The sequence below is a fragment of the Oreochromis niloticus genome, linkage group LG5 (genome assembly GCF_001858045.2).
Source record: "Oreochromis niloticus isolate F11D_XX linkage group LG5, O_niloticus_UMD_NMBU, whole genome shotgun sequence".
Classification (NCBI taxonomy): Eukaryota; Metazoa; Chordata; class Actinopteri; order Cichliformes; family Cichlidae; genus Oreochromis; species Oreochromis niloticus.
In genome coordinates, this window is record NC_031970.2 from 2,399,955 (window position 1) to 2,544,133 (window position 144,179).

At 44.6% G+C, this 144,179-nt stretch overlaps 1 protein-coding gene and 2 long non-coding RNA genes across 7 annotated transcripts; 2 read left to right on the forward strand and 1 right to left on the reverse strand.

Annotated features, from left to right (window-relative positions):
* Positions 1-22,807: 22,807 nt before the first annotated feature.
* Positions 22,808-28,900, forward strand: LOC112846820 (uncharacterized). 2 transcript variants are annotated; one of them, XR_003219993.1, is made up of 3 exons: positions 22,808-22,969; positions 23,167-23,254; positions 28,315-28,900. It is a non-coding gene; the product is annotated as an uncharacterized LOC112846820 (long non-coding RNA). The 2 variants fall into 2 exon arrangements; XR_003219992.1 differs by having other exon boundaries at positions 22,808-22,955.
* A 3,743-nt stretch (positions 28,901-32,643) lies between these two features.
* On the forward strand, positions 32,644-88,596 carry dag1 (dystroglycan 1). 4 transcript variants are annotated; one of them, XM_005469760.4, is made up of 4 exons: positions 32,644-33,355; positions 63,536-64,221; positions 83,966-84,427; positions 84,623-88,596. In XM_005469760.4, the coding sequence occupies exons 2-4, from the start codon at positions 63,814-63,816 to the stop codon at positions 86,462-86,464; spliced, it is 2,712 nt and encodes a 903-aa protein (XP_005469817.1). In that variant the 5' UTR covers positions 32,644-33,355; positions 63,536-63,813; the 3' UTR covers positions 86,465-88,596. The 4 variants fall into 4 exon arrangements, with proteins under 4 accessions (XP_005469817.1, XP_005469818.1, XP_005469819.1 ...); XM_005469761.4 differs by lacking the exon at positions 32,644-33,355 and adding an exon at positions 60,534-60,669; XM_005469762.4 differs by lacking the exon at positions 32,644-33,355 and adding an exon at positions 60,735-61,074.
* LOC112846859 (uncharacterized) lies at positions 75,285-83,744 on the reverse strand. The gene is made up of 3 exons (XR_003220040.1): positions 83,553-83,744; positions 77,647-79,334; positions 75,285-75,651 (listed from the first exon to the last, which is right to left on the reverse strand). It is a non-coding gene; the product is annotated as an uncharacterized LOC112846859 (long non-coding RNA).
* Positions 88,597-144,179: the final 55,583 nt, after the last annotated feature.

The following is a 144,179-nucleotide window of genomic DNA, read 5'->3' on the forward strand; positions in this document are numbered from 1 at the left end:
TAAAACCAACAGGAATGTCAGCAGATGTTTTTATTAGAGCGTTGTCAGGTCAAAGATGGACTTTCTAAAGTCCTAAAAGTTCAGGAGGAAGTAGATGTGTGAAAATGGCTCCAATCAAAAGCACTTAGACTATGATTCAATTTCACAAATCTTCTTCTTCTTCTTCTTTTGTCCCTCGCTGGCGGTTGGCGGGGGAGGTTTTCCACGAAGCCAATACGTCACTGTGGGTGTCGGGTTTCCATCTTGATCAACGATGCACTTCCAGGCCTTGTGGTCTCTTGCCTTCACCTTTGCTTGCTCGAGGGTTAGACGTCGTTGTTTAAGATCATCTTCAGTTTGCTTGATCCAAGTTTTCTTGGGCGCATCACGCTTGATTCTCCAGTGGCGAGGTGCTGCTGCATCAAAAGGCGATATGGCAGGCGATGTTTGCTCATGCGGCAGATGTGCAAAACCACTGCAGTCGTTGCTTCCTAATCAGCTCTTCCATTGAGGGCTGCTGGTGACATTGACTACGTATCATGCTGTTGCTGAGACAATCACGGGGGGACACTCGGAGAATCTGATGCAAACAGCGCTTTTGGAAGACCTTGAGCTTGTTGAGGTCGTGTTTGAGGATGACCCAGGTCTCCAACCCATAGAGAAGAATGGGCAATACCAAAGTACGGTACAGGTGGATTTCGGTGGTGAGGGTGAGGTTTGTCTTCTTCCAGATCCACCATCGGAGGGAGGCGAAAGTCGCCGCTGCTTGACCAATTCTTGAAGGTATTTCCGCTGTTGATGCCACTTTCTTTTCTTGCACCAGAGAGCCGAGGTATTTGAACTCCTGCACTTGTTCGATTTACACGCCTTCGAGATGCAGGCGTGCAAATTCCACGATTTGACAAATAATTAACTTAAGATAATCAAGCTTGTTTCTAACCTTGAACTCAGATATAAAAAGATCAGCAACAAAAGCCTTTAAAGGGGAAATACTCGTGTCTGTGGTCATTTAGAATTTATGCAAGATTTTCAAGGACACAGAAAAGTAACACAGAGGAGAGAAAAAAAGTCTCCAGATGTCTCACAGCGGTTGTAAAATATCACTCGAGCTCTATTCTGGCTCTGAGATCCAGTTTGAAAAGAACCAACAAAGCTGAACTTGTCAGAGAAACGTCTCCATCTATCTTCATCTCCTTCCTTTGTTGGCCTTTAGGGAGCGAACCAGATTGTCTTTCTTTATTTTTTCTCTTCTGAGAGTTTTTTTATCTTCACCTTTTGATCTAAATTCTTGTGGATGTGATGAATGTTACTTTAGTTTGTTCGTGACCTTCATTTACAGGAGAAATTCAAAAATTAGATGGAAAAAAAATCTGGGTTAGGTTTACTAAAGATCTGCTTTTCATTTGATTCAAGCAGATGGGATTCAGGGGACTTCCATCCCCTGAATCCCATTATCCATCCCATTATCAAAGGTTGTTTTGTGTGGCAGGAGATGTTTTAATGTAGCTTTTGTATTTGATAAGAACTGATGGTGGGATTTAAACCCATCATGGTCAATCGTAAGCTCTGTGGCTACAGTAAGCCTGGCTAGATTCATGTTTGTGTCATATGAGTTACCAGGATGTTAAAGGACTTGATTATAGTCCTGTAGATGAATTTGAATTTAAGGAAGCAACTTAGTTTCACACATAATCTGATTTTCATTCCACTTATTCAAACACATCTGGATTTCACATATATTTCACATTTATCCAAACATGAAACTTTATGGATTGAAAGTCAGAAAATATCGAACCAAAGGTGGAACGTAGGGAATTGAATTAAAGATGTGGAATTTATATTTATCTCATCATTTCAATGTAATGACACTGACAGGTGACATGACTGACACATGAATCGATGCACATCACACAGCTCACATTCACCGATGTCCTCGTAATGCTAATCAATCGTGTGGGCGAGTGGCTGATGACAACTGGCCTCACACACATGTTGAATTTAATGAGCGCTGATTGATGATCACACATTTAATTTGTCATGACGGGTGATGTTTTAATCAAAGGTACATATAACATAGATCAGTGGCCAGATTATTCCATTAGTTATCTATAAACACGCAGGAGCCTGTATTGATTAGCTGATGTTATTTACAGAGCGAATGAATCGATCCATCAGTCACGTGTGCACCATGAGAGGATGTCTCATATTACATGACACACAGTCAGGCATGTTTTAGCTTTTTGATCCCACAGTCGTGTTTGCAATCATTATTATTGTCTCTGCTCTTCAGACTAAAGAAACTTAAAAAAAGAATCCATAATGATTTTAACGCACTGCTAAATAAAGCTCATCGTTTATCATCTGTTCATCAGAGAGCTACGGTGGCCTCTAGAGACAAAACAGGTACAAACTCCAAAACACAACAGAAGTGCTCCAGGACACTAGGGGCAGTGTTGAGCTTCTCTCTGAGCAAAGCACACCGACTGTTAGCTAACGTCAGATTTGACTCCACCATAAACCAAGCGTTCATAGTAACTAAAAACAAATCAAACAACAGCTTGCACGTTACCTTTGTGGTTGTTCTATCCTTGCAGGTGTTTTCTGCTGGTATCCAACTCCATGTGTTCGCAACAAACTTGCCGTTTATTTTGCAAATCGAGCTCAACACTGCCCCTAGCATCCTGGAGCACTTCCGTTGTGCTTTGGAGTTTGCACATGTTTTGTCTCTACGGGCCACCGTAGAGAGCTGGGAGGACTGGAAACCAGCTTTTACTGGTGCTCGTACAGTCAAACTGGATTTTGATTTTGATATTGTTGAAATACCAATAAAGATAAAATATTGGTGGAAAAAAAAATCTTTAACCTTTACAGAAATTCTGCGTTTAGTAGCATACATACAGCTGCAACGCTCACTCTGACTGTTTGGGTCCAGCACTGTACAGCACTGCTGTACATTTTAATAAGACTTCAGTCAGAGCTGTCATTTCCTACTGGGAACCAGTCAGCTCACTTCCTGCTGACTTCTAACTCAGCTAAACCTCATAGATCTTCATGGAAGCCTGGATGTTAAACTTTATTATAATGCTGGGAGGACGCCCACGCTGATCATTTAGACTGTTTTCGATTCTCAGTGGTGCTTCAGTGTTTGGACCTGGATGTCGTTAACATCACAGATTAATATTCGCTCTTTAGCGTTATGTCTTGGACCTTTTTCTCTCCGGAATCACGACAGCGGTCTTTGCTTTACTTTACTCAGCACAGTCACTGGGAATCTGCTTCCTGCTCTGAATCTCACACGATCTGCTGGGGGCTGGCCAAAGGCTTTTTAGCATGGTGTCAGTGCTGCCTGCTCAAAGAGAACTGGAGAAAAACAAGCAGTGCTGACAGCAATAAGAGAGCTGCTGATTACTGAGCAAGTCCTCACTAACCTAAGCATGAGCAACACAGGTTCACAATATTAGCTCACATCATTATTAATCCAAGAGGAGCCACGTTTGGTCTGTGCGAGTCCAGCAGGTCAGCTCCGCCCCGCCGCTTCACCTGGGGAGATGAGATGTTATCAACCTTTCTCCTCCTCCCTTTTTATTCCAGATAAATGTTGCATGTTGTCGACTGCGCTTGTAAGAATCTTAGCAGTGACCTTGGAGCGAGCGAAGAAGTGATTTCGTGAGCGTATTTGCACAGAGTAATCCCATAGATCACATTTCTGACTGCAGTTTGAGGCAGATAAACAGTCGTCTGGGCCAGATTACATTCTGAGCGTAACCTTGCCAGCACTGCTGCCTGTGGGAGCTGTGACTCCTCTCTCCTATAAACAAGAGGACTTAAAAGGGATTGCAGTTATCCAGATTAACTGTAGTCTCTCTCTCACTCTGTGTGACTCAGATTTAGCAACTGGTGGCACGATGCAGACTTGCTTACCTCAGTTTAGCTGTATTTAATTTGCTTTGGAGCAGCTTTATTAAAGAGCCACTTTTAAACACCTCATGTCCTCACATTGGATGCAGTCACCTTTCACCCCGTGGGAAGAAGCGTTCTGGGCCACGGATCGGCAAAAACTCCTGACAGAGTCGGGGAAATGAGTCTGAGGCGTCAGTCCAAAGGTGTCCAAAGGCGTGAGGAGCTTAACACACTCAGCAGCCTCTTCGACCGACAGGCAACTGTAGTCACTCCTGTCCAACAGATGGTAGAGTTACTGTAACTCTGAGATTTGGTACTAAGACAAGTATTTGTGTTAGTAAAGTCCTGCATACACCAGCTGTGTTCTACAGATAAGCATAAAACGTTTGACTACTTTAATAAATCTCAAGTCAAGTGGCTTTATTGTCATTCCAACCACGTGCAGTGGAACAGTACAGCGTGTCTCTCAGACCACAGTGCTACATGTGACACACACAGGACTGCAAGTGTGCAAAAACTGCAACAACAAACAAAACAAAGACAACAGAAAAGTGCAACAATGACAAAAGACTGAGCACTGTGCAAAAAGTAACTGGATGAATGAAGATGTGTGTGTGTGTGAGATTGTGCAGCTCTCCAACCCAACACTGGCTTCACTCATCATTCCTTCTCCAAATGAGGATGAGGATGCTCTGTGTGCTCTCACAGCACCTCAGCTGGATCAGCTCTCAGGATGTTGGGTTTAATATCTTTATTAATTAAACCCAGCATCCGCCAGGTGACCTGCGTAGGGTTAGAGCTGTGCTTTGCTTGTGTTATATGTTTTCTGGCTCTCACAGCACATTTACAGTCCATTTTGGCCTCCTAGTTCTTTGGTCATAAGCTTTTCTGTGTGGCGTACGTTGACTGAACCCTGACACTATGTGTGACCAGATGAATGTGACAAAAACTAAATAAGGTTAATGTGGTTAGAAAACCTGCCCAGGCCTTCAAATCCCCACGTACCCGTTCTGAAACACGCTTTTTAGATAAAGTGCTTCTTATGTCGGGCTCTGCTGTCACCCTGATGTGATGCTCACCTTCAAACACACTCATTTTTTTAAAGGTTACAGATTAAACTCACTTAAAAGGAACCGACACAAACGGGTGTGAGCTTCCTGATTTCTTTCTCTTTTACCCCAAGATGTCAAAATGTTCACAGCTTTTATTTTTTAAGGACTGTCCTGATGCTACAATGAAAAGTTTCACTTTAAAATATGAAAGTTTAACAAAGGCAGATTTTGGTTTAGTTGCTGAATTTGAATCTTTTTGCTGACCAGAAACACTGCACGCTTGAGCAGCTTGAGGAGCGTAGTTAAGTTAAAGCTGAAGCAAACACCATCATTAGCCATCAAATTAAGGCAATGCTGCAGAGGAAACAGCGTCAGGGAACGCTCACGCTAAGTAGACCAGGCTTAAGCGGTCGAGTTGTTAAACAGGGATTGGGAGGGAAGTGTAAGAGGATTGGCTGTAAGTGACCTCCAGATCGCTGCCTTTGGTCTGTAGCTGCCACATGGTTCATAATGAGAGGCCGTGTGGGAGGGAGGACAATGTGCTGGTAAAATGAAAAGATGGTGCTGGATGACATGACGCACACACCCTTCTCTTCACAGTCGATGCAGTTCTGATGGATAAACACAGGAAGCTGAACTGAAGGTCTCAAAGTACGGTCGTCTTTATGTTTCAGTCTCAGCTATGAAAGGGTCAGCATATGTAACCAGGGTTAAAAGTGATCAGTGAAGGGTTCAAATGAATTCTAAATCACAGTGAGAGCCGGTGGACAGCAGCCAGGATCAGGCTGATCGGACACGCTCTGTTAAAAGCAGTAAGAAGCTGCTGCTGCTAAAAAGTTTGGTTAAAACCACTGAAAACAGACAATAGTTTGTATTTTATATTGAAAAGAATAAAATCTTGAACCATGCTGATGAATTCCTACAACTAAGAGAGGGACAGTAGCAAAAGATGGTGGAGCTGAAGATGTTTAGATGTTCACTGAGCAGCATGGATCAGAGATGAGTCCATCAGAGAGGCTGAGAGGGTTTGGACATGTGCAGAGGAGGGAGGGTGGATATGATGGACAAAGGAGGATGAAGATGGAGCTGCCAGGCAGGAGGAGAAGCTCAGAGGAGGTTCGTGGATGTAGTGAAGGTATCAGTCTGCTATTAAGAAACTGTGGACTTTTATTTTGAAAATCTGCCACACAGCAGCTTCTGTCTGTTCCTGATCTAACAAATTCAAATGCAACAAATCAACATACAAAACATACATAAAAATAAAAACAACTAAACGTAGTAAAAACAACATTTTAGGTAATGAGGAAGCCCAGATTATCGTCACCTGTAGTTTTTAGGAGTAGCAGTTATTTTATATCAGGTTTCAGATACGCTGGATATTGATGTGTGTGTGTGTGTGTGTGTGTGTGTGTGTGTGTGTGTGAGCGTGTATTAATATATTTGTGGGTACCAAAAATTGGAAGTTTACCAAACTTGTGGGGACCAAAATCCTGGTCCCCACAAGTTTGAAGGAATTTTTGAGACTCAAAATGTGGTTTTAGTGTCAGGGTTGGGTTACGGCTAGTTTTAGGGGCAAGGGGAAGATTTATGTCAATTAGATGTCCTCACAAGATATGAATACCCAGCGCGTGTGTGTGTGTGTGTGTGTGTGTGTGTGTGTGTGTGTGTGTGTGTGTGTGTGTGTGTGTGTGTGTATTCCTGATGGTAGTGGCCCATGGCACAGTGCCAATCATTCCTCACTCCCCAATTACAAAGAGCAGAGGGCTGCAGGTAATCACCATTGATCAGTGCCGTGTACACACACACACACACACACACACACACACACACACACACACACACACAGTGTGGGTTTGTAGCATTGATCCACCCAGCCCAGCCTGCAGGGAAGGTGGTGTGTGTGTCGAAGAGACAATAGAGATACACAAACAGAGACGGGCAGAAAGACAAATAAATGGACGTGACAGGCAGAGAAAAGGCAGCTTCATGCTAACTGCAGCTGAGCTGAGTGAATAACTGCAGTTACTGTTACGTTGAAGGTTTACCTTAAATGTAATATAATGAGCTTAAAAATGTCAGGCATTGTTAAAGATGAAACCAGCTGCTCAGAGGCTTTTCATCCCGTGACCTCGCACATAAAGCGGGGTGGAGCAGGATGCCATCCTCACGTTTCAGGGCTCTGTGAGCGACTCCACCACGCCGAGCCACGTCTGCTTTAAACTGGCTTCATTTCGGCTGATTACAGTTGTGGGTCACGCTGTACTTTATGGAAATAAGCTGTACTTTATTTCGCATTAGACAAAACTAGAAATAAATCACTCTTTATCAGAAAAAAGCAGCACAGTCCCTACCCTAATTACACACCTTACGGTCTAATTAGAAACCTGATAGATTGCCGTTAGATCCTAAATATACTTTAACAGAACTGTGCCAGATTATATTTAGCCTGGATAAAAGTGAGACGCAACGCTGAGCTCAGAGGACAATACTTTTACCTTTAGTCTTTATTTAACGTAGTTTTTCCTCACAGCAGGGTCATTCGTCGCTAACTAGAAGAAAACTGTGTCGTTAGCTTCGGCTGGACCGCACAGGGTCACACACTAAGAATGATGGGTAATCCACTGCAGCCTGTACATCTGCAAAGGATGTTTGGGTTTGTGAGCTGTGATTCTTCTGATCCACCGGGCAAAGGAGCAGCAAAATGCAGCGTTCATGTTCCACGTGTATAATCAGTTACCCATAAATCAGCGAGCGTGGTATATAATGGTGACAAAAACCAGTATGCACTTACCAGTTCATCATGAAACAAGTGTGGCAAAGCTAGCTGTTCAGCAGATGTGACCAACGACAGGACTGAGCCAGAATGAGCGAGGGAACATCTCGGATCAGAACACAAGTGGGAACTAATGGGAACTGACGAATGCCTAAAACCTGCACTGCATTTAAAGGCCACCAGGGGGCGATATCTGTGGCTCCAGAAAAGACTTACTGGGAAAATGGCTGTGAGGGGAACATTTTTGGGTCCAACTGCTCACAGTTCATTTTCTCGATTTTAGTCATTCTGGAAAGATTACGCAGTGCAGTTTCAAAGTCCAGCCAATCCTCACTCATCACTTCCTGTTTGAAAACATCAAGACGTTGTGTGATGTCATGAAACAGGGTCAGGGGAAAATGAGTCGCTGCCTGGTTGATGATGTATTTTGTAAGGACAACACCAACTTGTCTGCAAACACACTTTACTCTCCGGACTGTAAAACTTGACAAATTACAACACAAACCTGAAACAGAGCGTGCGCCTTCAAATTAAAAGTCACGCCTTCCCACTGAAACCATCACAACCGAGAACGTTTTGAACTCTTAGCAGTGCCTCTAGGATTTGTTCGATTTGGGAATCGAGGGAGTTTTAGGAAACAGCCAGGTGGAGCTGCAGAAAGCCCGCCGCGCAGCGTCTGTCGGGTATCTTTTCCTTTTTTCCAGGACAGAGAGATGGTGGGTGTCATGGCGATCGCTGACTCTCTCCTTTGACTGTAATGTGAGCTGTGCCTGCAGGTGTGGGGAGATGGATTCATCATTAGGTAGAGTTTTGCCACCTGAGGCTGAAACCCTGAGTGTATTAAATATGAACTAAGGTCATGTTCTCCCTCAAGATGCTGACCGGTGCTTATACTGTGCTCGGTTATAGTGTGTGTGTGTGTTGTTGTGGACCATCTGTGCAGTCGTTATGGTGCTCTTTATGATATTCCATCAGTTGGGTTTGAAATTTAAAAGATGGGTTAATAATCTCTGGAGGTTCTTTGTTTTAAATCAGGTTATTAGCTCAGCTAGTCATCTGTCTGTCCACAGTTCAAAGAGTTTTGGTCGGATGGTTTCACTTTTAGTGGAAAAAAAAGACTGAGAAGGTTTCAGAATCACAGAATATGTGATCTTGGAGAGAGTTCATACATAATTATATAAACTTTATATAAAGATGGACGTAGCCAGAGTGACCTCATGCCAGTGATGAGCAGAGCACATCACTGGCATGAGGCTTCCTGCCATTCAGGACATCTATCTTCATCAAGGACCACAGCCACCCAGCACATCAGCTGTTCTCCTTGTTAGCATCTGGCAGACGTTATAGGAGTCCATCTGACCACAAGACTTAAAAACAGTTTTTACCATCAAGCCATACGACACCTCAACCACAACACTTAAACACACACACACTCCACAGATGCACTCAGAAGCTGTCCTACAGTTTCACAGGTACATGGTACACTCTGTACTGGTCACTTCATTCTTATTAGTATTTAAACAAATAAAAAACCTTAGTCCGCGCAATACTGTACTAACTGCCACTCAAAATTTTGTACTGTTCAGTTTGTACTTCTGCTCACTCCTTCCACTTTATCTCATGTGCAAAATACCATTTGCCTCCCATTCCTATTTTATACATATGTATACATACATATATATATTTAAAAAATTCCCCACTCGCCCCTGCGGGCGGTTTATCCTTCAAGCTCGGGTCCTCTACCAGAGGCCTGGGAGCTTGAGGGTCCTGCGCAGTATCTTAGCTGTTCCTAGGACTGCGCTCTTCTGGACAGAGATCTCCGATGTTGTTCCCGGGATCTGTTGGAGCCACTCGCCTAGCTTGGGAGTCACCGCACCTAGTGCTCCGATTACCATGGGGACCACCGTTACCTTCACATCCTCTCGAGCTCTTCTCTGAGCCCTTCCCGTGTTCCTTCTTCCTGATGTTGCTGTCATTTGGAACCGCTACATTGATCACTACTATATAAATATATATATATAGTCTGTTAACTTTTTCTTTTTTTTTACTTTTTTTTTACTATATTTTATAAACATTTTGCTCTTACTATTTTTTACTTACTATACTGCTGAGTGACTGTCTGCTGCTGTCAAATACATTTCATTGCAGTGTTGACCCTGTGCTAACTTGCATATGACAAATAAAACTGAAACTGAAACTGACCTAAGTCGTTGGTTAGTAAAGTCCCAGCCTTGGTATGCTGAAACAGGACAGAGCAGATCTGACCAATAAACAGAGAGAGACACTCTTCAGCCAATGAGCACGTCCTGGATTTATTATGTTTATTAAATCATAATAAGACTGAGGCCATAAACCCATCAGGACGGCGTTCTCTGAGTTCAGAGGTCAGCTGCACAGAAAGCTGATTTTCTCATTGACTTGTACGCAATCCGACTTCTTCTCACAAGCAGAGGAGTCGCCCCCTGCTGGACATTAATGCAATACATTAATGCAAATGCAGGTTTAGGACCCTTTGTGTGTGTTTTCAGACCTGGAAGCTGTGTCCATCAGTTTTATACAGTCTTTAAACCTCACTCTCCCGATCCGATGCGCATGCACATGGTTTCTGTTGCAGCAAATCACCTGAGTGATTTCTTTACCATCTGAAACATGAGCAGCAGCATCGCAGACAGCCTGTGTCATCGGTACTTTACTCACTGCTTGATCAGAAACTGCTGAATGACATCAAGCAGCGAGTGCTATCCAAAGTAAGAAGACTGACCTCATGATACAGACATTAGTGGTGTTATTAAAATGACATGTGGATCCATAAAGTGTCAGTGTGGCTAATGCGATGGGGCCGCTTAATGATTCAGTGAAGCGGCAGCCGTGTATTCATCATGCGTGCATTGATTTTCAGCTCCACACAGAGTCATCACCCACCGTCTTCAATAAAAACACCAATAAAATTTTATACAGAGAAATATGCATGCACACGGTGACCCTGTTTGCTCCGTGCACGCATGTATGCTGAGTTTAACGCTAAAGATTACGTGCACGATCCAGTGAAAGGCTGCATAAAGAAACAAATAAATGGAGGCTCGGAAAGCAAAGAGGGCGGCGTGGAGAATGATGTGAGTGCAGAGGAGGGCTACTGACTGCTGTTCACATCCTCCAGTGAAAGGCTACACAAATCGATTCTCAAACAGGTCTAAACAACATGTTATCGACTCCTGTTTTCAGAGATGCATTTAAGCCTTCAGCTTCTGTCTCGCTGCAGCTCCTGTAAACAAAGGACACTCGGACGAGATGCAGCGCCGTATCTACACCTAACAAAAGTCAACACCTGCTCATTTCGAGACGTCCATCCTCCGTGTGTCATATCTCATCATGTTCCCGGGGTGGAAGCTGCAGATGTCACGTTTCTGTGGGATTCACAGATAAACCTCCAACAGTGAATTTCTCAGAGGATTTGAGACCCTTTATTAGTCATCTAGAGAGAACTGATTTGACCTCAGTGTTGGAGATACCTGATGATCTACCCATTAATGACCGTTGTGTGATTTCCAATGCGTGCCCTAAAATATCTAACAAGCCTTCAAAGGCCTCGTCTCCTTGAACGCCACAGAAATGACCCGACATCGAAGAAAGTTTTATCCTCTAATGAGACAAAAATGTAACCTTGATGGTTTCCAACATTACCAGCATGACAAGCAGATGCCACCTGAGATGTTTTCTACGCGCCACAGTGGAGGGGGCGCCATGTCTGGGGTGCTTTTTCCATCAGTGGAACAACGGAGCTTCAGGAGGTGCAGGAGCTTCAAACGGCCGCTGGCTATGTCCAGATGTTGCAGAGAGCAACATCTGGACACAGCATCATAACATCTGTGGTAACCACTGGGTTTTTCAGCAGGACAATGCTACAGTACACAATGCCTGCAGGACAAGGGACTTCTTCCAGGAGAATAATCACTCTTTTGGACCATCCTGCATGTTCCCCTGATCTAAATCCAATTGAGAAGAAGTTTACAAAAATGGACAAAACATCCAGACAGTAGATGCCCTTCATGCAGCCGTCTGTTCCCACTCACCTCATGGAAGCGCTTGCATCAAGCATCCCGCACTGAATTTTTGAAGTGATCAACAATAACGGTGGAGCTGCTGTTTTTGCCGGGTTCATGCTTTTTGTGGAGGTGTGCTCCTAAACTTTTGATCAGCTTTAAAACAGCCTGTTTCAGTTTAAGTGTTGTTTTCAATAAATCGCATGCTCAAAAACATGTTTAGTCTCACTCCCATTTCTTCTTGTTGCATGTTGAAGCTCTACTTGGAACCTTGTTAAGATCCAACCATGCAAAATAAGATTTTTTGTCATTTTTCAAATGGTCTTAAACTTCTGATCGGGACTATTCAGCTATGAATTTGATAGCAGTAGGAAGTTTTGAGGTATTTTCTCGGTTGGTCGGTTGATTCTTTGGTTTGCTGAAAGGAAACAGAGAGAAATGCTGATGAGTTACTGACAGCTGAGAAATCCTCACAGCTGTTTGTTTGCTCTGAAGAACAGACGAGAGAAAAAAAGCAAGTTAAAGGACTAAAAAGTGCCAGAGAAAACGCCGGCCTCTGTTTTTGTTCTGAGGAACGAACGTGCTGACACGATGAAGCTGCCGACCGCTCTGTGGGTGGTTCTGAGAGCCGCTGACCTGCCCTCTTTCATGTGACTCATTAAGCCGAGCCACCCCACCATCAGGTGAGCCTGGTCGAGGTGTGAGTGGGGCCTGAATGGTCTGGAAGGGATCTCAAGACTGCTCAGCAGCAGAACACCACCTGTGCTCCAATTGGATGTAGATCGCCATCTTGGCTTTTCTCCCAAACTACCCGTGTTCTCGGTGTAGCGAGCGTAAGGATCCCCCAAAGACAGTCGTCTTCGGGTGCAGGAGTACAGCTAAGTCCTGTTGCGGTGGCTTTGTTATGTTGTGGATCAGTCATTTGCTCTTTTCAGAAATCGCCAATGAAAACATGCATATCGCACCTTTATTGTAGGCTATAATGTAATTATAGCTCACAGATAAATGTAGTGGCATGATAAACAGGAAGCACTCATACGTGAGGAGGTGCACTGGGCTGTGGCTGGCAGCGGCGTTGCCTCACTCTCAGCAGGGCAGGTTGGATCATGAAGCCAGCTCAGCCTCTGTTTACTTCCCCCGGGTGAGAATGCTTCATTCAGCCCCCTCCGTAACTCTGGAAAGTCCCTTTGTAGGAGTCGACACACACTCGGCGCATGTGTGCAAATAATCCATTCATTCACTGCATTCTGCGGAGCATTAAATTGAATACTTTTAGCTATTAAAATACTTTCCTTGAGCTCTCGTACTGATGCACTGCGTGTAAATATTATTTGCATTAATGCAACGATCATCGTCGCCTTTGCCACAGCCTCCACGGTTCAGATTTCTCCTTCTTCGGCTTCTCTGCCACAGATGGAAGGAAGACGGAGTGTTTAATCTGCATGCACATGTGCAGAGTAAACACAACCCTGTGACCTACAGCGCACACACGCACACACATACACACGCACACGGTCCTGCGGCTCGTTTAAATGCCCCTCTGGAAAATGCTGTGTAATGAGAGGATCCATAAAGGGAGACATTCGCCTTTAAAAGTGAATTAGGTAATTTCACACGTTGCCGCTTGCAGTGAGAACAGGTGAGAGAAAGTGGAAGACTTCGGGTCACAGACGTGGATGTCGCAGTGTGACACATTAGCCTAAGAGTCTATTAAAACTCCCCAGAAAGAGCTGATTAGCACACAGCACGCCGACTGCATGAGGATTAATGACACAGTGAATGATGCACACGATAAAGTCACATGAAGAAACGGATGTTTCCCCTCCCCTGTTTTTGGACTTTTCCTTTGCCCACAGCGAAGAATCTCAGAGCAGACTTTGTTATTGTCTGTCTTCATTGTAACTGGGTCACCAGATATTACTTTCTACTTGAACCCCCTGCTTTAGGCTCTGTGAGGCCACTGAGACAGCGCAAGGTTTTCCAAGCCATCGCTCCCTCCGTCTCGTCTCATTTGCTGTGTTGTTACCATCAGAGGAGCAACACAAGAGCCACACTCACCTGCAAATCAGCAAAACCTGATCCGATGACTCATAATGAGAGAAAAACTGCATTAGCAGAGCACTGGCTGCTGCCCCGCTTTAAACTTCCTTGGATTTTGATGGTGACTGATGGCAACATGCAGCTCAGCAGTGCGACACTATTATTATTATTGTATCTTTATTTCAGACATATACAGAAAAAAAAACAATATATACACAAGTACACATACTTGCATTTACAAATACGAATATATGTGTAAATAAACACACGTATGTGCTCAGATAAAAAAAAGAAAAGAAATAAAATAAAACAGTCTAAATGACATGAAATGACAATTATTAAGTCTGAAATGGAGTAGGCAGAAGTATAACATACTTATTAATCCCTACCTCATGCTCAACATTCTATTGAATCCCACCATTCATCGTTACCCCTAATTCCCATCATCACTTACCCCACACAATAAACAAGGAGGACATGTATAAACACAGCTACAGTGATAGATATAATTTAGATACAATTTAGCATAGTTATATATACAATGGGTCATCAACTTTATCAGTTTCATATTCTTCCAAAAGTAGTTTTTGAAACATCTTTATGAACTGACTAATGCCTGAACATTGCTGTAGGTCCACAGGAAAACTGTTCCACAGCTTTACCCCACAGATAGTAACACAAAAGGTTTAAACCTTTGTCCGTGCTTTAAGAGTCTTCAGATTTAATTTTCCCCTCAATTCATAGTCCCCTTCTCTGTCAAAAAACATCCTCTGTACATTTCCTGGTAACATATTGTATCTGGCTTTGTACATAATTTTTGCAGTTTTATGTTTTATAAGATCCATAAACTTCAGAATTTTTAATTTCAAGAACATGATGTTAGTGTGGTCTCTAAATCCTGCTTTAGTAATCATCCTGATTGCTTTTTTCTGAATTTTACATAATGGTTGAAGTGAAGTTTTGTATGTATTTCCCCAGATTTCCACACAGTATTCCAAATATGGCGATATAAGTGAACAGTAAAGTACCCGGAGTGATTTGGAAGGCAAAAAATGTTTAGCTTTACTCAGTACAGAGATGCTTCTTGACAGTTTAGCTTGTATATGCTTTATGTGAGGTTTCCAGCAGATTTTGTTGTCGATTATCACACCATTTGCTCTACTTCAACATTATTTATTAACAATTTTGCTCCAGCATCATCTACAATTTCCAAATAACATAAATGTAGTTTTTTTCAAATTTAGTGATAACTTGTTTCTGTCAAACCATGTTTTCAGTTTAATCATTTCTTGTGTGACAATTTCCAGAAGCTGCTGTGAATTCTCTCCAGCACAAAAAATATTTGTATCATCTGCAAATAAAATAAACTGTAATATATCAGATGTTTTACATATATCATTGATGTACAGGATAAACAGCTTTGGTCCCAATACTGACCCCTGTGGAACTCCACAAACAATGTCCAGGCACTCTGATTGATATTCACCAATCTTCACAAATTGTTGCCTGTCTCTCAAATAACTCCTGACCCACTCTAGCACCACTCCTCTAATGCCATAGTACTCCAGTTTATCAAGTAATATTTCATGATTAATTGTGTCAAAGGCTTTTTTTAGTTCAGTGAAAACACCAACTGTGCATTGTCTTTGATCCATGGCCTCAGCGCGGCGTGTGCAGCAGCATGCGTGCATGTCTGTGTTAAACCGTGTGACAGACATTTCACAACAACAGATGCATGATAGTTTTCAGCTAATAAAGCGCTTTGAGTAGAAGTATAAGAATCCGTCCAGTCCATAAACTCCCTGATGTTGGCGACTACTGTAAAAATCAAACACACACCGGCCTTCAGTCCCTTTTTTCCCACATTTCTCACAGACTTTTTAACCATCTCCTGGTGACCTCGCAGAGAATCCTGTGACCTGTGTGAGCCTCAGACTTTGTTTGGAAGGATTGCATCAGTAAGTTGTGCACCTGTCTAATGTTAGTGCGATGCATTAGAAAACATATTGCTCAAATTTTTTTCAAACTGTGTCATCAGTACGACTTCACACATCAGCGTGTGTGAGATAGACCAAAGAGGCTGAAGAAAGGCAGGAGACAGATGCTGTCCAGTGTAGCAAGTGATTTATTTACCAAAAAATATTTACAAAAATCAAAAAAACTCAACTCCAAAGTAAACTCGGTGCAAATACACAAAGCTGAACTTAAACCAACAAAAATGAAGGTGACGTGTGCTCAGCCACACTCACCTGACCAGCTATCCAAACTATTTCTTCTCTGGAATATTCCATTCAGTAGGTAAGATCAACTGTGAAAAGATTTTGTTTATTATTCAAATATGCTTTGCTTGTGATTGTGTAAACTCTGAATGATGATTCACCCTGATAAAACATGAAACCTTGCCTATGCTTATCAAATGCCTGTGAAGACAAGTTCCTGTGCAAAAAGCAACGGAAAATGCCACTTAAGCAGACGTTTAGTATAGTACGGACAGAATGTTTAGTAAGATATGCATTTGTCAGTTAAGCAATATATTCTGAGAACAGGCGGAGACTGCCTCCGTCTGCTGTGTAACCTACATGCCTATATAACCTGCAATAAAGAAGAGTACTGGTGTGACTCTCTGACTCTTTAGAGAGTTCACCCATGTACATATGATTTTTTATATTGTCTCACTGTGTCTCTGTTTTACTTTGGCAGCTTTCTATTTGGGAAATTTTCCCCTGACATCAACATTACTCATAAACTTATGATGCTACTCTTTACGAGCAATAAAAACATTCTAAGGTGTAGTCGATACATATTACAACAAAACATCCATTTCTCAACAAACAATGCTAAAACTGACTTTATTAAATTACACCAATCTCCCCCTTCTTCCCCTGGTCCCTTCCTGTCACCTCAGACTAAACAGGAAGCTATAAATACAGGAAGTGAAGCTGCACTTCCTCCTTTTGCTCCTGCAACACAGGTAAGTAAGGTGAGTTCAACAAAGTAGACAACTAACAGTTGAAATAAAGAACATGTTAACTTAACAAACTTGTCGGAGTTGATTTAAACCATCATCTGTAAAAGTGCAAAACATAAACAAACACGGGATAATTAATGTTTGCAAACTACAGAATAAAAATAATGTGTGGCCAAATTTAAAACAAGAACGTTAACTAAGAAGAGCAAGCTTCAAATATGGACAAAGTGTGTTCTCACCCACTTTGTCTCAGGGCGGATCAGTGTGGCTCTCACAGTAATGAGTCACTGCACTGGAAGCCAAAGATTTAGCAGAACATTAATATTCTGATCTTCACACTCAGTCATAAACTGTCACAAACACCTAAACAGAGTGAAATGAGGTGGTGTCAGCGTCGTGTGGTCTGAGTTGCAGGTTTGGAAGCTGTTAGCAGATCTTCTTCACTGAACTCCAAACATTAAAAATGCAAACTCGTCCTCATGTTCAGTTTTGTAATTGTTAAATCATTTCTAACAGTTTGTCGGGAGCACTTTGTTCAGCAAAGACAGAACTGGATTTTTCTGTTACTCACAGACGTTTGAAGAGCAGCTCTCTTTGACACCGTGGAGGTGTGTGGTGAAAGCTACACCTCCTCCTGCCTGGCACCGGCACTCCCACCACACCCTCCCAACAATCTCACCTCATTAACTTTCACACCTAATGACAGAGCAGGTCAATGATGTCGCCTGCGTCACTGTTACTCTCCCGCCGACGTGTCGCTCTCCGTTGGGCTGATCAATGTGCGCCCTGAAGTTCCAAAGCAGACGTCTTCTGTTTTCACATTCCTGCAGCCAACGTTGCCTGAGGGGCTGATTTTAGATAGGACCCCTCCTCGGTGGGAAGACTGGATCAATGGCGTGACTTTGCACGTTCATCTGTAATTGGATGCCTTCACTGACCTGGCCTGTGTGGCCTGAGGACAAAGAGAGAGTGTCAGGAGCACACGGGTGCAGTCACGTGGTCAGGTTACATACTTTAACACAAACCTGTCCTGACAGCGACTACAAAACCTGAATATTCATGTCATGATGTCTATGAGTATTTTTATGATCAGTTCATGAGTCCTAAATATTAAAACATGCAAACTCAAGAAATCAAAAGAGTTTTCTTGAACATGTTGGTGGGAAGGATAAAGTTGGGTGTGTGGTCGTGCACGAACACACACCCTGCATTAGTCTCTGTGAGGGCAGTGATTAGGTTAGGAACTAGGAGCCAATTGTATCTACAAATAGTTATTGATCCTGCAACAGGTGCTGAAGGAAAGTGTGTGTGTGTGTGTGTGTGTGTGTGTGTGTGTGTGTGTGTGTGTGTGTGTGTGTGTGTGTGTGTGTGTGTGTGTGTGTGTGTGTGTGTGTTTGAGCCTGCTGGGAGCTGAGGGCCAAGACAGGGGCATTAACTGATGACATCTACAGCCGTGGTGTCATCCGTCAAAGCCCTGCTTGATCTCTGGCTCTTTAATTTGCTAATTAGGCCACGAGACCCCTGTTTGTTTCCAAAGACCACTGTTAGATACTCATCACTTCTACAAGATAATTCCCAGACAGCCTGGCACGCTGCTCATACCCCAGCTGGAAATCAGTCGTTCCTCGGCACATGCTGGCATTCCTTCAGCTCTCGGCAAAGGCAGAAGTCCTGGAGCAGAGAGAGAGTCACTGAATCCACATTTTTATGTTCTCAAAGCCATTTTAAAGCCACAGGCAGGTATTTGTGTTGTTGATGCTGATGTGAAGACAGGTAAGGACAAGCACAGCTGTCGTGGTGGGCGTGATCCCTCAGTTTAACTTTGGAATGTCAGAGGCAGTTCAGAGTGGGCTGTTATAATTCCTTATTATCAGGTTGTCCTAAAAGCTTCCGGAAAAGCTTTCAGTTCGTCCAACATGCCGCAACAGGAGTCCCAGCAGAGAATAGATGATTTAATCTGGGTTTTTCCAGCCTCTGTTGGGGGGGGGGGGGGGGGGGGCTGTGCATGTAAGCATGAGTGGTTACATGCACAAAGTGCCGGCGTTACTTAACAGAGGTCTGTGAACATGTTCCTGTTATTTCTTCTTGCTAGAAGATCCAAACCTCTTTAACAGGATATTTCCAGGCTTGTCCTTTTAATCCAAACTTGGATCTTTTGCTTACAAAAGTCAGTTTTGTGCTCTTAAACCGTGAAGTGGGATTATTGTTTTGATAAATGTCTGTATCTGTATTTCTCGTTTTATATTATATTTATAGATTTTCAGGAAGTTTATTGTTAATTTCCAGCACATCATTTAGCTGCAGTTAAATCCTCAGTTTTGATGCAGTCTTAAAGGATCATTTTCGGAGGAAGAACGTCTAAAATCTTCTATAAAAAACTCGCTCATCAGCAAAGAGCAGACAGAGGTCAAAGAGTGCCTCAGGAGGTGGTGCAGACCAAACATGGAGCTAAAACAGATTAACAAACATGACTTCAAATTATTTTTCAGCATTTAAACATGCTTTTGTTTCGCAGCATGAATATTTAATTGTTTTGGTATTGCGTAGCTGGAGGGGAACCATAAAACTACGAGGGCGGCTTTGGAGGGAGAAACTGATGTTGAGATGAATCAAGCCTTCTTTAAAACAATCTCCCGCTGCCTGTTTGATTCATGCAAAGCATTAATGGATGAATATACTAACCCTGGGTCACACCGGACAGCCGTGGTTGTTGCATCTGAAACGTTGCTTCTGAGCAGGGCTCCCACACGGTGACCAACACGAGCGCTTTAAAAGCGGTCGCCTGGAAGTCGATGGTGTTGCACGGTCAACAACTGGGCAAACAGTTGGTTACTGCAATTACTTGCAGTCTGTCACTGAATGCAAAAAATATGCAAAAAGCCAAACTTTGGAGACGTAGAACGAGATCGTTTTATTACAAAGTTACAAGCTCTTAAACGACAGCTAGCATGTGTGTACATGCATGTACATCCTGAACAGGAAACATCTAAATGAAGCAAATATGAAGACACAACAACAGACACACTTTTATTGAACCGAGTCTTAATAAGAGCCGTTTAAAGAGGCGGCCGTGTCCTTGGTGACGGCTGCAGATCCGCTCTCTCAGCTCGCCGTTTTCCGGATCTCTGATGTAACAGCCGTGGAAACGGGACAAATGTCTCACATGCAGTAAATCATAAATGTGTGTTTGGACCGAAGCTCATGAGAGCCATAATTTTTCTGCTTGATCACTGGTGCATACGCAAAACATGTACACACACGTGCACGCTCCTCATTTCCTGCTCACACTCTTTTTTTACCAACACAGAGCATTAACATAAAAAAATGACCATATAATAAGTATAATGGTCTGTGCAGTCCCCAGACACTTTATTAGGTACACATTGTGGGTTGGACCCTCTTTTGCCTGCAGAGGTGCCTTCAGTCTTCCTTACTTAGATTCAACAAGGTGCTTTAAACACTCCTCAGAGATTTTGTCTCAGTGGCAGGAGGAGGACCTTTCAGTAATGTACATAAAAAATCCTACCTTTTCTTTGTTTTTTCTTTCAGTTTTCTTTCCTTTTTGCAGCTATAACCTGCAAACTGAAAAATGAAGCTAAACTGCTTCAAAATGTGACACCAGGCGAACCTGACAGAGCAAACTGGGACAGAGACCAGCTCAAAATGGGACCAGTTTTATTAGAAAATAATTTTGTGCTTTCTTGGACAAGAAAATGTTTCCATAAAATTCCCAAAAACAAAATAAAATGTCCATCAATTTTATTAAAGGACAAAAAAAAATTTTTAAAAAAAGATGTAACTGAAGAGCTTCACCAAAATAAGAGTCTCAGCAGTAAAACAGGAAGTGTGTGAGTGCTTTGCTTTGTAAAGATTCAATAAGAAAATACCAACTGTCTGAGATTTTTTTTAAGTGTCGCTCCGTGCACCTTGGAATCGAATATACACTATACACAGGTGCAATGAGATACAGTAGGTGGAGGAAGTAGGTGGAGTTGTGCCAGAAAAATTGGAGATTTTTTCAAACCCAGACCGAACTGTTTGACTTTATTAGATATTCTTAAAAACGAGTGAATATTTTTAGAATTGGTAACATTGAATTGATTTGTTTTTGTTGTTGTTCAGCTGTTTTATTGCAGGAGTAATGATGATCAGCTGAGACACTGAGGAGGAAAGGGTGCGGTCCACTGCAGCTCTAAGGACATTTGCTGGAGCTCGAGCTTGTGACATTAGTTTCAGGATTATCATTTTATTGCATCTGTAAGAAGCTTCTCTTTGAAGCTGATTGTGTCGTGAGTTATTCGCTCATTAGTCGCTCATTAGTCGACACCATCAACCAAAAATGACGTGACATTATTTAACGTTTTAACGAATTGAGACAAATCTCAGTGAGCTTCATCTTTGTTGGCGCGACGTGCTGATGAAGGGTCACGACAGCCGCTGAGGCCACGCCGTGTGACTATCGATGACCTGTGTAACTTGACAAATCATCAATCAGCTGCCGGGAGTAACGACCTTTTATCTTACGGAGGAAAATCCCCTGATTTTGTTTCCACGGTAGCGCTTCAGAGCATCCGAGCTGCACTGTGACACCTCCGGGCCAGCTCCAGCGTCACTTATCTTCCAGCACAGGCTGAAAACTCATCTGTTGGAGAAGTGCATCACGTCCCCTTGTCCCCACTGAATCATATCCCCTCTCCCGTATCTCCCTCCCTCTGCTGGCTACAATATGCTCTTATCTCGAACTTAACAGAATCGTTTCTGCCTCTCAGCTCGGCTTTCATTTCTCTCCTTTCCCTTTAAAGCGCTCCTCTCTCTTACATGGTAATTCTCTGGTCACTGTAATATTGTCAGGACACTCTGGCCTCAGTTACCGCAGCAGCCTAATGCCTCAGATCTTGTGTTTACAGCCGAATTTCCATTTTCACTTCTTCAAATCAGTCATAATTTTATCGCAGTGATTTTCCAACCATCCAAACACCCAAATCGTGACTGTTTGCACTGATTACTGCAATTATCACCTCCAAACAGTGGGAATAAACACAGTTTCTTGCCTGGTTTAATGGATAGTTTGCTCTGTTTTTGCATCTCTTGCTGAACAGCTTCATCCTTGAATCTTTAACAGGCCGCAGCACAGTGTGCGGCTGAAGGAGAGTCCTGCAGCCGAGTCACTGAAAGAATAAATGAATAGATGAAGTGGTTTGGCTGAGATGTGCTGCCAAGCACTGCTGTGCAAAAGGCTTCCACCTACAGCCTTTATAATTCATACTCTGTATATTCATAAGACATCATGTAGTTTATAAGGTCAGCTGCAGGGAGAGTGACTTATGGTCCAGTTTCTCTCGACTTTATTGCTCATTCATGGTGTGAAGAACAGATCTGGAGTCAGATTAGAGTAAACGGCACTTCCTGCTGCTAGTCGTGTGAAACACAGTGAAATACCTTAAATGTGTTTGTCAGCAGCCAAAGAAACTCTCCTTTTTGTTGATTGATTTTAGGATTTGCATCTCCAACTCTTTGTAATTGCTGAATGTTTCTCCCCATAATGAAGAATATCGGTTGGCTTAATCCAAACAATTAGAGGATTGTTAGAAAGGCAGGAGGCCATGACTTCAGTTCCACAAGAACAAATATCAAGGTCAAAAGAAGAAAAGGACACTTGCTCCTCTTCAGTCGGCAAAAGGACTCACTTAGTTTTACCATTTATTCCTCTGCTAAAGATATCTGCTAAAAATCCCACCCACAGTTCAGCTTATTTTCACCTGACATGAGAGACGAGGCCACAGGTAAGGCATCGCTGCCGCAGCCATGTTGCTCAGGGTGGTTTTGACGTGTTTTAGATTTGTCGTGAAATCACAGTTTCGCTGTGAGGAACGTGTTTAATGTGATCCCGACTAATGTTCGCCGCCCTGTCCTGGCACTAAACTAACTCCAGCTTATGTCAGGTATGTGCTGTCAGGTGTTCAGCATATCTTTAATTATGTAAATGATGTGCCCGTGCTAAAGCAGCATCAAAAGAGCCAGTTTAGCTCCGCCTACCAAACAAAGGGAGAAAAAGAGTAGGCGTGAGTGAACAGATGTAAATGGGAGACATATGTATTAATGGGGTTACAGCTGACTGTAATGCTAAACCGTGGCCAGAGGAGGCTGGGTGTTTCTGGATGTGGAGTCCCAGATGACTTCCTCTTTGAAGCTCTACCCTGCAGGTGTGGGCGGTAAGGTGAGCTGTGGCCTGTTTTTAAAGCAGCACTGCTTGAACATGGCGGTTCATCAGCCTTGGCCCTGCGCACAGAGATTTCTCCAGATTCTCAGAATCCTTTGATGAGTTTATGTTTTGTAGATGAGATGTTTAAAGTCTTTGTAATTCTTACACTGACAAACACGTTTTCTTTGATGAACCTCTTCTCTCATCTTTAGCTCCTGTGAAATCAGGGTCCCAACGCCACATATGACGACTAGTTTCCAGCACATATGAAGGAAAACCTTTTATTATAATCAGAAGAAGGTTAGTTTGTGTCATATTCATCTGGGAAAGTTACAAGTCACTAAAAAGTCACAAGCGTAGCAGATTTCACTGATTATCAGAGACGCACACACAAAGAAAATGAAGCAGCAGGACTCAGAAATAGTTTTTGCTTGCAGACTTGCACAGGGGGAATATGGTGTGCAGTGACACAGTAGATGTGTGCCATAATTGGGTAAAAATTGCTAAAATTGTCATGGATAATGGCTCCAAAAAGGTACACCAATCTATGGATACAAACTGAAACACAAAAAGTGCTGAAATAAGAGTGAAATCAAAGAGAATACAGGAGCATATAGAGTCTATTGTTTGAGACCGTAAGACAAACTGAAGCTTCCTTTTATCCTTATTGTATTTACTGAAATATAATATATGTGCTCTGTTCATCCTAAATGTTCCAGTTCACACTGTGTCCCGATGTCTCCCACCCAAACACCCTGTTTGTCCCTCATTTAGTGTGTTGGGATCTGGTTATGTTACCTGTAAACGACAGAGGGTCAAACCTGCTGACAAAACCTGAAGAAGCCCAAAGCGCACGTTTCTGTGTGTACGTGTACCATCACACACACACACAAAGGCAGTAGCTTCAAAAACCAGGCACAACAATATGATCTGAAATCAATAAAACATAAACAAAACTGCGCACACACACACACACACACACACACACACACACACACACACACAGAGACACACATCCCCCTGTGTTATGGAGAGTCTCCGTCACATTAGGCCTTCTGTGTTTCTCTGCCCCATTTCATTCTGCCAGTGCTGAGATGAAATATTAACAAGGAGGACGGCACCCTAACCCACATACTGTATCCTGCACTGCAGATTTAACTCGCTGCTTTAGGAGGCACACAAGCGGAAAACACACACACACACACACGTATCCATATCTTGTGGGGACATGTAATTGACATAATGCTTCCCCTAACCCTAACCTTGAAAAATAAATACCTAACCCTCCCCCTAACCATAACCCAACTGTAACCCTGACACTAAAACCAAAAATGCCTTACCAGGATTTTGGTCCCAACAAGTATAGTAAACTTCCAACTTTTGGTCCCCACAAAGATATGAATAGACACTCACACACACAGAGGACATTGCCTTGCTTTTATTTAGTCACAGGACAGCCCACATTTATCCAAATACTCAATAAGAAAACACAAACCCAGCCAGCACCCAGTCTAAAAATAAGGTTTTCCATAAATGTGGCTGTGGCACGAACACACTGGAGTATTAATGAAACAAAAACAAAGTGTGCGGCGCGTCTGTAAGCCGCAGGATACCCCGACACCAAAGCTGCTTCGCCTTATCGACCTACAAACGCCCACCAAGGCTGGAGACTTTATCTTTCTTGTAGATTGATTGAGTGCACTGTGAAGTTTTCCTATCACATGCTCATCAGATAATCTGACACGCTCTGAATACCTGCCATTCAATAATCAATTTACTTGCTATCTCTCAAATTACAGCGTCACAGCGTTCCTCTGCCTCGCCGGCTTTTTCTCCCCAAACATCTGCTGTTCAGCAGCAACACACTGCCTACAGTTTCTCACATTATTACACGTTTAAAGCCAGTCGTCTCTCCCTCTCTCCCCTTTCCCTGCAGGACAATTACAATATTTAAAATATAATAAGTATATATTGGCAGCAAAAATGGGGAGCACTTTATTAGATGGTTGAGAGGAAATAGATGGGGAGCACTGCTGACGGTGTGGGAAGTGGCGGTGGTGCCGCTGGTGCTGGTGGCGGCAGTGGCGGCAGGGCAAGCAAATCGGATTTGAAGCCTAGCAAAACAGGAGGGCTTTCCGGGAGAAGGGAGTTGTCACTTTTCATTAGATACAGTGGCACGGATAAGGCCCCGGCTCGCCTGACGCCTTCCCTGCATTCATAGTCTGAGAGGAAGAGCTGAGCATCTGCAGAGATTTACCTTCTTCTCCCCTCCAGTGTGTTTGTGCACTTAAATAAGTGCGATTTTAGAGCCACGTGTCCCACCTCTTTCCCCCCAGTTTCAGTGTCTTTGTGGACAACCTGGTTTTTTGTCTTCAATCTGCAGAGCTGGAAACGAGGGGACGTCACGGTGGACAGCCCGCTCCCTAAAAACACAAGTCCTTTATTTTGTGTGTAGACGATGTTCACTGGTTGCCGTGCACAAAATCTCCTGGCTGAATCCTCCAGACGTGAACAGCTTCATTAGAAAGAGCAGCTCCTTTGGTACAAAATCAAAAGTATAAACATGTTCAGTCGCTCTTTAAGAAACGTCCAATCACCTTCAAATGTTGCCGATTTCTGAGGATGGCTTCAGAAGCTGAGCATTCCTGGAAATTTCCAGAAAATAGTGCGCTCTGTACTGTAGTGAGGTGAAAATGCATGCTGTGGTTATGATTATGCACAACTAGAAACAAATCGGTAGAGCAGCTTTGTGTGATTCTCAGTTCAAAATAATCCTTCTTTGTCTCCCTCTGTGTGAAACAAGCTGTTTTAGCTCCTCCCCCTTCAAGCCAACCTTCTTCTGTTTGGTTGCCCCTCCTAAACAGGAAGTTTGGGTAGCAGGTGGGTTTGGAATATAAGCTCTTTCTGACATCATCCTGATCCAGCAGTAGAAAATACCGCCCACATTATTGGAGGCGACGTTTAATCTGAACAGCCAGCATTAACAGGAGAAGGGAAATAAAGAACAGCAGCAGGTTCCTTTTGAAGATAAGGATAATTATTCTATGCAGTATAAATATAATGTAATTTACCGCTGTCTCCTCTCATTCTTTATACTTGTGGCGGGTCTCGCTATGATCTTCTTCTTTCTCGGTCCCTCGCACTCCGGCTCTTATACGCTCTCTGTCTTTGTCAGACTCGATATCCTTTATAGTGCTCTCCCCAGCCCTCCCCGGCTCTCTCGGCTCCACTTTATGCCTCCGCGGTGTTGGTTTACTCCTACTTCTCCTCTCATCCACACTTCTGTCATGTACCATCATGAATATTGAAACACCACCCCCCTCGGTAAAGCATGGCCTGTCTCCCGACGTTAGCAGCAATGAATACCTCTTCCAGGGGCGAATGTTTGCTCTGTGCACTCAGCACGAGCAAGCTGGCGGTCCATTTATTAGGTACAGACGGAGTTCAGACAGTCTGCTGACTCAAAAAATAAGAGCAAACCAGATTCGCACGAGCCAACCGGAGACACAAAGATGATGCAGGAACAAGAGGGAGGGGTAATAAGGTGAAGGTGAACTCAGTCAAAACGAATGCTTGTGTTTGGACGGGGCTCGTCTTCTAAACATGCTGCAGTGCCTCATCGTGAAGCCAGAAAAAGAGACTTTAAAGCTCCACAAGAGCAGCATGCTAACCTCCTCTGTACACAGTCTGTGATGCTAACACAAAGCTAGCAGCAGGCAGCGTACATGCTGACCACGACCAAGCAGCAAAGCCCGAATATTCCTTTGACTTCCAGCATTTTCCTCCCACTTTACAGTCACTCAAACCAAAAGCTTTTCTGCAAGTCCTCCTAGTGAGGTGAAAGGTTTGTGCACACATGTGGGCAGATCTAATGTTAGATTCTTAACCACCGAGCTTACAGCTGCAGTCTAATGCTCTGGCCTTATCCCCCATGCTCCTGCCTGAGCACCCTGTAAACCAGGGGTGGGGAACTGCAGGCATCAGGGTGAGGCCTGGTAATGAAGTAGTCATTTGATTCAGGCGTGTTGACCCAGGCTGAGCTCTAAAACCTGCAGGACACCGGCCTGTGAGGCCTGGAGTTGCCCACCCCTTTCCTTTGCTTTTCTGTCATCTTGCAGATACTCAGCATCACCTCAGCTCCATCTTCCTCAGGACTCCAAAGACAGTGAGATCAGCCTCCCTGGACCTGCTCCTGCAGTCCTTGACCACGTGAAGTCGGATGGCCTCTGCCTAAAGCTCTCAGTACAGCAATTTTACATCGTATTCACGAGCAGTAAAGTTGTGTTTTGCTGAATGAGGAGGCTTTTTATAGCCACTTAAAGTTCTTTCACTTTGCGCTTTTACTTTTTGTTGCATTGGTGAGTATTTTACTGACTCATCTGCCCCCGCGTCACTCCTGAAGTCCTACGGAGACCCTCAAGTGACACAGAAATTTCTGCTTTTGACGATGAATTGGTCAATTGTTCAATTTCGCCTCTCTTGTTTGTGGCATTTAACAATACATTTCCAGTTATCTGACGGAGCCTGAGAGGCACGGAACAATTTTTTGTCTCTGCACAATTGGGACAATGTCTGCTGTCAGTTATAATAACGCTCTCAAAGATGGCCTAGCTCTTGGACAAAATACCAACAATTTTCCAGATACGTTTCATCCCTCGGCCCCCTCGCTCATAACTGCCTCCGCTGGTTCTCGCAGCTCCACTTCAGTGGATGCTTTCATGTCCGGAGATGTTCCGAGCACCGTCGAAGCTAAGTACACACCTTACTCCACTTTTCTTTCACCTCCAGACTTTCGTATATGACCGTTGAGTCATCACAGGGCAGACAGTGTTACACTCCTACTCACCGATCTGAGAAAACTTAACTCCCAATTAAACACAAATGAAATGAAGCGCGTTTAATGAGCAGATTGAAGTTTCACATCTCACTCACTCTGAAATGAAACATGCATTACTTAAAAGTGACACCTACGCTCATCTCATACTGCGGATTTAATGACAGAACAAAGCCGAATTAAATGAAAGCAATTTTCTAAAGGACAGACAGCCACTTAACACCGACACAGAGACAACGTCTGTACAGGTGCGGAAGACGAGCACAACAACAGACTCTTGCGCTCAGATCAGTTCACCTACCACGCCATCAAAGAAGAGCTTTTTTAAACACTGCAGAGAGAAAACTTTCCTTCAACTTTACAGGAGAAAACACGTTTGCGTTCCACACTGATGTGAATGTGGAATTTCCCTCAAGATATGGAGAACTGGTGCAGTGACATCGAGATTAAATCAAGAATTAGCCATTTATTTGATCTCGATGTCAGCGCAGTTGGTTCATTCTTCCATCAATTTCTGTTTTTCCAGGTCCGAGTCACAGATGGACTCAGGATTCACTTCTACGGGTCTGTGGTGTTGAAGAGAGACAGGACGTATGTATCTACCATCATTTCTGTCCATGAGCTGTGGGAGCTGACAGAAAGATTGAGACTGAGGACCAAAGTGGCAGAAATGATCCGTTTCCACATCAAACACTCGCTGGAGGGTTTTTGGAAAATCACCGTCTGTTTGGTTCAGAGTCTTAGACCAGTCGATCACCTGCTCTGTTCTGTTTTGCATCACATGGACTTTGTACACGCGAGCTGACAGGTTAAAGTCTGACTTTGTGGCCTCAGATGTAATGCTTCATGCGTAACGTGTAGAAAGGTTCGGGGCTGCGGTGCATGCAGGACTCTGGCTGCCATCGCCTTCCTCACAGACTCCATATCCAGAAGCTGCAGATGTTTAAATGACGACCATCCTCTCTACCGCTGACGCATCAACCACTGATGCGTCAGCGGTAGATGCGTCAGTAATTTTATCACTTGATTACGAAGGCTCCTGACACATGTGAATCTGAATCAGATAAGGAGAAAATTGATAGATGGATAAAGAATATTCTCAGGAAATAAAGAATGACAGAAACTACTCCTCAGTTCTTATGTGTTAACATCTTAGTTTCCCTGAAACGAGTGGTGAACTGGTGAGGCCAAGCTGAAGTTTCTGTGAGCCTCGGCCTGCTCCCGCCGCTCGGCGCCTTCTGTGGTGTATGAAACACCGTTTGTGCCATCAGAATAATGCGAGATATTGAGAGTGCTCTGAAGTGCTCTTGAGATAAAGGCACAGTATACACGCAGTCCATTTATCACCACCCTGCTTCACGCTCACATCATTACATACCGTATGCTCCCTGAGCAGCGCTGTGTTCGCTTCTCTCCTCATCGCTGACTCAGATTTTGGAAAGTGACCTTCCAATCAGAGCTCTGCTTCGTTAACGGCACCTTCAGCGGGATAGCACTCAACGCCATGCGACAAACAATGTTAAAGACGTTAACGTGTTAGCATTTACACGTCTCCAAGCAAAAGTCTGTTTTTTAAGCCTCGGTCCCATCGTGCGAGGTTACAGTTCAGACCCTCTCCTAGAAACACGAGGCTTTTACTACGGATAAAAAATGATTTTATGATTTCATAAAACACTTAGCTGAGCTTTTATATCCAATCGAGCCTCATTTCACGCAGTGCTGAAATGCAGGCACACGCATAAAACCTCTGCAGGTGCCTTCACTCTGTCCATACAGCCAATACAAGCAATGCAGGCATGGAGACGAAGCCTCTGGCCCCACGGAGACGCAGTTTAAAGGGTTTTCTCTGAAAAGCAGCTCAGCTTCCTCTCTGAAAACATCTGCACAGATAATCTTTATGCTGCAGAGAAGCTCTGATATCACAGGGCTGCTTTATTCTCATCTCTTCGCCCCGACCGACCAGCAGAGCCTGGTTCTGCTGCAGGTTGCTTCCTGTTAAAAGAGAGTTCTTCCTCCTCACTCTCACCAAGTTCTTCTTATACACGATTTATTTGCGTTTCGTTTATTTCACGAATCTCTCGTTAAGTTCTAATATATCGACTCTGTTTCTGGTTCAAACATTGGATGAGCTTCTTTGACTGTTCAGCCATCATTCTCAGCCTCTCCATCTTTTTGTCAGCTCTGCTCATGTGCAGCAAATTGTTCGGTTCTTAAAGTCTCACGGTGCAGCCCAGGAGCTCCCGGTGTGCCCATCGCTTCAGTAAAGAGTCTTTCTCAGGCTGACAGAGATTGTCTCTGCCCTACAGAGACCCTCAACATGAACCTTTACTGAGAACAGTTGACTCCTCATCCTCCAGCTTCCCTCTGCTAATGTGCTTCAGTTTAAGCGTTGTTTTCAATAAACTGCACGCTCAAAAAAATGTTTTGTCTCACTCCCATTTCTTCTTGTTGCATGTTGAAGCTCTACTCGGAACCTTGTTAAGATCCAACTGTGCAAAATATGATTTTTTTTGCCATTTTTCAAGTGGTCCTAAACTTTTGATCTTTTCTATTAACCTGGCCATAGCTCTGCAGCTAGCCACCAGCTACCTCATCACTTTACGTGAGCTGAGGTCAGGGTTCTCCAACCGCCGCTGCTCGTCAGTTTTCTGTCTTTGTTTACGCCCAAAGTGTTGGCGGATCTGTGTGATTTATTTCTGATCAGATCATTTTCCTGGAGTGGGACTTGGAGCGTTTTTAGCTCTCTTTGGTGCCTCGGAGTTTGACTTATTTGGTAAATGGAGACGAGAAATGGTTAACAATGATCAGACAGGTGGGCATTGTCTGGATCTGTCATATAATAGAAAAATAAAAGAAACTAAATTCCAAATATGAGAGGATTGGTCAAAGTTAAATGTCAGATATTATCTTGTTCATTATGAGTTGTTAAGACTTAACTGCAGTGCACAGATATCGACGGGTCCTGCACGATGATTATTCACATCCTGGATCAATGTCATAAGCATCCCAGCTCACCGGAGGAGGCGTTGAGTCAACATATTGATTATTTGCTCATGATTAGAGGGTGAACGCTTCACAGATAAAGACAGAGAACAGTGTGGAAGCTCACCTGAGGCAGGAGAGAGCCAACCAGAGATCGAGCAGGAATCTCAGTTAGTTTAAAACTGTCACTCATTAATCATCATGTTTTAAAGCTTAAATCCAGTGCTGTAAATAAAACTACACTGCAGTTTATCATACATTTATTTATTTCCAGCTGCAACATTGAAATGATGAACAGCTTAATGAATTCATGAATAATTATAAGTCAACAATATGCATATGATTCTAAATAATAAATACTTTTACTTTAGGCGCTTTTAGTATATTTTGGTGCTGTAATAAATGCAAACAACGTCTCCACATCATTTACATTTAACTTCATCTATGCTAGTTTGTGTAGTTTACTTGCTAATATTGACTTATGGCCTTTTCATCCACATCACGGAGTATATTTTTACATACATGTTTTAATAATTTGTTCTTGGTTTTTCTGAGTAAGGATCGTTTCTGCAAGACCAACAGAAAGCCCTTCATGTTCTTTATGTAACATCGTGATCGTTTCAGTTATTGTTATGTTGGGATTGTGGTGGATGTGTGGCGTCGCTCTTATCAGACCAACACGACTGAGACTCCTGCAGAGACTCCAGCGTTCATGTTGAAGACAAACGAGATCTCTCAACACAAAACAACAAGAAGGAAGGCACAAAACACGCCTGTGTATGGGAACTGATGCATAACGCTGCATTACAATAATTATGAGATAGGCCAACAAAAGGACGACAGTTTGAAGGATGACTGAAAGAAAGAAGGGTGGATGGAAGAACAGTGATGATTGTAGGCAGAAAGTGAGAAGTTGGAAAGGTGCAGATGCACTTTTTAATATTAGCCTCTGACAAACAGCCTCTGTGTGATAATATTTAAAATGAATGAACTATCTATCCATCCATCTTCATCCGCTTTATCCGAGGCCGGGTCGCGGGGGCAGCAGCCTAAGCAGAGAAGCCCAGACCTCCCTCTCCCCAGCCACCTCCTCCAGCTTATCCGGGGGAACACCAAGGAAACCAAAGTAAAATCAGCCAAATCTGCTCTGGAGACCAGCTGGAGCGAATCTGAATTGCAGTCATGAATCTGAACAAACAAAACCTCAGGGTCTGATTCGCTCCTGCTCAGATTTCAGATACTGTTTATATGTTTGCTGATGACACACAACTGTACTTATCAGTGCCTAAATCTGCTGTAGCTAAACAACAAAAGACTGAAGTCTGTCCACCTGAAAAACAGAATCTCCAAATCAGGGCCGGAATCCTGGAACAGTTGAGGCGTCTGAGTTACGTTTAGACAGAGGAAAACTTGCTCACGTGTTGGTGTTCAGCAGGTTGGATCACAGTAACGCGCACATCCACAAAGCTGTGTCGCCTTGCTGTGTTTCAAAGGACAGACTTGAAAATCCTTTCACTGGTTTAAAAAGCACGAGCGGACCGAGTTACGTTTCAGATGTACTCGCACATTTCCCCAGGCTCAGTCTGCGCTCCCACACTGAGAACACAAACTTCCTGAACACCTGACGTCAGACTGTGGCTTTATTTGTTGTACATGTCTATTCTTTCTTGCTCTGTGATATATTAGATATGTGTTTACACATTTTAACTATTGGATGTTTGAATTAAGTTGTTCACTAGAATTTGGAGTCGCAGATCTTATTCATATTTGGATGTTGTACTTCAGCCTTTGACTGATTTGTAATTTTACTGATTAATAGCTGTTTGAAAAATGAAATGCAAACAAACTTTATTGGTATTTTATTTTGAAATCCAGTTCCTGTCTGGTGTATTTGTCTGGTAGATTTGCGTTGCACATACATTTGGCTTGAAAACTAAAGAACTAATTATAAAACACAGAATAATAATAATAAGTGCTGCCCCCGCGCGCAGGCCGCTGGTGGAGAGGTGGCGGCGCTGAGGCGAGGGTGGGGGCAGCTTGGAGGGTGGAGTAATTCAGAGAATGCGAGACACTGCCCTCCCTCCCTCTCTTCACTCCTCCTCCTCCGGGTGGAAATTCATCCTTCAGGCTGGGTAGCGGACATTTGTGAGGAGGACGTCGGGAGTGCGGGACGCGGAGACTCGGAGATCCACGGCGGCGGTGGCAGCAGAACTTCTACCGCCGGGTTTGGTGCTCTGCGGCTTCTGAGCTCTGCGCACAGCGATGTGATTTCCGTCTTGCGCTTTTCCGGTGGCTCTCAGCTCTTCTCGGTTCCTCGGATTTTTCCAGCTGCCGTGCCTCCCTCAGCTCCGGCGGTTCTACTCGGAGCTTTACGGACATCCGCCTCTGCTTCGTGTCCAACTTTGGAGACCTGACACCGACACACGGCCCGGTTCGTCCGCTGCACTCCGGAGTGAACGGGAAGGAGGTAACCGGAGCTCCCCGTCGCCTCCTCCGCCACCAGCTCCGGTGCGACCGCGGCGGCAGCAGCGGAGAGGGAAGCGGGATTAATGTCGGGAGGACCCGGACCCGCAGCAGCGCTCACGGTCAGTGTGTTCTCGGCTCTGTGCGTCACCGCGCGGCGGCTCGGCTCCCCGCCGGTGCTTCCGGTGTGTTTAAGTGTGAATATTGGTGCGTTCGGTGCGCGTCCGGTCGGTGAGCTGCGCTGTGAGCGGCTCCAGCACGCCCCGGAGCCCTGCGTGTCCTCCGTGTCCGCGGCTCGGGCTTCAGAACCGAACAGGTGCTTTTTAATTCGGGGGTTGGGGGGGGGGGTGCCTCTTTCTAAAACGCCTCTCGGTCACACTCGGGCTTATTGTAGGCGTCATGTGTGGAACGCTGCCCCTGACGCGGACACGGCGCGGCAGTCAGGGGCAGCGTTCCTCGGACGCTCGGGCGGAGGCTGAGCGGCTCACTGACCCGCCGGCTCCTCCGGGCTCCCCTGCACCCTCCCCGGGCTCTCTCTCTCTCTCTGCTGGGCTGGAAGTTGGCCGAAGTGCACCAGGCGCGTGAAAACGTGCCGGGCGGCGTGGACGCAAACCTCCACCTCATCAGCAGCTCATCGGGACTGCGGGGTGAGCAGCGGGGGGAGAGGTGAGGAAGGTGCGCACCGCAGGGTGTTTTCGCCCAACTCTTCATCATTCCTCTCACGTTCTCTTCGCCATGGAGACGTTTGACAGTCTGCCGCGGCGCGGGGACGTCTCCTCTGACCGGGGACGGCGGGGGGAGGGGGAGTGAGGGGGGCTCACACACTGCTCCGGTTCAGTGTTGGTGTTGCTGGACTCATCAATCAGTCTGTTAATATTCACGTCGTTATGAAATAATCCTGATATCGGTCATTTTTAAAGCAGAAATTTCCTCCTGAAAACTGAATATTTTCCCTTTATATCTAAAAAGTGGCGCTTCCATGACGTCATTTTCTCACCGGTGAACGGTCTTCTGGTCCAAGCTGATCAGTGGCTGCAGTTTTCGTGAATTGCGTGAGGCGTGCAGAGGTTTTAGCCACAGGACGTGATTGGCTGCTTCACGCCAGCGGAGCAGGAACGCGTCCTTGTGCTGCTGCTGGACCCCGAGCGGCCCGGGCTCTGCACTCGGTGCACAGCGGGTTTATTTCAGACACTCTGCTGATCCAGGCTGACCTCTGATCAGCTCTGATCCTGCTCCAGTTATCTGTTAAACTTCTTCACTCTCAGCTTGTTTTCTTCATGTGTTTTTTTTTTTTTTTTTGGTCCAAAGTAATGTGGCCCCTCTGCTTCACGGGCCCTAAATAAATTAAGGGGCTGTGCTGTTCAGTAATGGGTAATTTGGAGGGTTTGAGTGGTCCCGTGGGTGCTATTACTCTCTGTCTGAAGCAGGAGCAGGCCTGGAGGTCCACCTGTTTTCCTATTACCACCAATGGAAGTAGATCAATACCTCCTCAGTACATCACCATGGATTCTATTCTCTTCTATTCTGTCGAGGCTTCAGTGACGTAAATCAGCCAGAGCTGCAGCTGAGCACACTGTGTGTGTGTGTGTGTGTGTGTGTGTGTGTGTGTGTGTGTGTGTGTGTGTGTGTGTGTGAGAGCAGGCGTCATGTTGATGGGGCTGGTGTGTTTTGTACACATGCTGACTTTAATCCTTCACATTGAGAACATTGTTTGTTTCCGTCTGAGAGCCGGAGCTGATCAGCGTCATGGTGGCGATGAGTGTGTGTGTTTCTACACCGGACTGTTAATTTGTTCACTGTGTGTGTGTGTGTGTGTGTGTGTGTGTGTGTGTGTGTGTTGACTCTGAGGTCCAGCTGTGAAAGTGTGTATGTGCCCGTCGTTTGCTGCTTTCCTTCCACGTGAGGCTGTTTTGTGGACACTGTGGATGAAAGTTGTTTTACTAGCCAGTCCCTGTAAATGTGTCTGTTAGACGCTGACTGAGCTCACAGTCACATTTTTAAATGTCTTGTTTTGTTTAGCAGTTTAACACCTGCTCACGATCGTATTAGACAAAGAAAAGTTGGAATATTGAACGTTTTCTCTGTGAAAAGGCTTCAGTTGGATTTCTGTAGCACTGCAACACTACAGCGAGAGCACGGGGGGTTTGTGCTGCGGGTCAGGACTTCATCAGGTTTAATACTTGATTCGTTTCCTCTTTCAAACATGAAGATGAAGTAGTGTGTAGAAACGTGGACATATCTGTGAAGATGATTGCAGAAGCTGGCTGTGGTTCTCCACCTTCGAAGGGTAGCGTTCCTGTGTTTCTGGCCCGAGAACGCCTCCGTGTCTCCCCAGGAGAGCTGAGGGAGGGCGGGGCGTCTCTGATGCCCGTGAAACCCCGATGCAGTTTTTGTGGGAGTAACGTAGTTTCTTTGGTCCTGGGCTCTGGTTGTTTGGGATTCGCACCCCAGACTGTTTCTCCCTGGCTCAAAGGAGCGCCACAGGCGTGTTTATCTACATGAAGCTTATGACAGCAGTTTTCTCTGGGTGTGTGTGGCTGCTTGCCCGTGTTGCTCACGTAGGAGGGGGTTGGGTTATCAGTGATTCGGCTGCTGTCGGGTTTGGTTTGGTTTAACTTCAAAAGAGGTCGTAGATGCTGATTTTTTTTTTTCATTCTTTTTTTTTCATTTTTACCAGTGACCTGCTGCTTGTTAGGAGGTCCAGATGTGGACACGTGGTGCTGTGTTGTTTCAAATGCAGTCAGATGTGAACATGTGAAAAAAGGGCAAACGTGCTCACCCAACTGTCCCCGAGCGAGAAAAGCTCTAAAAACCAGATTAGTGCTGCCGGCAGCTGCAGTAAATAACCTCGTCTTGTCTTCTGATGAGACGCCGCGCACTCTGAGCCGTCATCGGTTTGTCGGAGAGCTGCAGCGGCACGACGAGGTGAGAAACGTTTTGACGTCTCTGTCTGCAGTGGGGGAAAGATGCCTTTTCCTGCTCTCCAGCTGCTCCTCATCACGTTTTCTCTGCTTGTCCCGTAGTCGACATCTCTGCGCTGACCCGTAAGGGCGAGTGTTTGCCCTCGCCTCTGAAATGCCCCCCAGGCTTTGTTAAAAGACGTGTTTCGGGCTTAAGAGGTTTGAATGACCTCTCGGAGCTGCTCGTTGCGATGATGAGCCTAATAGATGTGGTGCAGGCTTCGTGTTTGGCCTGCTGTGTGCTGGCCCACTGAAACAAAGCCTGCGGGCCTGTCTTTGAGGTTTGGAAAGGAAACCTGGAATTCCACTTTGGGTTCTGGGCTCTACCCCCCCCAATGTGAGGCTTGCATAAGCAGTAATGTGCTGAGTAACTTCAGACCAAGGGGCAACCTCTGAAGCAGAGAAATGAAGGCAGTGTGCAAACTGCAGTTCCTCTAATGTTCTCCTGCAGCGAGCCAGTCTCTGTGGACTCCCGTGTTAAAACGTCCAACTTTACAGGAGGAATAAACATGTTTACAGCCTGCTTCAGCCTCTCTGGATAGCTTCTCCTTCATAACAGCTCTGAGTGGGGCCATCTCTTATTTTTATTTATAAGTCGTCCACTGCAGGAGCTCCCGACTGCTTTACGACCCCCTCCTGCGTCGCAGCTGCCCGGCATGGCGGTGCACGGGACGTTTATGCAAAGATAAACCTCGCAGCCTCATTTTTTTGTCTTTGTTTCTGTAAATCTGACAGCAGCGATGGTTTAGCCAAACAGAGTCAGTCACACTCCCCAGACACTCCTCCTCTTCCTCCTCTTCCTGCCTCTCTCGCAGCATTTCTTCTGTCTGAGCGAGTCCCCATCTCTGAAATCAATATCATCCAAAATAGGATCGAGTTCTCGTGTTATGAAAAGCCTTGTGCATCTACAGGATGATGAGTCTAATCTTTGGCTCACTGCTTTTCAAACTTTTGGGTTACGAGGAGGAAAGGGAAGATTGGGTTATTTTTTTCTATTTTTGAAGCTTTGGGTTGAAGGTAAAGAAAACAGGTGCATGCTGTGGAATAAGCCCACTTTATCACGTCGGGAGATGAGCTTGAGATCCTTCAGGCGCTTTCCCTCCTCTCCTCCTCAGCTCTCGTGGGCTAAAATAGGGGGATGAGGCATCCCGAGCGTTCCTGTGCCCACAGCTGACTACCGCTCTGTCGCTGTGAGTCATGCTCTCGCCACGACTCGAACACCACTTGTCGATGCGTGTTTGTCAGAACTCGAAAATAAAACGGTCATGAGATGTTTAAAGAGCCTTGCGGGCTTTAGGAGGTGTGGGACGGCGAGGGCTATTCTTAGCCTGAGATAACAACGGGGCTTTGGTTGGCGAGCAGATTGAGGGGTGCGAAGCGGCCGAGCGCTGCTGAACCAGGTTTCAGACACCGGCCTGCAACCCAACAGGCCTGCTTTGTCTTTAGCTGCTTCCTTTGTCATTAACAATCGCAGCTTTCATTCGGCGTAAGCGCTTTGTCGGGGTTACAGCGTTCAATGCAGATCCCGTCAGTCTGTCAGGGCTCACGGGGAGTTTCCTCCGTCTTCAGCTGCTGTTCTTCCCACGGACGGAAGATCATTGTGGTTAATTTAAGTCGCAGAGTGAGAAATTGGTGCTGTGTCAGTGACTGTAAAAGTTCACAGCCATTAGAGTTGACTTAAGACTTTTGGATATTTCCGAACGCTCGCTTGGAGTCACATCAACACCCCAATCAACACCTGTCAGCTTTAAATAATCAGCACTGGAGTTGCTGGAGTTCAGAGGCTGGAAGTCATTTCAGGCCGCAGCGCATTTTATTTCCTGCTTGCAGGATTAATTGATCCTGATGCCACTAATATCATCAGAGAGGAGCTGCAGTGGGGCAATGGTGGCAGAAGAACTCGTTTGTCCTTCCACGGCGAGCTCAGCTGTGCGGATGCTCGCTGACAAATGTCACACATGCTTCAAGTGAGGACCGTGTTGACCCGGCAACAGGAAGAATCCTCCTTATTTAGGACGGTGCGGCTGCATTGGGCCTCCCCCAGCCTCCTCCCTCAGGTCTTCTGGGGGCACATCGAGGTGTTCCCATCTCTCCAGTGTGTCCTGGGTCCGACCCAGCTGGACATATTTGAGCCCCCTCGATGCGACGTAGCAGCTTTGTGGTCCTCCTGAACGTCCGAGCTCCTCATCCCGTCTCTTGAGCCCAGATGTCGTTGAGAGGAGCGATATGTCTACCGCTCGGCTCCGCCTTTCATTCTCTACAACGCTGCCCAAAGCTTGTGGTCATACATCCGCGTAGGACTGCCTTCACACGCTGCTCTCGCTTCGCCATGGCGCATCGCTACAGCAGCCCTGAGATGCTTAAAGTCCTCCACTTAGGGCGGCCACCCCTCCTCCCACGCTACAACCACCACCTCGGGTTTGGAGGTGTTACCTCACATCGTAGTCAGGTCACACTTGGCTGGAAACCATGTTTCAATTACAGCTGAAATTCACAGTGACGATCTTGTTTCTGTTACTGTAGTTGCTTCACTTAAGCCCTGCATCCCCCTCCACGATCCTGCCACAGCTCACATTCATTTCCTGCTTTTCTTATTTGCTTTCGGTCAATTTGCAGTTTAAGTTCAAAGAAATTTACTGTTTTGTATTCATGATAAATCCAGGATTCTTCCCAAATCTGTGCATGTTTGTATAAAACAGCTGAGATCTAAATACAGAGCGTGTGGCGTGGAATCGATGAGCCTTACCTTTCAGACCTTTAGTTGTAAATAAGTGGCAGCGGCGCCGTCCGCAGATGAGTAAAATGTCCCCTGAAGCCTGTTTGTGTCACATGCACATGCGGCTGCACGGTGGCAGCTTCCTGCAATTCTGACATCGGCTGCTGCTGCAGAGGGAGACGGAAAGCAGAGCCGGTCACTATGAGCGATGCTCAGCGCGGCGCTCGGGCCTGTAGTCGCTGATATGGATCCATTTTAGAGCTCAGCAGGGGGTGGATGTCGTTCCTGTAGTGCCGCCTCGGCGCTCGTACCTGTGGAGCGCTGCTGTGGCTCATATTTGTTTGGATCAGCTGCCGACGCGCCTCATGAACATCAAAAGGTCAGAATTCCAGCTCCTCGTTACTTCCTTCTGTTTGCCCGGTTGCCGTGGCAGCAGCAGATATCCCAGCCCCCCCCTCCCCGTGTGTGCTCACATGTCACACTTCTGATTTGGGAGGAGAGAAAACAGGGTGGCAGTTCAGTAATTAGTTCTGGAGCATTAACTGCTTATCAGTGGGCGCTTTTATTAGCCCCCCTGTTTTGGCTGGTTAGCCTTCTGGACATGGAGCCAAATGGCGCTCCGAGTTGTCCGGTCGACCATGGAGGAATTCCTCCGCCGTGCCAGAACCCTCGGTGCCGGGAGAGGACCTAATTGTGATTCGACATCGATGTCGACACAGCGGCCACACGCTGCTGCGTGATTTTCACCGTCGAGATGGAGTCTGATTAGCTGAAATGTTTCCAGCGGAGAGCAGATAGAACCGGAGCCTGGGTGGTGCTGTTTGAATTGCTAGGTCATGGAAGCATTTTGTAACCATCAGGTCACGGTCGTCCCGTCTGCGGTTGGAGGCTGCTTTTTGTTTCACAGAACAAAAGATGTTAGATTTGAAATAAAGTCTAAAACACGATAGATTTGCTGTTTTTCTGGGTCCAAACTGATGAAAAGTCTTAAAGGCTGGGAGGACAATCATACACAAGCCCTCGGTGGCTTGGATGTCAACTGGAAACACCGACGGTTACATGAAATACTGGACAGTTTCACAGCGTGTTCATGTTGAGCAGTTTTTAAATCGATAAAGAAAGAAGAGTGTGGGAGATGCGGACCTCTGGCCCACACAGGCCAAAGGTTAATGCTTCAATATTAACTGGCCAGATGCACATGGACTCAGAATTCATATCATATTGAATATTTGTGGGTCATCTTCTGTCTTCCCTCAGTGGTGACCCATCTGGAGTTTGGATTTGGTTGGTGTCCAATCCTTTTGTAGGATGGATGGAATAATTTTATTTCCACCATGTAAACATAACTGAAAAAACAAACATTAAATTTTCAAGCAGAAGTTTACACATTTTCTGTTCCCACCCCCTTATTTCAGATTCCAGTATTTAGAAGTCAATATTCAGAATATGACATTATACAGTGCACACATGTTTAACTATATACAGGATACACTCATAAACTCAGCACCCTGTGGTTAACACCCACTATGTGTAATGTTTGAGATGTAATCTGGAATCTCATACTGTCGGGAGTTTTTCCTTTCCCCATTTGGGTCGTCCAAACAGAAGTTTCCAGACGTTAAAAGCAGCTCCAACCTGCGCTGCAGGTGTTTGGTCTGGTTTTAGCCTCATGCTAAATCAGCACATGTTCAGAAACTAGAGGAGCTTCCATTTCAGGTGAAGCCATCAGAAACGCTTTCATGGGAAGTTTGTGTAGTTTGTGGTCTGTGTCCACTCGCCCTGAGTCATAGATGGGACGCCACCTGGTGGATGTTTCCCCAGCGCTGCCGTCCAATGATGAAAGTTCACTTTAATAAAACCTGTTTGTAAAAGCGTTTCTTCATTTCTGCTCCTTCGTCTCCGCCGGTGATCTGCAGGTGTTCTGTTTCTTGGCGCGACATCGGTCAGATTTCCATTCTCAGGCTGCTGTTTAATGACGTGCAGTAGATCTCAGTCAGGTGCTGGAAACAGACTCACCTGTGTGGGCATGTTGATTGAGGAGTTCAGCTTCAGCCATGGAGACCTGCCCGTTAGCTGCGGGGGGAGGGGCATAAAAGTGCCAAGCAGACACAAATGTTTGAATGAACTCAGTTTCACTTTGTTGACGATGTCTGTGATAGCAACGCGTGGAAATAAAAAAAGATAAGCGCTTGTTTGCTTATCTCGTGTGTGGTGTTAAAAAAGAGACTGTTATCTGGCATGTGCTGCTGCTGCTGCTTTGGAGACGATTTGCATGCTTTATTATTAAAAATTAATGAGTGCGGTGCAAGTGTGAGAAGTGAAAGAGACTCGGGAACCAAAAAAATGACACATGAAGAGGAAAAGCAGCATTTTTCACATTTGTCTCCGGCGGTGGAAACGCATTTCCTCTGATGGATTTATGCTTCTTCTGCTGCTCATTTTTTTTCTGCTGCACTCCCTCTCAGAGCTTTTTTTATTAATATGAAAGCTGCACAAAATTAATATTTTGGACACAAAAGGAGATGGCCTGCTTTTAAAATGTCAGCTCATGTTTTTTTTAAACAAAGTTATCAGCAGAGATGGGAAACAAACGTCCAGTCGTTGGACGGTCGCACACTTTTTCCTTTTTTGGGATTTTTTTTATTTTAAAAACAACATCAGAGCGTCACGCCGAGTAACTGTGACATGTTTCTCTACACCAGCCGGGGATTCATTGATCAAACAACCAGGAGAGTCATCCATAATGGAAACGATCATTAGCTCCATCCCCGAATAAAAGATTTAGAAATGAGCTCCACCTCTGCGAGTTACAGCAGTAAGATGCTGATTACACACTGATGCATGATTAATGATGAGCTAATGACACAACGCGACTCACAGCGCGACCATTTCCCTTCATTGAGGTCGCTGACTTCAATTAAATTTGTCTGATTACACCTCAAATTTTGGCTTTAGTTTAAAAGACCTGTGTGTGTGTGTGTGTGTGTGTGTGTGTGTGTGTGTGTGTGTGTGTGTGTGTGTGTGTGTGTACTTGCATGTGTGTGTTGTTGACTCAGGCAAACAGCTCGGCCCTTCCACCTGGCCCGGAGCTTTTAAAGCATCAGTGACCGACAAATACAGCCGGCCGAGGAAATGAGACGTGAGAGAAGCTGACATGTTAAATCTAACAGTCAAACACCACCCGGCCGGCTTTACACCTGCCCGTCTGTGTGTGTGTGTGTGTGTGTGTGTGTGTGCAGTTGGTTTCGGAATAGGTGACTTTACTCCTGGCGTGAATTCAAACCTGTACACACTTGCATACATGCATGCACACGCACAGGAGTAAAAGACTCCAGACTGCAGGGATGCATTCCTGCAGGAGGAGAAGAAAGAGGAAGACGCAGCGTTTAAACGTCTGTTTGCGTGTTCTTCAGTTCCAGTGACGTTTGGATGAACATGTCAGTTAATTGGCTACAAACTCCTGGAAATGTTCAGCTCTCAGCAGAGAAAACTGAAAAAACATTAAAACGGGGACTTTTTTCACTGTTCATGAGATCTGTTGCTGGTTGTGTTCTTAATAATCACTTCAGCATTATTGCTATTAGTGCGTTAGTGCTGCAGTTAATGGTTCTAATGCTTAAGACTCAATTATTTCTCTCAGATAATCAGATTAAGCTCCCGGTGCCTGAGATCCTGATGATGTCTGATGATGGCTTCTTCTCTCTGATCAACAATCACAGCAAAGTCAGATTTATTCTTGGCAACAATACCGGAGTTAAAAACACTCCGAGAGAACAAAAGCTCTCACAGCTCGCCTCACAAACAACAGCAGTGCAGGCTGCAGTCATTAGTGCGCATTAAACATCTTTAATATTCACAAATGAGGCTGATGTGAGGAAACCTGATGGCCTGCTCAGTTACCAACATCAGCCACCAGCTTTTCTACTGATGGGTATCAAACACTGATTAAAGATTATAACTAAAAGATAAAGCTGTAAACTCACGCGGGCTGACGGCTCAGCCCGTCACAGGCATGATGGGTAATTCCTAACGTTTCCACAGATTGTATTAAACATCTGGACTGTGGTGTCAGTCTGCACCACAACAGGTGTGTCCACGCTGGCTGTCGGCTCTCTGCGCCCCCCCTAAAAGCTTTAAAATATTCAACATCTGAACAATGAGAGGTACACGACGGTCCCACAGCCTGCCTGATATCCTACTACGTTAAAGCAGCATGCAGCACCATTTTTCTTAGCTGGTATAAGAACTGTTCCTGTGATGAGCTGTGGGTGGACGCCAAAAGCAGAAGATCGAAGTTAGAAGCAGGAGCTTCCTCTGCAGGGCGTCTGGGCTCAGCCTCTGAGGTGAGGAGGCTGCTCCTCCACATCAAACAGATCCAGCTGTGGTGGGGCGTTTCAGGGATGTCCAACTGGGAACCTAAGGGCAGACTCAGGACACGCTGGAGAAGGTTATGGATCTTACCTGTGGATGGATTAACCAGGAGGGTGAACCCTTGTTGCTCTTTAAAATTGAAATGTTGCACATCGGCGTCCATTGCGGTTCCACCATCTCCTGAGTGTGACGCGGCGGCAGCCTGTGATGAATGAGCAGTTGCTGGTCTCAAACCAGTGAATCAATGGCTTCAAAGTTTTATTTTTGGCTAAATTGTTTTTTAACTTTATCAGGTGTTTTGATTTCTTTACAATCTGCTTTTGCGCATCTCCGTCAGTGAACGCCGCCGCCGCTGTAATAAAGCCTGATATTTCCTGGATGATCCACTTGTGTGATAAACATAAACTTGGCGGCGACTGCAGAGACATTGAGTTTCAGATAAATCCAGAAGCTTCCAGCTCTCTGTTAAAGGAGCGCTTCGCATTTCTGCAGCAGGAAGTAAACATGAAATGTGTCACGGCGGATGAATGCTCATCTCTGAGCCTATTTGCAGATTTGTGTAACGGATCAGGATGTCATGACTCACCCATTCATCCAGTTATTCGCCCTCCTTTTCATCCACCCACCCTCCCATCTATCCACACACTCATCCACCCATCAAGCCGTTTATTCTCCCCACCCATTCATCCGTCAATCTGTCTTTTATGACAGGCAGTCATTCAGGGGACGAGCGCTGCCGTCTGCCAGCTCGCTCTGATGATTCACGTCCTGGAGACGCCACAGTGGCAGTGCACAAGCTCGGCGCGTTTGTTGGCGGGCGGCTGGGATGGAGGAGGAATTTGGGAGTGACAGTGGCTGTAGTAATGGGATGAGCTGATTGATTAGGACTGCAGAAAGGCACGGCGGAGGGTGAGATGGTGAAGAAATGGGGTTAATAGAAAGACGTGGAGTGAGAGCGGCAGAGAAAATGAGCACAGAGGTGAAGGATGGGTGGAGGTGGTGACAGCAGGAGGATGGGCTAAGAAGGACGGGTGAGTCGAGGAAAATTACACGAGGGGGCAGATTATTGCCTCTGAGCGTCCTCCCAGCGCTGCGGACCTCAGGAGGACAGTATTGTTGATGTCGTTGACGCTTTAGAGCGTTGCACTCTGATTGGCCGATAGCCTTCAAGGGCAAAGGGACTGCAGTTGGAGCTCACACCCAAACTACCCGCTGTTCGCGACGTGGCGGCGGAGTCTTATCGACGCCTCACATCTGTCGTCTTTCAGAGAAAGTTTAAAGCAGTTTATCAGATCTAAGAATCATCTGAAGGCTGAAACCTTTGCTGGAGTTCAAACTCAAATATTTCAGTTTTCCTGAGAGGATGAGGCCAGCCGAGGGGGACGTCTCGGTTTATCGGGTTCTCACATTTGTTGACACCTGAATAAAGTTCAGGATGATGATGACTTTTGTCTGCAGCTGCTTGATCAGGTCATAAATCAAAATGCTTAAAATACATGAAGAGTTATTACATTAAACATCAGCAGTGAGCATTTTATGTTTGAATGTCGTTATCTTTAAATATTAATGAAATAAAAATAGAGCAGTGGGGGTTTGTTGTCCAATTCGGAGTTTTAGTTCTCGATGGTCAAAACAAAGCCGCACCTGCTGGTCTGGAAGTCTGTGGTTCACACGGGGGTGAAGACTCCTGCTCGCAGCAGAGACGGCGCTGAGGCCAACGGCCAACCGGCCTCTAATTTGTTTGTGACGCGGAGCGGAGTCAGACGACCCGAAGACTCTTTTAGTCATCTTGAATCAAAGTGAACCAAACAACAGGTCAGAGCTTATAGAGTGACAAAACTAAAGGAAAAGAGGTGCGTTTGATTTGTACACAACTAGCACAAAGGTTGGCTTCAGTGGAGGCTTTAGGAGGACGACAGGAGACGAGGGCGGTCCAGCTGCTTGTAGATGGTGATGTCTCTTTGTCTGTAAGGTTCGAGGGGGGTTATGAAACCTGTTCTCCATGATATGACGTGATTGTGGTATTAAATGGCGCCTTTACTGTCAATCTGCATCTTCTCAACTTGTTTTTAATGGCCTGGGCTCACGACCTTTGTTCAGGACGAGATGTTTCTTGTCGTCCTTTTTGGTTTCCTCCAGTTCAGAGAATTGGACACGGAGGAAGTCATATTTGGGAAGGAGTGTCCCACTCTAGACGATAACATTGTGTAGTCTTTTAAATATATGAAGTTATTGTGGCACTTATTAATCATTCAGAGTTCAAATACTCTGTTTGCTCATAACACAGATGTCTCGACTGTCACACTAAATAAACATTTATTGGTCCATTTTAGGTCTGAGTGCTTTACTGCTTGTGTTAACAATGATCAGTCATCTAAGAGTATTGCTCTGACTTTTAAGAATTATCTGTACTTATGAATTTAAATTTCACTCGTTTCCTTCTAAACACCTAAAAGAAGAATGTTGACTTAAAGAGGTGGAGCTGAAACACCTGCACTGACACTCAGTATAAACCAAAGAAGGATTATTTTGAATGGTGAATCATGCAAAGCTGCTCTGGGAGAGTCCAAGAATAAAATCATTCTTCTGACATGTTTCTGTATCAGTTTCAGACTCAAAGTTTTTGTATCCTGGCGTCACCAGTGTTGAATACTCAGAACCCAAAAAAGTCCCTCTCATATCATCCCGGGAATATTATCCCGGGAGGGTATTCCTATACTGAGGTTAACGACAGCTGTTGCTGGGGGGAACGGAGCCGGTAACGATAAAACTGGAGAGGAGAAACATGAGCGTGACCTCGGGATAACGGTGATGTTTAGCGTCACGTAAAGCAGCGAGCGCCGATTCTCCTGCACACATGTACATCCAACAATCGGCTGTCTGTGTGGAGGGACTGCCGGCAGCAGACGTACTGCTGCATGCAGAGATAGCTGCTCGCTCCTGCCCTAATGACTCCCCCTCTCTCTCGCCTGCTGAAGTGGGTCTCTTGAAGTGCAGTCCTGTACATCCCGATAGCACAGAGCAAACAATGGCTCTATTGGCCGTGCTAGCGAGGGCATTAGCATCTCAGAATAACAACAAGTCGAGAGAGGACGCGCCGGATGAATTACTGCACTTCAGAGAAAATCCTCGCCGTCTCTTCCTGCTCTGTGAACAAACACACCGCAGCCAAGCAGTCTTTGTCTTTACTTTTAAATTAAAGAGGGCAAAACAGATGCTGATTAGTTTTCTTTCCTGAGGATTGCACTTGGTATTCTTTTCTGCACAGAGGTGGATGTGGAGCAAAATTAGATCTGCTCCAAGTGCCAGAACTTTATTCATGCATGCATACCTGCTAAGTATGGAAAGCAAAAAGCAAGGGTTCATACAAACAAGCAGAACGTTTAAAAGTCTGTCTGGTTTCTTTGAGGGGGGGTTTGCATGCTTCACCGTGCGGCTGTGAGGTTTGTGGAGTTCATCCTGAACGTTCAAACAGAATTCATATCATTCCAGCCGAGCTGTGCTGATTACAGGCCCGGCTCTGCAGAGGCTCAACACCTGGTTTGAGGTGAACTTAAAGAGGAGCTCTGCCGTAAATCCACCTGATGTCTCAGGACTTAAACGCAGAGCAGATGACTGCAGAGCGCCTTCAAGTTTAGTTTTTCCTGGGATCTTAAAGCACTTTGAAGGTTCCAGAAATGTCACAGGCTGGTGTGTTTTTTGGAGGTTTTACTGTTATTTTTGTGCCTTCGCTGGTAATCATATATATATTTAGCCATTATCTAAGTGTTCATTTTCTGAATTTTATATAAAAGAAAGTCAATTGGTTGGTGTAAAATCCTCAGTACGTGCCCTCTGTGTGCAGAGGACTTACAGAAAGCCGAGCTGCAAAGACTCCATATCTCAGATCCTCCCAACTGTCACACTATAAGTGACTGAACCCAAATTACACTCCAATAACTTTGCAGACGGCACAAATTGCCGACTTTGAATGAAGCCAGCGTGAACGTCGTTGTTTTATGAAGCACTCTGCAGTTTTATGACTTGTTTTCTTCGAGCTGCAGGCAGCCGTCACCTACAGTTAAGAAACTCTTTGTGAAATTAGGTTTTCCCTTTTATTAAAAAGAGACGCATACAGCTCAGTTGGATTGGATTTAAAAAAGCTTCATTTTGTTGTTCACGTGGCAATCTGCAAACACAAACACCTGAAGTAAATACACGAGGGGGAGGGTCAAAATAGAAGAAAGAGCAGAAACAAAATGAAGGCAAAGATTTCAAACCCACCGACTGCGCATTTACTCTCATTTTAAAACGACTCATTTCCACCTCCGTGTTTTCTTCTTGGACCCTTCTAGAGCAGCTTTGCATGATTCACAGTTCAACATAATCCTTCTTTATCCTGTCCTGGTCATTCAGCCAATCACTTCATCCTCTGTCTGACCTTGTAAACATGCAAATATCTATTCAATTCAATTCAATTCAATTCAATTTTATTTATATAGCGCCAAATCACAACAAAAGTCGCCTCAAGGCGCTTTATATTGTACAGTAGATAGCACAATAATAAATACAGAGAAAAGCCCAACAATCATATGACCCCCTATGAGCAAGCACTTTGGCGACAGTGGGAAGGAAAAACTCCCTTTTAACAGGAAGAAACCTCCGGCAGAACCAGGCTCAGGGAGGGGCGGGGCCATCTGCTGTGATTGGTTGGGGTGAGAGAAGGAAGACAGGATAAAGACATGCTGTGGAAGAGAGACAGAGATTAATAACAGGTATGATTCGTCCTTGATGACATCACGCAGAGCCAAGCGTAGAAAAAAAAACTGCTAATCTGTCTGAGGGTTTCAGTGACGTCATTATTAGAAACGTTGGCTGTGTTTAATATGAGCAGCAGGTATTTGACATGTGTGAAATGTGAGAGTAGACCTCTGCATTTAGTCTGCCACCAAACATGCCAAGCATCATTTACATCCTGAATTCTGCTCTGTAAAAACAAACTGCTGAGGTTTTAGAAAACTACTTTCTCTTATCATTCAAAGCTTAAAAAGAAAGAGCACCACCCAAAAAATTAAGTCAAATGACTGCAAATTGCAGCTGGCTCCAGCTCGTATGTCTTTGAACTGAGGAAGTCATCGTTCGAGAGCCCAGCTGCTCGGCCGTCGCCGCTATGTTTTTAGCTCGAACTCGAGCAAAGGTTCCAACCTGCGGTAAAGAATAGATGAGCTTGAGTCTGTCGTCATGCACCTGGAGCATTTAAAGTCCTGCTGCGTCCGCTGTGAGTGACTCTGCGAGTCATCCTTTAACTCGGTCATTACTTTTGGGAAGTGGGCAGAAATGGCAGATCTGGTGAATCGGGCGGCCGGTGAGCTACGATTGTTTTAATGTGGCCAAAAAAACTGACGAGGTGGATTCTGGCACACATCTCGGTTCACTCATTTCCTGCTGTTCTCCCTCAGGAAGCTCAGGACGTCACAGTAGATTAACCCGGTGTGTGACGGGAAGCTCGGGCACACCCAGTAATGAATGTGAAAGCAGGCTTGATTTAGACCTGCTCCCACGTTCTTCCTTTGGTACACAGGAGATGCAGTGATTTCATTTCAAGACTCTGCAGCTTTTTGGAGTTTCTTGTTTTGACTCTTTTACTGTTATTCCATCTTCTCCAAGTCAGTCTGGTGCTGCTACACGCAGGCCTTCAGCTGCTGCCATTACAAACTCTGCCTTCTTTCTTTTCCCTTTTTTCTGCAGAGCATCGAAATCTCCTGATGTTCAGGCTTGAGCCTTCAACCTTTCAGTCAGTGCCAGGCGCTGCCTTCTCCGCGTCCTTCCCTTTAATGTTATCACTTTCTCCTGTTTGTGGGCGCTTATTACTCTTTATTTTTTTGATAACACAAGTGCAGCGTCACCTTCACAGAACCTTCTGCGGCACAGTGCTCTTAAATCAAAGCACGCCGAAAGTCTGCAGAGAAGATCACATTTTAATTGACTGATTAGCATCAAAGAGGCTTTTTTTTTCACTTCACACAGAAACTGCACAAAGACCGAAGTTGTTGATGTGATCCACAGACCAAAGTAGAGACAGAAGAGCAGAATAACCAAATTACCAACCTTGAATTGTATGTTTTTAGTTTTTACCTGCACGTCAAAGTTTCGAGTCTTGAGCCTTTGTGTTGTAAGTCTCTGACCGTCTTTCTTTTCCTCTTTAATATTCGGGCGTTTTCAGAGACGAGCTGTGCTCTCACACCTCCTCTAACCTGGGCGATCGTGGCTCAAGAGTTGGGAGGTCGCCTTGTAATTGGAAGGTTACCGGTTCGAGCCCCGGCTCGGACAGTCTCGGTCGTTGTGTCCTTGGGCAAGACACTTCACCCGTTGCCTACTGGTGGTGGTCAGAGGGTCCGGTGGTGCCAGTGTCTGGCAGCCTCGCCTCTGTCAGTGCGCCCCAGGGTGGCTGTGGCTACAATGTAGCTTGCCATCACCAGTGTGTGAATGTGTGTGTGAATGGGTGGGTGACTGGATATGTAAAGCGCTTTGGGGTCCTTAGGGACTAGAAAAGCGCTATATAAATACAGGCCATTTACCATTTACCATTTAGCGGCGTGCAGTCACGGCAGTATCGGTGCCGATGGCGTGTTCTCCTCGGTAAAAATAAGCCACGCTGTCTGAACACTCACAGACTCCGTGTTCTGTTACATGTTGTCATTTGCAACAGTTTAGAGGGATTTCAGGTTTGATTCCTTGTGACATTTACCTAAATCCGTCCGCGGCAGAGCGTCCGTAACATCCACCACTGAGAGGAAAAACAAAAATGGAGTGATAAATATCAGCTGGCTGTCTCGCTCCATTGGGCTGAGATAAATTTAGTAGACGGGGGGCATCTTTAACCTGGCAAAAAATAAAAATCTGCACCGTGGTGACTTTAAAACCCTGCCAGCCAGTTGGAGGTCACATTGCTCGGGCTGTAAGGCTATCAGCCGTGGCCTGCTATTATCATAGAGATAAAGAATGGGGCCTCGAAGCTGAGACGTCTGCAGTGACCGTGGAGGGAGAGAGGGGAAGGGAGGTGAACGAAGATACCGTCTGGCTGCAGTGAATTATGTCCTTTGCAAAAACAAAAAAACTTACCGGCTGGCAGAAATGTGAGTTAGTGGGCGAGCGAGCAGTGTATCGCTCAGAGTACAACGAGCTGCACTCGTGAGTGACTCAGTAACACGCTGACAGGCTGATGGAGTGAATGAGTTACTTGAAAGCTTCCAGCAGATTGAACAAATTAATAAATGCTATTGATCACCGACCTGCTGACTGCTGCCGTTGATTGACAGAAAAGTCGATTTTTGATTGATTTCTTGTTGTTTTTGGACACAACTCACATTTCTCTGGTATACACTGAAACATTAAAGCCACCTGCTTCATGTTGTCTAGAAACCAAACGACCTCTGACCCGCTAGGCGTGGACTCGGGGCCTCTGCACCAGAGGCAGGAGGGCTGGGTGGTTGGACAAATGTGCCTGCTATCGTTGTTTCCCAATAAATAATTAAGTTCCTCATTTGGTGGATGAACTCCAGCTCCACCATCTTGGACTGCTGCTGGGAGCACTGGCGACTTCTCCTAGCAGAAACAAGTCTCCACCTGCTAGAGGTTCTGGTTCAATTTGGCAGAGGGTCTCCACAGCAGAACCGGGACTAATGTTGGCCCCTGCAGTCCAAGACGGTGGAGCTGGAGTTTGTCCTGCAGTTGGACGAGAGACTGGAAACAGCTGAATGGCACTGAGGAGAGCCCCGAACGGTGACCTGAACATGGAAGCATGATGGGAAGGATTGGTGCTAGCTGGCTCGCAGCTTTAAAAATAAGTCAAATCAAATCAAATGGTTCTTGTAATAATTCTAGCGAGCTTTGGTGGAGCCTCTGTTAGGTAAGCCATCTGCGCGTGGCTAGCTCTGATCATTAACAGCTTATGTTATGTTTGCACATCGAGGGGCTGCAAGGCCACCTTCATATTAAAGCTTCTTTTACCAGTTTGACTTTTAGCAGTTTTTCCAGTTTAGAGCATAAAGTATTCAGGTCTCCATGAATATTCAGTGAAATCTCCAAATATGGGATAAAGTTGTTGTCGTCTTCTGGTTATTATTGTTGTGTCAGCAGTTGCTGGTGTGATGCTGGGCGACTGAAACATTTGAGCATAATGCTGGACTCTAATTTCTAATGGATCCTTTGGGTTGTTTTTGGCATGGACTGGTTGATGATCCATCCTGTGGTTGCATGAACACATTGGTATTTGGAGATTTGGAACACCTCGATCTTTGACCAACAGGTGGACGGTGACACAGGCGGTCTGCTAGCTTCGCCTGAATGGACCTCTGGTCTGTGTTTGTGCTGTTGGAGCATTTTTGATGACATCATCTGACCAATAATATGGCTGCTGTGAGGTCACTGTACTAACAGGAGTCTGAGCTCCAGTTTTGGTGAATAAAATTCATATTTTTGTATGTTACTGAGAAAAAATTAGCAGGCATCTGTAACATGGTCCTGGTATTTATGTGTGCATTGCAACAAGAACACCGATGCTTAGTCCTTCACATCAGTGGCTGTTGGCAAAGAACTCTTTCCAAGGTTAAAGTGACCTCCTTAACTCTGGCATCAAGTGTGTCTGCAAACAGGAGCTGCTAGCAGAAACTGTTATTGTTGCCATTTAACATAATGTAACCATACACAGGCAAAGAAAATGGGAGGAGTTAAGCTGCAGGAACATCATTCTGCCTCTGTGCATGCCCAAAGGCATTATGGGAAGTGCAGAAGAGTAATAATAGGAGTGTCAAAGATCTGTTGATATAAAGTGACACGCTCTGCTTGCTGGTCAAACACGGATGTTTTCCCTGCGTTTGCAGGCCTGTGTGGTAATAAAAGCAGATTTTTAAATTGTCTCTCGGTGCAAAAACGTGCAGCTCGTTCTGTAAGTAACAATGCACGGCACGCTTGGCTAATAATACTCGTGTAAATAAAGAGAGAAGAGGGGAACAGCCCGGGGGTTTACATGAGTGTGTATGCAGCAGGCTGGCTGTCTGCGCTGCTGCCTGTGTATTTATAACTCGGCAGTAGAAGCCAGATAGGACAGGCACGGAGATGAGAATTGATGACCTGCATCAGCTGGGGATGGGAGGAGATTCCTATCACTGCAAACTCATCCCACACTGATGCAGGTAACCACACAAACATGCCGTGTGAGCGGACACCGATGGCGTACACACAGGAAATGCGGGAAACGCTGTGGCTGCTGCAGTAAGGAGGTCACTGCGGTGTGTGTGGAAACGAGAGCTGTATCGTCAGACGTGTACCTGCTCACAGCTGACCCAGATTAGGCCCGTTTTATGTTGGCGGAGGAGCAAGGAGACATGTTTGCAGCGTGGAGCTAAATGGAGCCTGTCAGAGGCGTGAAGCACCCGAGGGCTCGTCGGTTTGGGAGTCCACCGTGTACCTGACCCGTTTTAACTAACCCAGAAAGAAAGTAGAGCCTCGTACATCAAATTATGTTTACAGGTAAATATGTTAATACCTCCTTTAGCTGGTCACTGGGTTTAACTAGCTGACAGCCAGTGAACTTTCAAAATAAGAGCAAGAAAATCTTTTTCAAAGTAAACTTCGGTGCAAACATCTCGAACATCACAAGGTTTTTTTTAATCATTTTGTTTGTTTCCTCCCATCGTTTCTCTGCAGATCCTGACCTTCAGCTCGAGGTTTCTTCCTGTTAAAAGGGAGTTTTTCCTTCCCACTGTCGCCAAAGTGCTTGCTCATAGGGGGTCATATGATTGTTGGGTCTTTCTCTGTATGTATTATTGTAGGGTCTACCTTACAATATAAAACGGTGAGTGTTGTTGTGATTTAAATTGAAAAATAGGTGTTAGATGATGTCAGCTGTTTAATGTCTGATCCGTAGAAACCAAAGAAAACGAGGTCCTTGTCGCTGACCTGCAGAGCTGTTGTCCCTCTGCAGTAAAAGCCTCGCCTCCGGGAGGCGTAGTGCGTCCAGTGAGTGCTTTTGTTTAGTCTGCGTGCAGCAGGAAAGTTTGTTAGTTATTACTTTAATGATGCAATCTGTATGATTCCTCTGAAAAACAGATCATTTGGCAAATTAGAGCAAATTAAGACCTGCTGCGTCGTGTGCTGATTGCCTCTGTTTTCTTATAGAAGAGCAGCCTGAGACGTTTACAGTCAGCCCTGGATGAATGACTCCCTCTAAAGGTTGCACTAAATTCATAATCCATAGGTCTTCTTCAGTCAGTTTTCCTCAGACTTTTGGACGCATTAATCTGTCGACTGTACGACAAATAACAGTTACTGTTTCTGGGAGTGTGAGTCGCACCGTTTCATCTGTGAGCGTGCACTCCAGAACCTTCTCCTGTAACATGATTCATCTCAGAAAAATAAAGTGCCTGCGATTATTCATCCGACTAAAATAGCTGAGTGGATTGTTTTTCTGAATGACGAGTGAAGGTCAGACAGCTGGTCCACAGTAGTGCAGTGGTATTTAAAGTCGTTGTTCCTGGAGTTTGTTTAACAGTGAAGAAGAAGAAGAGCTTCCACACGGCTTCCTTTAACCTCTGACTCACTTTAAGGCTAAAAATAGTCGCCGTTGGCTTGTTTACTCGTGCCAGAGCTGTCGAAGGGAAAGAAAGCCCAGCGCGTTTAGAGGGAGCTGGATGGCACCTGGGAGGGAAAGTTCATGGATTGAAGCACACCCACGGATTAAAGAGTGCAGATTAGCCAGGCTCTGTGTGTGTGTGTGTGTGTGTGTGTGTGTGTGTGTGTGTGTGTGTGGCATATATAAAGTCTTGTGTTACCCAGCTGTCATTTTCAGTCAAGCTAGCAACAGTAGCCAGCTGTCTCTCTCTCACACACACAGCTGTCGGTGTATCTCAGCTCTTTGCTGGTGGTCTCAGCATGACCAGGAACACACACACACACACACACACACACACACACACACACACACACACACACACACACACACACACAAACACGAGCTCCTGAACATTGAGGTTTTATTTTTTTAGCTTTAATGATGTAAAAATGATCCTCGTCCTCTCTGTCCGACAGCTCTGGCTCGTTGGGGCTTGTCATTAAATCTCTCTGATCTTCTCCGAGGATTTCTGGTCCGTCTGACCTGCGCGTTGGATTTTGTTTCCCCCTCATGGATCAGTCGCGCTTCCTTCTCCATAGCCGTTATCACACGTTGCACTGCAGTCCTGAGTCTTTTCACAGTTACGTATGAATTCTGTGTTTCGCAGTCGATGCTGCTTCAGATCCAGGTTAGTTTGTACGTGTAAAAGCAGGGAGGCAAGCAGAAGCCCACAAACTGTGATGACCCTGCAGCTCTGATGCAGCAGCAGTGAATCTCCATCCATCAGGCAGGAGGGTGAGATCTGCAGGAGTGATCCCGACTCTTTGATTTATTTGCCTGTAAAAGTCGTACGAACATGTAAAACATTGAAATGCAGCTGCTGATTGTTTTCACTCTGTCACTTCAGCTGTGAACACGTCTGATGTTTGATGGACTTTAACTTCACGCTGGACTGTGTTGCTAATATGATCCAGCTGAGCTCTGTCCAGGTAGCTCCCTCACCTGAACCTAATGCAGCGTTTCCTGCAGCGTGACACGGACGGTTTCCCAAAAATATCCCAAAGACTCAAGTTTATGTGTGAATATGGCTCAAATCCAACTTTGGGCCGTTCATTCGTCGAGCTTATTATTAGAAACTTTGTTGGTGTCTAACATGAACATCCGCCGCCGGAGCAGGAGATGCATGACAGGAAATCAGGAGAGCAGGATGGATCTGCTTCAGAATCGCAGCAGAAGCAGACTGAATGTTAACAAGAGAGGAAGGTGTGCGAGAGGAAACACAACTCCAGAGGTGTAATGGGAGTGAAATGTAATTACTCTTCCTCCTACACATTCTTTAACAATGATTATATTTCCCCTCTCTGCCCGTCTTTCTCTCTGATTGTTAATTCTTTCATATTTCACTTTGCAGCCGCTGCACTGTTATAATTAGCTTACGGAGATGTGCAAAGCATTGCCGCATCTTCCCTTTATGAGCCGTTAGCCTCATCACACACACACGCTCTCTCTCTCCGTCCAAAGCCTATGAGCTTTGTAAGCGGGCGAGCGAAAGCGCTGATGCTCCGGCGTTGCAAAAACACGACTCTAATCAAAGTGGACGTGTGTTTGGCTGCGTTCGCAAAAGAATTCCCAGGATTCTTCCCGCTGGGTTCCTTCTCAGTTATTTATTTATTTCCAGCTTCGCCTCAAATTAAATCCTCATTTTGACAAAGTTGAAGCACGCCGAGGCCTCGGAGGGACGGGCGGGGGACGGCGTCGTACCCTCTGCATCATATGGACCCCGGGAAGTCGGTGTGGTCCCTTCATCTGGGCAAAGGTCACGCTGAGGTTTCATTTCTGTTCTGATGAGACCAGAAGGCGGATGTTTTGACGATAGGCGGTGGAAGATCTTGTTTTCCTCGACAGGATCATTTGATGTTGGAGGATCTTGTTGTTGGAGATAATAAATGGCACTCCGCACGCTGCAGGTCGCCCGCCCACGTATCTCCAGAGGTTCCTTGGGTGTGTTTGTGGAGAGCTGGGAGGTCCGGAAAAGCAGCCCCTCCCTCGGCTGTCTTGTTTGTGCACGACGTCCTTCATGGCATGCACGCTGGCACGAATCTGTTGAAGCAGTAAATTCTGCTTCAGCCACAGTTTCCACTAAACCCACAAACGACACATCGATTTCACGTTACCGGCTCCAGTTTCTTTTACATATGCATGCACATCTGTGCAGACATCTGCGCCCTGCACACTGGCTGCAGTGCGCTGGCTTCAGGATGGATCGCGTTCGCGTCTGGCCCCGCCCGTCGCCCGCTGTTTTCTTGTCCTTCTGTCCTGTTGTTCCCGCTCGCTCTCAGAACTCTTGTTTTATGAGGCAGGTTCACATCTGCTTCCACACGTGGACATTCAGCGACTCGCATATCAAAGCCGGTGTGGCCGAGGAGCGGCCGGAAATTTCCGTAGGGAGTTGTTATTCCTGTCGGTTGGATTTGTGCTTGTTGTTCTCATTTCTCAGAATTTAGTGTTTTTAAAAATCTGTTTGTTGTTGAAACGGCGCTCTGACTCCCACAGCTCCGCTCTGATCTCCTCTGTGTCATGACACAAACTTATTTATTTATTGTGGAATTAATACATTTAATTCATTCGCAGCTCTCAGTGGTGCAGTTGGGGGATCTTTGGTAAAGCTGCTTTATCATGTATAATCATTTCATAAGTACTTTTTAACCTCTAACATCTGTTTTCTTAAACTCTGCTCACACAACTCATTTAACAACAACAAAAAATGAAATCATCATAAAAAGATTTTTAAAGGAAACCAACTCTGTGAGATTAGAGCTGCCGAAACTGGAATGTTTTCTGATTTCTTTGTCGTCAGGCACATTAAACTGAATTTTGTGGGGTTTTACTGAACACTGATGTCTGTGCTGAGCGTTTTGGCTTTTTGTTTTACTCTAAGTGGGACTTCCATGTGTCAACAAAAGACCCAAAACTACGGTGGCCCTGAGAGGTCAAATGGACTGAAACTTAAGATAACACCAACAATAAGAAAAATGCCGCAAAAGCACAAAAAAAACCACAACAGAAACACTAAAAATGAAAATAGAAATGGGAAAAAACAGATTTCCAAAAGCACAAGGGAAGTGTTTCTGGGGAGACAATAACCCGACGGACCAGTTGCAGGAACCAAAATATGCTAATATTTAATAAATATGCAGGACCTGAATTGCACTTAAAAGATGTGGAGGGTCTAAGTGTGTTAGCCTGACTATTAGCCTAAAAATCCATCATCAGTATTATATGAATCATGAGATTAAAACACACTCAGCTAGCATATTTTGTTTCCTGCAACTGGTCCGTCGGGTTATTGTCTCCCCAGAAACACTTCCCTTGTGCTTTTGGAAATCTGTTTTTCCTGTTTCCGTTGTGTTTTGTGTCCATTTGTGCCATTTTTCTTATTGCTGGTGGGTTTTTTTGTTTTTGTTTGTTTGTTTGTTTTTTTGCCTGTCCCGTTTGGATCTTTAGCCATCAGAACTGTTGTCTGACGTGACAGACGTGACAGACATGTTTGGGGGATAGGACAGGGAGAAGGAAGGAAACAAAAAAAGAGCAACATAATAAATACAACACCATCACAATAAACTAGCTAACAGTAGACAACAGTAGATACTAAATATTAAATGTTATTGTGCAGCATGCAGGACCAACAGCGCACAATGTGCTTTGAGGTAGCAGCCAAGAAAGGTGTAGTTTGTGTCGGTGAACACCCGTGTGCACACCTGTGTGGATCAGCACACTATGTAACGATCTGCTAGGGAGTGTGGGGGGCCATAGCCCCGTCCCCCAGGGCATGAAGCAGGTATGGAGGAGATCCAGGCCCCAGACATCCAGAGGCCCCAGAGTACAAGGACCCAAGGAGGACCACCAAAGGGGCAACCATGCCACCCTCCTGGGAAGAGCTGAGGACAGCCCCAGGCGAGGGGTCACCTTGCTGGTGTTTTCTTAAGTTGCAGTTCATTTGGCCTCTCAGGGCCACCGTACAAAACTCTCAGCTGAGACAGTAAACCCATCAGGAAAGTGTTTTTAAACTTGGAAAGTTTGGCTCTTTTTCTCATAGACTTTTATACAATCACTGCTTTTTGCAACCAGCAGAGTCGCCCCCTGCTGGCCATTTGGAATAATTCTGGTCTATTCTAGCTTGCAGCATTGACCTTTGACATTCAGGTCATTCCATATAAATCTGATCAATTTCCCCATCAGCTGATTGTTTCGTACAGTAACTTTAATCTTTTTAATGTAGCCATGCAAAACTTCTCTGCTCCTCTGGGTGGAGCTTATTCAAAAAACGACCGACCCGTGATACTGACGCTCACCGCTGAGCACACAAACAAAACTATGCCAACAAACTCTGTCACAATTTCACTGTGTGAAATTACAGTTTAGATCAAAGTGTTTGAAGTCATGAGGCCGTAAAAATGCTGGATAAATTAATACGTGTGAAATTTAGACCTTGTGAAATTTGACATACCGTGAATTAAATAAAGATGCTAACGTTATTGATACTCGGCTGATTCTGAGGGTTTAGATGGCCTCTTGTTTTTCATGATTGAGACGTAGCTGCAAGTCTTTGGTTCTGCAGCTGTGTTTTGTACACCCGTCATCCACCCCGACCACCTGCTGATGGAGTTTTGAATGCAGTTTTTCAGACTTGCTGCGGAAGTTTGTTTTCTCACACTTTCTGTTGGTTTTGTGGGTTTGTTGGGAGAGTTTTCGGGCCGAGCTGGTCAGCGCTGACACTGCACACAGACGTGCTCCTCGCCGCCTTATGTTCTCGCAGATGGCCCATCGGCTCGCCTTTAGCAGCAGCTAACGGTGAAGCGGCCCGGAGGGTGGATTTGCATTTCTATTATTCTGTAGCTGGAGCTTCTTCCTCTTGTTCCAGTTGGAGGCAAGCTAATTACAAATGTAATTACGAGTGGGAACGTGGATTAATTTGAATGCTTTTTACAGCAGATTTTAGAGGAAGTGCAGATTGTTGAGTCACCGAGGTCCCCGTTTGGCTCTCGATGCTTCCGCTTTTGAAACTCATCCATAAGTCGCCAATAATGAGGCCTAAATTATCACAAAGAGACACGCGTCCCCCTCTCTCTCTCCCCCACGCTGTAACAGAACAATGTGGACTCCTTACATCCTCACACCGGAAGAATAAGCTGCCTCTGTTTACACGCTGCAGATCAGGCTGGATGAAAGAAGCGCTTAAATAGCTGAAATGTGCCTAATCTCCGTGCTAAATATCCAAATCTCATTGTAAAGGGAAACCACGCCGTAATCCAGAGTTTCACTGGGCGCAAACATAACCTGTAGTCTCGTCCCGAGGGAGCTTTACCCGCCGCTTGGTGTGTTGTATCAGTGGGATGCAGAGGCGGGGGGGGCGTTGAATGGTGGGAATATTTGCGTCCCGCAATGGCGTCAGTGTCACCTGTCAGTCTGGGAGCTTCCTCAGGAAGGTGACCATTTTTAGAGGCTCTCCCTCTCGTTCTGTTTATCACGCTGCTCTCGTCCTGTCTGTGCTAATAATAGAGGCATCAGCTGTGACTTTGGGGGATTGAAAGGTGACGGGAAGGAGGGAGGGAGGGAGGCAAATGGACATGGAATGAGGAAGAGACGAGAAGAATTTAAAGTGCCACTGAAGTGCTAATGTTTCACCGCAGCTAAGACGCCCGGCTCTCCGATTAGGTGCCACAGAGGGATGCCTTTCCTCTAATTGGCCCCTGTGTGGCGTTTCTGTGTGCTCATTGGTTGCTCCGGGAATTTCCAACGAAGGAATGTCCTCTCAGGTTCAGACAGGAAAGTTAAGACTTCATGTTTGGAGACGATTCAAAGTACGAGCCGCCACACGGGGACCAAAGTCGGTTTTATTAATGACGACAGTATGAAGACAACCGGTGCAGGTTCACATCTGTTTACAGCAGATTGATACAAATTAGTGGCTCTTATTTTCAGTTCTTCCTTTAATTTTTATTTGAATAGTGCCTAACCCTCCCACCCACCCTAACCTTAACATGCAATGACACTGCGATCGTCATGGCGCCGACACTGGTGGGAAAACAAACTCAAACACAATAGATGTCGTAAAATGTGCAAAACAGAAGCTTTGGGATCCCAATAAAGAAGACAGCCCTGTTGAGAAGCTGTTTGAGACCTCCGGCTGTTACCATGGGTACGCCAAAGCAGGGCCGTGACCCAGAGACACAAACAGCATCATGCAATCCACATAACGTCCTCACCAAGTTCCCTCCACACTTCAAAGAACAGCTTCAAGTAAATCTGAAAGACTCTACAATAGCACATCTGTGTGTAGCCGTGGTTACAGGAGCCACGGACTTTATTTTGAAAGCACTTTCCAAGATCCACGTTCCAAAGAATAAAACAATAAGCTGTGATAAAACTTACAGGAAGTAAAGCTCAGGTGAAATCAGGAGAGCTTTCTTGAAAAGTTTGTGATGTGATGTGAAAGCGCCAGACTCGACCGACCTGGTTTCCAAAGGCCTGAGAACCTGCAGGCTCTGCTTGGAGCTAATGGGTCAGCTGTAGCAGGGGCAAGGCTTAAAATCTGAGTCTAGTATTATAAGGGTACTGGGTACTGAAAGTACTACCCCACCTCCTCTTAGAGGTAAAAGCTCCTCCCTTCTCCCTGATCTGGACCCTAAACGTTCAGTAATCAGTGACGAGGAGTTTTAAGGCAGCTCGGTTCAGTGACGTCCTGTTTATCAGTCAGAGGCAGACAGAGCAGCACAGGAGCCATGTCTTCGTAAAGCGGTGAGGACGTCAGATATTTTGTGGTTAGACTCGAGCCATCTCTGCCCACGGGGGCAGCGTGAGGAAGAAGAGCGGGGCACGACACCCACTGCGTTATTAACGTCGAGCTCTCCAAGTTTAGACTTTACTGGCAGCTTTTCACATTTTGTTCTGAAACTGATGATGAATCATCTCCCAGACCTCTCAAACGTCCCACTCCCGCTCTACTTTTAGTTCTGCATCCCTCCCCTCACCAGTCCTCACCCTCTAACTCTGTTACCCCCCTCACAACTGTCACTACCACCCAGAAGAGCAGCAGCAAGTGTCCGGTTAGCCGTTTATTTATAATGGTGGGAGATGGAGCCAGGTCTGGATGTTTATTCTGGGCCCTGAGCAGCGGCGGGCCGGACGTCGGGCCGTGTTTCGGTAACGAGTGTTTGTTTTATTGCAGTTACTTTAAAAACGCCCGAAGAAGCAGAAAACTTGTAGTTTGATATTTTGCTCATCGTCTCCGGACCTCCAGGTCGGCACAGTGGGTAAATATTACACCAAAAACCTCATTGACTGCAGGAAAAACCCTGAAACGTTTCTGGATAAATGTCTGGGCTTTGGGCTTGTAGTGTCGGCTCCACGTTTGCTTTTTAAAAGTGGATTTACTTTGACATCCCTCTTAGAAATACCCCTGTGTTCCTCAGCAGCCGGTTGTCATTACCCTTGCATTAGTTTGGCTGGTTTTGCACAGTGTTGCCTCATTTCTTTACATCCTGCAGCCGCTGTGGTTTTACAAGGAAATAAATTCACCTCCAGGATTCTTTGTTCTGTTTTTAGGAAAATCATCAGCTTACATAAAGACACAGAAAGGCTTTCGTGTTGCACTCTGATTTATGAAAGCACGCAGCGAGCGCTGGAGCGACGCCATCTCCGGTTCAGTCGGTCCGACCCCGATGAACTCTGGTTCCAGTTACACGGTTATTTGGAGTAAATAAAACAATTCGCCCAACATATAGATGATGTGGAGGGGAGGCTGCTCTTTGATGGATTTGACCAATCAGGAAGCACCAGGTTCACAGTCTGAATCCAGATTTAAGCCCGAGATGCTGAAACCAAGAGCTGCCGTTTCCTTCCCTTCTTGGCCGTCTTTGCCCACCTTCCTGCCCACCTGTACCACGGTGCCAGGAGGTGGGCAGAGCATGTTTGGGGGAGGTGTTGTAGGTGTTGAGGTAATAGCAGCTTTCTGTCCTGCTCAGAGTCAAAGACTTCTCTCTGTGCCCTCCGTGTCTACCTTCCTCTCTTTCTGTGCGCTGACAGCTTCTCTTCATCCAGCTCGCCGGCACTTTCACAGCGACGCTCCCCCGCCATCGTTAGCCCCATTGTCATGCGATGAATAGAAAGGCTGTTTTTGATAGGTGAGTGAGTGCCAGGAGGGAAAAGAAGAAGAAAAAAGGCCTTGAAGGTTTTGGAGATGTGAGAAAAGGCGTGGCGTAGCTTAATGCTCTGGAGGGAGGACAGGAAGTGTTTGAGATGAAGAAAGGCGTGTGAGGACAAAATGTAAAACAAAAAACATCCTGAAACAGAGAAAAGCAACGAAGGCAATCAGACAAAGAGAAACCGATGACAGATTGAACAGCACAGAAAAGCAATAAGGAGTAAGAGGAAGCAGGAGGGATGTTGCCTCTGGCGCTGCAGTTGAAGGTACCCTACGTGAAAGCGAGGGAGGGGGTTTATCCACGGTGGCCATCTTGGACTACTTTCAAGAAGCCTCAGTAAAACTTTAACGCTCCAGAAGTAATTCCAAGGAGCTTCAGTGGAAATGAAAACATTTAAAAGTAGAAAAAAGCAACTCGACTTTGACAAAGGAAATGTCGAAATTCCAGTGATTTTTCCTCCTCTCCCTCCGGATGTTGACTCGTTGTAGAAAAGCTTGAGCAGCGGGGGGAACGACACCGTGGCGCTCCTGATTAAAAACAAAGTTTTGTCCAAAGGTGATGCACGGCGAGGGCGAGGCGGCGACAACAAAGGGTCCTTTGAGCTGGTTGAAAAGCTACCTGGGAGGCCGGGTGTTGTTGTTGCCGGGGAAGTCCTGCGGTGATTTCACTCTCTCCAGCGGGCATCTGCTACGGGGCAAAGTGGAGTCACGGCGGGGGGTCCCTCTTTCTCGTTCTCGCCCTCTTTCTGTCTAATGAAAGCACTCGGGGGAAATCATTTGTGTTGTGACGCACACACACACACACACACACACACACACACTTGCTCAGGAGGGGATCCTCTCCGCCATGAAAGAGCTGTATGAATAACAACCTCTGAGTTCACCCTCCACGCTCACAATGGACACACACACACACACACACACACACACACACACACACACACACACACACACTCAGTCTGACCCTGCACACAATAGAGTGGCATGCATTCATTAGCAATTCCAAGAAGGCTTTGACTGGTTTGGCATTGTTGGCTAATCCAAGGTCCCACCGTATATCACCTTCACCTCCCCCTCTTGGTTTATCCATCTTAGCCTCCTCTCCCTCCATCACACCTCCTTCCCTCCTTTCTCTCAGTGCTTTCATTCTCCTGACTCGAGTCATTGGATAACTCAGCAATGAGTGATTTAAGTGTGTGTGTGGCTGTAAGAACTAATCAGATTACTCCCCAGCATTGATAATATTATTCCTCCTTACACCCTCCGTGCAGTCCGCGATGGATTTCTATCAGCAATGAGATTTGCGTCGCACAAATCGGTTTAAGGCACCGAACTTGTCGTGAGATTGACTTTTGATGGAGTGTGAGCTTTGAGTTCGGCCTGTTTGGGTTGTGCTGAGTGTTTTTCGCCCCTTGTGTTAAAACTGCTCCTCTAACTGGCCTTTCTTGTGTTTCCTCACAGATCTCAAAGGTGCTCGGCACAATGGGACTCGTAACCCTCTGAGGGGCGAGCACAAAAGACGGAGGGGAGCAGGAATAAAGCCGAGTGAAGAGGAGGAGGAGGAACAGAAGAAAGAGAAGATTCTTCCTCGGCGCCGGAGAGGGAGGGAGATTTGTAAAGAGGGATTTGCTCTATCTGTCGGGGGTGCATGCTCCCCCTGAGCCCCCCACCCTCCCACTCGGACATCCTCCTTTTTATTTTATTTTCTGCATCAGTGACAGTTCGACAAAACGTAAAGAATGCGCGATAAACAAAGTTTGGGCTGGCTCGGGCCGAGCAGCGGCCTCGATGTGAGACTACCCAGGACTAGAGTCGTGCTGCTGGGCGTGCTGCTCGCCGTGGCCGTAGCTGCGGAGCTGGACATCGACATGCTTGGCGGCATGGTGTTGATAGAAGCGGGTGGAGAAAGCGAGAGGTTTGACGGAGGCAGAGGTGAGCTCGAGGCCTCCATGCATTCCTCGCTCTTGCAGGACTTCCAGGAAGTGACAGAGGGCGTCGCGGCGGCGGATGCTGGCGAAACGGCAGCGAATCAGCAAAACGCGGCTACGCCCACGGCCTTCCCCGACACCTCGGCGATGGTGGGTTGCATTTTCCAGATGAAGGTGCCAAACAAGATGGAGGATGTCTACCTGGGTGATATCATCAAGGTGAGTCGCACAATCACGCCACGTTTCATTAAACACGACAAGAATACTTTAAATAATTCTGATCTTTTTTCTCAGTTTATTAAAATCCTGTGTTCAGATTTAAAGTAGAAGCTCAGAATAGAACAGAATAGAATAGAAAAGCTCTTCATTGTCATTGTACATGTACCACGAAATCATGGATGCTTCGTGCCAACTGACAGCGGGAATAAATAAACAAGCAGGAGAAATATGTCCAAACTAGAGGAATACATGCAAAACACGCAAAACGGGACTCACAGGAGAACAAAGTGCTGCACGGAGGCGTCGCTCACACACCACAGAACAAGTATCAGAGTCCAACAAAGCTTTGAGGAGTTTAAAAATCCAAAGACTCAGAGGGACTCTGATTTAAATAACAATTAGAATATATTCATCCTGATGGTTGAAGGAAGTGCGGATGCATTTGCCTTCATCAGGGAGTCGGACAGATTTCTTCTGCAGTTACAGCAGCGACGAGTCTCACTGGATTACATCACGCAATAGTTGTCAAATACAGCAGAGCTCAATAAAATAAGCAAAAGCTGTGGTCTGAAAGGACGCCACCTTCTGAAGTGTTTGTTTTCACGTGCTTTGAGGCTCTTGTCCGAGTTTGAAGATTGCTGGAGGATTCCTATTGGTGGGAAGCTACTGGAAAATGGCTTCTGGCCCACCTCCAGTCCATTCCCTTCACCCTCCTGCACGGTGACAGGGGTAGCTGCTGAGGGGTTTCTGGTTATAGACTGCAAAATTGAATGATTTCTGTGAGTGAAGTATGAGATGAATAAGACCATGTCCAGATTTTAGTGGCATACGAGGCCGTTTTGGTCCAGCTCTTATTTCGTCGGCATGCTGTCGTTTTTAAGTGTCGTGGAAATAAACACATTTATGTTGTGATTTAAAAGAGTTTCCAAGTTTTAGAGATTTTTTTTGAAAGGTTCAGCCTTAACACGTCTGTCAATACTAAATATAGTTCTGCAGTAAATCAGACTCCACTGAAAACCTCACAAGTAATACTGTGCTGTGGACACAGTGGAGTAGATCAGCTTCAGTCATTTAAAGGAAATGAAATTCAATTTTATTTACACAGCACCAAATCACAACAGCAGTCGCCTCAGGGTGCTTTATATTGTAAGGTAGACTCTACAATCATATGACCCCCTATGAGCAAGCACTTTGGCGACAGTGGGAAGGAAAAACTCCCTTTTAACAGGAAGAAACCTCCAGCAGAACCAGGCTCAGGGAGGGGCGGGGCCATCTGCTGACCAGTTGGGGATGATGGGAAGAAGACAGGATAAAGACATGCTGTGGAAGAGAGACAGAGATTAATAACAGATATGATTCAGTGCAGAGAGGTCTATTAACACATAGTGAGTGAAGAAGAAACACCCAGTGCATCATGGGAATCCCCCGGCAGCCTACACCTATTGCAGCATAACTAAGGGAGGATTCAGGGTCACCTGGTCCAGCCCTAACTATATGCTTTAGCAAAAAGGAATAATTGTGCTTATGAGGTAGAAGAGTGTTTGAACGTGTGTTTACATTCAGCCCATCCTTGTGTGAACGTCCAGCGGGTGTGAGGGTGTTCAGCATCATCCCTTGTGGGTTTGGCGTCTCTCAGGCTGTTTTCACATGTGGACTCTGGATGGTGACGGGAGGATCTGATCGTCGCATCGTGTGATTGTGTTGCTGCTTCTCGCGTGTAGAAGACAACAGGAGGAGATTCTGTCTCTAACAGGTGGAGCCCAAATGGAGCGCGTAGGGGCGAGAACAGGTGAAAACCACTCTGCTGATGGCTGGACTGCTCTTTGGCAAGCTGGGCAGTTAAACACAGTTTCATATCCATTCTGTGAGTGGGAGTGGGGGAATGTCAGCGCTGCAGTGCACATGCAAGGACATGAACACCTGTTGCAGGACGTCTTGGCCTTCTTGTGGCTGATGTTTCCTCTTTATGTCTGGATGTTCGGGCTCATTTTGCAGGGGGAGTTGAGACCATCACACGCCCTCCTGACGATGCCGGTCGATGGCTAAGACTCCGAAAGTGCCCCAAACCTTCAATATATGCACCCTCTGGGTGGGTGCTGGGTACAAATGCTTCGTGCTGAGCGAATAGGCCGACTGCAGATGAACTCTAAAGAACAATCACTAAAAAGTATGTCAGGGAAATGAAGCACGCGTGTGCCGTTGCTCAGAACCTGCCCCGAGGCGCCACATTTCTGAGGCCATTCACAGCAAAATGCCCTTTTTTAATTGCACCGCATTTTCCACAATAGCCAATTTTCTATAATATGTGGCCTCATATCTGAGTGCAGCGTTGCCCTCCTCTCTCTTTTCTTTCTGTTTCCTCTTCTTGTCCCAGTTACTCATTCTGTTCCCTTAATTCCATTTATCTTCCTCCCCTCCTGCCTCCTTCTTCATCTCCTTCTCTCCTCTGCCGTTCCATAATTCTTCCAGACACACTTTCTCCACTCTCTCTCATGCTTGACGTCATCTCCCTCAGCTTCCCATCCCTCCTTCCCTCCTCGTCATTGACTCATGTCTCTGGGGTAAATCTTTATATTTCCTTCATGCCGTCCATCCTTCTCTTCTGTCACCGTCCTGCTGTTCCTCCGCCCCTCTCCTTCTTTCTTCTTCTCCCTAATTATCACTTTTAAACTTCCCTCCTCTCCCTATCACCTTCCAGCCTTTCATATCCTGTTGCTTACCCCCTCTCCTCCCCCTGCCTTCGTATCTCCATTGCTTTTAAGTCCCATCTCTGCCCTCCACATTCTTCCTCCTCCAGCCTCTCCTTTCTTCCACCCCTGTCAAATCACATCAGATCATATCAATCAAGCTCCCCCAGCGACGAGCAGCACGCTAATTTACTTTAAACCGCCCCAATAAAACTCGGCACATTTGCACACAATCCGACTTTGAAAAGATGTTCTTCCTGCACATGCGGCACAAAAATGTCAGAGGTGAATTTTGGGAGCGTTGGGAATGATTCGCAGAAGTTCTAAGCAGTTTATTTCATACTCGGTGGGAGCTTCTGTTTAGTGTTTCATTAGAGTTAATGTTCTTTTACAGCTTGCGGATGAGCGATCTAGGCCGTCTGCTGAACTCGATGTGGCTCTCTGGTGAAGAAAACGGGCGCTGCGTGCGTTCTGTCTGGAAGTTTAAGGAAATATGATGCAGATTTCATGTGACAGCTGAAATAAACCCGCTGGGTCAGTCCCCTGGTTTGTGAGGTTGGCTTTCTCCTTCTAATCTAACCTGAGTTTGTGAGTCGGTGCTCTCCGTTTCAGCCTCACCTTTTCTTCCTCTCCTTCTTCTGCCCTGACATGCCTTCTTTTTTTTAATCATTCTACTCATCTTCCTCTCACACTTCCCATCACAGTTTTCAGCTCTTCTGTCTCCTCGCTCCCACCCCTTCTCTCTCCATTTGTCCCGCAGGCGAAAGCTGTTCTTCCAAACCTGATTATATCTGTCACACTGGAAGCTTTGGGCCTCTATTAGAGCCAATAGGAGCTGACAGCGTGGGCAAATAAGCCAAAAAATGGAAGAAGTATAAGCAAGGAAGAACGGAGAGGCGGGAGGAGAGGAAGAAAAGACATCCTGACCTTAGAAGCTGCAGCTTCTGTAAAATCCTGCAAATAAAAGGTCACAGATTAGATGTGGAGCGCGTGATACGCCGGCCTGCCGAAGTGCCCTCGTGAAGGAGTTGGCGCCTTCGTCCTGCGTCGCTCTCGGACTTTTAGCCGAGCCAAGAAATCCCCACGACTCTAACAAAGTTTGTTTACCTCCCCCTCCGTTTCTAATTTCAGCCCTGCGCCTCCCTTCCCCCTTCACCACTCCTCCTCAGATGTTAGCCCCCCCCTCCTTTAGGTATTTCGAAGGTCGGCGCTGAAGGTTGTGGAGTGAAAGGCCAAATCAATTTTTGTGCTTGCCGTTGCACTCATACTAATGGCCTTTTCTTATGAAAATCTGCCAGAGTTTGAGAGGTCTCCAGCTCCGTGACAGCCTCGCCTGCCCATTCACCTTTAGCTGAGCAGTCGGGGCCCCGTCAGTGAATGCATCGCCATTTAGCCATTCATACCGCGTAGAGATGAGGGTTCTCAGCCGGGTGGGCAGGACATCAGCCTCAGAGGAGGTTTTAAAGAGGTCGCAGGGTGATTTAAGAAATCTGAAATACAGCATAAACCTTTACAAGTGCACGTTATTTATATTCAGTGATATCTCTGAGAGCCGTGGCTTTTTCCCGTGCTGCTGCAGCTGCCTAAACACATTTCTGAATCCTTTTTTGAGGTTAATATGACACCGTTTCTTCATCGAAGGGTCACGGTGAGTTATTAGGTGATAAACTGAATGGGTATTTCACCAGTACTGATCTGATATTGGCCGACGGATGGCTGCATTGGTTAATGGATTTATATTGCTCTTTCTTACACTGTGTCATTCTGAAACTGAGAAAATGCAGCTTTACAAGCATTCTCTGAAGATTCATTTAGAGCAGAGGTTCTTATATTTTTAATGGCTGATTTAGGAAACTGACAAATGATTGAAGGCGATGTACACAGTTGGCTAACAAAGAGGAGACGCAGATCCCTTTGGTGTTGCGTCTGGAGGACCATTTGGGCTAAAATCTACCAACTGACCCATTGTGTGAATAATGGAGCATCTAAAACAGCTTCACCCCGTCTCTGCAGGTATGAAGCTCAAACGTGCCTTAAAGAACGCACATCATTAAATTGGTGCCCTTCCTCCTCCTCCTCGGACCAGCTGTCGTGTTTTTCTAACTCGTGCAACAAATGCACATCGTCAGTCTTTTTATTTCAGTTGGATCTGTTGCTATGATGGTTTCCAGCTGGCTTATAGCATAAACAGCAGTTGTTGGGGAGCTGTCCAGCGGGTTGTACCATCAGGGAGGTCCTAGAACTCTTTAGTCTGAAAGCTGCTAGAACTTCCGATCTAACACTGGCAGCATTGAAACGTGTGTCCAGTCTTCACCGATTACCTGTTTGTGAACACGCAGCGGCAAGTTATTAGACAAATGTTTTTGTACCTGAGATGAGTTCAGGAAAGTAGACCGACTTCTACTCAGCTCTCCACTACGGGCAGATTTGTGGCAGGTTAACCTCGTCAGAGTGGAGCAATTTGAAAGCTTTTGGAATAGGTTTGGACGATGTGTGCAAACTGCAGAACGCCCAAACGGAGGTGGAAGAGGAGCTCTTACTTTTCTTAGTTTAGATGTTATCATTCAGAGCGGCTGGAGAGCCGGAACCTTTGCAATTGTGGCGTCTGCGTGCAGGTGCTGCTGCAACTCGATGACCCTGCTGTGGTTCTCTCTGCTGTTATTAATGGAAGTGGCTGGAAGTTTGGGGTTTCTGGCCAGCAGATGAGCACTCTCCATTGCCTCATTACTGCAATTACCAGCGTAATTAGCTGATTGGCTGATGGGCTCGCTGGCAGGCAAAGCACGCTTACCCGCTTTTCCTTTTTTTATTCCAGGAAATAACTGACGCTAGCTCAAAATTCTTTTGTGCTTCAGTTCTCGGAAAACGAAAGAAGCCTATGTGGGTATTTATCTGTTTGCCTATGAGCAGATGCTGCATACTGCTCTGTTATCTCAATGTTGTGATTGTGCATGAAGATTAAAGAGAGATACTCACAGCTAACCCTTTCATAATTACTTTGTGGAAGTAACTCGCTGCGTCTTTGTCCTCCACGTAAAAGCACCCCAAAGCAAAACTCTCTATAACAAACAGTTTATTTGGTAAAACGCTGGTCTTGCTCCGCTCAAAAGATCTGAGCTCACACCCAGAGGAGGAGGAGGTGGTGTGAGCTGGAGAAAGAAAGCGTGAATCACTCCGACACATGCTCAGTGTGGACAGTGTTGGAAATATCTGATTCAGTGTTACTAGAACTACTTTAATCACATGGATGGTTTAGCAGGTGAGCCTCGTCAGAAGTCTATCTATGTATTTTTCTACCATTTATCTGGGTCTGGAGTCGAAGCAGAGATGCATCAACTTTGCTTTCCCCGTCCACCTCCTGCACCTTTGACTGCTGTCCAATCAAAGCACCGAAGCCCCTTTGGTCCCTTCTGCTGATGGTCAGGGTTTCAATTGAAATTTTATTGTTATAGCAGCAGTTTTTACACCACACCGAGTTATGGTTTGCACCAAAGGCCAGTGCATTCATATCAGCCTCTGCACTGCCTGATAGTTCTGCTGTTGACTGTGCTGCCAGGGAAACGCAGACTGTACACCAAATGGTCGGGTTTGGATAGCTTCTGTTAAATGTCAACACTTCACCGAGTTCTTTTGATTCCTCAGAGGCATCCGATGGAAGACAAAACACTGCTCAGTAGACCATTTCACACGTTTATTCTCTTACACAATACTTCTAGAAGGGTGATGCATCCTGCATGACACGTTGCCCCGGATCTCAAAATGGTGACGCACGCTTAACAGTTTTATTACCAGCTACCCCATTCTAGTCTAAACAACAGCATTTCAGTAACTTTCCACTAAAAGATGGTCCCCTTTATCTACTTTTTCCCAGGCAAGCATGAGTGAGAGTCAACAGCATTTTTCCACTGAAGGACACGTAGTCTAATGCCTTTATTTTTCAGGGCCGTGTCCACTTAATACTACACTATATGATTATATGGCATTTTGGTTAATATGAGACTCAACATTAAGGCACTTCAAATAATTTCATCTCAACACTTTGTACCGTTATAGCATGAACCAACTTTTCCAACAGACGACACAGTTATGGGCTCAGCATGCTTCTCTGCTGGCAGACTGTAGGGAGCGGCTGTTACCACGTGGAGATGGTGTCCAAAAAGATCTCGTTAGTTGGCAACGGTGGGAAGACTCGGGAGAGTCTTTTGTTGCCACTGGCTGATTCAGGATAACCTGATCAGCCCTTTATCAAAAGTTTGAAGCCTAATCTTGAAAGTAGAGATAGTGTCTGTCTCCTGAATCCAAACTGGAAGCTGGTTCCACAGAAGAGGGGCCTGAAAACTGAAGGCTCTGCCTCCCATTCTACTTTTAGGAACAAGTAAGCCTGCAGTGCGAGAGCAAAGTGCTCTGTTCGGATAACGTAGACGTCTTAGCACCATTTTAAGGCAGTAAAATTAAAGCTGGGATTCTTTAGGCCTGTCTCGTCATCTTCTTGGCGCTTCCTTGGGCTCGTCGTGCTGCTGTAGGCTGAATTTGAGGCGGGTGCGCTTCTTCCCGATGACACAGAGTAATGGATCCAAATATAAACAGCCAAATCTTCAAGTTTCCTGCAACCATACAGCAGAATAAGTGGCCGCGCACTTGTAGATGTATGCATATTTGCGGCAGCGTGTTGCTGTGTGTTTGCACGCAGGGAGGAAGCGGCTGTGTGCGTGCGGTTGTCAGAACACATCGACTCGCTGTTTGGATCACTCCCCTCCTGATGAACGGAGACAGTGGCTTGTTGTTGTTAACGGTGGCTCCCTCGGGGGCATTTTGGTGGGAAAACTAACTTTCTCTTCTCCTCCCCGCTGTGTCCTTTTCCCTCCTCTCAATTAGATCTCGTCCTCCTGCCCCCTCCTCTGTCATTCGCCGTCTCTTTTTCTTGTTAAATTTCCACCACTTTCTGCCCACGACTGAAGGGAACTCCCTTTCTTTTCTGTGCTTCATCTTTTTTTCTTCCACATCAGCAATCTGTCTCCCATTTCAGCTACTGCAGATTAGCTTGCAACACAAGCACGAGCAAAAAATATTTTTCTTTCTTTCCCTTCTCTGTAATTTTCTCCCTTTTAGCCAGACTCGCTCTGCATTTTCTTTTCGATGGGTTTTAAAACCGCAGCCGTTATTCTGTTATTTCCCCCTCTTTCCATTTGCTTCCACGTCTCTTTACTCACAAAAACTTTTCATTCTGACTCTCGAGGCTCTCCTCTGATAATGGCACCATTGTCACTCTTTGTCGCGCGCCTCTCTGCTCGTCCTGCAGTCTTTTTTTACAGACAGGATTACATTGTGAGCCCCTGTAGCTCCGGAGCTGTTAGCTGGCAGGATAGCAGTGGAAAACTGGTATTAAGAGAGCAGGAGGGAGGAGGCGACCCAAAGATAAAAACACACCAGAACATATGAGTCACCCTAGCTGTAAGCTAGCACGGTGCGATGGGTTTACTGGCACCGGGACGGCGGTGGCCATGTTGCTATGTAATTAAACATACAGCAGGCGAGGCTTCTTGATTCATATGTTCCAAATTATATGCTCCCACAAATTCATTCACAATTTGATGGCTCTCAGTTTAAGACGAGCGCTTCACATTCTGGGACTCTCCTGCTCATAGTGTCAAGCTGCTTCTCTGCTACTCACATTGATGCCTTCATGTCAGTGTTGGGTTTCAGGGCGTGATTTCCATTTGACCTTTAGCACACATAATTACTGCCAAACAGCCACCGTTTGACTCCCTAACCTCCCAAAGAAAAGCACGGCAGAGAAAGATGGAGCTCATTTCAGTGGTTTCGTTTCTGAAAGTAAATACTGCTCGTGCTGCTGAAAAAATGCCTCCCAGCAACGTTGTTTTGGTGTGTCCCTCCGTAGCCAGGCAACCACGGCTTCTGGACTGGCCGGGATCCTCCTGCATGCTTGGTTGTCACCCAAAGGGGGAGCGGAGCTGGAGCGTGGTGGGCTGCTTTCATTGGTTTGCCAGGCTCGGTGAGCCGAGCCATATTTGGTGTGTGAAAGTTACAGTGGCAGTTTATTTTTAGACGTTGCGGTCTTAGATTGTGTGTTGACTGCCTTAATAAGTCAAAGCAGCAGTGATGCTTCACTGTTTGCACAATCAAAGTTTGAAAAGTTCGGCATCGGCCCGGATGTCGGACCGAGTCTCCCTGAGGTGCCTGTAACCCAATCAGGAGAGAGTACTCATGACACGCTATCAGCCCTTTTAATCAGCTGAAATCACTCCCATATTCACTGTCAGCAGGCAGCTTCCTCCACAACATGCAGGCTCTGTCGGCTTTTATCACCTTTTTTTGTGGTTTGGCTGCTTTGCTCAAAAAAAAAAGAAACAATAGTACAAATTAGATTAGAAGACCAGATCTGCTGGGCCTGAGGTTTAAACCCAAACTGTCCACAGTGAAGGAGAACCAATCAGTGTACAAGTTACCAAACTCTCTATTCCTTTTAATACAATAGAATAGAATAGAATAGATAAGCCACTTGACACCAGTCAGTGCACCTGACAAACAGAATCAGGGCATTTACTGGCCGTCAGACTGCCAATGTTAATAAAATCAGTACATCTAAATCTGAAAGGTATAAAGTCTATTAAAAATATCCAGCATAGTTACAAATACTCCAGAAAAACATGGCCTTAGATTTCGGTACCCAAGTACCCCGTGTGCTCTGTTCGGTCTCGCTCTTCCAACAAGACTTGTGGTTCAAACAGGCTGAAATCTCGACTTGGAAGGAGGCCGTCCGTGTCGTTCCTCTCATCTCAAACCGATTTAATTTCTGTCTCCTCTTCAGGCTGCAGCGTTCGGCGTCACCGCCGCTTCAAAAGAAGGACGCTCTATACCGTGTCTCTCATTATCTCCGAGCACTGCGTTTCAAATTTAATGGCTGGTGTCGGCACTAAAGCTCGTTAGCCGGATATAGAGGGCTAATGTTTTATTCAGCAAAGAAAAAGGGCGTAATTGCTGACCTGGGGACAGGCGAGGCCTCGGCCGAGTCTGTCGTCTTTAAGGACGCGCTCGCTCTGTCAGGTTCCCCGATGAAGACGGCTGGTGGGAAACTGAATCCATCAAACAGAAGAGCAAATCGAATTGTGGTTGAGCTCCTTCTATTCACATCTCAGAAGAAATGATGGGAGCGTAACTTTGGGTGACGTGTGTTTAATTGTCCATTTTTTTCCCTCCATTGTAGCCGTGTCACAAAGGATTTAACAGCGTTCTTATTTGGCCCACAGCGCTGTCTTTAGTTTACTCTTTACTGTGAATCACTGCTGAGTCTCTTGCTCGGCTCACTCAGGACTGTAATGCTGTGAGCACCATTTTCTCTTTTGCTACTTTTTGAGATTTTATGTCATTTTTTTAGACATGTTTTTCCAGCTGATGCCGTAAACCTAGCCGCTGACATAATTCAATGGTGAGATGAGCGTACACATTCAGCAAATGTGACCGAGGCCACGTGGTCTTCTGCGGCTGACGCAGGACACGCCATTTAAGCCGCTTCAGCGTGCTCCTACAACCCACTTTGCAACCCACCTCCACCCCAGGTGTTTGCTTTGTGTTTGGCTGCATGTAGAAGTCATGCGACTCCTTCGCAGTGACCTCAGTAAACACTTTTAAGAAGATGAAGTTGATCAGTGTCGGAAAGGGCAAATCAGGGTTTAAGCTAACAGTCGGTGAGCTTCGGTGTCCCTCGCGCATCTCTTTTTCTTTTCTTTTTTTTTCAGTTAAAAATGGAATAACTCTGTGTCATCAGTAAACAGAATGAGTCGGCTCGAGTTCAGTAATAATACAAGATGCAAGGTGAGGAAAGGTGAGGTTCCAGGAAAGATAACAGGGAGAAAATAAATTTAAGAGACAAAGATGGAAGGTACGGTATAGTACGGTGTCATTTTAGAGGACGGCTTTGGAGAGCAGATCTGTTTCATCGGATGGATCGGCTGACAGAAATTTAGGCCAGTCTCTATTCTGAGGTATTTGTGTTCGAGTGCTGCAGAGGAAGATGAAGATGTGGGTGTGTGTGTGTACTCCCGTGCTCTGCCTTCCTCGTGAGGCTGAGAGTAAAGAGATAGTGGAACATTTTCTACTGGTGAGGATATTGTGTGTGTGTGTGTGTGTGGTGAGTAATTCTGGTGGGGCTGCAGCATTAGTCAGAGCTGAAAGTGAGAGTCTGCGAAAAACGAGCCACACGCTGAGACAGATAACAAACACACACACGTTTATTGTTTTTAGCACACGGTACACGTGCATGCACATTATATGCAGCGTGCGTGCGTGTGTGTGTGTGTGGAGTCTTTCACTTTCTTTGCCCTTCCAGCTCAGCTTCTCTGCTCTCACACACATCTGTCTCGGCTGGCTTTGTTTACACCGTTTCATTTTCCTCGCTCGTGCGTCCGGCGTAGCACGGCAGGAAGCTCGGCTCCGTCGTGTTTGCTAAGTCGAGCCTGCTCCTCGGACGGTCTCTGCAAAGGCCGCAAGCTGTGCGCTCGGCTCCTCGCTTGCCTTCCACTCGTCCTTGTCATAACACGACACACACTCTCCTGCAACCTTTTTTCTCGGCTGCTTCTCACACTCGTCTTTTCTCCTCCTGCAGGAGCAGCTGATGCACGCACAACTTTCTCTTCCCTCCCTTTGAATCTCTCACCCACACAGCTGGAATCCCACAATGGCCGACTTCTGTTGGCCCTGCCGTCGCTGCTCGTTATTGTAACGGCTAAAAAACGGAGAGAGAGAGGGGGATAGAGAGACACAGAAGGAGAGCTTTGTGAGTGTGCTGCAGGCCTTGGCGGCCAGGTTTTCCACAGTGTGTGTGTGAGAGATATAAAGAGCGCATACTTCAGCACAGGTTTTGCAGCCCAGAGCCGCTTCATCGTCATACTTTAACGACTTTATAATAGGCGCGTGCGTGTGGTTATGAGTGTGTGACGTGCACACACGTGTGTGTGTAACTGCAAACTTCTGCGCAGCAGTCGCAAACATTTTAATGACTTCTTAAACTCCCGCAGCCCATAATGTCTTCCTGATGCTGCTGATTCCTGTGGATCCCACATTGATCCTGAAATAGAGCCTATTAATAGGAAGAGTATATTTTTCCTGGAACGTGTTTCATCTGTGGGAATCTACACTCCTGTTTGACTTTGACCATGAAGTAAACCCACCTTCCACAAGCATGCAGAGTTCTGGCTGTATATTTTTATATTTGAGGATCTATTAATTAGATTTTAGTTTATAATGCAGGTAATATATAATAATTGCAGATGGCAGCTGTTATTGGAGATTAAGGTGAAATGCCGACATTAACACTTTTCTTTTTAGTCATACTGAGCATGGAAAATCATGTTTGATGCCTTAAAGCTTTCAGCAGATTACAAACCAGCACTGTGTCGTCCTTACCTCTGTAGCTGTGTGTAAAAATCTGTGTTTTTTCCACGAGTGCGTTCTGTATGATTTTCAGTGTTCGTCCGAATTTGCCAGCAGGAACTCCAGTACTGATCACATGTTTGTGCAGGTAACAGTCACAGTGGTTTCAGTTCAGTTATTTAAGGACTAGAGCAGGGCAATATGGCCAAAAATATTTATCACAATATATATTTGAAATTGCGAGACAAAATACTTTACAACTCCACAACTTTGATGGGTTTTTTTGCACTAATAATGTATTTTCACTTAAACAAGCAGCTTTTTTAATGTGCATTAAAGTTATATAAAAATGTAACGTTCCTTGCTGACAGTTTAACCAAAAGGAATTTCCAGTGGAAATTAGCCAAAACATCCTGAGCATAACCATGTATAATATCCACAAAACTTACAAAGAGGTTATACACACACACAATAGGGTAATATTATGTCCAAGCACAGTACGGTGCGGCTCCGTAGCTTACCAAAATTGTACTAAAATGTTTTTTGGCAGATTTTTGAGCGCCATGTAGAATTCATACATAAGCCGCATCAGGTTATAAGGGGCACTGTCAATTTTTCAGAAAATCAAAGGATTTTAAGTGCGCCTTATATAGCACGGAAAACACGGTAATAACGACGGCCCGCTAGCATGCTCTACCAAAAAATGTGCTTTGTTGTGTATCTGACGGATGAAAGCCAAACCAGTTCCACCCCACTGAGGTTGCACCATTTTTACCAACCAATTCTGGTTCATCTGTTTCATTCAACGATCTGCTTTCGCCCTTCTCATTCTCCGTCCCCACCATGCTTTTTCCACCATGTGCGTATGAAAACAAAGGCACAGCGCATGCGCATTTTACTCATATTCTATCGTGATATTTCATTTTCTTATCATTGCCTAACATTACACCGGTATTACCGTGAATGGTATGATATGGCCCAGCCCTAGTAAGGACCCTACATTCATACAGGGGAACTCCGACAATCAAGCACTTGGCGAAAGTGGGAAGGAAAAACTCCCTTTTACCAGGAAGAAGCAGTTCCATTGATGAAAAACAGCGAAGACGATGGTGTTCTAAGCTTAACTGAGGCTCACACTTAGAATACAAGTGCTTGCTCAAAGCAGGTCATTTTTGACACTTAATAAACGGTGCCAGGAAAGCAAATTATTGCTAAAATACTGCCCGGCATAAGTCACAGAGGTAGAGCAGGTTGGACGAGGCATGTTGTATGAAGCTGTAGAAAGGCGCTGTGTTAGAGTCATTCCAGTTACTGTTGCGTTTCAAAGTAAATTGTCCCAAATACAAACCTGTTGCCTCCTGGGTAAAAGTCCAGGGTTCAGTCCTCGCTCCCAGCATGACCTCCTCTGAATGGTGACTGTTGCTGGTCGTCTTTACTGCCGTGCTGCTGTAGAGGCAGCAGCCCAACAGATCTGAACACACATCTTCTCTTTGTCTGACCGAAGCCTTTAAGGTGTCAGACAGAGGTGCATGCCGTGCAGATGTTGGGCTCAGCCTGGCTCAGAGTCCGCATGTGTTGGATTGCTTCGACGTGCAAACAGCTCGTCTTATACTCGGATTCAGTTGCAGCTCCTGAGCGGTGCCTCGTCAGACCCCCTCACCTAAAACAGAGTATTTCCAGGAGTGCAGACATGTCTGAATGTGTTTCCTGTGCAGCATGACAGAAGGACGACTGTGGAAAAAGTCCACGGTGACCTGTGTGAAAATGGCTTGAGTGGTCTCTGTAGTGAATTTGGAGGGCGGCGTTCGTATCGAACTGCCTTTAAAACCCATTTTCCGATCTCAGAACTTTTCCATTTTAAAAACCTGGTTGTTTTTTGCGATCAAGCTGACATTTGGGAGTTGGCGAGCTCGCGGCCCTCGCTGCTCATATATTTCCAATTCCTCGACTGCACCACGAGAGTGTGAGTGCGCCTGCTGTGGACGGGGCCTCGAATTTTTAACAGCAGAAAATAGGCTCTAAGATGGATTTCCCCTCATAAACATCCGCCTGCCTGTTGGCCAGCCGAAGCCCCCCCCGTTCTATAGCTCGTCTGTCAGTCTTCATATTTTCCGTTGGAAACCTTCGACTGTGCCAGTCGGCCATTCCCATCTCGCCCTCTCTCCCTCTGCAGGTTGTTTCCTGCCCCCCCCCAACCATCTGAATGCAACCCTTTCTCACTCGCCCCACACTGAGCGTCTCACCTCGCTCCACTTCTCCCCTCTTTGCATTTCCTTACACTCCTCTGCTCCCTCCATCATTTCCCTTCCTTCATTCCTCCTTCACTTCCTCCCTTCATGCTCCCTCTGTCCTCCTTCATCTCGCTCTGAGTTTCATTTCACCCCAAGTCATCATATCGCATCACTGTGCCGCTGCACCTCCTCATCCTCGTCCTCCTCCCAAATATGAGGCTTATCTGTGGAGCTGTCACTGGGTCCGCCGTAACAATGGACTCCTTTTCTCGGCGTTCGCTGTGACAATGAGCTGCTTTCTTTCTGCTGCGAGACTGGACGCCTCCTCGTAATATGTCCGTGTTTAGGAGATCTCTCCCTCATTTTCTCTCTCATTATTCTTGCTTGACCTCTCGTTTTCTTTCTTTCTCTCATTCCTGCTTCCTGTCTTTGTCACTATCTGAGTCTATCTGCCTCGTGCTCTCTCCAAGTCCCACTCTTGGACTTCTTTGAAAGAGCTCTGTGATTGCATTTTTCTCGAGGTAACAAAAGTGTGCGTGCGTGCAGTGTTTCATAAAGGCGGTGTATCTGTGCCCCATATTATCAGGTCATTAGAGCGCCGGGTGTGAAGAAAGTGAGGACAGAAGTAAAGTTAATCATGCGTCACACACGTCACATCACCTGTGATCCTTAACACGTGTTACCTGTGTCCAAATCCAGGGCGTGGCTAATGCAGGCCACACCTTCACAAGCCAGAACCGGGTGGGACGGTCTATGAAAGCGCCGCTCCTGTAGCCTAGCAACTGTGATGCTAGCAGCGAGGGTCCTTTTGGTCAGAGAGGACATGAAAACCTTTGTTTACTCTCAGGCTGAGACGCTGCAGCCCGTCAACAACAGCTAATGTAGGTCGTAGAACATAAATAATATAACACAGCCAACATTAAAAATATAATTATATAAAATATATTCAATTTCATTTCATTTAAAAATGACTTTAATGCAATGAAAACTCAAACACTGGGCTCGAAACGCTCAACTAGAAGTGCATCATTAAAGAGCCTGCTAGTGTCCACGCCTATGTGTCAGAGGTCAGAGGGGGTATTTCAAAAAAGACTTCGTGCCCTCTGTACGTCAGACGCATTGCGGCTGCTCTGCGATCCGTCTCTGACTTGTTGTCCGGCTGCGGCGGCGTCTCCGACTCTGAATGAGGAAGCTGAGCCTGCAGAGCGAGCGAGCCCAGAGACGCGCAGGAAAACGAGGATGATGCTGCTGATATGCGATAACGTCTCCTAGTGTTTCATGGCTGTCACTCACACAGACTTCAAATACATTTTCTGCCTAGTTTGTTGCAGCTTACAGCGCTGATAGTCATGGTGGCTTTGTGGCTGACGCATGTGTCAGCGACGCAGAGGAAAGAAAGACGATGAAACAAGTCCCAACTTTGATGAGATTATCACGTATTTGGTTTTAATTAAGTCTTTTAAGTGGGGGGTGGGGGGCATCCACACCTCTGTCTGCATGTCAGTGATTCGGTCTTTGAATCGGCCGTAAAGCACCAACAATCATCATTAAGCATTCAGTCTTTTTGGATGCAGATGATCTCTCTGCTGTAAAGTCCTCGAGCATTTAACCGAAGCTCTGAAAGGTTCTTATCTCGCTCGCTGCTTCGGTACGCCGTGTTTCCGTCCTCCGTTGCCCTCACCTTCACCTTTAATAACGTCCCACAAAGTGGTTTAGCGGCCTCCATTCTCCTCCTCCAGACCAATCCTCCCAAAGTTTCCCAGCTGGTTCAGAGCGGCTTGGGCTGTAACCCCGCCAGAGGTGCGTGCTGAACGGGAGGAAGAAGGGAAGCCAGAGGAGCCTGTGAGAGCGCACGATAACCTTTAGGGCCAAACATCAAACTCCTCTGCGCCGCAGCCTTGTGCCAGGAAAAGATAGGAAATATTTTTCTTGACATTTTGAGAGGATTTGATGTATTTTTCATGTTCTTTTAGGGAGGCAGGAAACTACATGCTCTCTGCTGGGTTCATGTAGGAGTTAAAAAGGTGCTGTTGTGTTTCTGTTTTAACGTACACCGAGCCAGGAACGCTGCCTCGGAGAGCAGAGCTTTTTGGTTTATAGCTTTGGGGAGTGTGCTGTGGAGGGGATGTGCTCACCCAATCACAGCTGGAGTCGGGCCGTGCTGCCGGCGTTTTAGTGTCGTTCGGGTCAGGAAGTAAAAAAAAGGTTTTTGTTTTTTTTAGTAAAAGAACAAAAACATCAGGTCTGAGTAGCTTCGTCTGCCGTTTGCATTCACACAGCTAACGGGAACAGCTGGCCAGCAGCTTATCATTCAGCACCACCTCTTATTGTCATCTTTTATTTTCTGCTCCACCCTTGTCACATTCTCCTCACATGTCTTCACCCTGTGGTGGATGCCTGGTAGCAAGTTGAGTTGCACTGCAGGAGATTTTTATATTTCACCAGGATTTTTCTGGCATATAAAAATGTATATTGGGAGGGAAGTCCTCAGGATTGAGATCCACAGTAAACTAAATTGGAGATGAATTTACTCGAGCACCTTTTATTTGTGAAATGTCCAAAAATAACAGAAAACTCACTGCCAGAAAAAGCTGCACACAAGTCCAATTCACATCTCAGCCGATTCATTTCTCAGTGAATCGCTCCAGTTTTTATTTTCTAATATCTTAACCGCTTTTTCGGATCATGTGAAGAATGTAAAAATGTTCTGCAGCCGACCCGAACCTTTAATCACAGCTCTGATCATCACATGAGAGGGAAATGAGCCGTTCCCTTTGTGTTTCCTTTCATTCATGTTTTTGAATTTGATTCATCAGCAGTTTTACTTTCCAAATTAAAATCTCTTCAGCGAATTCAGGATCAAACGCACCTCCAAAATGAAGAATGAATCATTTTTAAACCTCACATTCGTGTTTCAGTCGTTCAACTTCTTTTCAAAATTGAAAACTGAAGTCCAAAGGAAGATTTTAATAGACGCACGAGTCCCAAAAGATGCTATCCTACCTACTGAATAATATAAGAATAAACCAAAGATTATCATTTGATTTTATGCTTAATCCTCAGGGAATAAGTCATATAAAATTTTAACTGTTGTCATTTCCTTACTATTTATTTTTTACCTTTATAGGAATTAAGGATTTTAAATACGTTTTTTTTACTTGCAGTACCTTCACAGCCCACCAGGGGGTTACATCCCTAACCCTGCAGGATAAGAAATGACCAAGTAATTACTTGAATAAATTAAAATTAGGTTTATTGATTATTATTTGTTTTAATGTCTGTATAAAGGGTGACATGTTTATTTGGGGTGCGACACCTGCTCAGTCCCTTTGTGTTTGTCTGGACCTGGGGCTCAGTTTGGCGTTATTGGGGCTCCCGTACGGTACTAACACACCACAGCTGTGAGTTTTTCCTGATATAGGCCTCGATAAGTGAAATGATCACTTATCGAGAACATGAAAAATACATCAAATCCTCACACTTATATTTAATTATAAATATATATTTAATTAGCAGCTTTTAAGTAAGCGATCATCCTTCTGCTTTTCGGACACAAATTAATCAATTTACTGAGCAATTAGAGAAGAGTTAGGAGGAGATCGCTGCCCGACAGCTCGCGTGTTTTTCGTCATCTCTTTGTGATTTTAATTTGCAGCGCCGTGTCAGGAGGTGCTCGGTTTGAAGTTCTGTCTTTCGAGAACACTTTGTGATAAATTCAATCAGCCGAGGAAGCTGAAGATTTTTGTTTCTTGATTTCCAGCCGTTGACCCGTTCTCTGATATTTTGGCCGTCTCTGCTGCTCGCCGCGCAGCATCGCAGAAGGCTGCTGGTTTCAAACAGCCGATGTTGTGAAGCTCAAGTGTCGGTTATAATCGGCCCTGCCTGCTTTTCTGTAGTCTATAATTATCTAAGTGGACAGAACTGTATCTATAATTTGTTTTCCTGCAGTAATAATTTTCGAGCTGAATCGTGACATCCAGAAATGAGCTTTTATCTGGCGGCGGGGAAAAGGAGCATCAGATTTTAATCGTGACACTTTGAAATGACGGCAGAAAAAGGAAGGCGGGAATAAAGAGGAGAGCATGGCGATGCAGAAAGAAAGGGAAGTAGAGTGAAGTAGACGGGAAACTGAGGATAAGAAAAGCAGGCGAGGCAACAAAGAAAAGGCAGGAGGATATAAATAAAATCATTGGAACAACTTATTTCCACTATGTCCCTTTGCTGTTTCCTCTGCTTCTGGAAAAAAGGACAAGATCCAAGAGTTTCTCAGAGAAGGCTTGAGGGCGCTTGTCCAGCAGAGGGCATGAAGGGGGGTATTTAGGAGAGTTGTTGTCCATGAGGGGGTAACTGGTAGAAGTCCAGCTGCTGGCATGCATTCGATTTTTGTTGAGGTGGCCACATGCGCTGCACCTCTCATGGAAAATAGGCTTCTGTGTGTGTGTTCGACTGTTTGCATGACTGTGTGTTTGTGTGTGTTTTCCCCCGGCGACGCCTGTGTGCTGGTTAGAGCATTAATGATGTGTCTAGGGAGCGTTGCCTCTACATAATTTATCAACCAGGATTTATTAGCCGCAGAATTAACTTGTAGGGGCTGGTGGAGGGTCGGGGCGGGGAGGCGGTGCAGGATGCATTCGCTCTTGTTTTTGAATTTATGTGCACGGATGCATTGTCACTCCCCTGCGATCCATTTCTCTCCATCAGCCTCCTGCCATGTGGGCGTCCCCAGCCGTGTAATTGGCCGAGTTATTTTAATTTTAGTCGGGTTTAAATTACAATTCTGTTGAGTGTGTCCGTATGTGCTGAAGGAGGAAGGCTTAAACTGGATTTATGGTCGATGTAGGGGTTATGTTAATACCACTGCAGACGCCGATGACAAACTGTGATTTATATTTGAGCATCGACATTTGTGGTTGACTGCTAGCGTCACGAGCACCAAGGGGCCATTTCAGATTTACACAAAGAAGCTACGTTTACATCGGGTTCATTGCAAAATTGAAGTAGAGAGGTCCCAAAACTTTCTTACCTGTCTTCTGTTACTGTTGGACTGCTGTCAAAACTGACCAGAAATCATGTTTGATTAGAGCCTAAACCTGGGGTGGGGAACTCCAGGCCTCGAGGGCCGGTGTCCTGCAGGTTTTAGATCTCATTCTGGGTCAACAACACCTGAATCAAATGATTAGTTCATTACCAGGCCTCTGGAGAACTTCAAGACATGTTGAGGAGGTCATTTAGCCATTTAAATCAGCTGTGTTGGATCAAGGACACATCTAAAATGTTGCCCACCCCGGTCTAAACCAAACCACATCACATTACATCTCCAACTCCTCTTCCAACCCAATTTTTTGGATATTTTGTAGCTACATGTTAAAACCGTTAAGCTAGCTAATATATATATATAATTATCCGGCTCTTGTTTTTTCCTCTTCTGTCTTCCAGATTACAGAGATGGGTAAGGACTCGCTCCCAGAATGGCTGCACTGGGATGCAAGCAGCAGAATCTTGCAAGGTCTACCTTTGGAAGAGGATAAAGGTGTCCACTACATCACCGTGTCCATCTCCAACCACACTAAATCCTCATCTTCTTCAGAGGTGTTTTCCATCGCAGTGCACCCTGAAGATTATCTGGATTCAGATTCAGCCCAACTGATGTCTAACCAGGCTTCCACTGAAAATGACATCCAACAGTTCATGTGTGGGAACGAGGAACCGGTCACGGTGCTGACGGTGATCCTAGATGCTGATTTGACCAAGATGAGCTCAGAGCAGAGGGTAGAGCTCCTGGATAACATGAGGAGCTTCTCTGGTGTTGGGCTTCAGTACATGAAGATGCTCCCTGTGGTCAACAACAGGCTGTTTGACATGTCTGCATTTATGGCTGGACCTGGGAATGCCAAAAAAGTGAGTGAATAGTCATTTCACTCTACTAGCAGTAACCCTCAAAGCTCTTTTCTGAACTGAGCAGTTTGTGTCAATTTTAAGGGCTTCTTATAGAACAAAATTAGTTACCTTGTGCGGCTACTTATAAATAATTCTAATAGTCACCAAAGTGTTGAACTGTTAAACAGCTAATCAACATTTCTGATGTCTCTCCAGGTGGTGGAGAACGGCGCTCTGTTGTCCTGGAAGCTCGGCTGCTCGCTGGACCAGAGCACAGTCCCTGATATCAACAGCGTCCAGGGTCCTGCAAAGGAAGGCACAATGTCAGCTAAGCTGGGTTACCCCGTGGTGGGCTGGCACATCGCTAACAAGAAACCTCATGTCCCCAAACGAGTGAGACGACAACTAAACAACACTCCGACGCCTATTCTGGTTGTGCCTCCTCCAACAACTGCAGTGGAGCCACCAGTGAGAATTATCCCGACCCTCTCCTCTCCCTCTATTGCTGCACCGACCGAAAGCTCTGCCCCTCCCGTGAGAGGTCCCGTCCCGCTTCCGGGAAAGCCTACTTTTAGAGTCCGTGACCCTATTGCTCACACTCCGACTATGGGACCTTCCCAGCCAACGAGGGTCATGGAGTCCACCAGCAGCATTTCTATCCAGCCGAGCATGACCAGGCCTATTTATGTACAACCCACCGCCACACCAGCCACAGCCTCTACACCCACATCCACCAGAAAAACTACCAGGAAACCAGGAAAGAAGGTGAAGACGACCACACCAGCATTCAGAACGCCAAAGGCCCCCACAACAAAATCTCCTATGACCACCACATCACGTGCTGTTCCAGATCCATTCAACGAAAAGCCCGTGTTAAGGAACCCCATCGACCAGGTCAATGCATTGGTGGGCACTTATTTCGAAGTCAAGATCCCATCTGATACATTCTTTGACAAAGAGGATGGAACGACAGATAAGCTGCGATTAACCCTTCGACAAAACCACAATGAAATAGTTCCAGAGGACTCCTGGATCCAGTTCAACACCACCAGCCAACTGCTCTATGGACTGCCTGATGTCCAGCATGTGGGAAAACATGAATACTTCATGCAGGCAGCTGACAAAGGTGACCTCAAGGCAATTGATGCTTTTGAGGTTCGCGTAAACCGCTGGCCAACCAATGACAAAACTCCTGTAATATTTACGGCCCGATTTGAGGGTGAGCCACGGTCTGTAACGAACGACATCCACAAGAAGATCCTGCTGGTTAAAAAGCTGGCATGTGCCCTCGGGGACCGCAATAGCAGCATGGTGAGTCTAAGGAACATCACCAAAGGGTCCATTGTGGTAGAGTGGACGAACACCAGCCTGCCTCAGCACCCATGTCCAAAGGAGCAGATCGTAGTCATGAGCAGGACGCTCGCCAATTCTGACGGAAGACCCTCACAGATTTTCAGGCACAATATGGAACCCGAATTCAAACCACTGGACGTCAAGGTGAAGGGGAGGGCAAGCTGCCGAATGTATTCCTTCATCCCACCAGGAGACATCGATATCCCAGAACCTCCAGCTGTCACTCCAGGTGTGGGATCAAGCCAGGATAGCGCAGATGACGTCTATCTCCACACGGTCATTCCTGCTGTGGTGGTGGCAGCAATATTGCTAATAGCAGGAATTATTGCAATGATCTGCTATAGAAAGAAACGAAAGGGCAAGCTTACCATTGAGGACCAGGCCACCTTCATTAAGAAAGGTGTGCCGATTATCTTTGCAGACGAACTTGATGATTCCAAGCCACCTCCGTCCTCCAGTATGCCCTTGATTCTCCAGGAAGAGAAGCCCCCACTTCCACCCCCTGAATACCCCAACATGGCCACGCCAGAAACCACTCCGCTAAATCAGGAGCTGCTGGGGGAGTACACGGCTCTGCAAGATGACGACCCCAACGCGCCTCCCTACCAACCGCCTCCTCCCTTCACCACTCCTATGGAGGGCAAGGGCTCCCGTCCGAAGAACATAACTCCCTACAGATCTCCACCTCCTTACGTGCCACCCTAAGACTTGGTTAACCCTCCCCTGATAGGGTGGAGGGAGAGGATGCCTGAGGAACTCTGACAGTTTCCTTTCTGGTGTTCGTCTGTCTGGACATTTGCAGGGAGTGATGACAAGAGGTGCTAAAGTACAAAAAGGCTTCAAGCGACTTTGGTTTGGGATGGGTTGGGGTGCAATGATTTGGGTGGGCTTTACAGTGCACAGGGAGGGACTACTGTTTTCGTGGTAGCCCACCTACTACAGTGGCCTAAGACGAGCAAATTCTCATCACACTGGCTTTGGGTTCGACCAGCTGGTCTGAAGCAACAACTGGGAGACGTGCTCTCCCGTCCCAGCATTTTCTTTTCTCCCAGGTTTGGATACTGGATTATTTTTCACCTTTAGCCCAAGATTCTGATTCTTTTTTCTTTTTCCTCTGGACTGAAGTGTTTGCCTAACTCTTCTTCTGCCTGGCTTTTAAATAATGCGAGAAGACGGCATCCTGTCATCAGACCGCTGCAGGCGACAGCTCGCGTTTTTAATAAAGGGAGACAGATCCTCCGAATATGAGAAAAGCTATCGCGAGGATCTCAATTCAGCCCTGCAGACGACACAAGACAATAGGAGGCCGAAGTGTGTGCGCGAGTGTGTGTTTGAAAGAGTGGGCGTGTTTATTCAAATTCAATACGGTTTGCCTTTTAACACTAGTTGTCTGTTTTTATCCTTATTCACAATGTCTAGTAAAGATGAGAATAACAAGGTAGCCTAAAAAGATTTAGAGAAGAATAATAATTTTTGTTTCATTGGTTTTGAGTTTCACTGTATATCTGGAAGACATTATGATAGATTGTTATATTTTTTTGGAGGTCGAAGAAATGTGGAAGAAAGGGACTGCCTCACTAAAATAACCTGCAGGAGCTTTCTATTCCTGTTTTTATATATATATATATGTATGAAACGCCAATATCACAATTCAAACATGAACCTTCCTCCCTTCAGTACAGCTAACAGACTCAGTCAGATGGAAGCAACAAGGAAATTTAGTTATGAGAGGTTGACGAGATTTGGAGATGAATAATTAAATGTAGCAACACTAGTCTTGCCCTTTTGTACACACCTCCACGTTGTATACTAACAGGAAGAACATCCCTGCAATTTATTTTGGACCAGGGAGAATTATTTTTTTATGTAACGAGGCAGTTCTTCTCTCCACTCGGACGAGGAATGCTGCGTGCCAACCCCACGCGGGACTGTACAGATAATCCCATTTTAGAGGTCACGGAGGAGATGACGGAGGCCGAGACGCGGACGCGATTAGTCACCAAAACAATAAAGTCACATTTTAATTTTCTTTTTACAAGAGTTTTTGATACAGCCTCAAATCGATTGATTAAAACGAGAAAATGATTCAAGATTAGTCTTCTGTGATTTGTAAAATCTTAGCTTAGAGTTCAATTATTGGTTCAGTTATGTACTTTGATTTTTTGTCGTGGGTCACATGTTTTAACGTTTTATTTTACTCTGTGTGTGTTTGCATTTAAAGTGTATTTCCCACTATTCAAAAATGGAATGACCCATATTTTATGTATTCACAACTTTTATTTCTTTATGTCCTTCTGTTTGATGATGAGTTCAACTGAAAGTGACCCTTTGCAATAATAATGTACGCTGCGGTCGACCCAGCGACGGGTCGGTGCAGGCTCGAGTGACTGATACGGTCGTGATGATGTTGGGTTCGCAGATGCCAAGGCTTTTTTTTTTTTTTGCTTTTGGAGTGTGCATTGTAATAATAAAACCAAGTGGTACCTTAAACAAAAGCAAAATCACCCCTTTCTTCATTCTGATTTAACTCGTTTCTGCCGGGATAATGTTTTCTCCTGATCCCACCCTGACTGATGTTTATGGATGAGATTTTTGGTCACTGTCACTTTTCTACTGCTCCACTTAGCCTTGAATTGATAAATCAATCCGTCTGAAGTCCACAAGAGGTTTTACCTCCCTAGACAGCTCGCTGCCTGGCAACCATCTACGGTCTTTGGACTCACTGGAACGGTTGTACCGCTGTCCTTTTTGTACTAAATTATTCTGCCACTGAATGACTAGTTGGACAATTCCGTTTGAAAACTCTGCCCATTAAAAAGGCTACGCTGTGAAAACAGTCTCTCAGCTCAGTCTGTCTTTCCACACGCTGCATACAGATAATTTGCATTGATTACTTGGAATATTGATTAGATGTAAACAATTTGCCGGCTCTGTTGCCCCTCTGCGATAATTCATGACAGAGTTTAATTTGGAGGTAGGGGAAGCGATGATCAATGTATTCCTGAGACGTCAGTAGATGCTGAAATGGATAAATGGGTCGTACTGATGACAAAGATTAATGGGGGATTGATCTGGGTTTGATTGAGGCAACCCGTGAGGTGGCTCGGTGTGCGCAGATATGACAAGGCTCTTGACCTTTGAATTAAAATAAGCAGTACGGTCATAAAAAAGGTCGAATCGACGTCTCTTTAGCTGCAGTCTCTCTGATGACCAATGAGACTGTGAAGAGGTTTTGCGACGGCCCCCAAAGATCGGGGTCAAGGTGAAGACTCGGACCTCACTGGGCGAGTGAAAGTGTGAAAGGCTACTGGCTTCAGTTCAAGTAGACCAGCACAGTCTCAGAAACACTCGGGGTTAAACTGCATCTTAGCAACATGCTAAACAAGCTCAGCAAGCTGGCCTTTCCATTTGGATATTTCACACAGGTAAAAATTACACAAAGGGGAAAATCTGGACCTAAATAACCCTTAGACATTCATCTGAGCGCAACTACAAGGTTAGTGGGCTAAAGTGCCACAAAGGTGTCCCTGGTTTTACCTGTTCACTGATCCTAACCTGCTGCGAAGCATCTTTAAAACTGTGCTCACACCTGTTCTCCTTCTAGGCTTTGTAGTTACACCCCTCTGAAGACGTCGGCATAGGTCATAGACTGCTCATTAATACTGATTCTGATTGGAGGAAGTTTACAGTACGTTATATAAAAAAAAAGGTCATTTAAAGAAATACTTCATGTTCAGGAGCACGATACTGATATGTAGTTGTGGCATGACTCCTGCAGGCCCGAAGCCCTGAAAAAAGTCACACTGAATTTACACCAGTGTTGTAGCTGTAACGCCAATCATAAAGAGAAAAGCAACACCCAAAGACCTATTTACTTGAAAACCGTCAGGTGACGGTCATCCCGCCAGGACAACACCAAGCACCTGTCTCATTTCCTCATGTCTTAGCACCTCCTACCAGAGCTGTGAGGTGGCAAGGCACAAGGTAAAAAGAGAGAGAGAGACATCCTCACCTTCATTTTAAAGCGACGTCATTTGTGTCATAAATAGTTTTGTTACAGCTCAGCTGCAGCTGGATTTATGATTGGAAATGCAACGGTGCTCAGGACAAGTTTTATAATTAGAGACGCTTTTAATTAAATTCACAGCATGGCCCGATGTGACAGATGTCACACAGAAACGGTGAAGGGCAGAAAAGCTGATCATTTTTAATAACTGAAACAACGTCTGAGGAGAAGAGAGCAAGCTCTTACACCTAGCGCAGCCTCCTCTATCCTCGCAGTCCTTTTTAGTTTTACATGTCGAGGAGCTCAGACTGACTTCAGGAGGAAACGCTCCCAGACTCAGGCTCCCTCTGCTCGCAAACACAAGTGCAAATATGAAGCTAAAACCATAAACGTGTAAGAAGGGACCATGGACCCATTCAGAAAGTATTTAAGGGCGCTTCCCTCAACGTTGAGATCAGCATGTGCATTACTGTCAGTTTCCTTAAACAAATCTTATGATTTTCCCTGGTTTCTTCTTTTTTATATTAACAAGAGAAGGGGCTGATTGCATATTTTAGGTTTCTTTTAACACTCTGTTCTGATCTGAAGGATGTATCTTTTATATCATTTTTAGATTTCATCTATATCACAAAAAGCACACCCTGGTTTGACAAGAAACCTCTAACAGCACGGGGAAAATTTCCCCAGCAGGTAAAAATGGATCGGACAGAATGGAGCAGGGGAAACGCGTTTTTGCTTGAGTCAGCCATCTGATACATGATTAGTTTTCTCTGGAGTTGTGACAGACTTTATGAGATGTAATTTCAGCTGACTGAATCTCTTTTTGTCAGTAATTGAACGGTCTCATAAAAGGTACAAGATTGTAGCTTTTGACAGTTTTTCAGGGCTTTCTTTGAGGAAACGGTATAGCCGCAGCCACAAAGGCTTCACTATCACACTTCTTTTTGCAGGGAAGGTTGATTAAAACTCTCGGTGGCCACACAGGCTACAGCTGAATACAGTCGAGTGCACTGGGTCTCTATTAAAGGGGTGGGCATGGAGTCTGATAGGTGGGTGGAAACTGTGCAGCTGAGGATCAGGACTTTAAATTGGAAATAAATTGACAATCAATCCCAGGAAAAGTCATTCAGAAAACAATTCAGTTGGTCTCCTGCAGCCTGGCTATTACCCGTGCGGTCATGAGGACCGTCCACGATGACATGCTCTTTCATTACAGCCTGACCCACTCAGCAGCGTAAGCATGAAGCATTTGAGTCCCCGAGGTTGGTCGCTGATGTGCAGACCACAAACGGATACTTCACGCAGGCTGAATATACGACTGCAGAGCTGCATTAGTGTGTTAGTGGCTAAATGGGCACACTGGTACCAGTATAGTGTCATACTGTGCAAACATGAGCAGGCTCAGTCGATGAAGCAATACTCGGCTTCCTCTCCGGTGAGTCCCTCGTCCTCTGGTTTCACACCAGCTCCACCATCTGAGAGAGCGAACAGCAAAGGTGGTCCCTGCTCGTCAACTAGTTCTCCACCTGCTGCAGGTTCTGGTTGGAGTGGACCTCCATCCTCCAGAATAGAAGGAGGATGATGTCACCGGAGCAGGAGCTGAATGATGTCGAGCACCGCCACTTCAGTGACGGTCAACCCTCTGTCAAGGAAATAAACCAGGAAGATGGGTCAGCAGGGATTTTCAAAATAAGAGATTTGCTTTGGCAGCAACTTAAACAACTGAGTTAAATTAACACTATTAAAGTTATTAAAACATGAGGCGATTGTGTTAAATACACCCAAGATGTTACATACATTATCTCACATGAGTGAGTACACCCCTCACATTTTTGTAAATATTTTGTTATATCTTTTCATGGGACAACATTAAAGATATGACACTTTGATACAATGTAAAGGAGCAGCTTGTACAACAGTGTAAATATGCTGTCACCTCAAAATAACTCAACACACAGCCATTAATGTCTAAACCGCTGGCAACAAAAGTGAGTACACCCCTGAGTGAAAATGTCCAAACTGTGCCCAAGTGTCAATATTTTGTGTGGCCGCCATTATTTTCCAACTCTGTTGGGCATGAAGTTCACCAGAGCTTCACAGGGTGCCACTGGAATCCTCTTCCACTCCTCCACGATGACATCATGGAGCTGGTGGATGTTAGAGACCTTGCGCTCCTCCACCTTGCATTTGAGGATGCCCCACAGATGCTCAGTAGGGTTTAGTTCTGGAGACATGCTTGGCCAGTCAAGTATCTTTACCCTCAGTAGATTTAGCAAGGCACTGGTCTTTTTGGAGGTGTGTTTGGGGTCGTTATCATGCTGGAATACCGTCCTGTGGCCCAGTCTCTGAAGGGAGGGGATCATGCTCTGCTTCAGTATGTCACAGTACATGTTGGCATTCATGGTTCCCTCAATTAACTGTAGCTCCCCTGTGCCAGCAGTACTCATGCAGCCCCAAACAATGACATCCCACATGGCAAGACACACTTGTCTTTGTACTCCTCACCTGGTTGCCACCACACACCCCTGACTACATTTGAACCAAATAAATTTATGTTGGTCTCATCAGACCACAGGTAATCCATGTCCTTAGTCTGCTTGTCTTCAGCAAACTGCTTTCTTGTGCATTGTCTTTAGAAGAAGCTTCTAAACATAGGACATCATGTCTGACACTGTGGTCAGCAGCACAGGAGCACCACAGGGAACTGTGCTGTCCCCTCTTCACCCTGTACACCTCTGACTTCTGCTACAACTCTGAATTATGCCACATTCAGAAGTTTGCAGATGACACAGCCATCATGGGGTGTATCTGGGATGATCAGGAAGAGGAGTACAGAAGTCTGGTGAGGAACTTCTTCACATGGAGTCACACAAACCACCTGCAACTCAACACCTCAAAGTCTAAGGAACTGGTTGTGGACTTCGGGAGGTCCAGAGCAGGTCCACTGCCAGTTCACATAGAGGGGGAGGAGGTGGAGGTGGTCAACAAGTACAAGTACCTCGGGCTGTGGGTGGACAACAAACTGCACTGGTCATGCAACACAGAGCACCTGTATAAAAAAGCCCAAAGCCGACTGTACTTCCTCAGGAGGCTGAGGTCCTTTAACATCTGCAGGAAGCTCCTGAGGATGTTTTACCAGTCAGTGGTTGCTGGAGTACTTTTCTATGCTGTAGTGTGCTGGGGGAGCAGCACAGCAAAGAAGGATCATCCAGGCTGGAAAAACTGATCAGGAAGGCTGGCTCTGTGGTCGGCATGAAGCTGGACACTCTGGTGACAGTGGCAGAGAAAAGGACACTAAAGAAACTGCTGGACATTATGGACAATGCTGGGCATCCTCTGCACACGGCCATAAACAACCAGAGGAGTCTGTTCAGTGACAGGATGCTTCTCCCAAAGAAAAGAACCCACAGACTTAAAATTTACGGACATTTTTACTCAGGGCTGTATTCACTTTTGTTGCCAGCGGTTTACACATTAATGGCTGTGTGCTGAGTTTACACTGTTATACAAGCTGTACACTGACTACTTTACATTGTATCAAAGTGTTATATCTTCAATGTTGTCCCATGAAAAGATATAACAAAATTTTTACAAAAATGTGAGGGGTGTACTCACTTTTTTGAGATAATGTAAATCCAAGAGATGGCCAGGATGGATGGATGGACAGACACAACTAATACTCACTTTTCTTTGAAGAGACATTTGAAATCCAAGCTATCTGCTTGTGAACATCCATTTTTTATTTCAGTCTCACAAGAGTGAAAACAAGACAGCAATCTCTTTGCAACTAAGAAAAAAAAAATAAAGGTGGTTGCCAGGAGATTGCATTTGATATTTTTCACACTTGGCGAACCCTTTTGATCACAAGGCGATTGCATAGGTCATGTCGTGGGAGCCAACCTGTCTCCAAACTGCCGACAGACTCAGATAGATTTGCAAATAACAGCTGTCTAATTTATAAAGACAAACAAGAGTTCCTGCATGTTGCAATCATCCAGCATCAGTTTGCATGGATGAGCACAACTCTGTGATGGGTCTCTTAATAACGGAGGATTTGGCTCAGCTGTTTGTATTCTATAACCAGGGTAGGGATCTCCGTCCCTACCCTCACCTATGGTCATGAGCTATGGGTAGTGACCGAAAGAACGAGATTGTGGGTACTAGAGGCAGAAATGGGGCTCATCTGGAAGAACTGAATATCACTTATTGAAGCAGAGTGTTTGAGTAGTGACCTGCTGATCAGATTCAGATGAAACTACATACCAGAGAGGAGCACCAGCATTAACAGGAAGTAAAGCAGAGTCTAGACACCACTGCTGGTGGTGGAGATGAAGTAGGTGGAGAGTTGGGTGAAGATCTCTGAGTAGTCATGATGAGACAGGACAAGAATGCAGACAGACACGTGTCTCGCCTGAATCTTCCTTACTGAACGTATTCATAAACTTCGTCAGAAGATTCTGGTTCAACGAGGCCACTTTCACTGCGTTTTAATGACACGGCTCTCTCACTCTCGTGTTTGTTTGGAAGCTGTGCAGCTGTGTGGTGATCATACAACAGACACTGCAGGGAATGATTACATTTAGAGACAGTTTTCCTCATTACTGAGCAGTACCTGTGGCTGTTTGTCTGCCCGGTGATCCAGATCTGTCCATCTCCGTGTGATGTGTGGACAGACGCTCTCGGAGGCCCCACGCTCGTCTGATTCCCAGCTATTCTAATGGAACACATTCTGCTTTAAACTCCTCTCCAATCACTCGTCTTGTCACGCTGAGTGTTCTTGACCTTGCATCATCCAACAGAAGGGTGTGAATAGAACCCCCATGCCCTCCTTTCTATGCTGCGGCCCCCCACCACCCCTCCATTTCTTTGGTAAATCACATAATGAGCTCTTGTCTGCCGTTTTCTTCCTTCCACCAGTTTTCTTTGCTCTGAAATGCTGCACTACTGACAAGTTCCTCCCCATCCTCTTCAAACCCATCATTCTGAGTGTGTGTGTGTGTGTGTGTGTGTGTGTGTGTGTGTATGACCCATTTTGAGAATTACACATAACTATAGAAGACGTGATATGTTTTGGTTGACAAGGAAAATGTGTCTTTTCTTTGCACCACTTTTCCACAACACGTCAGGAGCATACTCTCAGTTGCCAGTTTGTTTGGTGCACCTCGCTAAAATGAATGCCGGCATTTAGAGAGCCGCTGGCTCCGTGTGGACCCCTCTCTGGAGGCTACAGTTTGTGCTGCTGCTAAAATATTTTACATTATAAGTGACTGTGTCCTTCTAACTTACAGCCTGAATCATGTTTGCACTTTGCTCTTTGGACACATTCAAATTAAAATGAAGTTATTATAATAGCATAGCTGTTTAGTTTAGCAGCTTTATGTTAATATTGGCGGGACTTTTTTTTTTTCCCCCTTTAAACACATTTATAACGTTTTGTTTGTTGAAGTACTTAACTCTGACCTCTGAAGGTTGAACCAGTCCTGAGTCTACAGATTACAGACAACAAATCTGATCTTTAGAGACTTTATTACCAGTGGCCAGCTGCTCCTCCTCCACATCAAAAGGAGGCACGTCAGCCTCTGACACCTCCTAAGTGATGTGTTTCTCACTTAGGAGGTGAAAAAGGTAGAATCAGGTACAACTACTGTTGTACCTGATTGGAGATCAGGTACAACAGTAGTTGCCTCAAGGTGCTTTATAGGGCTTTGGAGTTGACGTCACGCCACAGTGCATTGTGGGATCGCGGCGCCATGTCAGAAGGCAACAAATCAAAACAAACAGACTGTGTTGGAAGCGTTACTGCCAAAACCATGCTTAAAATCAGCGCAAAAGACAAAGGGCTGTATCGCGACCGATTGCGCCCAGACGCCAAGAGACGGTACTTGGAAAAAATAGCGTGCATCGGTAATGTGGACCCGTATGAAAAAAGGCAGTGGAGTGGAAACCCAGACAGCCTACCGCCGTCGTCCTATCCCGATATCTTCGCGTACCTTGTCTGTGGAGTCAGCACATACACGGCGAATCGTTTTCATAATTATAAATTCCTGGAGGCGCACATCTGATTCATAAACGGTTGGGTACAAGATTTGGCCGTTTTTAAGTCTCCACGTTGTGAGTACGTTGACCATATGACCAAGATACAGCCAGAGGTTGCACATAGCATTAACTTCTCCTCAGCAGCTGCCCCAAAATTTGCTCTAGATGAACGATTCATGATTGATGCCAGCTGTGCGTTACCATGTAAATAGTTTGCATTTCATGTGTATGTACTTGCTAAGTACATGTGAACAGATCTTGAATAAAAAACAAAAAAGAAACATACTTTTCTTTTCTGTTTTATTGAAACCACTATACAGAAAGTACAATTATTTACAATGAACTGTACATGCAACACAGCAGTTTTATGAATATGATTGGCATTGTAGTGTGTAGCATTTTGAACTTGTTACGCAAACTACCTGTTACTTGCTCAACATGAATTCTCAGGTGGGCAATTGCTCTTGTTTGGGGATGGCAGAGAACTCGATATCCGCTCGTCTGACCGCTGCAATCCAAGCCTGACGTCTTCGTTTAGTAATATCGGATACATGAGATCCCTCCCGTTGCCTCCAGGAGGGGAGACGATGAAAAGAGAGCCCATTTTCCAGCTTCTTGCCTTCCCTGTCGTGTGATCTACCGTTGCAACCGACAACACAGCATGTACGAACCATAGCTGACGCTTCCGTGTGCTTTGCTTGGCCTACTGCCATGGCGGGAGGGGGTGTGGCTCCAAAGCCCTATAGTGTAAGGTTAAAACCCAGAGGAAATATTTCCTTTGATGGGGCTGTCTGAATCTGTCATTGCCTGGCTCACCCAGGCCAGTTTGCCCTGGGAGGGGGCAAAAACCCGGCATCGTCCCTGGCATCAGTGGGACACACAAACCTCTCCACCACGATAAGGTGGTGATTTACAGAAGACACATATAATGATTATATTTAATTATATTTTGATTATTATATTTTAGGTGCAGGCAGTGATTGTCCTGGAGATGTCAGCTGTATCTTTAGTTTGTTCAGCCGGACCTTCATCCTCCTCCTCCTCACCCTGACCTCTTCGGTTGCGTTGGCTGTGTTTCCCACCATATCGCTGCTGAATAATAAAATGAAAAGTTTAGATGAATTTGGCTGAATGTGAGCTGCTCATCCCACTGCTTTCCCTCACAGCGTAGCCATTTCTATCCGCAGCCCAGCTGTTTAAGAGTGTGGCTCGTCCTCATTTAGTGTTAAAACAAAATTGATCTCACATTTCTTGTTTTTACCGCTGCTGGGTGGTGGTCGAGGTGCCAACCTCCATTTAAAAACAAAAACAGAAGAGCAACACGTGGCTGCCTTCTGTGAAATATAAAGCTAACACTTCACATTTTCAAACGTGTTTTGTTCGTCATGTTTTTTCTGGTCAAAAGTAACCATATTTGGAAGAGAAGGTCAAAGTGCTAAATTATTAGCTTAGGCTAGCAAGGCACATAGCTAGGCCACGGTCACACAGATGGAGATGCCTGTTAATTAGTATGAAGACACATAAAATAATAGTAACTCATTCATAATGCAGACGTGCCAAAAACTCAAGTCATGGTCGACTGTAGGAAATCTACATCTTTCTCTTCACCACGATGGGAGACCCGTCTGTCAGTCTCCCGGTGTTGGTGGTGTCAGTTTCACATTGGACCCGGAGTCAGCACAACAGAGCCAACAGTGCACAGGCAGGAATTCTTACTTGGAAATCCCAACACCACTTCACTTTTAAAGAAGAAAGGCATGGGCCAAATCTGACCGTTCAATGCAAACTCTGTTTGGCTGCTGCCAAGCTGCTCTCAGCGTCAAAAGACTCCAACCTAAAGAAACATCTGGAGGTAAGTTCCTTTTTAAAAATTAATGTTAACCTACTGCAACTAGCTTGTTTCAGTAATAGTAACAAATCACACAGCAATAGCACATTCATGTGGTTTTAAAAGGCATGACAATATATCAAGTAATCCAAGGTATTCAGAATACATTACATTGAGTAACGTAACAGAATACGTTGCAAACTAGACTTTGGGCCATGTAATCTATAATCTGTAATCTGTAGTGGTATGTCTGGGATGCTTGGAAGGATTCTTCACAATACAGGCCGTTTAGTTTCATACTTTCACAAATATATCAATTTTAAAAAGAAAACAGAGAACACACTGCTTTGATACTCGATAGATATTCGAAAGACTCAAAAGATATTCCAGACTGAGTCAGATTCAGATATCCTTTCGGACCCAAGGACTCATTTCAGGGAACGGGTGAAGGGAGTTCTTTAAACTTGTAGCCTCAGGCTGTTCCTGTTTTAGCCGTGTACCTAATAAACTGGGAAACGTATGTGATACAGTCTGTGTAGAAACAGAGATAAGCCTTTTCTCCATGCTTGACAAGGTAAAATGTTTGTTTAGTGCTGAAAAATAACCCGCTCCAGCTACATCCAACCATCCATCCACGATGCTCCCTCGGCCTCGCCCCGCCCTCTCTGTGACTCTGTGCCTTCATGAAAATGATCGTGGTGGCCATGCATCATATATATTATACAGTAGGTAAAGAAAGTAGATTTAAGATGAAGGAACTCCTCTGCGCCTCTCTCTCTGTCCTCGGTTGTATAAGCTGCTCTTCTTTGAAATCAAATGACTCCACAGCACTATGCAGCCATAATCCTTAGCATATTGATGGGAAAATAAAGAGCGCATACATACAGATAGATATCTCAAGTGTACAATAGAAATGAATAAATCTCATATTGATACCTGTGAAATAGCTCAGGCATATTTCAACATCAATATCTCATCTGATTCATGAGCTGTGTGGAGATTTAAGCCGATGCTGTGGCTCACAACAAAAAACCCTCTGAGATCAGAGCGTCTCATGCTACAATCATCGCTACAGACATCAATACATTTTCATATCCTCTGATATTCACTAAGTAAATATTATTATTATTAAATCTTCTGTTTGGCCTTGTTCTTGTGACCAGCTGGACTTCAGTAGAAATGTTCTTGGTCCTTATTTTCATCCTCTCATGGTACCAAGGTCGTGGTAGCCTTAAGTAGGGCTGATGTTTCACCTCTCATGGAACCAGAAAAAGACCGTGCTTGAGGATTCATAACAGGACGGCCAACGTCATGACAGTAATGTCCATCTTTTACACTCTGTGATACACCGACCAATCAAAACCCGGCTCCCTAAGAGTTATAAAGTAACTGATGGGGACGCTGTGACTTATTTCACAAGCAAAGAGTCACGATTAACATGATGTTAGTTCACTGAACTGAACACCATCAGCAGCAGTACATGAGATCAGATGCTTTAGTATGCTCATTGCTCTCTCCAAGTATCCTGATTGCACTCTGAGAAAGTTAAAGTCAGTGAAAGGCCAATCAACCTCTAACTTCATTGTACAACCACCAGAGTGGAGACCTTAAATACAGAGGTCAACGTTTTCGACTTCAAATCAATACCTGGAGTCCATTAAGCTGAGAGCTCTGATGTAGGTGTCCGTTCGGATCAACGAGTTTATGAAAAAGTCTAAACTTTCAGTGTCAGAACAATCAGAATCAATCAGCCATCAACATTTCATATCTTCTACTCCCTGTGTTGGTCTCAGGATGGATCTGCAGGTTGAGAAAATCAATTAGGCTACCTTGATTAATGTTAATGTTCATTCATTTAGCATCTACCACTGAAAAATCCAGTATTTCAGACTCGTCGCCCAAGAACAGCAGATAACTGACCTAAACTCATCTTACAGAATTAAACATATTGATCCATTTAATCAAGTGCAATAATTAAAATTAAAACATGAAGGCAGGATTTCACTTGCATAAAGAAGTTTTTGGTGAACCCCTCAAAGAGGAGGAAAATTCCACGTCCAGCAGAACAGAATCCTCAGAGACTCCGAGTACTGGCTTCTCTTCTTTGGCTCTTTGTTAAATCCAGAATTAAATTCAAAATCTTCCTCACATACAAGGTCTTGAATAATCAGGCCCCGTCAACCCAAAGACCGGATTGGTTGGCCTGCTGGCCTGCCCATGCAGCAGTATATTAATGACTAACCTGGTATTGTGGATGGATTATCTCAGTTGTTCTCCTGACTGAAGTTTGGTCCGTTTACAGCATCCTGCCATGCGACTGCATTTGTCCCTAACCATCGGGAACCCTCATGTTAGCTTTTATCCAGTGCAAAAAAGTTAGCGTTCATCCTCCAGCTTCACTGTGTTTATGTTATTTTAACATAGCTGTGTAGCTAGCGATCACATAGCACATCATTATATAGCAGCTAGCCCAACTTCAGTAACCCTACAAACGTCACTGCTGTTTAGTTTTCTGTCTTCATTTATGTTGGAAGTGATAGCAGAGCTGTACGTTTGATTGTTTCAGAAATCTCTCAGTCAGAACATGCTATATCATGTTTAGGTGGAAGCTAGCGAGCTAACTCCCTGCTAACTGCTAACTCTGTTAAATGTAATAAATCCTGTTTTCATGGATGCCTGGATGTTAAATTTCATTGTTACACCTGGTAAAGCAGCAACGCTGATCATTTTATTAAAGATGAAAGAATTTAGACAGTTTGTCATGCCGCAGTGTTCATTTGGGACCTGAAGCGGTGTTTGGAGCCAGAAACGGCTAACGATGTCAGACTTAAAGGCACGTTGCTCTCAGAATGTCTGCGTGAGGCTCCCTTACAGTCTTTACAAACAGCTTGCTAATAAATCTAGCTGGAATCAGTGTTGCCAACTCCTCAGTAAGGAAAATCGCTATTGGTTGTCCTAAAAGTCGCTAGAAGTCGCTAAATGACGTCATCACCTAATTTGCATAATTAGTCATGCTAATATAATTGTAACCTATGTTGTTGGAGAGAGAAATAACATCGTGGAAGAGACATAAAGTGAGTAAAAAACGTCCTAAATGCATTTAGAGTTTATTTAGAACTACAAATTAACTTCTTTTAGCAATTATTGTTTTTTTTAATGTCACAATTCCAACCCTGCTCCTTTACCCGGGCTTGGACCGGCAAAAGTGACCCGAAATAGGCACTCTGGTGGAGTTACTTTGTGTGTGTGTGTTTATAAGTAGTTTTAAACCTTGTGATCCACAAAAACACAAAAGAAGAACTGACTGCGTTGCAGCACCCGCTGCTTGTTGAGAGTAAAGCGATACGCGCTTTCACATCTTTTTTTAGCGACTTTTTTTCTTAAAAAAGTCGCTAGGGGGTCTGAAAACTCGCTAAATATAGCGACAAAGTCGCTAAGTTGGCAACACTGGCTGGAATTAGCTGATAAATTAACACTCCTCTGTCTTGTCTAAATACGGTCACTTCTCGCTCCAAAAACAATAAAACAATGCTGCAGGTGCAGAGTTTAGACATTAAAGGTTAACCATGCTTTTTATGTTAATGGTTAATGTAGATTAGAGCCCCACCAACACACTGATGAGACCAGTATATCAGTAAATATGAGCTGTTTATCTGCATTTTTAACTCTGATAAATGACAAAGTAACAAAACGACAGGGAAACCCCCTTTAACCCAGTTATGAATGTCGACATTGCATAGTTTGTCGATCAGAGGGCACTCTGGACTCTGGGCTTTTTTACTATTAATTTCTAGTTCTTGGTTTGTGTTTGATTATGTTAGTTCCCCTATCATTCACAGTTTCTTCATCAGCGTCTCCTGTGGAAGTCAGTCTTTTTCCATCATAACTAAAGCTGAGACTGAGTTTACTTCTGCCTGCAGAGCCCTGTATTCTGGGCCCACTCGCTCCCTGCCGCACACCGTTTTCTGACAACTTTTAGGGAAATCTCTTGATGTTTCATGCATCTGAAAGAAAAAAAAATATATAATTCAAATCTTAGATTCTATGATCACCAAGTACTGTTACTGGTCTAAAAAATCCTGTACTGTAATGTGATTTGCAAAGAGAAAATGTGGAAGGTTCATAAAATCAGAAGATAGAGCTATTGTAATGGATTGCATCAGATTTCATAGGCGTACTTAATAAAGTCTCCAGGACAGATGCTCAGCAATGATTTATGTAAAATCACTATTTATCTGTAAAAAACAACATAAATCTCTTAGAAATAACCTGGAATATATTTAACATAAATTTTGGGTGCTTCAGATGATTACCTCTGCACACTCTGCAGTAGGACAGCCCTGGCTGTGCTAATGCTGGATAGTTATGCTACGCTACTGCATTTTCAGATTAGGTTAATAACATGTTTTGTCCTGCAGCCATTTGAGCTTAATCTCAAGTCTCTGGTCTGCAGATAAAATAAATACAAGTGAGCATCAGTGTCTCCATATTTGATTATTCTCCTTTCAAATTCAGCAACACTGCAGGCGACAAACATCCACCACACACACACACACACACACACACACACACACACACACACACACACACACACACACACACATGCTGCAGAGGGAATCACAAAGGCAAACACACACAGCAAGGTGCATGGACACACACACACACACACACACACACTCCACACAGGGGAACCACAATTCAATGTCACAGCCATTTTACTATCATCTCAGCCATGGTTAGTATTCTGTCACCGTGCCCGGTTTACTATGAAGCAGTGCTCATTTGTATGTTGATAAAATGTAATCTCCCAGGTGCCTGGCTGCATTTGTGAACACTGTCCTTCTGACATTTGCAGAATGCCAAGCAACACATTTCTCTGCCAGTCGGGTGAAAGTGTGCGTTTCCTCAGCCAAATGTGTGTGTGAGACGTTAACTGTTTGTGCTGCATGTGCCAGTCAAAACCCCTAAAGTTGTGTGTGTGTGTGTGTGTGTGTGTACCCCTCTTCCTGCCAGTCCCATGAGGTCTGGGAGAAACCAAGACAACAGTAATGATCATGTCTGATAGGAATTAAATCCTCCGATAATAAGATGAGTCTGGCCTTTCAAACTGAGTGCTTGCTGTACCACACGTGTCACAGAGGGAGAGACGCTGGTGGAGACGTTTAAATTTTGCAGGCCACAAGCCAACAGAACCCAACATACCCACGCTGAGAGAGCTTTGGCTCCTTATCACATCGTACAAAGCATTGAGAGATGGGTGTTGGTGCGGTATATTCTTCTGATCTGTTGATTCTTACAGACTGAATGGAAATAATCAAGGAATGAAGTCTTTGACAGAAATGTCACATTATGTTAGCTGGTTTAATGACAAGGTGATCAAGTTATATTTTCTACTAGCTTCTATTCATTTTGACTGCATATGATGTAAATGCAAAACCACCAGACTGAGAAACAGCTTCATTCCAGAAGCTGTGAGACTTCTCAATGCGTAAGTGGACAAGAACTGCTATTTTAGCACCTTAATCACTACTGACACTTACTGACACCGTCACTGTATCAATGCTGGTCATCATGCCCTTTGCTGCTAAGTATTTATACCTATATTTATACCTACACTCTATATCCATACTCCATACTGGTACTCAGGTTGTTGCACTCTACTTATCGTAATATTTTATTACTTGTTATTCTGTTTGTTATTTTTACTACTTTTTATTTCATTACTTAAAAAATTCTGTTTCTTCATTATTTTGCTTCTTTTCGCGCCGGGACCGTGTGTACATGATTTCGTTCCACCTCATGTTAACATGTGATGCGAATGACAATGAAGCTCCTTGAATCCTTGAATGTAACATTAGAGGCACTAAGAGAGAGAAAAAAGAGAAATATCAAAGTTAGACAGCAACAGAACCGAACAGGGAATATAATAACTAAATATAATCACTAAAAAGGAAACATCTGGTAGAACATACCCCCAGCTAATGTAAAACAATCACAGATGATGAAGAACATAAGCATCCTCAAACAATATGAGAGGCACAATTTTTGGGGGGGGTGCAGGTTTAGCTCAGTTGGATGAGCATGTAGTCATGTATCGCTGGCTTAGAGCGGCCGGCTCGGGTTCGAGTGTGACTCGCAGTCACATTTTTGGGGAGGAGTTGGCTGAATAGGTAGAGCCTTTGCCCCATGATCGGAAGGTTGGGGGTTCAAATTCGCCGAACGGCTACCCTGAGGTACCCCTGAGCAAGGTACGGTCCTTAAACTCGGATCCCTGGGTGCTGGATTGGTAGCTGCCCACTGCTTCACTGAGTGAAGTAATTTCAAGAGGAGTAATTTCCATACAGGGAATTAATAAAGTATACAAATAAATAAATAAATAAAAAATCCAGCCTGCAGGCCAGAGGTGTAGACCCATTAATAACATATACTGGCTTTTGGAGCAACGTACGACAGGTTACTACCAAAGGCACCTGACCAGGAAGCTTGTCGCTAGATAACACAGAAGGAAGCCAGGATTGAGGCAAGCTAATATTCAATGATTGAAACAAATAACTATATATAAGAGTGGGGGTGGGGGGGGTTGTCTGCCAGTAAATCATTCATGGGTGACATTCTGTCCGAAAAAAGGAAAAGAACAAGTCGTCAGCCAATTTGACATCACTTTGACACACATCACAGAGCATGAGGCCTCGGCCACACAGGCCTGGAGGCTGGGGGCAACATCCGGTAACTAGGGAAAATGTGTACTGGCTGACTGGATGAATTCTCAAAAATCTCAAAGAGGGTATTACCAATAGTTTGCATGGAAGATGCCGACTTTTTCAGAAAAAAAAAATCCATCAATCAACAAATACATACAGCAGATATTTTTCCCCGATGAGCAGTGATTTCCAGGGGGTCACTCAACAGTTTCTAGGCCGGTACAACTAGAGAAATCCAGAAATGAATGCAGAGATGAAAAGGGTCCCGAAGTGCAAAGAAAAAATGGTCATGAACGTGGAATGGGTCAAAATGAAGTCAGACCTCGCCATCCTTTTCAGGGAAGGTCTCACATGATGAAGCGAAAGTACATTCAGCACCTATTCTGACAGCTCGGCTGTTTGGTAGAAGAGTCGAGATGTCAAACTGACCTCACAGCAATCCAGACCTGTCACCCATTAAAAAGATTTGTGCCATTATGAAGAAAAAAAATATGCCAAAGGAGCGCCTGAAGCTTTTAAAACTACAGCAATCATCCTCTTCAGTTCTTACAGCGCGCTGTTAAAAGAAGAGGTGATGCACTCGGTGGGAAACATGCCCAGCTTTCTTGAAACATGCCGCTGGCATCAAATTAAAAATGAGCTGATAGTTTTCAACAAATTAAGCATTTAAAAGATCTGAAGAACGTTGCATTCTGTTTCCTTCTTAACAGTCATCTTTGACTGTTTTTGAATCAGTTGTTTAAGTGAGCACAGTGTCAGTAAGTGACTCACTGCTACATATAAAGGCCATAAATATCCTCTGTGACCGATCCAGTAATAGAATAGATCGGATAGAATCTATATATAGAATGTAAAGGAGGAAACCTTGAATACCTGCGAGCTTAAAACTTTTCCTTGTCCAGTTTAACCTCGACTCCCAGACGTACGGGTCCTGTGCATCGCTGCAAACAAACTCTTTGTGCTTCCTTTCCACACAGCAACACTACAGCTATGTTTCAAGGACAGGACAGGAGTGCTACTCCAACACTGACCTGAGGTCAGTTTGCTGGCTGGCATCATGAAAGTAATTGTGTTATCTGGCAATGCTGACCTTTAGAAACGTGTCCTGTTTGTAATTCATCTGAAGCATCTAATTTCTCGTCCAGCAGAGTAAAATGCATCGCACTGGCTTCTCAGAGTTTCTTCACATGTTCACGCTAAAAGCACTGACTGATGGTCTGTCATGCAACAGCACTCTTGAGTTAAAGTGCTGCGATATTTCAGACATCCATCAAACACTCAGTATTATTGTGTCTCTGCTTAAAGCTGGATTCATTTTGGCATCCATGGCAGTGTATGGATGCTCGAAAGGATAAGAGGCTGTTGAGGGTGGATTTTAGTGGCAGAAAAGCAATGAGCTAAGAGACGATCCAGTGTTCCTGTAGCTCTGGCATTTATTTTTACCCTTCGTGATGTCACATCTGTGTGGGATTGGCAAACATAACATAAGCGGAAAGCAGAAAAGAAGCAGTTTGCAGTTGGCCTTTAGAGGTAAAAGTAGACTTTTTAAACTGTGAAGAACCTTGCAGTTAGTTTTGATGAGGACATGGTCAAGACAGGTCATCTGATCAACATCTCTAAAATTAGAAACCTGCTGTTTCAGAGTGATGCTGAAAAACTAGTTCATGCATTTATTACTTCCAGGCTGGACTACTGTAATTCATTATTATCAGGATGTCCTAAAAACTCGCTGAAAAGCCTTCAGTTAATCCAAAATGCTGCAGCAAGAGTCCTGACAGGGACTAGAAAGAGAGAGCAGATTTCTCCTGTTTTGGCTTCCCTTCATTGGCTTCCTGTTAAATCCAGAATTCAAAATCCTGCTCCTCACATACAAGGTCTTAAATAATCAGGCCCCATCTTATCTTAATGACCTTGTAGTACCATATCACCCCATTAGAGCACTTCGCTCTCACACTGCAGGCCTACTTGTTGTTCCTAGAGTATTTAAAAGTAGAATGGGAGGCAGAGCCTTCAGTTTTCAGGCCCCTCTTCTGTGGAACCAGCTTCCAGTTTGGATTCAGGAGACAGACACTATCTCTACTTTTAAGATTAGGCTTCAAACTTTCCTTTTTGCTAAAGCATATAGTTAGGGCTGGACCAGGTGACCCTGAATCCTCCCTTAGTTATGCTGCAATAGACGTAGGCTGCCGGGGATTCCCATGATGCACTGTTCCTCCTTCCCGTCTGTCCTTTCACTCCGGCTGTGTGTGTTTCTCTACAGCATGTCAAACTTTTGTTTTCCTTCTCCTAGTTTGTGTTTCGTCCTGTTTGATGTTGGTCATCTCTCTTTCAGTTATTCTATAGGAGTGTTTACAGTGCATCGTTCCAGCCAAGCCTGTTATCCTGCAGGACATGGCCTTGGGAGCTGGGCACCATTAATGTGACCCCAAATGTGAAATATTCAACATGTAGTGAAAACACAGGAGTTTCCTGGCTACGCAAACACAGTATGTCAGCTGCTGACATGTTCAGCAGATCTGATTCCCTGCAAGGAGGAGGGGAGAGGACGGGACTCAAACAATAGAAGTCGCGATGACAACTGTGCAGAGGTGCACGAGAAGATGAGGCCGAGTGTGAGATGAGCCACATTTAAGACTTTTACAGGAGCTTTCTGATCAGAGCTTTAATGCTCCACCTGCATGGCTCTAAGCAACTAAACTCCTGAAGTGCAAAGTGGTGACCCACCAACAGCTTTAAAGACTCTAAGAAAGCACCTGTGTTGAAAATGATCCAGAGGTGCACGAGAAGATGACCTTCTTTAAGTACGATTTGATTTCTATGGATCTGCTCTGACAATAATCTGATCACACCGTGTCTGCCTGAAAACAAAACAAAAAAAAATAGAAATGTGTTCCTGTAAATGTTTCCACTGCTGACATCACATTATTCCAGGAAACTCTTATGACTTCACATCTTAAATCTGACGTGCCAGATCACCTTTACAAGTCCTGCTGAGGCCAAAGCGTAAGCTACAAATGCACCAGTTCAGTAAAGATTCTTAGAGCTGTACGTGACTTTTGCATGCATATGCTGGTTTAATATTAAGGCCCCGATGCGAGGTAAATTGTAAAGGCAAGAATAACAGTCCATCTTCTCTCTCAAATGGCGAGCTTTTCTGTGTTCATGTCCTCTGAGCACATACCGCCACTTAAAGCAGCGTGACCTATGTGTCATGTTGCTGCATTTCTTGCCTGGGGCAGTGAGATATACAGACCAAGTCATCTGTTTCAAAGACAGTGGCGTTTAAAGTATCAGTGGAATCCAACTGTCCCCCCTCTTCTTCTTCATCTGCTCGCTCTTCCTCCGTCTGGGTACATTCGTTCCCCCGAGGAGTCGTGTCAAACAGAGAGGAGCCGTTATCAAAGGTTGCGTTAGCCCCCTGCGGGTTCGGGATCAGAGGGGTCGAACCAGAAAGAGGCGAAATGAGACAGGAAGGGGAGCAGAGGAGGAAGGATAGGAGGTGAGGAAAATTATTTTAGAGGGAAAAGATTTGCCATATTGCAGCAGGGCAGAAGGGGCAGATGAGAGGGAGAGGAGGAGGAAGAGGGGGGGAGGAAGAGCAGAGCCAAATGTACTGGAAAGCAGAGTTAGAGGAGCAACAATTGCAGCGGATCCCAGCTGCGGAACAAAAGAAAGTTGAGCTGCTTTTTACTCTTTCCAAGTCTTTCATTCGTCCTTCCCTCCCATGGGTTAAGAGATGGCAGAGGAGGGGTGGAGGAAAGGAGGGGTGGAGAGGAAGAAATGGAAAAGGCTGCACCCGAGGGAGGGGGTGTAAAATAGCACAGTCAAGAAACAATATCTGTCAAAAGAGAAAACCAGCATCAGAAAAATTTATTACAATGTCAACATGTTACCTCATTCAGCACGAAACTCCATCATCGGCGCACTCTTCTCTTTATACAGCCCCGTGCTCTCAGCTCTGTCTGGCTCCGCTGTTTCATCACGTTTGTTCAAATTCGATCTGTGCAACCAGTGTTTGTGCAGCAGTTCTGGGCCTACACTCAAAAACAAAAACATGACTCATAAGAAAAAGTCAGAAAAAAAGGTCCTGCATCCGTCATGAACATCCAGCTACATCAGACTGGAAGTTTGCATCATTTAATGAAAGGAAGCTGTGATTTTAAAAAGACTTCAGATTCCTGACACATCTGTGAAAAAATGATTGTGTTTCTTAACCACTTTATGTTCCCAGTCACCAGCCTGAAGTCCTGTTTAGTCTATGAAATGTTCACCGTTTAAATTATTGTTTCATTTTTGAGTAAAATGGACAATAAAACGTGGCACACTGTAAAGTTTCTATCAGACCTGAGTGAAAAGAAACTGGGTTCGATGACAAAACAACCAAACAAACATGAAGAAGAAAAAACTGCAGGCCTCGCACGACTTCACAGCTGCTGGTTTATTAAAATCCTGTCCATGAGTGAAAGAAGGATTCATATACATCGTCTCATGTTTAGTTTATCACTCTGAAGAACAACGTTGACCTTTTGACATTTTTGGTAAAGATATTGTGAAGAGGCTAAAGTATAAATCTATCTTTTATCAACTGAAGTTAAATCTGTTTTTAGAAATCTCATACAAAACCTCTCTGTATACATAACTTCTCTGTTAAATATGTGAGATAAAAACATATTTATGATTTAACACTGCAGTGCCCTCACTTAGCAATTCAAGCAACTGAAAATATCGTTTCAGAGAACTTGTTCAGATATTTGAAAGGCAGAATTTAGCTGGCAGGATGATGGTTCTTCTTTGGCAGGACTTTCCTTAGCCCAGCTGGAGTGTTAAAGGTCAAGAGAAATGTGGAGATGTTTACAGCGCAAATTACGTACGAGCACAGAAGCCTGGGGAGCGCTTGCGGGCTCCGGTGGGCCTGACTTCACTCATTAGTTAGAACCGCTGTGGCTCCATCGCTGTGTGGGCTTCAGCAGATCCGACAACAGCTCTTCACAAATAAAGCAGCCCCATTCATTTTCATCAAGAGCGCTGTAAAGGACGCGTCGCTGAAGAGGTGCTCAGATAGCTCCTCAGCTGAAATAACCTGAAGGCAGAGAGGGAACAGACCAGCGTCCTGCAGCTGCCACGTGAAGCTTCCCTTTCATCAGCTCAATGTTTGGTCTGTCCACAAACAGCCATCACATTTAAGATGCTTCTGTACCTGGAAGTAAAAAGCAGAAACCTCAATCCAATCGCATTCTTCCTTAAAGTAATTTTTCTAAAAGATATTTGAAGTGTTAGATTAAATATGTTTACCATATCAGGGCTCTAGAGTGCGACCAATTTGGTCGCAAATGCGACCAAATTTTTCAATGGTGCGACTAAAAAAAATATTTGGTTGCACCAGTGCGACCAACTGTTCGGGTAACAAAAAAAAAAAAAATCTCTGCAACTGTCCGTGTGGTCAACAACAGACACACATTATGCCCCTATCGTGGACTAAACCAATCAGAGATAGTCAGGGGCGGGACCTCTCTGATGGCCGTGGTCCAGTTGAAAGTGCAGGTGGATAGAGGGAGGTGAGTAGCTTGAATAAAGTGATATCGATTCATTAAATCCTGAATCGACTTTTAAATATAAATGTATTTTGCCAGAAACGCCAGATTCTCAGATTAAAGCTCACAAAACTATTTCAACAACCACCAAACAGCAAATGAGAGCAGGCACACGGATTCTGCACAAAGACGTAAACACAGAGCGGACCCGACGCATCAGGATCAGCTTTGTCTTTCTCGGCTTTCTCACCCGATGGCCCGAACACGGACACGCTGTCGGAGCTCAGCGATTCTGATGCGTCGGGTCCGCGCTGTGTTTACGTCTTTTTTGCGCTGATTCTGAGCTGCAGGTTTTGTCTCTCCAACCAAAATTCGCCGAGCCAGCAGCAAAAGAAGCAGCAAACTACGCTTCACATTTGATCAATGTCGTCATGAATTCCCTCTGACTTTTGCTGTTTTGCTTCCACCACGATAAAAATCACACTTCATGCACAGCTCTCTCTCTCTCTCTCTCTCTCTCTCTCTGTACTTCAAGAACAGTTTCCCGTCTCAAATCTCTGTTTTCTGCATTATTCATTGGCTTATTACCCACCAGTCTACCGTTGTTTACAGCGCTGTCGGCCGCTGTCTTTTTCTTTTCTTTTTCTTTTTTTCACTTAAATGACCTCGGACAAGAAAGCCTAATTTCTGCTGTTCAGTACTGAAGAAATTTAAACTTCTTAAAATTATGCAAAATTGCAGAATATTTTTAAGGTTATCTGCTATAAAACGCCAGACCAGGAAAATCTGCTTCATGTTTTTCTGTGTTTTATTCTCAGTTACTTTGACACAAAGGCATCTGCTGTGATGTTCACAACTCTGATGAAGTCTCACATGTATCAGTGCTGATAAATGATCAGAATTATAATATTTCTGACTGTCTGAGTCAAAATTGAATCGAATCAGGACTTTAAGAACCTGAATCGAATGGATTATAGAAATCAGTGATGATACCCAGCCCTAGTGAGCAGCCTAGGCCTGACAGAAGTGGATGTAGCTGTGGGTAATAAGAAAAGATAAAAAGAACTATTGATAACTTTTGTGTTAAGTTAAGGACTGATCCGTCTGAAATTCATAGCCAGCTCTGACATGGTGCCATCAATCTTTGAATGCTGAAAAAGCAGCAGTGTATCCAGAAAACACATTATATGCTGCAATAAATGCACTGCCCAAGTGTCCCCTCTCCCCACTGCCTTTCAGCAGCAGGCAGCAGCAAACAGGTCATCAGAGGAGCCGAGATGATGATTAAGTTTAACATTTTCTACAATATTGACAAAGCAATTTAAGCACAAGTTTGTTAGTTAATAATTTAGAAATGAATATTGTCTGTATGGACTTCCCCCCCAAAGAAAGTGCACATGTAAAACTGCGGTGTTAAGCGATGCGGTTGAAAAATTTGAGTGCGCCTAACTTTTGTGCCGGTGCGCCCATGGCAAAAAGTTAGTCTAGAGCCCTGCATATGCAATGACCCACGTAGTCATCGGCAGCCTGTCCAGGGCTAATAAAGCAAACTGTTCTTCAAAAGTAGCCTGGGTGCTTTAAAAAGATTGATCTAACGATTCATCCATCCATCATTAGCCGCTCATCCCGGTCCAGGCCACAGGCGAAGGACTCTATACAGAGCGCCCAGACCCCCACTCCCCCAGCTATGTGTGAGGGAGTCACATGGTGCACCTCTCCTGTGGGAGGTCTGTTTTCAGCTTTGTTGAACCATCTCACTGACACACCTGTGCAACCAGGTGAAGTCTCTCAGCTTCAAAAATGAAAATTTTTTCAGCAGCCAGGAAACAAAAAGTGACTGCAGAGTGTAAGTCTCTGCAGTCTCGTGATGATTTTATCTTGACCACATGTCATGTCTGAATCATGTGACCTGTGGCTATGATGAAGTCGCCCACAGGGCAGTAAAATTAAAGCTCAGATCAAAGATTTTGTGTGTTTTAACACTTTTACGTCGATTATATGCAGATTATATACTGTTGGAGGTATTTTATTTCTGTTCGTGTCAGTTTCCTGTGGTGATATTGCTTTTTAAGGGCAGCTGAACTGTGCAGCTTAATGGAATAACAGAATGATTGCAGCGGGCTTGTTGCTGAGCTACACTTTGATTTTTACTCGTAGTGAGAAACTGCAGCTGTTGGAGAAGTTTTATAAATATTTCAGTGTTTGTGCTGTTTTTAATGACCAAGCCACAAGTTTAACAAAACGTGCTGTCGTCTGTTTAGTTCTATTTTAAAGCAATATTAGTCAGTATTTGTTTTTTAAGTGTAATTAAAATATTTCAGATTTTAATCCTGATGGAAAAACATGTTGTGCTAACTCTGGAAAACCAGGTTTCCAAAGTCTGCCTCAGGTTGCGTTAATAACCAAAATAATAATGAAAATGTTCATATTCCAGGATCCAAACACAACTATGATGAAAAAGACGGGACGACAACACCTCAACAGAAAAATGTGACACATTCTGAGAAAAATGTTTGTGCTGCGCTATTTTTGATTCCTTATTTTATGCGTCTATGTGCTGTCTGCCATTGGCCAACAGGACATGGATGGTCTCGCTGCTTACTTTTACCGAGGGCCTTCATGGCCACGCTAGTCTTTTGCTTGGTTTCTGTTCATAGAGCGGAGAGGAGCAACAGAGCGGCAGATGGAGTGATGATGAGGTTGAGTGGAGAAATCATTATCATTATGTTACTGTAAGTGCGATAAAGCGTGTGCTAAACTTTTTAAAACCTCTTTCTTTGGATACTACACAAACTTAGATCAAGTATTTAATGACATTACTGCAAAATAGACCCCGGCCTGTCTTCAATGAGACTTGAAATCAGCAGCTGAGACCATAAACGCTTCAAGAAAGTGTTCACTGAGGTCATAGGTCACAGGGAGCAGACTTAGGTGTGTGAATTTGATTGATTCTGTTGTATCGTTTAGTTACTTCCTGGTTTTCTTTGGCATTCTGTTTCCTGTTCTCCATGAGTTCTGGTTCCCTTGTCTTGTCGTCACTGATTTGTGTTCCCCGCCCGTTTCCTTTAGCTGCATTACATTTGATATTTATTGCCTCAGTCTCCTGTTGTCCTTGGTTGAGTCGTCCCAAGTTACTATGAGCTTTCCAGTGTATTTTAGACCTTCCTCCACTTCCAGAGTTCTCTGTACGATTATTCCTCGAGGACGCTGGTTTTGCCTTTTGTTTTTTGGACCATGTGTTAAACACCATTGTACGATAACTTCTACAGTCTGTATCCACAAACCACAAACGTCGGACGTTGGGCCTTTTGCCTTTTTACAAACCAAAGAGAGGCTGACAGAAATTCACCCGAATCACAAACCGACCTCCTAGTTTTTGTTGTCGTGGCGACAATGGTCCATCAGGACTAGAGAAATCGAGATGCGAGTTCCTCGTTACTCGGGCTGTGCTGATGGACAGTGATGTCAGGGACAGTGGTCAAAGTTACTGAGGACACTTCTCTAATCAACGCAGATTTTGACATCATTATTTTGAGGTTCATAATAAACTGAATCTTCTTTGCTCTACTTTTATATCGCACCTCCACATAAAACCAACACACAGAATTATGAAATTGAGTAGAATTATAGGTCAAAGTTTTACCAAAATAAAGAGCCAATGAATGTTTTGACTGAAGACCATTATTTGTTTTGCGTTGGAACCACATTCTGCATTAAAGAAGGTGGACAGCGCTGCCATAATGGGGGCGCGTTAGCCTTCTCTGCCGCCCAGCAGTGATGCCATCAGTCATCGGCGATGCCACAGGGGAACGATCAGATGATTGGACGATGGAGCAAGTCGCCTAACCCTCCTCACAGCTGGTTCTAACAGGTGACTCTGCAGAAAAGGTAAAGAGAAGCCCAGTCCTGAAAAAACCTTTGGGATCTGGATGATTCACACTTATGGTGAGGGGGGAAAATAACATTAGGCCAAAAGCAAATTTTTTACATGTTTCTAAATAAAACCAGCCACACTGGAAGACAGACTGAAACGGGCATAATGACACATATCCAGAAAATCTCTCCACAGTTTTTATGGGGTACCCTATGAACAGGACCATCAGTAGCATGGAATTACAGAGAGACTAAATGTCACACTTTATACTTATATGTGAAGTATAAAGCAGGTACGAGAGAGACTCCACGGGGAGGACCAAGAAGGGGATCTGCTAAAGAGTTTATTAGTGATTTAGAATCCCGATCTCCCTCCATTCTCCTTGAACTGTATTGGACCGCAGAGACTGTATCTCAGAGCTCAATTGGTCACTGTCAGAGGCGACTGTCCAACTGAAATCAGGGTGGTGCTCAATATAATGGATTCCTATTGGTTTCTGACGTCCAGACAAACGACACTGGAGCTGAGAAAAATGGCTTATTGATGAATGTCTGAAACTGTGGTGAGTCTCAAGGTGTGACGGCAGCGTGCTCATTATTATCGGCCTCTGTCTCACACACACACACACACACACACACACATGCTCTCTCTCTCTCTTAAGGAACTTGTGAGGATATTTGATTTAAAAAAAAGTCTTAATCATAAAATAAAAAGCCGTTAGTCTCCAGGTGAGAAGTGAGTACCAACTGTGTATGTGCATGTCTGTGTTAATAAAGACTCGTGCTTTATAAAAGATGATGTCACCCACTGCTACTAAAATCTTATTTTCTAGCCTAATTAGCGTTTTTGCTGCATCAAATCAAAATCCTTAAATTTCACTATGCAAAAACCTCTGACTCAGACTTCTCTGACAGTCAGTACAATGAAGCTCACAGCAAACGCATTATGGGTCAAATAATGGCTCAAAAAGGCTCTAACAGCACAAACAGTTCAGGGGCTCACTGCAGCTACAGCCACCTCCTCCCACCTGTCAGTTAGAGGCCACACCCTTAATAATGCAAAGGCAAACTTTAAGGCTCACTACTAATTTAAAAAGGTGAGTTGCTGTCTGACATTTTAACATGGGAGTCTGTGGGGACTGACTCACTGCTGGAGCCTCTGCTGGACGTCAGAGGAACTGCAGTTTTCTGTGTCAGCTGCACCTTTCAGTCCTGCAGGTTGCAGCTTAGTTTCACTGCAAGACATGCGAGTCCTTGTCAGACCTTAACTGTGGCAAGAGATCTCTGGGTAGGCCCTGGTGTGGTTTTTCATGCCGCAGTACCGAATGCTATCATTCATAAGGTGTCTCTTGGAGTCGGGGGTCTTTACTCAGCTTGTCTCAGCTGGCACTTCTTTATGAGAAGAGCCTGGTTTGTGAGCTGTCCTGTGCTGGACCCCTTTGATTTAATAATGCCCAACCTTTTAGCAGAAAAAGAGCACACTGCTGTAGACGTCATCTTCTATTATAAATCCTGTTTAACCCTCAAAATAAAGATAAAATCTGCCAAAACACAAAAATGTTCCTAAAACTAAACAATAACAACACAGCCACATCCTTCCTTTTTTCCCATCTTCTGTTAAATCTTCCATTTATAAACGTCTGATTCTAAACCAACATGTTAAATATTTAATGCAAGCCTGTATTTCCACTGCCCGAAATTAAGAATAAAATTCGCTGCTCGTTTTGCTACTGCCTGCTTTAAAGACATACTGCAGCCCTTTGTCTTCAGCAGGTCTCTGGCCCTGGCATTAACATCTGTCTCGAGTGACCGCTTGTTGTTGGGTCTCACTTCACTGCTCGATATGCTAATAAACCTGTGCATTATTTCCATTTGCAAAGACCAAATGGCCAAATCCTGCAGAGCTGCCCACCTGTTGTTAATGAGAGCAGCGCAGAAATGAACCCACGCACAAAGGAATCGTCATTTTAGCAAGTGTATAGTCATAAACAATAAACCTTCACAGACCTCTACTATGCACAGACAAACACGCATATCCAAAACTACCAAGGCTGCAGAGAGAGTGAGGACCGCTTAACAAGAGCTCCTGTAAACAGCCTATTTATTGCTCTGTTGTTAATCACAATAAATCGATATTTTACTACTTAATAACTCATTCTGGAAAGCATTTACATACACATGCACATATCTCCCCTCCCTCAGCACAAATACAGACTAAATCTGTGGGAAACACCAAAATGGAACAGATCAGCAATGTTCAAACGTTTTGTGGACACACCAACGAGGAAGCCAACTTTCAAGGCACGCCTGTATTTACAGAAAATAGACCAAATTACATATTATCAGGGAGATGAAGGCGCTGTGATAGCACGTTTGCCACATCTGAAATTTAGTTGTAGTTTGCTTCACATATGAAAGACTGGATAAGTGTGGCAAAGAAAGAGGAGGTGATAAGGAGTGAACTGTCAGAGGTCGTGATGGAGGAGATACGGTGCAGTCGAGGAAGCTGGGTATCCCACCTGTTTGTTGTACCTTTAGTATAAAACTGTACACACTCCCCTCTACAGAGGCCTAAACAGTACGTGACATTAAGGATTTTTATAATCTGATATGGAACATCTTTCAAACACCATCCAGGGACCTCGTAACAGGTCTACGCTCTTTTTCTTTACGGATTCCCTCGACTTGTGCATTAGTCATCGTGTAGTCAGCGCTTCCTTACCACACTTTGTAATTCCACAGCTCTTCTGTTTCCTTATCATTATCTGCTCCTATGGGGAGCTGTAATATAATACATGCTCACATAAACAAGCTAAACTGCCCCAAGGCGTGCTGAATAAAACATGCGGATGTTGAAATTCAGTGAAATTCCTCTTTAAGTGCATTTGTAATTCCGCGCTAATTTGTTTTCCTAAACTTGCCCACCTTGTCTCTGCCCGTTTCTGACTGTGAGTAAGTGCAGTGTTTGTTCCCTGATAAAAACCAAGCCACTCTTGGGTGTGCCGAGCGTTACCGGGCACGCGTGCTCCCGAGTTTCAATTACACTGATGTAGAATTCATTTAAGGATATGCGAGAGCAGCGATGCCGACTGCTGGGCGCGTTCCTCTGGAATAATGGCAGATTTAATAATGTCAGGAAACAAACTGGAAGTCTGGTTATCTGAACGTGCTGCTGTTGTCGTGCGGCCCGGTCCGGCTCTCGAGCACTGGAAGACGAAGAAGACGCTCCGCAGCGCGTGCTCCACGCCACATAAATCATTTCAGCATCATAATTAAATGTCAGACGGTGCGTTATTAAAACCAGTGACGGTAACATTTTATGATCCATATCATAGTTTCTGCTCACTGTTACCTGCTCACACGGGTCCACAAAAGGATATCCGGCATGCTCGATTATTCAAATGTTTCTGACTTTATGGTATTTGTATAATTCATAGACTGCACGTCACGTCCTCGGGCGTGTGTGCATGTTTGGGTAGTTTGCACCGTTGCCGCCTGTGGACACTGTTCACCCCATGAATCAAAACGTGACACGTGATGATTTATGTACATATGTGAATGCCAATATAGCACGAGAAGCCCCAATGCCTCCGCTTCCCATATATATGTATATATACAGTTAAGCCCATAATTATTCATACCCCTGGCAAATTTTGACTTAAAGTTACTTTTACTCAACTAGCAAGTTATTTTTTGACTGGAAATGACACAGGTGTCTCACAAAAGATAATAAGATGATGTACAAGATGCATCATTGTGGAAAAAAATATTTCTCAGCTTTTATTTACATTTGAGCAAAAAGTATCATGTCCAGAATTATTCATACCCTTTACAAACTGTCACAGTCTCTGGGAAAATCCAAAGTTCCATACCATTCCAAATAGTCAAAGCTGTTCTAAAGCATCCTAATTACCCTGATTAATTGGAAATAGCTGTTTTGATCAACTCAACAGGTGAAAAACAGCAGCTCTCTGCAGGTGGTCTGTGGACATTCATGGCTAAGACAAAGGAACTCAGTGAGGACCTGCAGCTGTGCATTGTGGCTGCTCACAAGTGAGGAATGGGCTACAAGGCCATATCCAAATGTTTTCAAGTTCCAGTGGCTACAGTGCAAAGTATTATTAAAAAATACAAGATGTTCCGCACTGTGGAAAATCTTAGAGGACGTTGTCGGAGCTCAAAAGTGAAACCTGTGTTGGCCAGGAGAATAGTGAGAGAGGTGAAAAAGAATCCAAGGATCACCACCAAGGCCATTCTGGTGAATCTGGGCTCTGCTGGTGGCAATGTCTCAAGGCAGACAGTCCAACGGACACTGTTGGGTTCCACGGATGCAGACCAAGGAAAACGCCACTTCTCCAGGCACTTCTAAGGCATGCCAAAGCTCATTTGGCCTTTGCAAGTGCTCATCTGGACAAAGAAGAAGGTTTCTGGTCTTCAGTGTTATGGTCAGATGAAACAAAAATTGAATTATTTGGTCACAATGATGTTGCCTTCATTTGGCATAAAAATGGAGAAGCCTTCAACCCAAAGAACACCATCCCCACTGTCAAACATGGTGGTGGGAACCTAATGCTTTGGGGGTGTTTTTTTAGCCAATGGACCATGGAACCTAATCACAGTAAACAGCACCATGAAAAAAGAGCAATACATGAAGATTCTCAACATCAGGCAGTCTGCAGAAAAACTTGGCCTTGGGAACCAGTGGACATTTTAGCACGACAATGACCCAAAACATACAGCAAACGTGGTGAAGAAATGGTTAGCAGACAACAACATTAACGTTTTGCAGTGGCCTAGCCAGAGTCCTGACTTGAATCCAATTGAGAATCTGTGGAGGGAGCTAAAGATCAGGGTGATGGCAAGAAGACCCTCCAACCTGAAAGATTTGGAGCTCATTGCTAAAGATGAATGGGCAAAAATGCCTGTGGAGACATGCAGAAAGCTGGTCTGCAATTATAGGAAGCGTTTGATTGCTGTAATAGCCAATAAAGGCTTTTTTCTATTGATTATTGAGAAGGGTATGAATAATTCTGGACATGATACTTTTTGCTAAAATATAAATAAAACCTGAGAAATATTTTTTTCCACAATGATGCCTCTTGTACATCGTCTTATTATCTTTGGGGAGACACCTGTGTCATTTCTGCTCAAAAAAGAACTTGCTTGTTGAACAAAAGTAACTTTAAGTCAAAATTCGGCAGGGGTATGAATAATTATGGGCTTAACTGTATATATATATATAGATATAGATATATAGATATATAGATATATGCATTTATTTCTGCAGCTCCTAAATTCTTGACTAAAACGCAACTGAAAGAAAATAAAATGCCATTTTGGAAATGATGTGACTTACCTCTTTTGTAGCTCATGTATTATTTGTCTCGCCTTACATACAAGGCTGCAGTCTTTGATCAGACCTGAACTAAAGGAATAAATAATATAAAGATGAAATGCTATGACTCCATATGTGGAAGTCTGTGTATGGGGATGAAAGAGAACTTCCCCTTTGATAGTCCACTCGCAGTGAACACACTCCTGTTTTATTTCCTGTTTCCGAGCTTAAGAGACAATAGTGATAATTTCTTCAAGAAACATATAAGACTTTGCCATAGTGAACACCTATCTGGTCTTTAAGTCTGATGTCATTAGCCGTGTCCGGGTCCAAACTCTGCTTCAGGTCCCAAAGTCAAACGAACACTGTGGCATCACTGAGAGTTACAAACCGTCTAAATTCTTTCATCTTTAATAAAATGATCAGCGTTGCTGCTTTACCAGGTGTAACAATTAAGTTTAACATCCAGGCATCCGTGAAAACAAAATGTATTAAGTTAGCAAGAAGTTAGCGCTAGCTTCCACCTAAACATGATATAGCATGTTCTGACTGAGAGATTTCTGAAACATTCAAACGTACAGCTCTGCTATCACTTCCAACATAAATGAAGACAGAAAACTAAACAGCAGTGACGTTTGTAGGGTTACTGAAGTTGGGCTAGCTGCTATATAATGATGTGCTACGTGATCGCTAGCTACACAGCTATGTTAGCAGCATAAACACAGTGAAGCTGGAGGATGAACGCTAACTTTTTTCCACTCGATAAAAGTTAACGTGAGGGTTCCCGATGGTTAGGGACAAATGCAATCGCATGGCAGGATGCTGTAAACAGACCAAACTTCAGTCAGGAGAACAACTGAGATAATCCATCCACAATACCAGGTTAGTCATTAATATACTGCTGCATGGGCTGTGCTGTAGTTACATCGTAAGGTTTAAAAACTGAGCTTTAAAATGAACAGTGGTAATAAAAACCGAGAGAAGCCGACAGTGATCACTGACTGTTTTTAGGGGCTTGTACAGATTAAATAGAACAAGATATAAAACATTAGAACATGTTAAAAACACAACAGCGGTAATAAACACAGAGTAGTTTGGACCCAGAAGCAGGGTTCATCATGTCATCACTTAAAGACCCGGATCCTTCAGTATTTGTCGATGTAACATGGATATCAAGTGACTTTTTGTTTTAAAGGGATCTGCATCATGTTTACCACCTTGTTTAAGGTGTTAGCTAGCTAACATTTGCTTATCATAATCAATATTATGTTGATCGAGTACTCATTAATTCAACAAACATTGTGCATGTACTGATATGAAAAACTCGTCTTTTTAAAGGAGAATGGTTGTAATGGATAAAGCAGGCTGACATTAAGCTTCTGGAATGGTCATCCTAATCTCCAACCTCAATCCTACTGAAAGTCTTTGAACAACACTTAAAGGCCAGGCCACTGCCACTAAACCAACCAACTTAAATTCTGCCAAGACGAGTGGTCAAATATCTAGTCAGAATCTTGTTGAGGTGCAACTTGCTAAGGGCCATTTAACCAAACACTAGCACAGTTATATGTACACGTTTTAGCCTGTATGTATCCCTTTGAACCTGGGTGGGTTTTAACCATCAGTCCATTTTCTTCTGCTTATCCAGGTCTGTGTCACGTGCCAATTAGATTAGATTAGATTAGATAGAACTTTATTAATCCCTAGGGTGGGTTCCTGCGGAAAATTCAGTATAAGAATTAATTCGATCCATTAGTTCAACCACTTTCCAACCGACAGGAAAGTGGTTGCTGGCAGTTTCTAGATGAAACTGTTTGCAAAGAGGTATATGGTACAAAAACCTTTGGTCTCACTAAGCAGTAGTGAAACTGTGAAAAGTGCAGCTCAAACCAGAAACAGTAAAAAAAACATGCTGTTTGCACACTTTTACTCTTACTGTGATCATTCTCCTTTCCTGGTTTATGTCACATTTCTTCCACTTAGTGAGTTTTCAGACACGTCAACCTCCAGTCGCCAGATGGATGCTGACCCGTCTCTAGGCCTTGAAGACTGAGGCCTTGTGACCTGATGTAACCTCTCTTTGTTTAACAGGTTTAACATATTACTAGCAAGTTTAGCCTAACGCTTTACTAAGAATGTTTTATGTGATAACCAACATGTCATGTCTTAGTGAACCTTCCTTCAGTCAACGTGCCACCACGCTGAGTTTATGCTAAACGATTTCCTGCAGTCACCGATGCCATTTTCACATCATAACTATTCACGCTGCCACAGTTTTACTGGCATGAGAGTTTCTCTTTCAAAGCTCAGTACGACTCTTATCCTGCCACAGTATATCATTCAGTGTAAGCCTCGCTCTCCTCCTCATTACAGCCTCTCATAAGGTCAGGCAGGCCCTCAAGAACAATATGGCAAGAGAAGACAGATGGGGAGAGACAGGCAGCCACTCAAACAGACAGGCAGAGCTGTGTCAAAACTGAAAGCTGCAGCTTTGCCATTCCGGCATGAGGAGCCATAAATGGGTCTCTTAATTAAGGTCCCTTAGCCCCGTGCATGTCGCCAAAGGCTGGTGCTGCTGCTGACATCCAGCTAATATGGTTTTTATAAGGGCCTGGAGAAGGATAGTGAGGGATAAGAGAGGCACGGAGCAGTGAGGGAGACAAAGGAAGTGCACATCCTGACGGGCCACGTAAAACATGGAATTCTTTGAAATAAAGTCCGAGCATCACTCTGGTAGTGCTGCTGAAATCGGTAGAAATAAGAGCTAGAAAAGGGCGTTTAAGCCAAAAATACACTTTAATTTTTACGGTGAGCCATTAAACTACAGCCCCAAACTGTTCTCACATGCTTCTGCATAGCCGTGGTTAATTTATCAGATGGTAGCTTTACCTGGCAGAGATACACCGGACCTCATTCCTGTTCACTCTTTGAGTTGTTGAGAACTTTCTGAGAGTCATCGTCGCTGCGGTTTGTTGCACCTCATCTCAGAATGCTTTACTGGTTTGATACCTGTACTAGTTAGGAAGTACCAGGTTATGTTTTTACTTAACCTAACATTAGCAGTCAGGATAAGTGGACACATGAAGGTGGTAGTCAGTTAACCCTGGGCTTCCTGATCTAGGTACAAGTACATTCATACGAAACCAGGAGAGGGCAGCTGATAAACAAAGGAAGACTAAACTAGGATTTTTAGGCAAATATACAGAGATTACACACAGAATAAGGAAAGAACAGCTTCTCCACATAGATCAGCAATATGACAGTACTTTAGTATTAACAGCACTGAGTGAATCTATGCACACTTTAAGCAATGTGGTCCATAAAACTCTAAAGGAGCTGTTATATTAATAAAGTTTAGCCTATTTGAAGTCTGGAGAGAAAGCTGGCCAACTGTGCAAGTTAACATCTCATCAATATCACATCTCTGACATGAAGTCCCCGTGAGAATCTGACAGGAAGTATTTTATTAAAATAATCTTTTAAAGACAGTTTTTATTCTCAGTGGTGTTTAACAGTATGTAAGCAGACTGTTAGAAACTTGTTCACAGCCAACAGAAAATACAGAAATAATTAAGTTGCCTCTAAGAGTTTATATTCCATATCGATCATCGGGGAAATGCAATGACATTCGAAGCTACTGGAAAACTTTAGGCCTTCCTGCTGTCGGCACACAGAGGTCTGAGGGATCTTTCGTGGATGGTGGCACCATTTTCCAGAGTTTCGATTGGTTAGTAGGTGGTGATTTTTATTTGGCTTCATTTTTCATTAGACGAGGTTGCTAATTTGTAAAATCACAAACTTGTGACACTCCCCCCAGCTGAGCTCACACAGCTACAGCCTGCAGTCGATGATACCCGAATCTCTTCAGGTCTGCAGGTCTCGTTTTCGGGAGGCTGCATGGCCCCATTTTGCTGTGGATTTCTTGACAACTACAACAGTCTCAATATCACTGCTGCCGTAACCCACCGGTGGCTTTGTCTTTCTTCTCACTTGCATGTGAATACTTGTCTGAACCGGTCCAAATGTAGGCCAGGCCATCAAGCGGGCCAAACGCGGGTGAACGCAGCGTGCTGAACAAGCTCTGCTGAGCGGGAATGCAGAGAAACGTACTCATAGCAGTGGCTGGCACTGCTGTGCACTCAGCACAAAATTATGAGACTGTCAAAGGTGCTGACAGATGAGCCACACACATCTCAGTGCTGATGACAGAAATGTTTACTGTGAATAGATAACAGATGTGATGCTGAATTATTTATTTCAATAATGTCTTCCATTCCTGTAACGACACCGCTGACGGCCGCAAGCAAGAGATGTACAGAGAGAGATGGAGGGCGAGAGACATGTGCTGTCAGCTATAGACGTGCCATTGTCACTCCTAATAAACCATGGCAGCCTGGTGACTAATTAGCCATAATTTTGCTCATTGGGGCTTTGAGAAATGTTTGAAAATCTTGCCCGAGTCACAGGCTCTCTGCCAGGAGGAATGTCACAGCCAGGCTGGGTCTAAGCGATGCTGGCACGGCATCAAGAGAGGCTGGCGTGTCGTCGAAAAACTCCCCGAATGCCCCCAGCCCTGCAAGAACTCGACAACAGTTGGAGAAAACTTCAGGGACAGCGCGGTTTAGTCTTTGGCCTCGATGACCTTGATGGAAATGAGGAGGAGCTCGTTGGTATGAATGCTGTCTGAATGTGTCCCCAAGGCTCGAATACACATGGAACTACTTTCAGGAAGTAGCCACTTAGTAATGCAAAGGTTATCACTACGCAGCTCAACAGTCACGCCAAATACGAGGCAATCGCAGGGAGGGGAGGCAGCTTTTAGAACAATGTGCTCCGTGGTCGGATAATCAAGTACATCTGCAAATGTGCTCCGAATAGCAATTCCACAGATTGTTTCCACACCTAGTTTTGTGGTGGCGGTCCATAAATATGTCTGCTTTGCAATCTAAATATCTGTGACAGCAATAATGAAATAGAGTTTAAGACAAGGCTGTAAATAAGGATTTCGTAGCTCTGTTTGCTGCAGCGTACACTGGATATATCTCTGGGGGGCAGAATGTGATATTGGTTACAGCAAGACAATATTTATGGGGTGGTTATATATCACCAGGTAGTGTGAAGACTTTCCAAATGTTTATGGCATTTAAAGGTCAGCGAGGCTAAGAGAAAAAACAAAAATACCGTGTCCATGTTTACCCGTATTTTAGCTGACTCGACCAAAAACTGCAGCTCATGCATTGACTTTTCATAACTGAGCATTAATAAGTAAGTAGTTAAAAACCCTCAGGCTGATTCAGATTCAGTTGGTTTAATTAGAATATGAGTCAGATGAAGATGTTCCCTGAACCTTGCCTGAAAACCATAAATTTGAGCGGTCTTTACTTCAAAGTCATCTCCTCGTGCAGCTCTGGGTGCACTCTCAGCTTGACTGCTTTTATAAAATCCCTCAGTAGAAGTTTTGGCCTAAGTTTCAGGCCCAGAGACCAGCTGATGACCCCCAGCAACCACCTGTCGCTAGGGAAATTTGTACTCCTGGACCAGCAGGGCAATTGTTGCTGGGTGAAATTAGTTGCAAAGATTTTGCTACACCACAAACCTTGTGATTGCTTTGGCTGCTAGCAGGTTGCCATGGTCACCCACAGTTTGCGTGCTCTGTGCTGCAGTAAAACTTTAAAAATGTGCTGCAAATGGAAAACATTCACCTTCAAAGTAAAAGTTGCGTCTTACTGCTCCAACAAAAGGGACAGCTTTTAGTTTGAAGGCGAGTGGTCTCCCACTCTTCCACCGCGAAACGACTGACAAGTGCCAACAATGTCCGCCAGTGGCCTGCAGCTGCAGAATACTCCTTTTTCCATAGTGACCAGTGGTTTCCAGATGGTTGCTGACCAGTCTCTGGGTCTGTGTGACTGGGACCTCTTCAAGTGTCCAAATGATCTGAGGCAAATCTGTTGAATGGTGCAGGTCGTGAATAAAGACTGTGTATCATATGTTTCACAGAAATGAGTCAATCTTTATTCTCACAGAAAGAGCGAGGGACTGAGATGCTTGTTGTTGGATTCCATCAGCCAGTTTCCCTTTGGATCGTACCCAGCCTGCTGCAAAGAATGTGGGTTTGATCGACAGAGCCGCACATCGCAGGGTAGCAGAGGAAAACGCTCTGCAGTCAGAGCTCCGAGATGCTGGATCCATGTACCGAGGAAATAAGCTCGGCCGCTGCAAGTCTCATCATCAGAGAAAGAGCGACTGCAGCTTACTCGACCGACTATGAGTTTTGTTTTTTTAAACATTGTCTTATTCAGATTTTTGAGTAGTGTAACTGATAGCATCTATAGTTATTTTTCACACTTTTATTTTATGGAAACATTTGATAACTTTTACATTTTCTGTCATTTCCACTCAAATAAGACTGAAATGAAAGTGCTCAAGGTTACAGACCGAGCTTTTATGCTCAAATAAAATCCAATTAATACCAGATGTGATAAAGCCCACCTGACATTTTTTACAAGCCTGTATCACTTTGTAATTACCAAAACACTCGCTGGGTCGGACTGCCATTGTGTGTTCAGCTCTGTGTTGCTGTGTATTCAGAGTTGATGGCGCTCAGCTGTTTGAGAGGATGTTGGCTCTAAAAAACGCTGAACAACAGTAATTTATACTTTTGTGAACATATGCACTGGCAGAACTGTTAAAATGAGTGACGAGGACGCTACGTCACAGCCAGAAACGTGTATTTATACTTCACGTTTCAGAGAAGCCTCCGTATGATGGCTTTATGCTGCTGTAGGTGCCGACACGCTATGTGGGACAGTCATGTGATCCAACTGGAAAGCAGCCCATCATCCCCGGCTCGGACTAATGAGACGGATGAATCCAGACAGCTCGACAGTCACCGGTTACAGCCGAGCTGCCCAGAACCTTCTGATTCTGGTCCCCCGATCAACGACTTTGCCCACAAAGTTCTTTTAACAAGTACTGAAGGAAACTCGTTTGGCAAAATGATAATATTTGAGAATCATTTACACTATAACTCTGCATCACCCAGCTAAGCTGCTGTGTTTTCAGTGTGACTGCTGGGATTTAATCGATTTCATCGCCCAGGGTTGCCACCACACACTCGCTCCATCTTTGTCCGTGTCACAGGCCGTGTTACCACAGCTCACTGCTTTAAATAACCAGGAAAGGCAGTTTTTCTGACTGCAGCACGTGGGCATCCACCTGAGACAGCAAAAAATAAAAAAACTTTTCCAAAACTGACATTGTTTTTTTGTTTTTACTTTTAAACTACATTTGTTATCCTTTTGTTCCCTTGATTTTATGGCTACACGTTAATGTTATTACCATTATTATTCTTATGATGAATCATTTGACATTCAAGCATTTCAGGAGCAAACCTCCGGTGCCGAACCTTCCCATCGCTCATCGGCTCCTGCTCCCTTTGCTCCGAGGAGTTTTTTATGTGCGATCAGACTGCACCGCTCCTGCACTCACAGATGACTTCAACGCATTTTTTTCAGAGTTTTATGCCAAAATGGAGTGATCCGGGAGCCATTTGTTAACACACACCCCCTGTGTTCTGTATTTAAGTTGAACACTGCCTGGAGCGAGACATCATGTAATTAGACTCATAGGTGAGAGACATTGTGCAAGCCTAGCAAGACTTTGGCTAATTAAAATCTGGAGTTACTCCAATTAAAAGGAACAATGTGCCAGTCTAGCAACTGTGAGGCCCCCAGAGTCACCAAAACGGTTATTCAGATTTATGGCTTCATTTAGGTTATTAGATTTTGAGTGAAACGCTTTTTTCCTCTCAAATATTCATTAAAAGCTGATGTAGGTAAAATCTCTCAGAAAAGTGGATTAAATGAGAGTAATTTCAAACCAGAGAAGTGACGGGCTTCCCATTGGTCCTCTTTAATTTTCCAAACTCCCAGAAAGTGATCAACAGGGTGGAGGAGAAGTTTTCTCAGCTGTACCGCTCCACACAAGAAGCAGTCGTGTCAGCGGTGCAGCAGTGAGGACACAGTTTAAAAATGTTGGGTCACTCTGAAAGATTTCAGTTTAAAACACATCAATCTGGGACAGAACACAGTCAGTCTACTAAACTGAACAGGAGCACTACGACACTAAGGACTGATCAGGGACACGATGAAGCCCCCGAACACTTAAACTACAGCCTGTAACTCAAAAACTCATTTTCCTGCATAAACCCCACGTTTCAACCCTCAGGCTGCAAAAGCTCTGACCTCATCAAAAAAGCAGATGGAAGAAGGCCCTGAAAACAAACAAACACACAAACACACCAAACAAACCCAGCAAAACAGAGACTAAATAGGAAATATCAGCACAACCAGTCTAAAAATTGCTTACGATGCTGATCAAACGTTGCAAACATCCAGGAATGAACAGAGTTTGGCCCAAGTCACCTGCAGGTCATGTTCTGGAGCAGGTCCAGACAGCGGTGGCATTGTTAAACTTGTGCCTCCCTGATAGAGTTGGAACTCCTCCACCCTGTGACAGAGCTGCCCCCGAGTTTGATTTTTATTTAGTGGAGGAACTCGGCCACTGACCCCAAAGAAATTTAGCATAGCCTGGCTCTGATGCCGAGTGACACAAATCTGAGCTTTGTTGTTAAATGAATAATTATCATAATTATTATTATTAATCTCTGGCTCTGTGTCTTTGTCCCGTCTTCCTCCCCTCAACCCCAACCGGTTGTTGGGGTGTTCTCTGCATTATTGTGGGGTCTCGATATAAAGTGCCGCTGTTGACGTGATTTGTTGCTATGTAAATCAAATAAAATTGAAACTGAAAGCAGAGTTTGGTAAAGCTTTCTACTTGCTACTGGACTTTAATAACAAGCTATGATGAGTCCATATGGATGTGAAAGCATCACTTCAGTTGGACATTGTGTTGGGAACAACAGAAACTTTATCAAACTGATGAAATGTTCACGTGTTATACTTTTTCTTTTTTTCTTTTTTTTTTTTTGTCTGTCCCATTTGGTTCTTTAGCCGTCAGAATTGTTGTCTGAAGACCAACAAGGATACCAAATGGATTTATTTTGCCAAATGGATCATCATGGCATTGCCGTATTGGTCCATTTGATCAAACTTTGTTGTTATTATTTATTTTATTTTCAGTTGTTACAGATGGGACAGACATGACTGGGGATAGGAAAGGGAGAAAGAAAGAGAGGAAGGAAAAGAAAAACAGAAGGGAAAAGGGACAGTGAGAAAGGGCACTTACAAAGACAAAGAGAAAAAAAACCTCCTGGATCACCTGTTGAGAGAAAAAAAAGAGAAGACAAGCAAAAAAAACCAAACAAAAACAAAGCAACATACTAAACACAACACCATCACGTTAATCTAGCTGAGTGTGAACAGCAGTAAATACTAAATATTGAATGTTGTTGTGCAGCACGCAGGACAGACAGCGCACAATTCACGTGTTATACTAAAAGCAGTGTTTTCAGTCAGTTCAGCAGTAACCGTCACAGCTCGCTTCTTTAACAGAGGTTATCAAGGGCGACTGGACTGCAGCCCAAGACTGCTCGACAAATCACTAATCCCGCCTCATAACTTGCAGGCTCCACTGTCGTGACAAAACCAGCACAAATATGAATCATAAACTCTGGACATGCCGAAGAAAATCACTGTGCAGGAGATTTGGATCTTTAATACCCAACCCCATACTGACTGAGCAGGCAGGTGCGTGACCCCTGAGAGGCGCTGTGCTGGCAGTGGTAAAATCATCCCGCATTTGTCTTACTTTGGCCTCCAGATGCTCCAAAAGGGGAAAAATCTGCAGCACTGCTTGCTTTGCAGAGGTTTCGTGATCTTTATGGAAGTACCGATCATGTCACAGTTAAAGGAATTATCACCTTTCATATGCACGACAAAGAAAGCACGCGGCAGTTTCTAAGTTTCTCCGAGTGTTTGTTCAGCGAAGAGCAAACAGGAGGCGTTTGTATGTGAGGGTGGAGGGCTCCATGCTTATTTTTCTTCCCCTAGTTTATGCACCACCCACAGAGATCACAGCGCTCATTTAAATACTGTTTGTCCTCGTACACACGTTTCTACTCTGAGAGCGTCAGTGAAAGTATGGAGGGCTTTAACATCTGAAGGAAATAAGAGGTAGGTTCATCGTGATCGGCAGCTTCGTCCCAATCTCCAGTGCATCAAACAACTTGTCCTCCAACCTGAAGCTCGTTCCTGGGATGCAGGAGCAGGCAGTGCTGAGGTTGTTGCTCAAAAAAGGAAAAAGTAAATTTGTCCTCTTTTTAAAAAAAAAAAGCATTTCTTTCTACGTTACACTACATGTTACTCCAGGACATCAAAATAACACTATGTTTCCCAAATATCCACACTTCTCTCTGTCCTTATAAGAACACAGAGTCTTGTTTTAGCGGCCTGGAGGAACGACGGCCAGTACAGGACGAGTACAAGATGTGTTGAATCCTGATGTATCTGACAGGTTTTTTTCTGGCAGCTGTTAGCAGATCAACAGCTGCTTTGTCTGAACTCTCCATGTGTTTATAGACCTCTCTGCATTCAGTCATAATTATTATTAATCTCTGGCTCTCTTCCACAGTGTGTCTTTGTCCTGTCTTCCTCCCCTCACCTCTAACCCGTTGCGGCAGATGGCCCCGCCCCTTCCTGAGTCCGGTTCTGCCGGAGGTTTCTTCCTGTTCAAAGGGAGTTTTTCCTTCCCACTTTTGCCATGGGCTTGTTCATAGGGGTCGTTTGATTGTTGGGTTTTCTCTGTATTATTGTTGGGTCTTTGTCTTCTAATATAAAGCACCTTGAGGGGACTATCGTTGTAGTTTGGTGCTCCATAAATAAAATAAAATTCATCTCCAAAAGTTGATTCTGTTCATCTAGACGTAGCGTTTTGTGGGAGAAACGTTTCGTCACTCATCCAAGTGACTTCTTCAGTCTCAGCTGACTGCAGGTTTCCCCAAACCTTATAAACAGTACATTTGCATAATGACTGAAACCAGCCCACTGAGGGAACAATGGGCTGTGAGGTCAGTTCCTTAATCATAATTATGCAAATTCCCATGACCATTGATCAACAATCACTGACCAAAACCCACTGATCAAAGAACACTGATCAATTTCCATGAGTACCATTCACAGAGAGTTGGGGAATGGCTGCAATCACAGCGTTGTAAGATGCTGTGATAAATAAAATTCAGTTTTTTAATTTCTGTTTGTTCAGAATTATGAACAAAAGAAAAACAAACTGAAGTAAATACCAGAATCTGCTGTCAGACAAACCGTCGTCTCTAAACATCGACTTGAGCTCCGCGTTCGACAGTCGGCGTTCCGTAACAAGAAAATGTAACGCTGATCTTGGTTTTTGAATGAAACAGTAATTTCACTGCTCAGAAAATGTGACTTGTTCACGAGTAAAAGAAGCATTCATGTTGACATGATGACATCACGTGATGTGATTGGCTTATTTCACCACATCCTGGACCGAGATGTGCTGACTGTGGAGGTCATCTGAGTACAGTGTCAGTTTGAGATGGTACACTGTGCTGATAAAGGAAGAGGCGTGGTCAGCAGCAATACTCAGGGAAGCTGCGGCGTTTAAGCGATGCTCGGTGGGTCACCTAAAATCACCTGTCTTCCACCTGCTGATGCTCGATTTGATTTCAGCAGAAGGTCTGGACCGTGTCTTGTTGCTGCCATGTGATTGGCTGATTAGAGATGTGTGCTGAGGAGCAGATGAACAGGTGCATCTTACGAGCACTGCATGTGGAAACATCTGCATTTTCCCCCATTAAATTTCATTTAATGTGGCTTTTTTCCACAGCGGTGAAACTGAAGGACGTGAAACTGTGTCCACGTGTTAGACACGTCCACTCCTTCCTCTCTGTAACTCCTCCTGACTAACATGAGATGTGCAGATATGTTTCCAGGATCATTTTTCACCTGCACCTTTCATCTGAGGTTAAACTTTGTTTTTGGCTCAGTATCTTTCTTTTTGCTAACTTTTTTAAGTCTTTCTAGGCCTCCTGCCCATTTCCCCTCACTTCACTCCTCTCGCCTCATCCACCAGTGTTCAATGTCAGTCTGCCAGAAAAAAAAGAAACTCTTTAATTAAGTTTACTGCTCTGGAGACTTATCCTCTCATCAGAGTCTTCTCCCTCTCTTTGCAGCGCTCTCAATAATGTATTTCTCTCTCTCTGTCTCTCTCTTCTCATTCACAATATCCCTTCTCTTCCACCTCCACTCATTCACTTCTCTGCCATCACTCTCATCTCTCCATCCTGCTTCTCTCCTTTCTCTCTCCAACTCTCCATCCCACTCACATTCCCATCAGGCAAATTCAAGCATTCTTCTTCTCTTCTCTCCCACTTTCTCCTCGTCTGCTCTACAGCTCTCGTGTTCCCAGCGCTCTGATTGGCACGCAGCAGATGTTAGACAGCTGTTGCAGAGGAGATAGGTTGCTCATTTTTGCCTGTTCAGCCTCCAACCCCGTTACCTCGCCTGCTCCCCGTCCGTCTCCGTCCGTCTGTCCAGCTTTCTGTCTTTACTCTCAGAGGAGAGCAGGACCCGTCCTGTCTCTTTGACCCTGAATCTCTCTCTCTGGTGCTTTGTTGTTTGGCATCAAGCCTTCTACACACACACACACACACGCACGCACGCACGCACGCACGCACGCACACACACACACACACACACACACACCTCTGAGCTTTAGAAAAGTTTGGACTGATGCTTTTCAAGGTGAATTGCCAAAGTTGACGCTCGTGTTGCAGGCTGGCTGCTGGAAAAGCAGCATTGATTTCTCTAAACTTTTTTTTTCTGATATCGCCGCAGACCTGAGGTGAAAAATGACATTTCAGAGACATTTCTGAAAAATCACCACGACAGTCAGCGCGTGGTTGCTCGGCTGAGGTCGGCATATTTTACCACTCGAGCACAACTCTGGATCAGTTATGGACGTAACACATTATTGCAGTCACATTACATCTTTTTTAAATCCAGAAATGTAACCTGTTAGGTTACTAAATTCAGTAATCACATCACAGTTACAATTATTAAATGGACCCAAGAAGTTAAAAACATATATTTTCATATTTTCTGTTTATCACTTTATTTTGAAAATACAAGAATGAGGATGCAGGTGCTCAAACAAGAGGAGCACGCCAAAACATTCCTGTGCCAAAGACTTACACACCAAACAAGTATTCTATCCCAGGTTCAACGATGTCAATCATTTTTCCACAGTCACGGTGGGAAAACTCAACACGGTCACATTTTGGAAAATGCAGCCTTTGGGACTTCACGACAGTCCATAAAGCATGAGGATGTCATTCTGGACGTCCCGTGTTTAAATATTTGATTCCATCCTTTCAAATAAATCAATATTGTTTTAATTAAACGGCATTAAGTTTTTTTCACAAGCCAATAAACTCTGAGCCACTCTAATCTGAGGGTTGTTGGTTTGGACACTATTATTATTAATAATAATTAATGTTTTCAGCAGTGCAAAAACTGGCCTCGTAATAATGTCAGGAATTTTTGGTGCCTTAAATAAAATAAGATATATATGTAATCTACACTGACTTTGACCTTTGACTGGACCTGAGACTATTTATATATTGTTGAATATAAAAACTCTAATTTTAATACGGCACACAAATACAATCAAAGGTTTTAGTTTAGTTTTTTTTTCGACAGATGCTGTTTGCAGGTAGAACCAGTGTCTCAAATGGAAACCAGTGAGCAGTTTATTTTGAAAGACCTGTTGGTTTTCTTTTGAATATTTATTATTGCTCATTAATATGACAAAAGTATTTCTTATCAGATTACTGGGTTATTAAAATAATCAGCTTGTCGTGCGTTGCATGTCAGAGTCTCGATGGAAGTGTCACATTTTTCCTCGATTACTTCTGATCACTGAAATATACTTGAGTTCACAAACCAGACCTTGAACACCTGAAAACATTGTTTTTAAAGGAGAACAGACTCAATTGTTTTCTCATCAAAGGTTAGATATGAAGATCAATAATTCTCATGCTTGTACAATAAATTCAAGCGTGCAGCGAGCAGCTGATCAGCTGTCATAAAAAGGATTTCCAGCCTGCCCAGGTCGGTCTGATTTAGCCACGCCACGCTGAGCCATGCCGAGTCGTGCCGCGGTGACATGTGTTTCCATTACAGCATCACTGCAGGAGGCCAAGCTGTGCTAATGCGGTCCTGCTCAGCAGCAGCAGCGACCATACGTGGACGTCAGTCTCCTCCTCTCAGGTGTTTCTGGCAGCTATATTTGTGTCTGTGCTGAAGATGTGTCTGTTCAGCTGTCGGGACCTTTACAGCGTCCACCTGAATCTGTTCTGAGTGGATGAAATAGTTTTCCTAGAGTTTCCTTTGGAGCCCGGTCCTCTAAGGGTTCCTAGTCTGTGGGGGAACGTCAGCAGAAATGCAGCTTTGCCAACGGTGAGTCGGCCGAGCCGGTCTCTGACCTGGTAACGGTTATTTTTACAGGATTTTCTCTGGGTGTTTGTTCTTAGGTCAAAGCAAATCGATTGTGTGCAATATCCGCAGTACTGCACTGAAATTAAAGCTGGGACATCGATTATACTCATAGTAAGAATAGAAAGCAAAGTGACAATCAACAGAGAAAAGCAAGAAAATTTAAAAAAAGTGGAACCAAATCATCTTTTAATGTTACAGTTACAGCAGAATGGAATCAGCTGGGTTGTGTGGTCCTATGGTGGCTGCTATAGGACAAACAAGTTTTAGTCGTCAACTGAGATCAAAAACATTTAGAGGCTACCCTTTAACGGCCGCAGCTCTGGCTATCAGTTCACTGTTTACCTCAGCTGCCAATGCCGGGTGACGAGTGCCCACCTTCATTATTCTGGAGGCGTCTGAGAGAAGTCAGTGAAGCAGAGAAGCTCACGTCTGACTGATGACAGTGATACTGAGGCGAGCTGCTGAGGATATGCTCAACTCTATTCAAATATGGTGCGGAAACATGGTTGCAACCAAAAACCACAAACCTGCTCTTATAATTAATGTATTAAAAATACATAAGTTTATGAGAATATATCTGTTTGTTGGAAGACACTATTCTATGTATATTTATGAGTATCCTTTATTAAATAACCTTAAATAAATTGCAGACTGCACCTTTAAAGCCTCAGCTCATGCTTTGAATGAACAAACTTTATTACAATCCTGCAGCTTATACAGGGGACAGTTAGTGAAAGCAGAGCAATATTAATGAGGCTGTACAACAGTTACTTTACCATAACACTGCAGTTCCTCCTTAGTACGACTAATGAACCATAATGACACTACAGCGTACAGTAAGTCCAAGTGCTGCACAGTCTCAGTGCAGTTAAGTGGCAGCGATGCGGTTTTATCAGAACTTACTGCTCCGCTCTCGTGGAGGTGCCGTGGGTTTAATTTAACGAAACATCTGTGTTGGGAGGTGCCCGTTCGATAACCCGTATACCAAACTAATTACACACACACACACACACACACACACACACACACACACACACACACAGGAACTGGCAGAAAAGATGAGGAAATGTGTTCATCTGAGTTTAATAGAGCAGCACAAAAGGTGGTTGCATAAGAAGCTGATGTAAAGGCTGATTCACAATGAAGCGTACCAAAAGAATATATCGATACAGAATCTGAGTGCATTCAACCTCTTTACAGGAAGGAAGCTCTCTTTCTGGTGAGAGGCGAATGAATTATTCATCAGGAGGATTTTTAAGTGAACTCGGTGTTTGCTGTTTAACATGAAGGTTAACTTAGGGTGCACAGTTTTTTCCTTGTTTCATTCTTTGTGCTGATTTTCCTGAAGTAGAATAAACTGGATGCTTTGCTCTTTGTTCGTTTATATGTCAGTGATTGTCCGGATCCTGGGAGTCTGTTCAACTTCAGCTCATTCTCACCCCCAGAGCATACGTTACTGCGTGTTTCCCTCTGCTGTGGCTAACTTACAGCTAAGGTGCTGTGATGTGAGGCAGCAATCAGCCAACCTTTCTTTACCTTAAGTGTTTTTCAGTGCCAAAATCTAAGGAGCAAGTGGAGGTATAGAATAGAATAGAATAGAATAGAATAGAATAGGATAGAACTTTATTGTCATTGTAAGAGAGGAAGCAGAAAAAGAACCTGAGGGTAAGACATGATGTCCTAAATGGTGCAAACCCGGGTCATCTGGCTGCTAACCGTCCAGCAGTGAGGAGGTAAAATCTTATTTTCTGTTATGACTCAGAATTGCTGATTCTGTTTTTAGCTCGGTTTAATTTATGTTACTTTCCAAAGCAGGACGGCTCATTTCAGTTTATTTAGTTTCTGTTTTTCTAATTATTATGCTGCTGTGTGCAGAAGTCTTGAGCCACCCCCAGTTCTTTATATTTAATGACTTTCTGCTCAGTTTTTCAGCCTTTCCGAAGGTCTGGCAGATTTTTTCTCCTGAACAACAAATTTTGGTTTGAGCAGACTTGCTGAAAAGTCTGAAAGACAGAAAACAGTCAGAAGAAATTTAAAAAGTGCCCAGTCAGAGCCATAAAGGTTTCTGACATGTTGTAGGCTTCCACGAGTCTAAAACACCCGAGTATAAAATGGACAGCTGTACTATATCCAGTACAAATAATTAAGCGGCGGTTAAAAAGTATTCAAAGCGTCGGGAGCTGTGGGCTAAGCTCTTTGCTCGTTTCTTTGAGGCCTGAAACACTTTATGGATCACACGTTTTCTCCTGAATAAAGATCAAATACAGGAAAATGATCAGAAAAATGCTCCCTGATGTCCCGTCTAATTTCCAGGAAGAAACACCTCGACATCCATTAATCAGCTTCAGATTTTCCATTTTGATATGATTTGGCTCTCAGTCCAGTGGTTTTAATGTTTGTGTTAAATGGACTGCCCCAAACCTCAGAGATCATCTCTGCTTTAATCCCACAGATCAGAGAAGTCTGCACGCAGATTAATTTATGCAGCTAACCTGCAAAGTTAAAGGTTCATTTGGAAATGAACGTGGTTAGAGAAGAAAACCTGGTTAAATGTTTGTTCAGTTGCATTAACTGCTGGAGGGGAATTCCTAAAATGAAGCCTGAGGGGAGCTTCAGCTCAGCCGTCTCAGGACTAAAAATCAGAGCCTGAAAATAATGTTACAGCCTCGTACATCGGTTCTTTTCACCACCGTCTGGCACCTTTCGATCCTTTGGGTCAATTAAATTCCCCTTCTCCTGCTAAACCTTCTATTTTGCTCTTCAAACCTCACAGCTTTTGTAGTTGTTCCATCTTTTTTCATAAAAATCATCTACAGTTGGGTCCAATATCATTTTTGGGGTAATTTTTCCTCTGTACACCAACACAGTGGATTTCAGATCAATCAAAATGTGATTAAAATGCACACTTTGAGGATTTTTCCACTGTTTTCCACTTTGAGAGGTTCAAACATGATTGGACAAAGTAAAGTAAAATCCTTTGCAGTCAGTGATGAAGTCTGGAGCTCATGGACAGATGCTGTTTCCTCCCAGAGATGCTCTGCAGGTCGTTACTGCAGCACCTTCAGCTGCTGCTTGCTTTGGGTCTCTGCCTTCAGTTTTGTCTTCCATCTCACATTTCTGGCCCTGGAGTAACTGCTGGGTCGTGTTTGCAGTTTGCTTTGTGAAGCCGTTTTTCTGAACCACAGTAAAAATGTTGTCATCGTGCACTTCAGCCGTCTTTTCCCTGCTGCTGAGCTGCTGCTTTCCAAAGTGTCTGCTCTCGGATTGGTTTATTTTGGTTTTCCAGCCTAACTATGCTTCCTTTGCTTGTGCTCTTCCAAGTTCGCCTCTTGGAATCAGCTCCACATCTTTGATCTGCTTCATTTATCGTGTAATAACAGAGGAACAAACCTCATGTGCACATAAAACTGTAACGTATCTGGTAAGTTTTGGGCCTCTAAATGAATTCTCTCTAATATCTCTGTATCATCGTGGGGTCTACTGTACCTTACAGGAGACTACTGAACTGAACTTCATTTTTGGCCTCTGAAAATGAAGGAGCGTGTATAAAAACACAAAAAAGTTCATGCACTTCTTTTGTTAAACCATTCGACTCAAAGCTGAACGTCTGCACTTTATCCTCTGAATTAAAATCCACTTAAAGTTGATCTTACTTAATATTTCTGGCAATGAGACGGCCTAGTTTTAGTCGTCTTGCCAAATGTTGCAGTGCACTTTCTTTTTAAACCTGCACTCTCTCTTTTTTCTGCCCCATCGCTCCCTTTACACCATCTGCGTTTCTTGACCGACTGTCTCTGAGACATGACACCCATTGATTCAAAAGGAGGAGGGGGGGCAGAAAAAGACAGAGTGGAAAATCTTTTAAAGCCTTTGACGGTTCGTCTTTGATAGACGCCGGCACGTCCAGAGGCCAGCGGGGACAGAGATGGAGAGGAAGAGATTTCGGCGAGGTACACAGACCGCTGTGCAAACACACGCTGCGCTTTCTTAGATGTGCTCTGTTGCTTCCCAGGAACAAGCTCCCTTTCCCCTGAAGTCAACTCTGGGCTGTGCACCATCACCCCCACGCTCCCTCTCCCCTCGCAGTTCCTCCACGTTCCAATCATCCTGGAAACTCTGTATTCTGCATCAGGCCTCGGCATACATTAATGCCACGCTCAGAACACCTCTAACCCTCACTTCGCCGCTCTGATGCTCGTTACGAGCCGCAGGAACGCATCTGCTAAACAACAGCCACACAAATCTCTGCACAGCTGCAGCGTTTCTTTAATGTCCTGTGGATTTCAGAAATCCTCAGATTGTTAGTTTTGACTTACTGCTTTGCATGTAAGTTCACAGGGAGGCCGGAGCTGGGTAATCACATCGTATGACAGCTCAGACAAAAAGAGGCATTCTGTTTGTTTACATCAGCGATGGGTTAAAAAGAAGAACCACTCTGTACTGCAGAGGCTTTTATCTTCAAGCACATAATTGCTCAATCTACTGAGCCAATTGATGCAAAATGATGGTAGGAATTAAAGGCCAAACAGGGGAAGGCCAAAGCTGCAGATACATTTAGAGACGGGGAAATGGCCGAGACCTCTGCGTTCAAAATGCTGATTAACTGTTACAGCGACCGCTCGACCCGACGCTGTTCTTTAATACAGACTACACAGCATTCACAAACACTGATTATATTCCTCGCTGCTTGGAATGAATCACCATCAGTGACTCATGTAGCACTGCTCAGTTACAGGGAAAAAATCACAGGCATCATTTTTCACAAACTTTTTATCCAGTTCAAATGAAGAACTAATTGTTCTTCTTCCAGCTGCTCCTTCGCCACAGCAGATCATCTGCCTCCACCTCCTCCTATCCCAGCATCCTCCTCCGTCACACCAACCCTCTGCATGTCCTTCACTACATCCATTCTTTTCCTCCTGCCTGGCAGCTCCACCCTCCCTCCTCTGTCCCCTGTCGCTGTCCCTCTGACAGCAAACATCTGAACATCTTCAGCAGCTCTCACCGCCATCTTTAAACCTTCCCTTTCACTCTCACTTGCTGCTCTCCTTCTGACACAATCATCTCCACCCTGCCTGCTCTCTCTCCTTAACTTCTCTTGTGCACAGTCGATAGCCATCTACTCCTCGCGTGGTCACCTTTCCACCTCTCCCTCTCCCCTCTTAGAGCCACACTGCTGCTCTTTAATCATCACCTCTCTTAGTGCATACCTCCACCTCTGCAGCACCTTTCCCACGGCCACCCCAACACTAATATGTACATGCAAAAACAAATACACTTCCAGACAGCAGTGATTAAAACTCTAAAAATAAAAGTAAAACATAAATAAAATCTAAATTTAAAAAAACGACAACCTCATAATAGAATCAAACCCAAAAGTATTAATAGACCCTGGTTTGTGTGTTTTGATATACATCAGCTGCAGAAGTGTGCAGTGTGCTGCAGCACGGTAGCTCCTGCTGTAGACAGCAGTGTGCTCTGGCAGATAACTTTCTCTACATCTGGTCTTACTTGGCTCTGTTGCTTCTGGCAGGACTTCACGCTCCTGTTTCAGAAAGGCTAATGGGCTCGGTCAGCCTGACCACACTCCACTGCATAGCACCGTAATGAAACTCAAAATCTGCTACCAGGGATGAGGAATCTTTGCTTCCAGCCAAAGTTTTCCTCCTCCTCCCGGCCCCGGAGCACATTTTTCTTCTTCCTGAACAATGCGCTCCGTCCAGAGATTACTGCGTTCCTGCTGTTGCTGTCGTTGTGCGTCATGTCGTGTAGGCTGCATTTTACTTTGTTTGGGTGGCTGCTGATACCTCGGTCAGGTCTGTCTGGTAAGAGATTTAATCTCAACTGACCTCCAGGTAAAAACAAAAAAGCAAATAAAGATAAATTGATTGAGCAGCAAAATTTCTGACAGTTTTTAAAGACTTCAGGCTGAAATTGAACAGATTTCTGTGGCAGCATTTGATTTAGAGGTCTGTGTGACGGTAGGCAGCTCTGTCGGGTTTCATCACTGAGTATTATTGTTTCGTCCAGTGTAAGAGCAGAAGGTTTGTGGTGTTTGACTGTTTATTGCTGAAAAATACCAGATATACTGGATTTTTTCAGGTTATACAAAAAAGAAGCAGCAGAAAGTTGGAGCTCTGAGGAGGAGCTGAAGGCTCACAGGGATTACTCCAACACCCACGCTCTGTTCCATGTGAACATCGGGAACAGCAGATGACAGGAAATAAGTTTACTGTGCTGATAACAGGCCACGTATGCTACAAAACCTTCACCATCATCATCCAGCACATGTGTTTTTAGCTGATCTTCTGTTAATCAGCTCCACAGAATGAACCGTCACAGCGTCACACTCAGCACACACACTCAGGTGATGATGATGCTGTTCTGGTAATTTCTCAGTGATCAGATCTCGAAGCTCCAGGAGAAACTATACAGATGTTTTAACAGCAGTCGGCCCGCTCTGCAGAAAATACACAGCCATGGCAGATAAAACGCTCCAGAGGAACGCAAACTGTACGAGTGTGACACACAAATGTTTACGAGTTGGAGAGACACGTCTCTGATTTGCTGCTCGGGTTTGAAATAAGCATCGAGTTTCCAGAATAAAGAGAGGAGCTTCAGGAAGGGGCAGAACTTCAACCTCATCGATTCTCCACAGAAAGGAATGTGATCCCGCTGAGCTCATCTGCCCCAATAATGAACTCCAGTAAACACATAAATGTGAATGCATTACGTTATTGTCACACAGCCGTGCAGTTTCTCTTTACAGGGAGGTGAAGACGGCAACCCTGAACCATCCCTTAGTTATGCAGCAGTAGACTCTGGGAGGATTCCCACGATGCATTAAACATTTCTTCCTCACTGTGTTTTCATAACCAGTGTTGGTCAAGTTACTTGAAAAAAGTAATCAGTTACTAATTACTGATTACTTCCCCCAAAAAGTAATCCCGTTACTTTACTGATTACTTATTTTCAAAAGTAATTAATTACTTAGTTACTTTTTAAAAACACGATTTACAACCTGAATAGGTGATAACGCGATAGATCTTTCAGCCCAATTCTACTTTTCCTGCATAATTCATCATACAAAATGTAATCAAATGGAAACGTCTCTTTTTAAAACTTGTTTTATTAGTTTTAATCTTTTAACTTTATGCATCAAGCAAAAACTTAATTATATGCAACATTCTCTGACTGGAAGAAATTTGTTTAACATTTAAACCTATTTTCTGCACATTCCAGCACATAAAATAAAATCTGTTTTTGTGTTTACACTCACTCTTTCAAATAGATGCAAGTAAAACACAGCAGAAAATAAATAAAATCAAAGACTAGCGGTCCTGTTGCTCTATTTTCACCTGTAAAGCAGGAGTGGGGTAGGCGGAGGTTTACCCTGGTGCAGGTGTGCCGCAGCGGTCAGTGGAAGAATCCGCGAGTTTCTCTGTGAGTTTCACATTACGTCGTAGCGCACTCGCTGCTTGCTTGGAAGTTTAGGGGTTTTTTCGCTGTAAAAAGAAGTTTTCTTCCCACGCACAACGGACACTAATGTTTTTGTCACTTTTTATGGAATCAAACTCAAAATAAGGTCAGTACTTCCACACTTTAAACGCTGCATGCTACACTCTGTCCCGCACTCGATATATTATCCATTGTTGATCTGCAGACAGCTGTTGTCACGAACGTCGCACTCGCTTACGTCACTGTCATGAGACGTTCTCGCAAAAAATCACGGTTTTAGTAACGCAGTAACGCAGCGTTCCTACGTGAAAGTAACGGTAATCTAATTAATGTTTTTGCAATGGTAATCCCTTACATTACTCGTTACTTGAAAAAAGTAATCAGATTTCAGTAACGCGTTACAAGTAATGCGTTACTGCCCATCTCTGTTCATAACGCAAAAGGTGACCTTCCGCGTTGTTATGCTACGCGCTGGGTTATGGCTGAAATGCAGTAGAATGACGGTCCAGCGGTAATACACGTTCCAGCCCTGTATCCCTAACCATAACCTTAGTGCTCTAATCACCCTATTAGAGCACTTCGCTCTCACACTGCAGGCCTACTTGTTGTTCCTAGAGTATTTAAAAGTAGAATGGGAGGCAGAGCCTTCAGTTTTCAGGCCCCTCTTCTGTGGAACCAGCTTCCAGTTTGGATTCAGGAGACAGACACTATCTCTACTTTCAAGATTAGGCTTAAAACTTTCCTTTTTGCTAAAGCATATAGTTAGGGCTGGACCAGGTGACCCTGAATCCTCCCTTAGTTATGCTGCAATAGACGTAGGCTGCCGGGGATTCCCATGATGCATTGAGTTTTTCCTTTCCAGTCACCTTTCTCACTCACTATGTGTTAACAGACCTCTCTGCATCGAATCATATCTGTTATTAATCTCTGTCTCTCTTCCACAGCATGTCTTTATCCTGTCTTCCTTCTCTCACCCCAACCAATCACAGCAGATGGCCCCGCCCCTCCCTGAGCCTGGTTCTGCCGGAGGTTTCTTCCTGTTAATAGGGAGTTTTTCCTTCCCACTGTCGCCAAAGTGCTTGCTCATAGGGGGTCATATGATTGTTGGGTTTTTCTCTGAACCTATGAAGCGCCTTGAGGCGACTGTTGTTGTGATTTGGCGCTATATAAATAAAATTGAATTGAATTGAACTGAATTGAATTGAATCATTTAGTGGAAATACTGGACCTTCATCACGGAGCTCTTAGCTCGATAAAAGACCTGACCTGTATCTACAAACAGGTTTATATCACCTAACTCTCTCACACAATTCTAACTTTCATTTGACATTTTCTCGTATAACAGGTGAATTTTAAGTTCAACAATTAAACAGTAACTTCAATTTCCAATTATTTAACATCCAGAAAACATTATGGTCCTCTCCAGTTAACCCATTCAACTGTAACTGATGTTAGAACTTCTTCAGGCTAACCAACATAGCAGCGATACACACATGAACACAAATACTAGACAATTAAAATATGAATGTTACAGCTCACAGTTTCCTTAGACTAAACACTACAACCAAAGTCAGCACACAAAGTTTTCAACTTACGTTTCCTCATAACACGAACTCTCAACAGGGGTTTCCAAATTCATAGGCTGCATCCTCCTGAGGACCCGGCCTTCGCGGTCTACGTGGACCGGGTCCTCCAAAGGGCCGGTAGGCTGGAAGTGAGCAGCTGTGAAATTGGACGGTCTAGCCTTCAGTTTTGTGTCACCAGCTGTCTCAGTGGAGTTTAATAAACCCATCCTTCAAATCTGGGGAAAAGGAGGACGCATTTGTCGGCTGCAGAGGAGTCTACGAATTCAGACAGCCTTCGTCGATGTCACTGTGACGTGTTCAGCCTACAAATGCGGCCTCAGGAGGATGCAGCCCATGAATTTGGACACCCCCAACATACTCTAATGACTACGGATAATGAGCAAGTGATTAACGCACAGGGGAAAGTCTCCTCATTGATATGACAGATATAACAGTGAAATAATATTTCATGCATCAAATATCATAATTAGCATCATCAAAAGTAAACATCTACAACACATGAAGAAAATAACAGAAGTCCAATAAACATTTAGCGGCTAAGTTAGCTAGCTCTGCCTCACTGTGTGACGTTAGCTGATAACTTTCAGAATCCGAGACAGTCTCGGCTGCTAAGTGGGGCAGGCCGGCGTTTTTTTGTGTTTTTTAATTATTAGTAACAACACAACATGTCAACGCACAACTTCCTGTACATCTTCAAAATAAAAGCTCTTGCTAATCACAGCAAGCAGTGCAGAAACCAAAACAAATTTCTTCATGCCATCACTGATTCTACCAATAAAATAACAACAAGCAAAATAATGATTTTATAACCAGACATATTGTCTCTTATTTAAAGCCATTTCTCCAGCTGGGTTTTACATATGTCATGTGTCACAGTAAGAAAATGCTGGAAAATAAAGGAAAAATATTCACTACAGTTGATGCACATGTAACCAGGTTGACCACTACTGCTAACCGTTAGCACAAGCTCTCCATCCACAGCTCAGACACATCTCTATACTGCAGCTGTCTGCAGCACAGAGCCGTTACATCTCCACCTCAGGTGGAGATGAGTTTGTGTGTCCTCAGGAGGAAACTCAGACGGTAGCGTTGGTGACAGATTGGATCAGCTGGAGGGACGCCGTTGTTTTGTTGTCACACAGCAGAAGACGCTCCGGGAGTGAGTGGCAGACTCCCTGCATACTTTAACAGTTCCTTATCTCCTTAATTAGATGTTGGAGCGAGTGTTTAGTCTGACTGAGTCAAACACAAATGGCGCAATAACTTCTAGAAGCACTTGGCAGCCATCTTGAAAGCCTCTGGGAACCCACTTGGGCGGTTATATGGACGAGTAAGGGGAGCTGAAACGGTCACACAGCAGCAAATTTATCCGGCTGAGTGTGCGCACCCCGAACCACCTCGACAGACGGGCACAAATGAAAGGTAGCAAAGTTTGATCAACACTGAAATTCTGTGAGTTTCCCATGAGAAACAGCACACCAGTCGCCGTGGCGATGATCCCAAAATACAAGAAAACTCTTGGAAAAACAGGAATGTTCACAAGTATCTGATAACTTCTAGAAGCACTCAACAGC

What these genes read in the sequence shown, in the direction of transcription:
- dag1 (XM_005469760.4), top strand. Translation starts at nt 63,814, where the DNA reads ATGCGCGATAAACAAAGTTTGGGCTGGCTCGGGCCGAGCAGCGGCCTC. An exon ending in ACCTGGGTGATATCATCAAG is followed by an intron (nt 64,222 to 83,965) that starts GTGAGTCGCACA and finishes TCTGTCTTCCAG; the next exon opens with ATTACAGAGATGGGTAAGGA. An exon ending in GACCTGGGAATGCCAAAAAA is followed by an intron (nt 84,428 to 84,622) that starts GTGAGTGAATAG and finishes ATGTCTCTCCAG; the next exon opens with GTGGTGGAGAACGGCGCTCT.